The sequence below is a fragment of the Macrosteles quadrilineatus genome, unplaced genomic scaffold (genome assembly GCF_028750875.1).
Source record: "Macrosteles quadrilineatus isolate MER2022 unplaced genomic scaffold, UCM_ALF_1.0 Scaffold_2__2_contigs__length_208266976, whole genome shotgun sequence".
In the NCBI taxonomy this organism is placed as follows: domain Eukaryota; kingdom Metazoa; phylum Arthropoda; class Insecta; order Hemiptera; family Cicadellidae; genus Macrosteles; species Macrosteles quadrilineatus.
Window position 1 is genome coordinate 98,158,849 of NW_026542595.1, and position 144,179 is coordinate 98,303,027.

At 35.4% G+C, this 144,179-nt stretch overlaps 8 protein-coding genes across 9 annotated transcripts; 4 read left to right on the forward strand and 4 right to left on the reverse strand.

The window, feature by feature from the left end:
- Positions 1-10,408: 10,408 nt before the first annotated feature.
- LOC128987257 (uncharacterized) lies at positions 10,409-14,729 on the forward strand. Its single transcript, XM_054408013.1, has 5 exons — positions 10,409-10,742; positions 11,133-11,240; positions 11,667-12,095; positions 12,332-13,654; positions 13,950-14,729. The coding sequence occupies exons 1-5, from the start codon at positions 10,560-10,562 to the stop codon at positions 14,409-14,411; spliced, it is 2,505 nt and encodes an 834-aa protein (XP_054263988.1). The 5' UTR covers positions 10,409-10,559; the 3' UTR covers positions 14,412-14,729.
- A 664-nt stretch (positions 14,730-15,393) lies between these two features.
- Positions 15,394-17,912, forward strand: LOC128984660 (piggyBac transposable element-derived protein 3-like). The gene is made up of 3 exons (XM_054403994.1): positions 15,394-15,511; positions 15,882-16,147; positions 16,479-17,912. The coding sequence occupies exons 1-3, from the start codon at positions 15,394-15,396 to the stop codon at positions 17,910-17,912; spliced, it is 1,818 nt and encodes a 605-aa protein (XP_054259969.1).
- A 9,338-nt stretch (positions 17,913-27,250) lies between these two features.
- On the reverse strand, positions 27,251-48,515 carry LOC128986663 (mucin-2-like). Of its 2 annotated transcripts, XM_054407142.1 has the most exons (7): positions 48,415-48,515; positions 46,019-46,116; positions 44,565-44,668; positions 43,082-43,223; positions 33,088-33,186; positions 32,462-32,560; positions 27,251-31,257 (listed from the first exon to the last, which is right to left on the reverse strand). In XM_054407142.1, the coding sequence occupies exons 1-7, from the start codon at positions 48,437-48,439 to the stop codon at positions 27,760-27,762; spliced, it is 4,065 nt and encodes a 1,354-aa protein (XP_054263117.1). In that variant the 5' UTR covers positions 48,440-48,515; the 3' UTR covers positions 27,251-27,759. The 2 variants fall into 2 exon arrangements, with proteins under 2 accessions (XP_054263117.1, XP_054263118.1); XM_054407143.1 differs by lacking the exon at positions 32,462-32,560.
- A 3,904-nt stretch (positions 48,516-52,419) lies between these two features.
- Positions 52,420-58,103, reverse strand: LOC128987915 (balbiani ring protein 3-like). Its single transcript, XM_054409007.1, has 3 exons — positions 57,546-58,103; positions 56,204-56,385; positions 52,420-52,838 (listed from the first exon to the last, which is right to left on the reverse strand). The coding sequence occupies exons 1-3, from the start codon at positions 57,654-57,656 to the stop codon at positions 52,739-52,741; spliced, it is 393 nt and encodes a 130-aa protein (XP_054264982.1). The 5' UTR covers positions 57,657-58,103; the 3' UTR covers positions 52,420-52,738.
- LOC128984662 (uncharacterized) lies at positions 57,916-62,379 on the forward strand. Its single transcript, XM_054403997.1, has 4 exons — positions 57,916-58,053; positions 60,240-60,287; positions 61,820-62,004; positions 62,311-62,379. The coding sequence occupies exons 1-4, from the start codon at positions 57,924-57,926 to the stop codon at positions 62,377-62,379; spliced, it is 432 nt and encodes a 143-aa protein (XP_054259972.1). The 5' UTR covers positions 57,916-57,923.
- On the reverse strand, positions 62,212-85,013 carry LOC128987914 (vascular endothelial growth factor A-like). The gene is made up of 7 exons (XM_054409005.1): positions 84,871-85,013; positions 71,134-71,275; positions 68,496-68,543; positions 67,244-67,428; positions 66,722-66,829; positions 66,023-66,204; positions 62,212-62,653 (listed from the first exon to the last, which is right to left on the reverse strand). Exons 1-7 carry the CDS (start codon positions 84,967-84,969, stop codon positions 62,554-62,556), a joined length of 864 nt encoding a protein of 287 aa, XP_054264980.1. The 5' UTR covers positions 84,970-85,013; the 3' UTR covers positions 62,212-62,553.
- Positions 85,014-95,463: 10,450 nt separating this feature from the next.
- On the forward strand, positions 95,464-125,189 carry LOC128984663 (balbiani ring protein 3-like). The gene is made up of 4 exons (XM_054403998.1): positions 95,464-95,592; positions 121,568-121,660; positions 122,639-122,808; positions 124,885-125,189. Exons 1-4 carry the CDS (start codon positions 95,464-95,466, stop codon positions 124,904-124,906), a joined length of 414 nt encoding a protein of 137 aa, XP_054259973.1. The 3' UTR covers positions 124,907-125,189.
- Positions 125,190-128,664: 3,475 nt separating this feature from the next.
- LOC128986732 (uncharacterized) lies at positions 128,665-133,900 on the reverse strand. The gene is made up of 2 exons (XM_054407237.1): positions 133,497-133,900; positions 128,665-129,771 (listed from the first exon to the last, which is right to left on the reverse strand). Exons 1-2 carry the CDS (start codon positions 133,548-133,550, stop codon positions 129,178-129,180), a joined length of 648 nt encoding a protein of 215 aa, XP_054263212.1. The 5' UTR covers positions 133,551-133,900; the 3' UTR covers positions 128,665-129,177.
- Between the last annotated feature and the right edge of the window lie 10,279 nt (positions 133,901-144,179).

A 144,179-nucleotide genomic window follows, 5' to 3' on the forward strand; every position in this document is an offset into this window, starting at 1 on the left:
GACACCTGGAAAAAAGAGAAATAAACAGAAAACCGTCACTGCCATAGATGGTTTCCAACAGGATGCTATTCGCCGTCATGTATACGATTTAGGAGAAAAGAGCATCCTACAATAAAAAAACTCTTGATTTCATTAAGGGACACAAATTTATTTAGAGGGAGCAGTTTTTCTCTCAAGAGTGTTTTAGTTACTTTAGGGTTTGAGTATAAAAAGTTGAATCGGAGGAGAATTTTATTGGAACAAAATGATATTGTTGCTTGGTGTTGCCGATTGCTGCGGGAGGTAAAAGATTTGAATTTTGATAAGACAGTGTGGTTAGACGAAACTTGGGTGAATACCGGCCACACCCTCGCTCGAGGATGGACTGATGAGACAACGTACGTACGTTAGCAGCTCCTATTGGTAAAGGTAGTAGGTTGATTTTGCTGCTCGCTGGAACATCTGAAGGGTTTGTTCCTAATGGTTGTTTATTATTTTCTTCAAAGAAAACCACCTACTACCACGAAGAAATGAACCATGACACTTTTTTTAAATGGTTCACAGAATCACTTCTGCCTAACCTTTCAACCCCATCGGTTATAGTTATGGACAATGCCCCATACCATTCCAAGATTTTGGATAAGGCTCCAACACAAGCCAACAAAAAAAAACAGAAATTCAGGTATGGCTCAGTGAGCACAACGTACAGTTTGAGGAACATTTAAGAAAAGCAGAATTATTAGAACTATGTGATAGGTATAAACCAACGACCCCGAAGTATTTGAAAGATAAGATGGCCAAGGCCTAAGGACACAAGATCGTTAGGCTCCCACCTTACCATTGTCATTTCAATGCAATTGAAATGGTTTGGGCGCAAGTCAAGGGACACGTTGCTCGAAACAATAAAGCATTTTTAACCTAACTGAAGTTAAAAGATTAACTGAAGAAGGCATTGCACAAGTGACAAGCTTAGAATGGACGAATATCGTAAAACATACAAGAGAAATCATTTTAGAAGCGTGGGCACAAGAGGTAGATTTTACTGACTTTTATGGCGGATGGGAATTTGCCTTCTTTAAATGATTTATTTATAAGATAAATCGGAGGAGAGATGAGTTCTTGAGAGCAGTGCTTTATCATCTTAGAGGAAAACTCATCTATTCCACTTGATGTTTTGGCTTTTAGGGAGTTTATTATCGTTTTAACTTCTTTATGGGATGTTGAAGTTAGGGTAAGGTGTATTGGGCAGACTGGTTCCTCTCCATTCAGCACTGTTTCAGGTTCTATAACGATTGCTCTGTTTTGGTCAAGGGTATTTTCTGCTATATTTGAGAAGAATGTGTTGAAGTGTTCGGCCATTTATTTTGTGTCGTTTGTGAGTTTGCCATTTATTTCTAATTCTGTAAGGGTTTTCTCTTCACATTTTCCTTTCCTTTCCTTGTTTATAACTTGCCATAGTGCTTTTGGTTTGTTGTCAGCTTGTTCTATGAAGCTAGCTATGTATAATCCAGTGCTGTTTGAAGAATATTATGAAATTTGTTGTAGGAGGTTTCAAGATTGGGTGAAGAGTAAACATGTTCCCAGTTTTGTAGATGGAGGTGAGCCTTCAGATTGTTTAGGTTTGTGTTGTTTAGGCTTCTTTTCATTACAAATCTTTGGGAAGTGTCTTCTTGGTGTGTTTTCAGCAGGCACAGCTGCGCAGTGTGGTCAGATAGACCGGTATGCACAACTTGTCCAGTAATATACGCATATGGTATGTTTGAGCATATACAGTCTATTGAAGTGGCTGTGTCATGGGTTATTCTGGTGGCCTCTAGAGGAAATCTCCAGATGTTTTGTGTGGTTAACTCTTCTTCCAGCATGGTGTTTTTGGAATCTTGGGTGAGCCTGTCGATATTTATGTCACCAATGGGTATGAGGTTTTTCTTGTGTACTTCTTGTAGTTCTAGCGTGTCTGATAGGAGGTCAAGGGCAATTCTTGCATTTTCGATTGGTGGTCTATAGATTCCCAGAATGTAGATATCCTTTTTCTTTGTTGTCTGCATGCGAATCATTGCTGCTTTGAAAATTAACTCCTGGCATGTGTTTGATATGTTAATAGCTGATACTGTATCAGCAAGGGATTCCTTGGAATATATTGCAACACCTCCAAGTTTATGTTCTTCTCTACTAAAGTGGGTAATTAAAGAGTAGCCGGGAATTTTTGTAGCTTCTAGTTCTGATTTTTTCAGTCCGTGTTCAGTCAAGACTAGAATGCTTGGTTTTGTGTCATTGAGAATATGGTGTAGTCTGTTCGTCTTTGTAGCAAGTCCTCTAATATTTTGGTGCATTATTGCTATACAAGAATTATTTGGAGATTTGCAGATTTTTCTTTTGCTTTTCTCAGGCTGTTTGTTTCTAAAAAAGGGGTTATAGTATGGGACACTGTAGAGTGATTGGATTGTTGACTTGAATTGGGTTCTTGCAGCTGCTCATGTTTCTGTTCTCCTTGAGAAGAGAGGCAGTCCATCTCGGTCATGTTTAGTCGCTTGGTGTGTGACAGAATATTCTTTTTATATAGGTCATATTTTTCCAAAAGAAGTCTTCAATGGTCTCTCCCGGCTTAAGAAGCTTGGCGGTGATCGGGGGTTTCCCTGTGTTCTTTGGTTTAGTTGATTTGTTTGGGGGAGATATAGTGCCCTTGAAAGTAGAGCAAACTCCTTTTGGGACTTTGACAGTCTTGGGGTTTTTTTAATATTTTGATTTTGTGTTTGTTGTGGTTGACTTTGGTGTTCTGGTGCTTCTTTCCTCAACTTGCTTTTTGCTATTTGCAAGGAAACACTGAAATGGGTTTTCTTAGTAGTTGCCAATTTGTTTTTATTATATGAAACTCGTCTTGGTGTGTTAATTGGCTTGCAAGGAGTCTCCTTTTTCTCAGTTATTAGGTGCTGGGAATCTTCTACTGTTATTTTATCTTCTAATTTCTTCATTTTTGACTCCATATTATTCTGTTTTTCTTTTAGGGCCTTTAGTTCAAGTAGAATTAGTGTTTCTGTGTTTGATGCTTCTGGCTTTTTGTTGTCTGAAACTGTGGTTTTGTTTGTGAGGTCCTTCGCCTCTGTAGTGGTTGTCTGTGTGCTTGTCTCTTTGAATGATTTTGTAGATTCTTCTCCGGTGTTTATTCTGTTGCATGTATTTTTTGCCTAAGGCATTTAATTTCATTCTCCATGCCCTTTATTTTTGTGTTGAAGCCATATAAAGTTTCTTCCCTGGCTTTGTCATAATCTTCAAATGTTTTTTGTGAGAGTGTTTCTTAGGCTTACTTCCTTTTCCAATTGGTGTTCTAGTTCAGTTATTGTTTCGATTAGGTTGTTGTTTCTAATTAGAATAGTATTTTTCTCATCTTCTAGTTGTTCAATTTGAGCGTGGTAGTTCATGATGTCGATGGTTTGTATGTTTGTTAGTTTCTGGGCCAGACTCGAGTTTTGTTGAGTCAGGTTGAGTACTTCTTCTCTTAGTTTGCTATTTTGTGCTAGAAGTGCGTTTCCAACTTCTGCTGCAAGTGTCAGGGAAGTTTCTAAATCGGGATCTTCTAAGTTTTCTAGTTCTAGATTTTGTTTTCTACCTCGACCATTTTGTTACCCTGACTTTCAGAGGATATTTGATTTGGGGGTGTGGGAGTTTGGTCTTCTTTTAGTTGTAACGCTGGCTTTCCAGAGGTGAGGGAAAGTTCACTACAATTGTTACACCTCCATAGGAAAATGTCTTCTTTAGAAAGGTTTTTTAATTGTTTTTCTGTGACATTGACACACCCACCATGAAACCAGGAGTTGCAGGGACCAGTACATTTTATACTGGAGTATTTTACACCGATGTTGCATTCACCACAGGGATATTTTGAAACTTTTGTTTTGTTCTTCGACATAGTTCAGGTGTAAAATTGTATCAGTTTTGAAAAGTTTGGCTGGTTCTTTGTGTCAGGGGTCTTGAAGTTCAGGTTAAAAATTATATCAGTTTTGAAAAGTTTGGCTGGTTCTTTATATCAGGGGTCTTGAAGTTCAGGTTAAAAATTGTATCAGTTTTGAAAAGTTTGGCTGGTTCTTTATGTCAGGAATCTTGAGGTTCAGGTTAAAAATTGTATCAGTTTTTAAAAGTTTGGCTGGTTCTTTATGTCAGGAATCTTGAGGTTTAGGTTTAAAATTGTATCAGTTTTGAAAAGTTTGGCTGGTTCATTATGTCAGGGATCCTGAGGTTCAGGTTAAAAATTATATCAGTTTTGAAAAGTTTGGCTGGTTCTTTATGTCAGGAAGCTTGAGGTTCAGGTTAAGAATTGTATCAGTTTTGAAACGTTTGGCTGGTTCTTTATGTCAGAGGTCTTGAAGTTCAGGTTAAAAATTGTATCAGTTTTGAAAAGTTTGGCTGGTTCTTTATGTCAGGAATCTTGAGGTTCAGGTTAAAAATTGTATCAGTTTTTAAAAGTTTGGCTGGTTCTTTATGTCATGAATCTTGAGGTTCAGGTTTAAAATTGTATCAGTTTTGAAAAGTTTGGCTGGTTCATTATGTCAGGGATCTTGAGGTTCAGGTTAAAAATTATATCAGTTTTGAAAAGTTTGGCTGGTTCTTTATGTCAGGAATCTTGAGGTTCAGGTTAAAAATTATGTCAGTTTTGAAAAGTTTGGCTGGTTCTTTATGTCAGGATTAGAACTATTTAAATAAATAAATGTATTTCTGTTGTCAAAAATTTGTGTAGAGTAATGAAGAATACAGTGTTGCACTGTATTACTGGTTGGTAGTAGGTTGTAGACACTGAAAGATCTCCTTTGTAAATTCCATTAGTCGTGTGTCGGATTCAATTGAGTGGTCCAGCACACACTGAAGCTGTTTTCCAAGAGTTATATTATGCTCCTTTAGCTTTCTGTTTTTTTCTTCCAGCTCTGATAATAATGATGGTGTTAATTCTTGTGAATCAATGGATAAAATGGAAGAATAGTCTGGTGGAATAGGTCAGTTCAGAGGAGACAGATTGTCTGGCTGAGGTTTAGATGACTGTAAGGAACAATTTTGACTTGGTATTTGGACAGGAGACTCCTGAATTGAGGCTTTAGGAGATAATAATGACCTCATAGTGACCAGGTGAGGGCCAGAATGCTTGTTATTGGTCACAGTAATAAAGGATTTATTTGCGTCAGTTTTTATCGTAGCATTACAATTTCTTCCCAGACATCTCCATGTAATTTCGCCACTCTTAGCCACATAATTTTGTCTGAATTTGTGATTATTGTGAATAATATTGGGTTTACCACTCTTTGTTTGTTCTATTTGAAAATCCATTAGTGCTTTAAGAAACAAACAAACTGACTAGTGAGTCTTCTATTAGAAGAAAAAAGAAAATACAAATATGAAATGCTAAGAAAAATTAAATAAAACAAGTGACACCTGGTCAATAGAAAGATTGTAAACAAGCTGATAACAGTAGTTGGCAGATTGCATGGATAGCTACTATGACTCAAGTGAGCCTGGTTATCTTGGGTGCAAGGGTCAGGACTCATTATCGCTGGACCGGCTGTCTGTGTTCTGAGAAATAATCTTGCAATTCCAGGAAAAAGTTTTGTTAAATCTTTAATTTACTCTTTAAATATTTTAAAATGTTAACATCTACTCACATACTTTTATATCAAACAATTAACTTAACACTTTGGTATAAAACTCATTTCAAACAAAACTATAAAAACCACTTTTTAATGGAAAAAGTTGAAGAGCACACTTGCACCTGTTCAATCACTCAGGGGTCTTCCCCCACTCCCCATAGGGTATGTAAATAAGCAATAAACCTTTTTCAGCTATGTAGCAGTATATTGAAAATATGTTTAGCAGTCAGTACGTGGAACCAGTTTGGGGCTAAGAAGAAAGGACAAGCTCCGATTCAGAGAAAAGATTATATATCATTCTTTTTTTTCAGTTACTAGTATTTAGTTCTATGTTTTAATTGTGTTAAATGATAATGGTGAGAAATTATAAGAAGAAAGGTGATAGTAAGCAAAACAAATATACAAATAAGGCATTACAATCAGATATAAAAAGAGGACTTTCAGTTAGAGGTGCATAAAAAAATGATGGAGTGCCATTTTCAACACTTTTACATGCTTTACAACGAAGCTCAGATAAAATTACAAGTGCAGTTAAAAGAAAATTTGAAGAATCTTTCCATAAAGACTTAGAAGCACCAACACTAAGTAGGCTAATACAGAAAATATACAAAGTGAGTATGACATACTAATTAGCAAAATAAAAGAAAAATTCAAATTTTCTCGCAAAGATTGTAAAATCAAGATAATTAATTAGTCTCTTGCCAAGATCATGGTCAAAGCAAAAAATTATTAAGGGATTTGGTGCATCTGAATACATGGTAAAGTTAACTAGACAGCTAACTAAGGATCAAGGTATTTTACCGCATCTATAAAAATAAGGCGGCAACAAAATAAGCAAAGTTGTTAAAATTGCGTAGGAGAATATTACAAGGACGATAAAAATAGTTTCTTATGTCCTGTTAAAAAAGAGTACCCTATGTTTTAACTTTAATTGCCAAATTAGGATTCATAAGCACAACAGGTTGCAATTAGGTGGATTTTGAAGAGATGCCATCAACCTCAGCGAATGAAGATGACTTTGTTGTTGTTACAGTTACAAGGCGGTTGTAACTGAATTTGTGATTATTGTGAATAATATTGGGTTTACGACTCATTGTTTGTTCTATTTGAAAATCTATTGGTGCTTTAAGAAACAAACAAACTGACTAGTGAGTGACAAGAAAGAGTGCCAGAAACAGTTCGTAGGAAAAGCCACAGCGATGACATAATCTACGCAGTGGCGTCTGCCGCTGTGCCTCTTGGAATGTAGTAGCAGACCACAGCTGTGAGAAGCTTTGCTTACAATCATGTATTGTGTGTTTATATTGTGTTGCTTGTTGTTGTTACAACTAATTCGGTTATTGCTGTTGTATCGGAAATTTCCACCTTGTATATCTCGACCTCTACCTAAACAAGGAGAGCCAGGATATGACCCTTGCGGAAGATTTCAACCCATTATAGATCGTGCTAAAGATTGTTAAAGTTTTATTAATACCCAAGCAAAGCATTATTGGTTGATGAATCTCTTGTTGGGACAAAAAACGAGTCGCCTTGACTCAGTAAATGTCTGCAAAGAAACATTATAAATGCGGTATTAAACTCTGGGTTTTCTGTGACTCTGTGACACGATATTGCGTACAGTTTTATTGTTATAAAGGGGCTCAACGATCCGATGACAATGAAAGAATTGTGGAGACTGGGTTGGCCAGCTCAGTTATGATGAAACTGTTAGAAATGGCAGGATTTCTAAACAAAGCCCATCACATATTCCTTGACTTTATTTTACCTCCATTGCTGTAGCTAAAACATTATACAGCAATAAAACCTTCCTCACTGGTACTCTGAGAGTAGGCAGAAGAGGAATATCAAAACAACTGCTGGGTAAATATAAAGTTGGCCAGAAGAGTTATGCGAGAAAGGGACCGATTCTTATGATGGCTTTCTGAGAGAAGCCCACAAATACCTCTCAATTTATTATTATATCATCTGACTGTGTAGCTAAGCCAGTTACTTATTCCATTCGAAGATCTGGTCAAGAATTGCTAAGGAAAAACAAAATACAATTTCAGTATAATAAAGGAATGGGGAGGATACATTCAACCGATCAGATGTTGTACGTTTATCTTGACAAAAGAAGAACGATGAAACACGCAAAAAATGTATTAAATGTAATTGGCAGAATGGTTCTGAAGTCATACATCTATATCTATAAAATCCAATGTAAGTTTGTTTGTATGTTTGTCCTTCATGGACTCCAAAACCACTCGACAGATTGTAATGAAGATTTCAGGCATTATTAAGGCATTATTATTCAAGGATGGTTTGTGTGAAGTTTGGTGCAGATCCGTCAAAAGGGCTCCGCCCCAGTGGCTCTGGAGTTTCCCATGTTAACCTTATGAGTACTCATATTTAAATGGAATTAAAGAATCTTAACAGCTGGTTCAACTAAACTATCTGATTCTGTGATGTTCAATAACATTAAAAAGTTAATAGGTTTACCAACAGGGTGCAGCACTATATTTTTTTAAGTTATGAGAATAGCTAATTTGCAACCAAAATGTGAGTGAGCGTAGCGAACGAACTTCAACCTGGAGACGAGTTAGCGTAGCGAACGAGCTAACCTGAAGGCAAGTGAGCGCAGCGAACGAGCCTCGACCTAAAGATGAGTGAGCGTAGCGAACGAACTTCAACCAGGACGTGATTGAGCCATGCGAACGAGCTCATCTTGAAAATGAACGAGCATGTGACATAAAACCACAATAGGACAGGACGACGTCTGTCGGGCCAGCTAGTTCTCTATAAATTAAATACACCAGGAAAAAAGCTGAAAAGGGCTGACTTTATGAGGGAAATAATTGAGGATTTATCAAAAGAATAGTTGGCTACAAAAAGTGGCAGTAGACAAAACTACAGGGAGAGATGTTGGCAGAATATATAATTAGCAAATTGAAAGAGTTGGGGCTGTCCATTGCTGACTGCAGGGGTCAAGATTATGACAATGGGACCAACATGAGAGGAGAAAAAAGTGGCGTACAGCTAAGACATTTACAGTTAAACCCTCTGGCATTCTTTTTTCCTTGTAGATGCCACAGCTTAAAACTCATTTTAGGAGACGCTGCTTCTGTTGAAGCACAAATATTTGTTGGTATTTTGCAAAGACTGTATACAATATTTTCTTGCTCTAGTAAAAGATGGAGCATTTTGAAATCTCATGTGACCATATCACTTAAACCACTTTCAGAGACTAGAGGGGAATGTAGAAGTGAATCTGTGAAAAATCAGTAATGTTTGTGATACACTTTCGACCCTACGTGAACAAAGCACAGATTTTGGTTTGACAAGTGAGTGCCAGTCATTGGAAAACGAAATTTCATCCTACGATTTTGTCGTATGTCCTGTAATATGGTACGAAATTCTTGTAAAAGTCCATACTATGAGTAAAGTTTGGCAGACATAAAGTCAAGAAAAACGATACGAACTTCAGAAAAAACTGAGGCTTCATCAGCTTCAGGAAAACCATAAAGGCGTCACCAGCTTCAGGAAAACCGTAAAGGCGTCACAACCGGGGTGCGTGGAGGAGGGGGAATAGTTCTCCACTAGTTTTCCACAAGTTGCTTGCCCAAATCGTGTAGAAACTAGTCTTCCCCTTTTTGTTGTAAACTTTCTTTGATCTTTACCGCCTCTCCGCGGTAAACCAAAATTTTGTAGAAAACTTGTCTCTCCACTAATGGACGACAGAAAAAGTCGCTGCATTTTGTAGAAAAAGCAACAAGTTTCCACAACTAGTGGAAAACTTAGAGGAAGACTTTGGTGTAAACACAGCTTTAGAAACCTGGGAAGACATGAAGACTGTTTTCCCTGCAACATATCGCCTGGCAAGGAAATATCTAAGACAAATGAGCCACATGCGTGCCTTCTGAGCGCTTATTTTCCAAGGCTGAAGCAACAGTTTCTCAAAAAAGGACCAGACTCTCCCCTAAATACTTAAAACATTTTTTTTTATTTTGTCTAGCTTGTCTGATGATGTAAGGTTTGAGTTGTTGGGATTGTTTCAGTTTTTTTCCGAAGCAATCTCGACACCTAGAAGCATCGGTCCACAATGATCCATCCAATAAGGTACAGTTCCGCAGCCATCATGCATTATCAGTTTAAAATATTGATTGTTTAACCTCCTGAGTCCTGTAATTTTTATTTCATTTTAACACTAAATACCTAATGTCCTTATATAAGACATAATATCATTACTTGCCTAAGAACTGAATTATTTTAGAATATTTAATGCGCAGTTGCCGAACGTACTTATATAATGCCACAGTTTTTAAAAATCAGCCAAGGGAAATTTTACTTTCTGGACCACTCGCTTTTGGCAACACTGGCTCTGCCCTCCTAAGCCAAATGACAGTAACTGACAAAAAATCGGATTTTGAGGTTATGATTGATTTTAATGTTTTAGACCACGAGGAATCCAAAAATCTAAGCCAGAAAACCGTATCTCTTATAGTTTTCGAGATACAGAGGTCTTATTTCACAGTAACTACAGCATATACTATGCTTTTCTATGCCAAAAAACAGTATCTGCAGGTTCTAAGCCAGAAAACAGTAACTACATTGTAGATACGGTTTTTTAGCTTAGAAAACTGTACTTACTGTTTTTTTGCTTAGAAATCTGTAATATAACAAACAGTAAATTCAAGTATAACAATACAGTATATTTTATACAGCTTAAAAAATACCTCTTTGTAAACCATCCTGCGCAAAGTTGTGTTACTCTGTGCAGGAAGTTTTTCATAAATTAAAAGACTTTGCAAACAGCTGGTTTTGTATTTACACATTTACACTGATGTTGTGTTTGGTTTGGTTTAGTAAATTCTGTTCAAACAACATTTTAGAAGTTAGTGAAGTTAATTTTAAAGCCTTTCTAAGTAATATTATGTAAACGTGAACCTGTTTAGTAGTTTTTTAGGCCTTATTAAAATGCCTTTTACATGTGAAGTATGCAAACAAACCTTTTCTCGTTGTGCTTACATAAACCATTGTGCTCAAAGCAATTGTAGGCCTAAATCCAACCCCAAAATAGGTCTAAGTCATAATGAAAAATTAGTTTCAATAAAGATTCAGCAACGTACGCCTACGTCAGAGCCTGCACCATGCAATAAGGTAAGACATTTAAAAATAATAAGGTTCAAAGTAGAAGCTGTTTTTATGACTCTTGTGCAAACTTTGGAATTCGTCTCTGACATCGATTGGTTTAGATTAGTTTATTTTGATATCAATTGAATAATCGAATAGGTAAGGTTAGGCTATGTTTGGTTAGGTTATTGATATATTGAATTTAAAATTACGATATATTTTGGCGGAGATGAATAGGCCTACCAAAATTTCCCCGACTCTAGTAACGAAATCTTGTAAATAGACCTAGGCCTACTTTATATGGGATGTTTTAGCAATTTGTTATTAGGAACCTTATTTTAGCTATCAAGAGTTGCTCAGCGAGAATTATTTTAAATATGCCCTAATCTGTGATTACATATTCAAATATTGTTCCAGGATGATTTGCCTAAACATCTTGAAAATGGTCTAAGTCATGATGAAAAATTAGTTTCAAGAAATATTCAGCAACTTACGCCTACGTCAGAGCCTTCACCAAGTAATAAGGTAAGACCTTAAAAATATTAATAAATGCTCAAAGTAGAATGCCTACTATATTGATTTTAAAATTGCGATATATTTCAGTGACACGAATATGCATACCAAAATTTCGCCGACTCTAGTAATGAAAACTTGTAACTAGGCCTAGGCCTACTTATATGAAATGAAATGAAATGAAAAATGTGTTTATTAAAGAGGCAAAGTTAGGACTTCAAAGTCCTCTCTGCCTCTTAACCTCTTAACTAATAACTTATTAACTTATATGGGATGGATGTTACAGTACTTTGTTTTCTTTCCAGAAGAATGAATAAGTATTTTTTTGTTTTTATGCCAATTTGTTTAAGAACCTTATTTTAGCTATCAAGAACTGCTCAGTGAGAATTATTTTAAATATACCCTAGTCTATGATTACATATTGAAATATTGTTACAGGATGATTCACCTACACATCTTGAAAATGGCGCCCTGTTTATGGTTGTTAGTTTGGACAAGAAGACTAGTAGTAGTAGTTCAACAGAGGTTACTGAGAAAACCCAAGATGATTCTAACACAAGTTTAAGTAATATCTTTTTGGAAGATGGAGCAAACCAAAGTAACGGTTGTGAGATTGAATCAATATTACAAGATAATATCAGTGATATAGAAGAAAACATTTTGAATATGATAAGTGGCACCCTGGATCCACAAATTCTAGATGGAGTAATGGAACTAGAACATGAACAACTGAATGAAAATGTTGGAAATGAAGAAATTCTTGGTGGAGTTGGGTTATTAATTCAACAAGAAAATAGTGAAAACAATCCAATCGTGTTTACTGAAAATAATGAGGAAATTCAGATTGAAGAAAATATAGAGAATGAGGTAAGGTAAAGTGGGTCAGGCCTACTCACTAAAACGTAATGTAAAAAACGCTTAATAAATAAAAAGTAGGTACTGCATCTGTTTATACTTAGCCTACTAGGATTTTATAAGTTAACTTATAGCCAATTATTTTTTATGAATATTCGCTTAAATTTAATCTGTGGTATGAAAACTACATGTACAATTTACAATTTCACAATTACTAGGCCTATTTTAACAGTCAACTTTTTTTACAGGGCTTTCAAATCAATCAAGCAGAACCACCTAAAGGTTTTACTAAAAAAGGAAACCCTAGAAAGCGAGCAGCACCAAGAAAAAAGGAAGAAATAAAATCAAAGCGACAAAGAAACAAAGAGAAACACAATATACAACCTCCCTGCAGCGATAATTGTAAGAGAAAATGCATTCAAAAGGTGTCAGAAGAAAGAAGGTGTGAAATACATGAACACTTTTGGTCAATGGAAGATAACGAGAGAAAAGTTTTTATTTTAGGTCATGTGGAGAAAAAAAAAGTCGTTAGAAACACAAAAGATGAAGATAATTCACGAAGAGGGAAAACTTTCTTTTACCATCTTACCAATTCTGAAGGAGAAAGAAAAAATGTGTGCAAGACTTTCTTCCTAACCACTCTCGGCTACAAAAAAAAGAATGACATGTTTGTGTTTAATGTATTGAATAGATCAATTAGTGGTGTTTCCCCTAACTGTGACAAGCGAGGCAGACATACCCCTCACAATTTCATCGATAAAACTATAATCAAAGATCACATTTTAAAGTACAACCCATGCATTTCTCACTATAGGAGAGAGCATGCGCCAAATAGAAAATATTTGCCAGCAGAATTGTCAATTACTGAAATGCACAATGCATTTTTAGAAGAACATGAAGGAATTGTTTGTTCCTATGATTTATACAGATCAGTTTTATTGGAAATGAATGTTTCATTTTCGAAACTAGGACATGAAGAATGCGAGAAATGCACAAGTTATAAGCTTCACAATCCACAGCACGTACAAGAAAATGATGAGTCGTGTTTGGAGTGCACAGAATGGCTGGCTCACAAAAAAAAGTATACAGAAGCTCGTATGTCTTACGGTGAATATATTGATGAAAACCGATTGAATGAATATAGTAATGACGGAATTGTGGTTTGTTCCATGGATCTTCAAAAAGTGTTGATGTTACCCCACATGGAACAGTTCAAGCAAGCTGTATTCACTAAAAGAATAGTTTTATTTAATGAGTCATTTGTACCTATTGGCAAAAAACCAAAAATTGAGCCCATGGCTTGCTTATGGCATGAAGCTATATCAGGCCGGAAAAAGGAAGATATAACAAGTGCTTTGCATGCGTTTCTTTTTCATTATAGGGATGCCAAAGAAATCCATCTATGGATGGATAATTGTGCAAGTCAAAATAAGAACTGGTCTTTGTTCTCCTACATGGTTGGCTTGATAAATTGCTCAGAAATTGCAAGTAACAAAATTGTCTTCAACTATTTGGAACCTGGACACACTTTTATGTCCGCTGACCAGTTTCACCATCAGGTTAACCAACAGGTAGGTCTTAATTTGTTTTCACTAATCATAAGCCAACCTATGCTTATCCTAACCATCACAAACTTAGCCTAACCAATATCCTAAGCTGTCAATTAAAATCAAACTAAAATTGAAATAGCATTGCACTTTTTGAAAAAGCATTGCACTTTTTTTTAGCATTGAAAAAGACTACTTTTTTTAATTAAAAAATATCATGTACAAAATAATAGGGTAGTTAGTAGTAACTTGTCCTAGTTATTTTCAGAGAATTCAAATGCAGCAGTAGCAGAATAGTAATTTTGGTGTTTGCTTTCAGATCAAAACAAAAGGCAAAGTCTATGATTTTGATGATTTTCAAGACGCTGTGATGAAAAGCAATTCTGGCAAAGTAATTGTGAAAAGTCTTCAACATACTGATTTCTTCAATTCTTTTGATTACTCTTCTACGTATAAAATTACAAACAAGATTCCGCGGCCATACCTCAGCGAGATGGTCCAAGTAATTTTTCAAAGAGGCTCTTTTGACATCCAGTACAAGACCTCATTTATCAGTGAACAAATTGAAAGTATTTCAATTTTGAAAGCAGGTTACCTAAAAAAAAAACAGGTTCCCATGCCTACCCGAAGATCAAACCCAAGAGGGATAAATCAAGCTAAAAAAGCTGACATCATCCAAAAGCTACTGCCTTTGATGCCTGAAAACAGGCGCTCATTTTGGTTGGACCTACCTGCGAGTAGTGACGTGCCAGATTTGGTAACTGACCAAGAAGTTGAGTAAAGTGTTAAGAGTAAAATGATGTTCTAGAGGAACTATAGATGATCAGTGTATTTTTATAATGAACAAGAGTTTAAACAATAAGAAACTAGGTCCATTAAAGATTTTATAACTTTTACGTTTTACTTAAGTATTAAATAGAAAAAATGTTGGCCTAGACAAGAGTATTATGTTGTAACCAAACATGAAAGTTAGTTAAAGAACTTTTACGTTTTACTTAAGTTGTTGGCTTAGAGTATTTTATAACTTAACTAAACATTAAAGTATAAAGTGGCTTAAAGAAATGCCTTTCTGCTTACATTTTTCTAAATGTAAATCTTGTAGCAATAAATTAATTTTAAAAAGTAAAATGTTTAATTTTTTTAAACATCCCCAAATTTTGATCCTAGCAAGTGGAAGTGACATTATATTAATCAAAAATATAAATTAATTATTCAAAAGACCAAATTACCCCAAAAGGAAATAATTTTATTTTCTTAGTTTACTTTTGTCTTTTGATTAAATTATTAACATTTCAAAAATAACCCTCATGTGTAAATAATAACAAAATATATACATTTTAAACATAGTAAAATATATGTCCAAGGTAGTTACTGTTTTTTGCCTTCTGATCAATGACTGAAACATAGTCTTACAAGAAGCAAAAAAACAGTATGTGTAGTTACTGTTTTTTGCCTTCTGATCAATGACTGAAACATAGTCTTACAAGAAGCAAAAAAACAGTATGTGTAGTTACTGTTTTTTGGCTTAGTATTTACTAACACAAATTACAGTAAGTGCAGGTATTTAAATAAAGGAATCATTTTATCGGTTTGAAAACTTGATTTTTGAATTCTAGAGAAAAAATTACATCATATTAAAAAAAAGAATCATAAAAAAATCTCTATATAGTGCCCGGCAACGTCCAAAACAGAAAACCTTAAATATCTCAAAACAACCTAAACTGTAGTTACTGTTTTTTGGCTTAGGAGGGCAGGGCTATAGTATGATTTTTGCTGTTGATGTAGTTTCACCAATTGCCACCAGAGCTCTCTGCTCTCTTTGTCTGAGTGAAAACAAGATGGCGAGTAGAAGGACTCATGAAGACCTAAGATTTAATTGCCGTAAGTACTTATTTAATTTATACCAATGTTGATTTGAGTGTTATAATCATGAAGTGTAATGGTTTGACTGACTATTTATTAAATAATTTTCTATCCAGATGCATTATTTAAGTTATTATTCGTTCTTAAATGTACATGTCCTTTTAGAAGGACATCAGGTCTTTATCACAAACATCCCATTTTTTGGTCTGGTTTATAAAAGGACATTCGGGCCCTACATCCTATAGTCTTATTTTTAAATGGGATTTTAAAAGGACGTTGGTTTTGTACATAGGTCAAGTGTTGTTTTAGTAATGTTATTTATTTTATCTACAAAAGCCTTGGTTTCCACTTTTGCTGTAAGCACTAAACAATTGTGTTTGTATTACAGTGAATGACGAGGAAGTAGATCAAGCCCTCAATGAGTTGGTTGGAGATTTGGATCTAGATCAGTCAGATTTTGAAGATATAGGAGATGACGAGCCAGATATGATGCCACATCCAAGAGGGCCACGAAACATGGGTCTAAGTCTAGAAGAGTTATTAGGAGACTGTGATGATGATACGGATGAAGATCCGGATTATAATCCAGATTTAGAAGATATCCCTAGTTCAGATTCCGAATGTGCGGATGAATCAGCTAAACCCAAGCGAAAGGTAAGAATTTAAACTATAGTAATTTTGTGCATCAACCAACCCAAAGTAAATATATTTTTTTAAGAGAATTCTCCTGAAAATGGCAAAAATGCGTTTTAAAGTTTATATTTTCTACTACTTTAGTAGTACCTTCAAGGCCAAAATGTAAGTATACCTTCAGGGAAAGCGCTCAGAGGGCAGTCATTAACTATGTGGTAAAATTAACAACTTTTTGTTTCTTGTGATGAGTAACTAGTTAAATTTAAACATGAAAACTTTCGTGAAAACTCGAAACCTTTTTTCAGAATAATACATTTAATATATCAATCCTAAAATAATTCTTTTTTTACAGCGGGATACAAAAAATTATGGACAAAATGCTAGTGGCAAAAAAAAGAAGAAAACTGCTACTGTGAAGCTGGCTGATCCTGGACCAAAGTGGACTGCTAAATCATTTAAACCTGAAGAAATCAAATTGATGGAGCCAAGATACAAGAAAGAAGAATGTGATGACTCGTGGGACGATGATACATTTGTTTATCAGTACTTTGATGATGAACTCTTGGATTTGATGGTTTTAAAGACAAATCAAACTTCAATTCACATAACAGGTAAAAGCTTAAAATTGACGTTACAGGAGCTTAAAATCTGGATTGGCATGAACTGTGTGATGTCAGCCCTAAACTTTCCGCAGATTAGAATGTACTGGGAAAAACGATTCAGGATCCCTTGTTTAGCCAGTGCAATGACCCGTGATAGATTCTATGCGATTCGTACATCACTGAAGGTTGTTTTTGACAATGATTTCTCAGATGAAGAGAAAAAAACTAACCGTCTTTGGAAAGTAAGGCCAGTACTAGATAGAGTTCTCCAAGGCTGTATGAATCAACCACGGCAAAAAGAGTTGTGCGTTGATGAAATGATGGTGCCATTTCAAGGTACGTGTGCACTGAAACAGTACGTCCCCAATAAGCCAAACCCAGTTGGACTTAAAGTGTTTGTTTTGGCAAACCCAAATGGGGTGATCTGCGATTTTAAAATTTATCAAGGAAAAAATACTTTTCCTGAAGAAACAAGCCAAGGATTTTCTCTTGGGGAAGCAGCAGTGATGTATTTATCTCGCTCATTAGTTCCTGGCCATACTTTGTATTTTGATCGCTACTTCACTACTACAAAGTTAGCAGATGCATTGCTTGACCAAGGTATTCGATGTTCTGGTACCATAATGAAAAATAGAGTACCAAAAAATACAGATTTGGTCCCAGATAAGGAATTTAAGAAAAGTGAAAGGGGTTCCAGTCAAGTGTCTGTACGGGAAGATGGTAAAATGGCAGTCACTAAGTGGCTGGATAACAAGCCAGTATCTATGCTGTCAACCAGTGAAAGCAAAGAACCACAACATCAGGTAAAAAGGTGGAACAAAAAGGAAAAGAAATATATCACTGTTAGTCAACCGGCAGTGATAAATTCCTATAACAAGAATATGGGGGGAGTTGACCTGGCGGACAGAATCATGTCGTACTGCCCTAACCGCTCCAAAACTAAAAAGTGGACTATAAGGTGCATAATGCACTTTTTTGACCTTGCAATGTCTAATGCATGGCTGCAGATGAGAGAGTTCAAGAGAAGTCAAAATGTCCGCCCAAAAGACATCCCCCAATTCAGAGCTTTTAAACTGGCATTTGGTGTACGCCCGAACAAAACCTTCAGGATGATAACGAAAGTTGTGGATCTGAACTTGAAGAATGTGACGCTGTCCATGATGTCGGGGATGGAAGAAAGGTAGCAACACCTTCCATCGAAGTACGAACAAGAGGCGCCATCCACCTCCCACAAGTAACAACTGGAGTGCAAAAAAGATGTCGCAGAAAGAACTGTGGAAAGAAAACATCAGTGTTCTGTATTAAGTGTAATGTTTACCTTTGTCTAATGGGAAACCGAAACTGTTTCTCATCCTTCCACTCAAAGTAGATTCAGTCAAGTTTCGTACGAAATACGGGTCAGCCAGTTTAAAGTTTTATACTACATAAGGCCTATATTTTATTCATATATTATTCTATTTATCTTTTATTATTTCTTATAGTTTACTCCTTTTAGATTGAAACAGTTTATTACTTCAATAGGCCATTTGGTAAAATCGTTTTATCATACTGACTAAACTTTGTGAGTTTTTGTAGCCTATAATTAAAATGTATTATTAAATACTATTTAGATTTTTTTTCCTACCTAATAGCACCTACAAAACAGTTTTCTGTGGTAAAGTTTCTTTATTGTATTTCAGGGCCTTAAGTGGATAGAAACCGTATGTCCTTCTATAAGGACATTAAAAAACCATAGAAACCTAGTGATAATATTTTTTTAATGATTTTTCCACTTAATTATGCTTTAAAGTAAGCAAGGTTACACAGTCAAATCTGAACCAGTAGCAAAAAAAAATCTCAGGATTCTACAGGGGGTACGTTAAAGGTGCTTATAGAAGGACATTAGGCAGTCACCTACAAAACACATTACAATTCACAGGGCTATATCAAGTAAGTAATTGTGTCATTGTATAAGGCGGTTGGGTCCCAGGAGGTTATGTTAGGTTAGTAATCAATATTTTGAACTGTTAATATTCCGTATAAGGATATCTGCAGAACTGTGAGATTTGAATTTGAGATTTGGGGCCTCCTCCACCCGCACGACCGGTTTTCTCCTACTAGGTCTCGTTCTCTCGCTCGCACTTGCACACAGTCCCAGACTCGGCTCTTGTTGTCATTGTCAGTCCAGTCTGGCGACTGCATTTGCCTGCGTAGGAGTTAAAATGGACGATAGTGGTTTGATACTTTTTCTTGACTTGTTTTGATTTGAAAGTAGTGTTATGACTATTTACAACGATGGAGCATTGGCTGAAACCTGGGTCTGTTAAGAGGAAACCGGAATCCACTGACGAAGGTGAGCTTAGTCGTCCTTCTACTAGCAATGACGTTAAAGTGCCTCGAGTATCGTCAAATGTTAAGAAAGGGAAAAAATATATCAAAAATATTGTCCTGAATACCTCCAATACGGATTTAAGTTTATAGGTACCGATGATGAACCTACACCCCAATGCGTAATTCGTTTTGAAACCCTGGCTAATGAAAGTATGAAGCCGTCAAAACTTTAAAGGCACATTTCAACAAAACATCTGGAATGCTTGAATAAGCGTTTGATATTTTTTCAAATGTAACAAAAAAGAACTGTTTTCAACTCGGTTGAATATGGAGAATGTGTTATCGGGGAAAGGCAATAAACAAATTATCACGACCTCATACCAGTTGTCTTTGCTAATAGCAAAAAATGGTGCATTGCACACATCAGGTGAGAATCTTATTTTGCCTGAGACAAAAATAATTTTGTCACTTCGGTTTGACGAAAAAGCAGGTCAACAGATAAGTCAAATATATCTGTCCAACACTAGAGTGAAACGTAGAATCGACGAAATGTCTGGTAATGTAAAGGAGAGTTTGATATCAGCATTGAAAGAAAATTACCGTTATTCCTTACAATTGGATGAAAGTACAGATATTGCTGATTTGTAAGGTTTACTTCAATGGTTCATTTGAAGAAGAAATGTTGTTTTGCCAGTATCGAATGGATACTTTTCTTCCGATACTGAGCCGGTATCGATACTTTTTTTCAATACAGTATCGATACCAAATATCGGAAAGACAGTGGTATCGCAACATCCCTACTTGTGACAGACTTCAATGATATTCGATCATGCATACTCAAATCCTTTCTCCACAACACAGATGACAACATTCGTTTCAGCATTGAGACTGATGCCTCAGATGTAGCCATTGTAGCGACTCTCACACAGAACAAACAACCGGTTGCTTTTTTCTCTAGGTCCCCAACAAAAGGTGAACGTCAACCCCCTCAACATATAATTGAAACCCCCCCAATCAAACCAGTTCTTGAACCACCGTCTTTCATCGTGGTAAAAATTTGAAATCTTTCACAGTTACTAGGCTTTGTTTTAAAACCAACGAATAATTTAGAAAAAAGTATACAATTTACAATCCCCCCCCCCCACTCTAATTTGTCTGTATCAAAACCACATTAGTTGTACTGCAAAACCACATTTGGATATTTCCAACAATCCCCCAACCACCCTAGGGGGCCTGAGGCCTGAGGGCGGAGACCCCAGCGAGCCAATGGCGAGTATTTCATATTACCATTTGCCATTCCTTGCAAGGATTTGTCTTCCAAGACTGTTATTGTAGCTATGAGTAACATACGGTATTCTCTATTTTTGGATATCCTGATTTCATCCATTCTGATAGAGGTACATCATTCGTATCTAGAGAACTAGAAGAATATTTGCACTCCAAAGGGATAGCCAAGAGTCAAACTACTCCTTATAATCCTTATGGAATCGGACAAGTGGAAAGTTACAACGGTACATTTTGGAAGACGGTAACTCTTGCTCAAAAGATGTACCAATAACTGATTGGGAAAAGATTCTCCCAGAAGCATTTACAATCAATTAGGTCGTTGCTGTGTACAGCAACTAATACAACTCCTCACGAGAGAATATTTTAGCACGAGGAAAATCTTAACTGGAGTAGGCTAGCCCTTCCTTCATGGTTAAGTGGACCAAGAAAAGTATTTCTGCGTAATTTTGTACGAGAAAGCAAATATGACCCTCTAGTACAGGAAGTGGATCTGCTAGAAGCTAATCCCTACAACGCACTAGTTCGACTGCCAAATGCGGAGACCACAGTTAATTTACGGCATCTCGCACCTGCTCCAGTGAGCCAGAATCATGTTATCAACAAGAAGATGCAATCTCAAAGGATGATATTGAGCGTGTAAGCAGTCAGCCGCAATCCTCTCAAGAAGTTAAACTTAAAGAAAAGTTAAGTAAGATGATAGCCTAGCCTATGATATGATTTCTTATTTAAAGCGAGTAGGCCTAGGTCAAATCATGAGACTAAGTTAATAGGTAACTTACAATGATGGGTTTTGTTTTAGTGGGCAATAGGCCTACCGCTACTGTAAGTTAACTTTGTCTATTGTTTGTAATTATGATGTAGCCTAGTCGTATAAAGGCTAGGCCTAAGATTTGCAATGAAATATTACAGATATTGGCTACTAGGCCTACAATAATGATACTAAAATGGGAATAAGTTAATGGCACTTAAGTTATAAAAAATTTAGAGAAAAAAGTCCTGGGCCTACAATCCTAGGTAGCCTAATTGTTATAGACTAGCCCGAGCCTAGGCCCATGTTTTGACAGTTGTATAAAATTGGTAACCAAAATAGACTTGACTTGAGCTTTCAGATTATTTATCAACCAACCTTAATTATTAATGCCTAAATAGAAACAAGTCGGATCGGTGAGTCTTCCCCATTGAGTAAGGCCTAACACATATTATCTTCTAACCTGTTAAGTTAAATGGACAATCAATTATAGAGAGAAATACACAGTAACACAGTGATTAGTGATTGGGATCCCACGTGCACAAGGCCCTATGGAGATTTATTTTATTTAGTGGTAGCTTAGTAGAAAATTAAAACAAGAACAAAATTATTAACATAACAAACAACTGAAAAAAATTGTGTGAGTGTATAGTTGAGTGTGTGTGACATGGTGACGACGACGACATGGCAAGAAGGCAAGAAGACAATTCACGTTCACGGAAAAAAGGAAAGGAAGGACAAGGACGACAAGAGAAGACAAACCTTCTTCTTCTTCTTTCATTCTTGTTTGGGGTTTTCAGCACAAGAGACTTGCCTATAGTTGTCATGTAGCCTAATGAACAGATTTGATTGTACAGTACTAATTTCCCTAGTAATTCTTTTATTATTTTTTTATTACATACTTAATGTTAATTACTGTTTGCATTGGATAATAAAGCATTAGGATTGTTAGAGTTTTTTTTGTAAATCGATGATTGTAAATTTACTACGAAAATTCAAATTTTGGAAACTAGGCCTACCACGAATATTAAAGCAGAAACGGTATGTATCATTAACAGAAATATGATCAGTGAAGTAAATAACACCCCACCATAACAACCGCAGTGCGGGGTGGGGCCACGGCCACCTTTAAATAACTCCAGGGGCCCATTTCATAATAAAGTACAAACTAATATTATTAGTAAATCAGCTGATCGCCCAATGCAAATCTAATGGAAATTACAAGTTACAAGTTGTAACTTGTAGTTTATTATGAAATGGGTCCCAGGCCGCGGCCTGGCAGAATTGGCAGAATTTAGTAACAAGACGTGTCATAAGATAACATGTCAGACAGGTGATATCAGCTCAGTAATTCGCACTTTATTGATTTCAATTTCAATTTATGGACATAAATTTATTAAAATTTTGAAAATAGAACATACAGAATTGAAAACTAAAAACAATATGGATTAAAAACCTATATCTGTACATTTTAAGTGGAATCAATATTGCCATAGTCCAGTAACCAATCTATCGTAAATACACAAATACCATTAGCTGCTTCCAAAAAAACAGCTGTTACAACACCACTTGCGACGTTGCCACTTCGAAAGCCGCGGAGTTAAAGGCGGCCATGGGTGGGGCACAACCACCTAACTCCAGGCCGCGGCCTGGTAGAATTGGCTACGTCACAAGTAGTGTTTATCGCCAAACTTCCCAGAAGATAATATGGAAGAGAGGTGACACCAGCCCATTAATTCTCGTCTTATTAATTCAAATTTAAATTGATGAACCTAAGGTCGCCGCAAAGGTGGGTCACAACCCCACCTTTATTTACATCAGAAAAAAGATTTTTCATCCAAGATGGCGGCCGGAAATAACCACCTTGTCAAATTAAGTACAGTACTTACTACCCAACAATGTTTGGAAGTGGTACCGGTAGTGGGATTGATGTTTGAAAAAATGTTGAAAAAAGTTGTGGAGTGGGGGACAATTAAAACTCACTTTGTAATACATTTACAACTAGTGTACATGTTGTTCAAAATCGAGCAGTTGCAATGAATCAAAGTAGTTATTTAACTCTTTCCGGACGGGTGACGAATATATCTACCTAAGTCTTTGGCGATAAAGGATAGGTGGCGGATATATCCGCTTATGGTTTTTGATGTTCCGGACGGGAAGCGGGATATATCCGCCTACTATTCAGACAGACTGGCAGGTGCTTGAGCAGTAACCAGATGTTTCGCGGTACCAAGGCGTCACTTTCCTGCTCTCTCCATGGCTGCGCTCTCTCCCGCACTCCCCCATCTCACCAGCGCCTACCCCTCTCCCACGTCACCCCCTCTCCCACGCACTACCCACCACCCACCTCTCCTACGCTCCCCCCTCGACGTTTCGTGCTCAACACTACGTTGTCTTTATTTATTGTTTACATATTGTTCTTTATTTATTGCCTAACGTTGTCATGTTTATATCTTCAAAGACGGGTTGCGGATATATCCGCTGCTTTTTTACTCATCCGCAGACGGGTAGCGGATATATCCGCATAGTTAAAAACAAGTAAAAAATTATTTTGACAGTATGAAGTGTTCCATTGTGTGTATTTCATGTGTACTTGCCAAACAAAACACAAATAAGAGAAATTTATTTTTTCCCCCGTTCTATGTCACGATTTCGCCCGTCCGGGAAGGGTAAAAAAAAATTACTTATTTAAAAACGAATCAAAGTCATAATTTCCTGTGACTTTAAAAGACTCAACTCATAGATTACGTACATAACAGTTATAATCAATATAATCAACATTTCTTGTAAATACGGTATTTGATCATTTTTCAAAAGCTGATCTGGGTTTTAGTGTATTCTACAAATGTTTCCTACTTATAGCCACATTAGGTTGTCCATGTTGATCTTTGTCAATGATAATGTAGTCTACATTAGCACTACCCATTGTCGCCAGTTTACGTTTACTAAATATCAGTCATTTTTTTATAGCGATAACATTTTGTTTACATAACTTAAGAACTGCTTGATTTTCTGCATAACCTCTCTGTCACAATTTTATTTGCTTCAATTGGCATTAATTTGGCTGGTTACAGTTATAACGTAAAGTTATATTTATCTGAAAAAATCCTGAATTTGAAGGCCTAATGTTGTTCAGATGGTTTCCCTTAAATGTGAATAATGCAAATCCTTCAATGAAAGTTTTATTAAGGTTTCTTGGATGTAGTCATATTATTGTATTGATATTATCTTAATTTTTTCTACTTGGTGGCGTTCTAATACTTTCCTGTGTTGCTATTGATAACAAATTGGTTCTTTTAATGATTGCTCAAGAAATACAGTACTATGTCAATTCATTTTTCTTATTTGCTAAACCTTTTTAGATTGTCCAGGCTTTCTTGATTTTTTACATTATAATATGTACGAATGTAAAATAAAATAGAAAACATGTAATTTAATCAAAATCAGTAAATGTACCCGCGTTTTGTTGAATTGAAATAGTTATTTGTGTAACTAGTGGTGAAAGTGGCACTTTGCTGCACACGAGAGCAATGTTTACGCACGAGCCGCAGGCGAGTGTGGAATGATCTCGAGTGCAGCAAAGGCCTTTTTCACTCGTGTTACACATTATATTTTTCCTACAGTCACTATAAAGCATATAAATAATTAGTCTTTCAAACACTATGCAACACGTTTTTAGGTTCAGCTGGCAACACAAATGGTGCCCTAGAGAAAGTAGTACCCGCGGTCCATATCACTCCGCTATTTTTCCTCGGCAAGAAATGTGCTCCGCGTTTTGAGAATATAGTTCCGTATGTTTTTGTAATTTGAAGTGGTTTCCGTGCCTAAAAAAATGCTTAAAAGGTATTTTCTTGTTTATTAAGATCGTAGGAAGGTTTTAAAAACGTTTAAAAGAAAAGTCCAGAAAGTTCAGAAATACCGAAACTATAAACACGAAATGACAGGTTAAATCGTAGTTATAATAGTCAATCAACTGCTCATAGTATAATTATCTTTAAGTGTTGCCAACCTATTTCCAAGCGTACACGGATTACGTGCATAATGGAACCACGATGTTTTGTGTTGTTTTGTTGGAATCCTGATGTGCGGCAAAGTATAAACCGTACGGCAAAGTATAAACCGTACGGCAAAGTATAAACCGTACGGCAAAGTATAAACCGTACGGCAAAGTATAAATATGCAGCAATTAGCAGCTTTCTGTACTATAAACAGTACAAGGAAGCCAACTTTGTCGGGTGACTGTAGGAAAAATAAATAACAGCAATTAAATTATACAGCTGATCAAAATGTAAACAATTATGTTCTTCATAAGGATAACATGGGATCTTTAAAAGCCGCTGGGGCAGAGACCAAGGTTTCTTTTTCAAAAATGTAAGGCCAGTTTGCAAATCTACGCGACCCGCTCTTTCCAATGAGACGGTCAAAACTTGTAAGCCAAAGTTTCATTTGGCCGTTTGCCCTTCAATGAAATCAGACTGTTGTTCTATGGCTCGTTCCTGCCTTTCTTGTCAGAAGTCAAAGATAAGTCGTCCCAATTCAACCCAAGTTGATACGTTTGATCTTGTAACACATCCATATTGATATAGTTGGCCCATTACAGTACCTGTTTTGGAAGTTAACAGGGATTGTTTGACTTGTGTTGACAGATTTTTACGTTGGCCGTTGGCCTGAAGCAGTTCCACTTGTGAACATAGAATCTGAAACTACCTCACACATTGTTCACAAACTGGATTTCAAGGTTTTGACACCACTGTGAATAACCATATGGATCAATGTAAACAATTTGAATAGTCTCTTTTTCAGCAAAGTAAACAAAGTTAACCGGATCAACCTGTCTGCGAAAAACTGGCCTATCATCCTGCTGCCAATGGACTCGAGGTATTGCCAGTGATTCTGATGGGGATCAGAGCTGTGTATGGCGTGAAGATATGCAAGCTTCCTCTGCAGAACTTGGGTACCAAAACAGAAAACACATACTTCTGACAGTAATATCAAACTGCAATATTCCTGTAGTGTGTGGTACAGGGTCAACCTCTACGACTTCCTGGAGAATTTACGACACAAAGCCATGATGATTATCAACTGGATCCACCAAACTTCGTGAAGAGCCTACGTTTTCACTTAAACAACCTGCGTCCAATCAGTAGAACTAGGCATGGTGGCACCTTACTACTTGCTCAGATGTCTTTGTGCTGACTGACATCCCCAATTAAGGGAGCTCTCCAACCTCTATATACTCTCGTCCTTACCTCATTATCACCAGAACTACCAAGACTGCCAAGATTGCTGTGGGTAGCAATATCACAGTTGCAATGGATCGACTCAAACCGGCATACTTTTTTACTGAGTACAAGAACAATGGATGTGCATAAAATATGACAGGAAGTTATGATCAATGAGTCATGGATGATCCTAAAGATCTCAACCAACCATCCATGACTAGTTTCAAGTCCATTAAATTGATTGAGCGATTCAAACAAAATCTGAATGACATGTACGCTTTCCCGTTTGATTTCAAGTATCATGACTTTCTTAAGTTAAATCATTAGCAGCTAGGGGGTACTGTGGCGAGTGCAGCAAAAAGACTGTTTAAAACCAGCTGGACAATGGTTTGTTATGAATGACACTTATACCTTTAAGATTTTATTCTGATTCCTAGCAGATGTTCCCCTGAGAAGGTAGTAATAAAATCACTAAACAATAAACTAAAATTATTTTGATGTCCAGGGACTTTGTTCCAAGTTTTGTAGCTCTATATCTATATTATTTTTTAAAATATTTAGCTGCCTCCGGAATTTTTAAAGTGTTATGGTTGAAAAATGTCAATTTTAAGATTTTGTAACTCTGTAACGGTTTACTCTATCAAAAGTATGAAGGAAGCCATTCTTGTTTAGAATTTTTTGTAGATTATTTTTGTATATAGGACACCGTTTTTTATTGTTTTTTTTTTTTTAATATAAATAGACATACGTTAGAATCACATTGTACATGACTATGTTTTGACTCAAACATAGTCAATGTACAATGTGATTCTAACTTATGTTTATTTTTATGAAAAAAATAATAAACAAATGTAACCCATAAAGATTAGGTAAATAAAATAAATAATGGTATGTAAAAAAAATACATTTCTACAAAATTAAAAATACTTTAATTTATCCAAAATATAAAAGCAGAGTTATTTACAATTAACAGCAATTAAATATTAAGTAAATATAAAATAAACTTAATTCACTAATTGAATTAATTGTAGATTGAGTGAGGTATTTTCTTTGGGATATTAAAGACATTTTGAATTAGTGAGATCCTTTATGAAATGCACACTACATTAGAAAAGAAAGCATTTCAAATAGGCTGAGTGTCATGACACTAATAAGCAAAATTCCGATTTGCATTTCTGTTACCAAGACTAGACTTATAATTTCGTTTACATTTATATTTTAAGTATTAATACTAGAAAATCACATAGAATTCACATAGAACCTGAACTAATATATGTTTCTCAGAGAGAGCAATGAGACTATATGTTTTTGTTAAACAAAATATTTGTGTTTCGCATAAAGTTTTTTTCTTCAGATTGGGTCTAAAAATGTGGCCAACAACCAAATTTTGCATACAGACATTGTAGAAATTGTTCACGCCTTCGGTGGTTACCATCTGAATAATTTAGAATATAATTTTTAAAATTATGTAATTGGTGGTAATAATTTAATAAAACAATATAAAATAGAAAACACTGAAACACACGTTAAGGCCCCAACAATAACTATTTCTTTTACAGCATATCTCTCCCAAAAATTTGTTTTTGATGATGTCGTAGGAGAAGCACTTGTCGATTCCACCGAACTTAAAGTTGTTGCAGTCACAGATGTCTCCAGGCTTGTTGTAGGTAATATTCTGGTAATTATAGTAGAATCTGTTGTAGAAACAGGCATGTTTGAAGTAGTCGTTCCCCTTGTAACAGTTGGTACGGTTGTATTTGAAGTTGTGCCTGTCGTAATTGTTAGTGATGAGTCTGTTACTGATGTTGTTGAAGATGTGGTTGTACTGACATCAGGACTTGAGCTAAAATTATCAGTGGAGATTGTTTCAGATGTGGATGAAATGTCTGTAGTTATAGGTGTTACAGAAGATGTCAATGTTGAGGAATCAGTACTTGAGCTAAAGACATCAGTGGAAATTGTTTCAGATGTGGATGACATATCTGTAGTTATAGGTGTTACAGAAGATGTCAATGTTGAGAAATCAGTACTTGAGCTAAAGACATCAGTGGAAATTGTTTCAGATGTGGATGTCATATCTGTAGTTATAGGTGTTACAGAGGATGACAATGTTGAGATATCAGGACTTGAAGTAAAGACATCAGTTGAAATTGTTTCAGATGTGGACGACATATCTGTAGTTGTAGGCGTTACAGAAGATGACAATGTTGAGACATCAGGACTTGAAGTAAAGACATCAGTTGAAATTGTTTCAGATGTAGATGACATAGGTGTTCCAGAAGATGTTATTGTCGAGATATCAGGATGTCTAGATGTTGCGGTGGTTGGTAGCGTTATGGATGTTGTGGCAGTTGGTTTGGTGGTAGATATTGTGGTGGTTGTTAGAGTTGTAGATGATGAGGTAATTGGTTCAGCTGTAGATGTTGAGGTGATTGGTATTGTTGTGGATTTTGTGGTAGTTGGGGAAGCTGTAGATGATGAGGTAGTTGGTATAGCTGTAGATGTTATTGTAGTTGGTGTAGCTGTAGATGTAGATGTTGTGGTAATTGGTTCAGTTGTATATGTTGTAGTAATTGGTTCAGCTGTTGATGTTGATGTGGTTGGTGTAGCTGTAGATGTTGTGGTAGTTAGAGTAGCTGTAGATGTTGTGGTAGTTGGTGTAGCTGTTGATGTTGTGGTAGTTGGTGTAGCTGTAGATGTTGTGATAGTCGGTGTAGCTGTAGAAGTTATGGTTATTGGTTCAGCTGTAGATGTTGTAGTTATTGGTTCAGCTGTAGATGTTGATGTGGTTGGTGTAGCTGTAGATGTTGTGGTAGTTAGAGTAGCTGTAGATGTTGTAGTAGTTGGTGTAGCTGTTGATGTTGTGGTAGTTGGTGTAGCTGTAGACGTTGTGATAGTCGGTGTAGCTGTAGACGTTATGGTTATTGGTTCAGCTGTAGATGTTGTAGTTATTGGTTCAGCTGTAGATGTTGATGTGGTTGGTGTAGCTGTAGATGTTGTGGTAGTTGGTGTAGCTGTAGATGCTGTGGTAGTTGGTGTAGCTGTAGATGTAGATGTTGTGGTGATTGGTTCAGCTGTAGATGTTGAGGTGGTTGGTGTAGCTGTAGGTTTTGTGGTAGTTGGCGTGGCTGTAGATGATGTGGTAATTGGTTCAGCTGTAGATGATGTGGTAATTGGTTCAGCTGTAGATGTTATGGTACTTGTTTCAGGTGTAGATGTTGTGGTAGTTGGCATAGCTGTAGATGTTGTGGTAGTTGGTGTAGCTGTAGCTGTAGATGTAGATGTTGTGGTAATTGGTTCAGCTGTAGATGTTGAGGTGGTTGGTGTAGCTGTAGTAGTTGTGGTAGTTGATGTAGCTGTAGATGTTGTGGTAGTTGGTGTAGCTGTAGATGTAGATGTTGTGGTGATTGGTTCAGCTGTAGATGTTGAGGTGGTTGGTGTAGCTGTAGGTTTTGTGGTAGTTGGCGTGGCTGTAGATGATGTGGTAATTGGTTCAGCTGTAGATGATGTGGTAATTGGTTCAGCTGTAGATGTTATGGTACTTGTTTCAGGTGTAGATGTTGAGGTAGTTGATGTAGCTGTAGATGTTGTGGTAGTTGTTTCAGCTGTAGATGTTGATGTGGTTGTTGTAACTGTAGTTGTTGTGGTAGTTGGTGTAGCTGTAGATGTTGTGATAGTTGGTGTAGCTGTAGATGTTGTGGTAGTTGGTGTAGCTGTAGATGATGAGGTAGTTGGTGTAGCTGTCGACGTTATGGTAATTGGTTCCGCTGTAGATGTTGTAGTTATTGGTTCAGATGTAGATGTTGATGTGGTTTGTGTAGCTGTAGATGTAGTGGAAGTTGGCATAGCTGTAGATGTTGTGGTAGTTGGTGTAGCTGTAGATGTAGATGTTGTGGTAATTGGTTCAGATGTAGATGTTGATGTGGTTGGTGTAGCTGTAGATGTTGTGGTAGTTGGCATAGCTGTAGATGGTGTGGTAGTTGGTGTAGCTGTAGATGTAGATGTTGTGGTAATTGGTTCAGCTGTAGATGTAAAGGTGGTTGGTATAGCTGTAGATGTTGAGGTAGTTGGTATAGCTGTAGATGTTGTGGTAGTTGGTGTAGCTGTAGATGTAGATGTTGTAATTATTGGTTCAGATGTAGATGTTGATGTGGTTGGTGTAGCTGTAGATGCTGTGGTAGTTGGCATAGCTGTAGATGTTGTGGTAGTTGGCATAGATGTAGATGGTGTGGTAGTTGGTAGTCTGGTTGATGTTGTGGTGGTTTTTTCAGTGGTAGATGTTGTTGTTGATGTGGTTGGTGTAGCTGTAGATGCTGTGGTAGTTGGCATAGCTGTAGATGTTGTGGTAGTTGGCATAGCTGTAGATGGTGTGGTAGTTGGTGTAGCTGTAGATGTAGATGTTGTTGTTGATGTGGTTGGTGTAGCTGTAGATGCTGTGGTAGTTGGCATAGCTGTAGATGTTGTGGTAGTTGGCATAGCTGTAGATGTTGTGGTAGTTGGTGTAGCTGTAGCTGTAGATGTTGTGGTAATTGGTTCAGCTGTAGATGTTAAGATAGTTGGTATAGCTGTAGATGTTGAGGTAGTTGGTATAGCTGTAGATGTTGTGGTAGTTGGTGTAGCTGTAGATGTAGATGTAGATGTTGTGGTAATTGGTTCAGCTGTAGATGTTAAGATGGTTGTTGTAGCTGTAGATGCTGTGGTAGTTGGCATAGCTGTAGATGTTGTGGTAGTTGGTGTAGCTGTAGATGTTGTGGTAGTTGGTTCAGGTGTAGATGTTGTGGTAGTTGGTAGTCTGGTTGATGTTGTGGTGGTTTTTTCAGTGGTAGATGTTGTTGTTGATGATGATGGATTGACTATCCAATTATAGTTTGTTGATATGTTGGTAAAGAGTCCAATATCTGGTACACCTGGTATGATTCCTTTGAGCACTCCATTGCACACAAGAGGACTCCCTCTGTCATCCTGCATCATAATGAAAACTATATATTTAATATTTTTTAGATATTTTTATGGCTTGGTTGTTTTTAGGTAATACTTTGCATGTGAAAGGACTATAAAACAAAAATTTACAATTAATTCTTAACCACTTTGAGTAATTGGTGGACAGCTTGGGCGAATGTTGACAAGAAAGATTGATTCTACCCATGGCCAAGATTGGGTCATGAGATCTTATGGTTGTGTTGTGGGGTTTTGAGGTTTTTAAATGTTTTTTTTTTTTAGTTAAATACCCCTGCAGCAAACCTGCCAACTAGTCAAACTTCCATTTGTCTGAATTGATTTTCAATTTAATCTATTTAAATAACATTAGGTTTAACGAGTACCTAGGTTTGCTGTACAAGGAAACTGTTAAAGTGGGGTTTTTGATAAAATATAAATAGCTTACCTAGTATACAATAATAAATTTGCGGTGTTAGATTAAAATATAACCATAAACAAGCAAATTACAACATTTTACAATATTCTCCATAAGAGTAACATGGGAATTTTAAATTAACAATTTTTAGAATTTTAAAATTAAATAAATACATTTTTAAAATTTTCCGTTACTTATAACTGTACAAAAACCGTTTGATATACTATTTGTTATTCTAGCCTTTTAAAAAGGTCTAGAGAGAAATTGGAAAATTTTGTGTTTTGAGGGTCAATAATGAGAGAAACAATTTTTTACCCTCGTAAAACCTCGTTCCAATGGTCCGATCATGCTGGTTCGCGAACTCATTCAAGTTTATCCTGCCTTACACCGTCAACAAAATTAGACAAAAATTACTCAAGTTATCATATATACACATGAAAATTTGAACGAATGGTGTTTTTGGCCTCTGGGGACATCAAAAAGGAAAGAGTAAATCGGTACCGACAATTTTTATAGCTCTATTTTTAAGACTTAACCCCCCCCCCCACTTCCGAAACTACCTAACGCTTTTTTTAGCTTCTACAACTCGAAAACGGATCTAGCAAAGATTTGCAAGAATATCCATGGTCAGGAATAAAACTTTCTAAAAAACGCTTCTAGGCATTTCAAGACAATCACGCCCCTTCACCCCGCCTAACATTTAGGGGGCCTGGGCGGTCTTATACAGGGTGATTGATATAAGTGTGCCCGCTGTTTTATTCAAAAACTATAAGAGATATCAAAATAAGCTAAATGGTGATGAAATTAACCTACCACATCAGACACATCTCCTGCACAGAAAATTTGGTCGGTATCGGTTTGACAATGCGAGTTCACAGACACTTGGCTGTATAGTAACTCTGACACCGTATCCTAAAAAAAAAATCATAATGGTTATAATTGAAGCACATTTTTGTTAGGTACATATCCTCAGTTTTGTTTAATTAATTGCATACATTCAGGACATGGGCCTACACAGAGGGGGCTAGGGGAGGCCATCAACCTCCCTAAGAAAAAACTTGATACAAAAAATAAAACAAGCTCGGTACGGTTTTGATATGGACCTAAATTTGTGAGAAATAATTGTGTGTAGTTTATGTGTGACATTGACAATGTAACTAGACATTTAATTTCTATTTCAGACTGCAGCAACAGTATGTGTGATTTATTCAAAAAAAATTTTTTCATATGTCTTTCGACAAAGTCCACCCAAACTCAATCAAATCAATAATCATGAACATTGGGTGTTGCTAGCCTAGTAGTTAGCCTCTCGGTCTCAAAATTTAGTTCAAGTTTTTTTTTATGATACCAACTCTTCTATACCTCATTGAAAATTTCTTCAGATATAACCAATGGTTAAAAAACAACACAAATAAGTATTGATTGAGAGAAATACTTACGTTTATAGACCAGCTGCTTATGTAACAGTTTTCGTAAGAGGTAGATTGCGTGAGATCAACAGCTGACAAATTTTTAGAGATTTTGAAGTCCCTTTCTGTCTACAACAAAAATATATAGCTATATTACGTAGTTATTTTAAATTAATAAAAACGTCATTATTTCTCACTTATTATTACATAGTTCTCACATTATTAACGCCACTTTTGTCTCGGCGCATCCTTGTATAGAGGAGGCTACGCTACAGTATACTAACAAACAAAGAAAAAATGTACAGTTGATAAACATATTAGAGTTCTTTGGACGATTTGAAAGTAGTTTTATCTTAGTTAAAGCCTTGGTTTTAGTTTTAGATAGTACTATTCATGTACAGTAATTTACACATGTGAATTATAACAATAATTATCTACTTAGAGAACTATGACTATCCAAACCTTTTGACAGGCCAAAAATATGACAGAAGGTCAAAGTTAGCATGGAGTTCATAAAGGAACAATAATTTGTTTTGAGTTTTTGTTTACATTTTTGTCTGCAATTTACTTAACCATCAGCTGTTAGAATAAAGTTTACTAAGGTTGGGCTCCCCATACATGGGCAAACATGTTCGCGAGCATTTTCGTGATGGTGTTGGAGGTGAACATGCTCGCTCGTGTGTGGGGTCTGCAAGCCTTCATACCGGCGAGCATACTGGGCTCGGCGCTCGGCTGGTCGGGCTGTCACAGCACGAGAGAAGTGAGTACTGTGTGGCGGCAAGCAAGCTCGCCAGCATGCTCGACCGTCTGTTGGAAACGCCGAGCATGTTCGCGAGCGTGTCCGCCAACAGGCTCTCAAACATGCTCTCCCGTGTGTGGGGGGCGTTTTATAACGAACCATATAAAAATCATAGTTGTGTGTCAGTGAATTTAACCTAATTTGTTGTGGCATTTTAGTAATATCAACTTCTAATATGTGGGCCAATATTTTAATTCGGGACAATTTAAGTCCCTGTGATTTTACAAGATTATTAACATATTTAAAGCTGCAACCATGTTAAAATATTAAAGTATACAACTTTGGACATAAGTTCAGGCATTGAATGAATTTTTTAGAAAAGTCGTTCATAATAAAAAAAATGTTAACTATGTTAAAATGTAACGGCGGTCCCGTGTCCCCCATGGTACCTTCGGATGTTTGAAGGTACGATTTTTGTAGTTACCGTTGTTTAAAGTAACGGTTATAGGGCACAACATTCTTAATAAATAGTCTAAAACGACCACCCGAGGTGCATTTTATGAACTGGTTTCGCATTTGGGTGTTAGATATTTTTTTAGGCTGTCCCCAGGTTTATGGTAACGGCGGTCCCCGACGAAATTAGTTCACGTCACTGCCACCAGAGTAGGAATAGCGCTTCTGTTAGTGGTGGAACGTGAACCTGAGCAGTCGACCTCTTGACTTTTGGCAGGTAAATATTTTTAAATACTATGATTTCTTTGTATTATTAAAAACACTCATAAAAAATGCTTGCGTATGTTTTTATTATGTAACTTCTGTCCCGTTAGTTAATTGGAATCCTGCTAATACAAGACAATTTGGACTATTTCGTTGTATTAAGCAGCTAGACCGAATACTAGGGTTCCAATATGGCTGTCTTGAGTAAAGCTGTTATTTTGTAAAAATTCATAATTTAATGTTTTGTAACGGCGGTCCCTGTAACGGCGGTCCTTGAATATCGGAAAATATATTTTATTAGGGACCGCCGTTACTTGGACCGGCGTTACGTCTTTTAGATGTTGTGAATTAAGTTTTAATCTTCTTTTTTGTGAAATATTTGTAGTCTAGCTACATATTTTTTTTTTTTTATAGGCAATATCCAGGGTCGAAAATTACATATTAAATCCAAAATTATGGGTTTTTAAAAACAAAAGACATTATAAAAAAATAGTAATTTGCGTCATTTTCAGGGGCTTTTTTAACATTATTAACGTTTAAGAAATCACATATTCAGCAGGAATTTTGGATTGGACTGTACACTACCCGCACCATCTTTCATGTCAGCTGTCCAGCCGTCTCGAGTCTTGGTTGAATGTGACTCATGTCTCGACGTTCCTCCCTCCCTCCCTCTCCCTCACTCTATCTCTCTCTTTGTTTTGATGTTTTGAGGTCATTTAAGTCGTTTTGACACTGGCGATATCAGTGTCAAATAATTTACCGGTACTGATTTATTAGTTTATCTTTTAGTTTTACGTTTTATTTGTCAAATTTGGAGTCAATACTGTTTTTTTATAATTCTGGAAACAAATGTTCTTGCTTTATTTTTGATTAAATACTATCTAACTAACATTGGTTTGTGTTATGTGTTTAATTGTTTAAAATAAACATACGGTACTTTATGTAAACTTTTATTTTTTATAAACACCTCCTTAAATAGTAATTGAGGTATTGGTACTCCAAAAATAAAAATTAAATATCAAGTGGTACGCGCAGACAAAAAGACTGAGAACCCCTGATTTAGAGTTTGCTATTCAAATAGCGTGTTCATGTAATCATAGCAGATATTTACAACAATATTTTCTACTTTCAGATCATGGCAGGCAAACGACGAACTAAAAAAATGTCAATCGAAGAAAAACGAATGTATGAGAGGGAGAAAAAAAGAAAACAGAGAGCGAGAATGACAGACGTACAAAAAGAACTGAAAAAAGAATATGACCGCAAGTATAAAAAGAAGAAAAAAGAAGAGAATACGTGGAAAACCGTCGAGACCATGAGTGATCGGGAACTTAGGAAAGTAAGAAAACAAACTAGGATTAGGGTGCAACGTTTCAGGAAGCGGAAGGCTGAACGAGAAAATTTTTTAAAGGAACTACTTGTCAATTCACCTCCTGAGAGTCCACAGAGTCTTCCGCCTGATCGTGTTGTCCTAACTAAAAAAAATAGTGGTAGGAAGAAAAAAAATTTGAATAGATCTAAAGTGTACAGAGCACTAAAAAGGATGGAACTTGCTTTGAAAATTGAAAAAACAAAATCCCAGAATTATAAAAAGCAAGCCCAACGATTTCAGCTCAAAACAGGTAGTTGTGGATCTCCATCTCCCAACACAAAAGTGAAAAAACTAGCTGGAGGAAAAAATGTACCTACTCCTGTGAAAAGGAGACTGGTATTTGCTGAATCGGTGCTTGCAAACTTAGAAAAGAAGATTTCGGATAGCAACTTAGATACAAAGAAAAAAGACGAATTATCAAATCTTGTATCTTCGCCGTATCTTAAAAAATATAGAATGATCAACCAAGCCAAAAATTTTGTGTCGTATAAAGTATACAGGAAGGCTCTGATGGGACAAAACACCAAGCGAGGAAGGAAAAATCATCCCCACTCACACCTAGTAAAACAATTTCTTGAAGAAGATATCAACAGCAAAATGTGTCCTGGTAAAAGAGACACACGGACGAAGAAAAAAACCAAGATTCAGAAGAGGATCCTTCTGGATACAATGAAAAACCTACACGGACGTTTCACAAAAACATATCCAGGGATTAAACTGTCATATTCAATGTTTTGCAAGCTAAAGCCTTTTTATATTGTAGCACCAAAGATGGCGGACCGGGAAACATGCGCTTGCATCCATCACACAAACTTTCAGTTTGTCGTTGATAAGCTATACCAGATAAACGTTTTAGACTTAAACTCAATTAGAAAAGTCATGGAAGAATCATGCTGTGATGTAGAAAAAAAATCCTGCATGTATAGGAAGTGCCCTAGTTGCGTTTCGAAAATGAAATTTCGCCTACCAGAAGAAGATTCAAAGATAACCTACAAAAAATGGATCCAAAAAAAAAAGAAACAAGGACAATCAAAGGAAAAGAAAAAATAATAAGGATTATGGAGAAAAAAACTGTGGAGTGCACTATAAAGGAGCTTGTGGTAGTATTCATCGAGAGTTTGAGCTTCATGGGACCTCACATCTTCCAAATTCATTACCATTACAAATCAATGAAACACTTGAAGGAAAACCTTACTCCCAATGAAATCATGATCCACATGGATTTTTCCGAAAATTATGTGATAAAACACGCAGAAGAGATACAAGCAATGCACTTTGGAGCCTCAAAGAGGCAACTATCTATTCATACTGTAGTTGTCTACAGACATTCCCAGAAGTCCCAATGGTGAAGATGGGGTTAAAACAAAAAGTCACCAATCATTCGCAACTGTGTCATCAAATCTCGACCATAACGCTTATGCGGTCTGGGCTCACCTTGAGCCTATTGTGAGTTGTCTTAAAACAAAATATCCAAATGTTGATACTGTCCATTTCAGATCAGACGGGCCATCGTCACAATATAAAAACAAGAACAACATTTATCTTTTAATGAAGAAGCTGCCTGATATTTGGCCTGGCATTACGTCGTGGACTTGGAATTTCTCTGTTTCAGGGCATGGCAAAGGTGCCATGGATGGCATCGGAGGTACTCTTAAACGTACAGCTGATGGTGTAGTTCTTAGAGGCAATGACATCATAGATACATCTGACTTCATCGAAATGGCAAAACTAAACTGTAAATCAATCGAGCTGTTTGAGGTACAAAGCCACAAAGTTGTCGAGTGGCAAGGATTGTTAGCTGGGGCAAAACCTCATGTAATTCCAGGAATCAAAAAGGTACACCAGATCACTTGGACCAGTACAAAGCCCTACGAAATACAACTTCGGGAACTGCCATGCACCTCTTGCATGTTTGAACGGTGTAACAATACTTGCATATCTGGACAAACCACCATTGAACTCGAGAAAAAGAAGACACCAGAGTCTAACCAAAGCAATGATATCCCCGAATTCCTAGAGATGGGATCCTACGTCGCTGTTATCTATGACTTTAATTGGTATCCAGGTAAGGTATTAATTTTTTATCTGTAAGAAATATGTATTTGCCATTGCGTATTTTATTTAAATCGTACCTGTAAAAGGTACCCTACTCAATCACTTTTTTCTTATATTAGTGACACTTAAATGCCTAACTCTTTTTTTGAATGTATTGAAAATGCTTGTTTACAGGACAAATCGTAAGAATTGAAAATGACAACGTGCATCATGTTTTAACAGATTTAAAATCAGTTAATATTTTTTGTTGCCTGTTATTAATCATATGAATGTCAATGCTTCCCTCAACAAAATTATGATAAATCTGCTTGTTTACAGGAAAAATTGTTAAAATTGAAAATGATGACGTGACTATTTCTTTCATGACTTAGAATGGAATCAACTACCAGTGGCCAGCAAAACCGGATATCCAAACAATCACACGCAATTCAATCTTATGCTTGATGAACGGGGGACCCAGAAAAGTATCATCACGGAACTACGTGTTCGACAATACTGAATACATTGACGAGTTGTGCGAGAATGAGTTGAAGCAGTAACTGTAAAAAACATTTTTTCAGCCTTCGTTTTTGAAAAAGAGTGAATTTATTTTAGTTCAAATTAAGTACCTGGGGACCGAGCCTTGCTCGGGGAAAATCATTAGTTCACTCTGAAAGCAGTCTTAGTATTGGAGATACATAAATCCATTCCCAAACTCCACACGGTTCGCCTTTACTATGTCCTACACCATTTCCTACGTCATGGACCTGTTTCCCTGCATTCCCATAGCACTTTAGGATTGTAGATACCTTAATCTAATCGTTATTAACAGATCCCACACTCCGGACAGCTCACCTTGACTACTTCCTTCACCACTTCCAACGTAGTGGACCAGTTTCCTCCCTTCCCATAGCATTTCAGAATTGCAGACACCTTAATCTAATCGTCATAAACAGTTCCCACGCTCCATACTACTTGCATTTACTACTTCCTTCACCACTTCCTCCGTCGCAAACCTGTTTCCCTACCTTCCCATTACATTTAAAGATTGGATATACCTTAATCTAATCGTCATAAACAGTTCCCACGCTCCATACTACTTGCATTTACTACTTCCTTCACCACTTCCTCCGTCGCAAACCTGTTTCCCTACCTTCCCATTACATTTAAAGATTGGATATACCTTAATCTAATCGTCATAAACAGTTCCCACACTCCGGACAGCTCGCCTTGACTACTTCCTTCACCACTTCCTACGTCACGGACCTGTTTCCCTCCCTTCCCATAGCATTTTAGGATTGCCCATACCCTTATCTAATCGTCATAAACAGTTCCCACACTCCGGACAGCTCGCTTTGACTACTTCCTTCACCACTTTCTTACGTCGTGGACCTGTTTTCCTCCCTTCCCATAGCATTTAAGGATTGCAAATACCTTAATCTAATCATCATAAACAGTTCCCACGCTCCAGACAGCTCGCCTTAACTACTTCCTTCACCACTTCCTACGTCACGGACCTGTTTCCCTCCCTTCCCATAGCATTTTAGGATTGCCCATACCCTTATCTAATCGTCATAAACAGTTCCCACACTCCGGACAGCTCGCCTTGACTACTTCCTTCACCACTTCCTACGTCACGGACCTGTTTCCCTCCCTTCCCATAGCATTTTAGGATTGCCCATACCCTTATCTAATCGTCATAAACAGTTCCCACACTCCGGACAGCTCGCTTTGACTACTTCCTTCACCACTTTCTTACGTCGCGGACCTGTTTTCCTCCCTTCCCATAGCATTTAAGGATTGCAAATACCTTAATCTAATCATCATAAACAGTTCCCACGCTCCAGACAGCTCGCCTTAACTACTTCCTTCACCACTTCCTACGTCACGGACCTGTTTCCCTCCCTTCCCATAGCATTTTAGGATTGCCCATACCCTTATCTAATCGTCATAAACAGTTCCCACACTCCGGACAGCTCGCCTTGACTACTTCCTTCACCACTTCCTACGTCACGGACCTGTTTCCCTCCCTTCCCATAGCATTTTAGGATTGCCCATAGCCTTATCTAATCGTCATAAACAGTTCCCACACTCCGTACAGCTCGCTTTGACTACTTCCTTTACCACTTTCTTACGTCGTGGACCTGTTTTCCTCCCTTCCCATAGCATTTAAGGATTGCAATAACCTTAATCTAATTATCATAAACAGTTCTCACGCTCCAGACAGCTCGCCTTAACTACTTCCTTCACCACTTCCTACGTCACGGACCTGTTTCCCTCCCTTCCCATAGCATTTTAGGATTGCCCATACCCTTATCTAATCGTCATAAACAGTTCCCACACTCCGGACAGCTCGCCTTGACTACTACCTTCACCACTTCCTACGTCACGGACCTGTTTCCCTCCCTTCCCATAGCATTTTAGGATTGCCCATACCCTTATCTAATCGTCATAAACAGTTCCCACACTCCGGACAGCTCGCTTTGACTACTTCCTTCACCACTTTCTTACGTCGCGGACCTGTTTTCCTTCCTTCCCATAGCATTTTAGTATTGCAGATACCTTAATCTAATCAACATAAACAGTTAGCACACTCCGGACAGCTCGCCTTGACTACTTCCTTCACCACTTCCTACGTCGCGGACCTGTTTCCCTCCCTTCCCATAGCATTTTAGGATTGCAGATACCCTAATCTTATCGTCATAAACAGTCCCCACACTCCGGACTACTTGCCTTTACTACTTCCTTCATCACTTCCTACGTCACGGACCTGTTTCCCTCCATTCCGATATTATTTTATGATTGCCTTTACTACTTCCTTCACCACTTCCTACGACGCGGACCTGTTTCCTTCCCTTCCCATAGCATTTTAAGATTGCAGATACCTTAATCTATTCGTCATAAACAGATTCCAGACTTCGCACTGCTACCCTTGACTACAATGTATCGAGTAATCTTCAGTATAATCTTTGCTAAATATTACAAATGATGTTTTTCCTTTTGTACTGTATTTGTAGTTTGCTAGTATACTGTGGGTAGTTGGCTTATTATGAACACATGCTACAACTTTAAGTCTTTTGTTTACTTTTTCCTTGTTATTTAATTCAGCCAACATGGTTACCTAGCAACCCATAAGACTAATGTTAAAAAATGTGATTTTCAGTTTCATTTTTCTACGTAATTAGATTTTTGTTGGCAGTTCTAACTGCAGTAAACTCGTTTTTAGGCCAGAAATAAACTATTTACAACATTTGAAGAAAATCGTCGGAGCCGTTTTCGAGATCTTGTTTGCAAGCAAGCAAGCAAGCATACATACATACATACAAGCAAACATTGCTCGTATTAGAGTATAGGATAACAGAACATTGTTTTTATTTTATCCTACAATCGCAGTTACTTTAATAGTTTTTCAATATAACTGCGTCACTTATTTTTTATTCATAATGTTGTCAGCCAATATTTGTCTATTGTTTCTTCATTCGTTTGTCGTTTTTACTATACAGATATATTCTATTTTTATGTACGACTATTAAAAGTTAAATTTATTAATATAGTTCACTTGAAACATTTTTATATTGTTGAATAAAAGTCTGAAAAAGTAACTTTGAGACTGATGAAATAAGACTATAGAAGGTTTTTTAAGTACAAATTAAATAGTTGATGATGACTCGACTTATTTAATACTATCTTGTTAACAGTAACTTGTTTAAATGACTTATGATCTGCCTATTATAATTTGTAAGTGCAATTACTAAAATTGTTTTTTGAAAGTAGTTGTATTTATTTTCAAACCTCAAAACACTCTGTTCTCATAAGAAAGGTTAATTAACTTTGTTGATTTTCTCTGCATTTGTATTAGTGATTATTTTATGATGATAAAATGCATTGACAGTATATATAAAGGTAACACCATAGCCTAAAAGGAACAAATATAGGTTTAAATAAGTTTTTATCTTTATTTTAATGACGATTTCATGGTCTTGAGTCTTGATGTAACGTCGGTCCCCGCATGCGTAACATCGGTCCCATAGTTTTGTAACGGTGTGTCCCCTAGTCAAAATCAAAAATTTTTTCCCGCCAAAAAAAGGGGTCTACAGCGTGGACACATATTGTATCTTGATTTGACATGTCAGTAGAATGTATTAAAAAAAAAAAAATTTCACTATTTTTTTTTGGGAAGATATTTGAAGTCAATTTGTCCCGAATTAAAATATTGACCCATGTATCAGTGTTGAAGAAAGTAGAATTAAACTTAGTTTTTATTGCATTTTAATTTGTAAGAACTTAGTTCTGTTAATATTTTTGTAGTTGTTTAACCCGTTTCATAGTATGGACACTGAGGTTTTAAATGGTAATGATGAGTTTGTTCCACACTTTAACGTTTTAGAGCTACAAAAAGAGCCCGTTTCTCCCGAATGTCAGCCAATCCCGGAATCTCAACAAAATACATCAAGGCGTAAACGGCATAGCAGGTGCACAGACAAACAAAGGAAAAAGCAGGCGAAAAATGCAAGCAAAAAGTATGAAGAAACTCATCCTGAAAGACATTCGCCAAGGATTCGATGAATGGTGAAAAATCTATCAGCAATAACATATGATCGAAAATAGACAATGAAGGAGATAGCTGGGTGGCGATACCATGACGTTGAGATGTACAAGGCCTTAAAATGGAAAGAAGAAACACACTGGGTATGTGCTGCAATGGTGGTAATGTGCAGCTTATACCTTTGCAGTACCTACCTGAACCTTTATGCAGTCTGGTCATGGGCAACCACCCTGAGCATATACACTTTATGGACCGGCTGAGACATTATAATAGCTGCTTTAAAATAACACCAACATCGTTTGGGGCAGCTCAGGTTGTAGCTGAATTGTTGACTAACAGTTTTTGGCACAAATACTAATTTTAAATTTCAACCAATTTGAAAGTTAAACTTTCAAATTGGTTGAAATTTAAAATTAATGTTAGTTACACTAAGGAATTAATATTAATTCCTTAGTGAAGCACGGGTATTCCGCTAGTATATCTATAGTTTTAAACCGTCTGTTTATTTTGTGATTTAATGTTGAATGAGCGTTAGTCTAAACTGTAATTGGAAACTCTTGGTAATTCATAGTAAATTTCTATCAACTCCACATCTTATTTCAAAGCTACGTGTCACCTGCAGTATGATGAGGTCATGGTAGTAAGTAGTACTGTTGTAATCAGGATGTTCTTGCGATGAAGTGAAGTTGTAGAAGTCAGCAGTATCTAAATCTGCTGTGCCTGCCATCAGGATGAGGTCTGATAAAGAGTAGGAGTTCCTAAAATAAGGTAAATAACAACTTATTCATCATTGTTTCTTTTTAAGAAAATTAATTATACTACTTTATTATTATTACAGGATCTCTTGGCTTGATCTCTTGTGTGAGTTAAACGTTGTAAGGGAACCTGTGTAGGTCTTTAACAAAACTCTTTGTACTGTGCTCCGAGCTATAACTGCTTACTACGCCGACGAATCAATGTTCTTGCGTTGTCCTCTACACTATCATGTACAGCCTCAATATTTTCAAGGGAGCGACCTGCCCGACTGCACACTGGTCTTTTAATGTCCAAAACTGAGCCAATTTCTTTGAACTTAGAAATCAATCTTCGGACAGATGACTCATTTGGTGCATTGTCCTGGCCGAAAATAGCGCGCAGCTTCCGCACCGTTTCAGAGAAACATTTTCCGTACTTGTAGTGCACTTTAACTATGACCACGCGTTGATCCGTCGTGTAGCGATTCATGGCTACAAATGGGACCTAATACTGTAACATCGCTGATAATTTGGGAATTCCTATTGAAATACAGATAAGCATAAAACGCTCCTGAAATCCGGCGTTCTTACTGGGACACCCTTTATATGTAATGTTCCCTAGTCTTTAGTCATCTATCTTTAGCCAAACCAAAATTATCCTATCCTACTAATCCTACTAATATTATAATTGTGAAAGTATGGATGTTTGTGTATAACCTTTGAGTATTAATAGAAAACTTCAGTATCCAAAAGTCAATGGTATAACTCTAAGTTCTATCACGTGAAAGCTACAGGACCGATTAAGCTGACATTTTGCAGAGATGTACTTGATAAACTTGAGAAACACATAGGCATATTAAAGTTGTGAAAATCCTATAGGGCTATGCCCAACGGGAGTTCAAAGTTTTGATGTTATTCTTATGAGTATTCATATTTAAAAGGAATTAAATAATTTTGCCAGTTGCCAACAGGTTGCAGCACCATTATTTTTTTCCATTTATGACAAGAGCTAATTTAAACTAAGCAGCAACAAAGAAGCTGTGATACACAATGAGAACTGACAGATTAGAATTGTTTTCAGTTATGTTTTTGTTTTTAATTTAATAAATAATTTGTGATACTGCGCGAATGTTTGATTATTTACTTTTTTCTTTTGTTTAGGTGCAGTGGTAGAAAATTATGGCTATAGCAGATACGTTATACTTTAGCATACCGTAAATTTAAAGAACAAAATTTTCTCAAGCCCTGTCCTCCCCCATTGCAAACGCAGATTACGAGTATAGCATTTCATACTTAAATACGCTAACCGCGAATGAAGCTAGGGTACTCTGCTAGTGTTATTATAAAATTATATAAAATACTTACGCAGATGAGATACAGCTGGCTGTAGTAAGAACCTGATGATTATTAATAATCACTGCATTACAGACTGGTATTTGTCCAATATCGGCATTATAAAATATGAAGCCCTGTAAACAATAATAAACAATATATATAACAAACTGTCAGATGAATTAATCCCACAGTTGCACGGTATAATATCAGTTTAATAAGTCACACTATAATATAAGTTTTGTTTTATATTATAGAATCTATTTCACTATACAAAAACTTGTTATGGTTTTAGCGAATTTCCCATATCTACATATCTATATAAGCTAGCTATTAACGTAGGTCTCATAGTAAGACCTGGGCCAGGGACAAATTTACTTTTTAATTTTGATGTCTCCAGAGGCCAAAAACACGATTCGTTCAAATTCATATATGTATATTATATATGTCTGTTAGTGAGACAACTCAAGCAAAAATTTAGATCAAGCACACTCATTAACTAATTTAGATTAAATTTGTTACCTACGTTTATTCATACAAGTTCGCTAATCAGCATGATTAGACTACGAGATTGGGGGTTTATGGGGGGTTTCATGGGATGAAAATTTTGACAAAAACAATACTTTCTCATTATACTATGTATAGGGGGAGATGTGGCGTATTTGGCCCACATTTGGTGATTTGGTCATATGATTTAAGATCATAAACCGAACCGTTCATGTTGGAAACGACAACTAGACACACATTATTTCCGAAGAGGAGACAATTTACCACAATTCGCAGGCCCAAAGAGCCATCAGCTTTGATGAGTGTATGAATAATTAAAGTAATTAATTACTAGAAAGTCCTGTCTAAGGAACTTGTCGGCCTTAGTCAGTAACAAGACTACAAGATCACGCCACTAATCCCACACTCATCTTCATCCATACTTGGCTTAAAATACCTACCTTCGTATGGTTGCGATTTCAATTGAAAGTATAAAAGTAAAGTAAAGTATTTTTACTTTTGTTACCTACTATAACATATTTTAACATCGTAGGTACATATCTCTTATTTTAGTTCAAGAACTTAAACAAAAACTCTCTAAAAAAATATCAACATGAAGCAGATCAAAACATTAAGATTTTCTAATACTTTAATACTTTAATAATACTTTTCATTGAAATGGCGATTATACAATGTAGGTATTTTAAGCCAAGTATGAAAGGAGATGAGTGTAGGATGAGTGGTGGAATCTTGTAGTCTTGTTAGTGACTAAGGCCAACATATTCCTTAGAAACAGCTGTTAATTAATAGCCCATACAGCTAATGGCAATAGGATGAGAAATCTTGCACTGATCGATATAGTCAAATATATTTCCCATTAATATTTCCAATACCTCTAGAACTAATTCGTGATAAAATAGCCTATGGTTGTGTTTAACATCATTTGGTAATTACTGATAAGATAGAAGTAACTGTATCAACATTGAGGTATTAACTGGTACCTGATATGGGAACTGGGAGGAGTTGGTTGTAACTGTCCCATTTGATAACGCATTAGCGCAATGATGGCGCTTCAATGGCACAGTGATAAGAGCAATAACTGAAACATTTGGAAAAAAAACAAAGTTACATAGAGTAATCAAACGTTTAAGTTATGGTCAGATATTTTGACAACCAACTTTTCTAGTGGCTCTAAATAAAGTGTAAGAGCCAAATGTGCAAAATGGGCCAGTGTACTCTTACTCAAAATTATTTAAATATTTTCTTCGTAAAATATATTCAGGGCATTTCAAAATAAAAGGGAAGAATGAATATATGTTTATTATTTGAAACCTTTCAATTACTCATGATTTATATAGTATTTGATATAGACAAGAATTAAGTTTAATTTTCATACTAAATAACTACCAATTATTATTCTCTATAACTTCCTCTGAACCGAGAAGCGTGGGACAGTCAGTCGGGTTAGAAGATCAGGAAGAGTGTGAGATCACAGTCCAATATCTCGACCCTCCCTGCAGTTGTCTTCAGGGTATAGATGTCTTTTTAAATCGTATTATTTTGAATCAAAATTTGTCAATTAATAAATTAAGTATTACTGTAATATCTTGACTCTGCCCTCCTTCATTAAAGTTTCCTCTTTTACCCGTGGTCATCACAATATTTACAAATTTAATAATGGCATCAATCAATAAACTGTGAACTGAACTCCCCATGGATAATTTTGGCATCCAAAAAATGAACCAAAACAAAACCAACTATTTTGTTTGTAAATTTGGTTTTTGACATCCTAAATAATAAGTTCTATAGACACAAAAATTTTAATTGCTGAACACTATATAATTCAATTTTCTAATCAGGGCTCAATTAAAAGTATTTATAGCTTGTTTGTGAATTTCTATTACAATACTTTTCTTTTTAAATTAGGCCTACCTTTGTTGTTGTAACCTTTAGTTCTTGAGTAGGTAAATAAGAAGGGTGACACAAAAATACCTACTTAAGGAACAGGTTAATCAAATACAATTCAAGTCTTGAAAATGTGAAGTAAAATAATTTGTTCACCACACTATGATGTTTTTAGCTGTTTTACATACTGGTGGCTGAAAGTTACGTTTTGCTGGCCATGCCAGTGTCATCGTTATTTGGGGACCGAGCGGGTTTTTACATCCCTTGGGCCGCAAAACCAGCTGTTCGCTTACTTACCTTAAACATTAATGCATAAATACTCAATCAGTATCCACAGCATTGCAATAGACTTGTTATATTGTCATCGCTGCTAGCAACTATTTATTATTATTTTTGCTGATTCCTCAAGTTGTGTTTTTACATAACCTTAAAAGTGTTGACTGTTAGTGTGCGGCATTATTGTGGTGAAAAGTGGTAATAGGGTATAGTGTGGTGAAAAATAGCGTTCGTACAACGGACCAAAATGGTTTTGCAACTCTTGACCGTTTTAAATTCTCAACTTTGTCTCGAACTTAAAAACTGTCTTGAGCCAGCAAAACCTCATTTTCGGCCCTAGGTACGAAATATACTATTTCGTTTCCATTGTGTGTTTTAAGCATCTGTCACACAGGGCTTGTTTCAGCAGCTAGTTCTGGCTGCAAGATCCAGCAGCTCTAGTTCCTGGTTCTACAGCGTGCTAGAAGCGTCAGACGAAGCTGGGAAACTAGCGCTACAAAGTCTGGTGTTGTGATTGGCACTGTGACTTTGAGTATTAATAAAACAAAAATAATATCGTCTGTTGGCAATAAACGTGATGTTTTATCTATGATCAGCCACAGTGAGCTTAAGTCTTAGTTATAGCTCAGTGATCTATAGCTTATAGGTTAGCTATAGATCACCTTAGCTTATAGGTGAGATGTAGCAATCGTTACAGCAATAAGATTTTGACAATAGATTAAAATAAATATTCAAAACATGAAGTTTAAAATTTGTTCTTGAATTTACATTATTAAATTAATTTAAATTTATTCTTATTTGGAGAACTAGCTCGATACTGTTGGCTCCAGTCGGACGGAGCTGGAATGGCACTAGAGACCACAGCTGGGCGGTCACGTGACCTGCAAGTGACACTTCAAGCGCTTGGAATATAACTGTTTAAACCCTCCAGCGGCTAGGTACCTGCTCATGCGAGTGTTTCTAGCCACTGGAGGATCACATGATGCTGGTCTTCTGCTGCTAGTTACTAGCGGTGAAAAAACAAGCTCCGTGTGACCGGCGCTTAACACATGGTAAGAAAGAACAGTTTATTTCCTCATGGAAACGGTAAACCCCTGAATGCCTCCTATGTCCCTACGATACGTTTTGTAAAAACAAATTTTACCTTAAAATAGTTACACCTTCAACGTTGTAAGTTTGATACTACAATAATCTAACTGTTAACAGTTTTACTTACCACTGAGGAGATGTAACATAAGCATGGCAGTGATTTGTCAAGAATTCCCTCTACAAACCGTCCTCTTCATACTGACAATGGAGATTAAAGGTATCAGCCCGCACAGATAACGGAACTTATCTCATCTGGATGTGAATCGACTTGCAACTTGTTTATGATAGGGTTACAAGTGTAACTAATCTTTCACACCTGACTCAACTTTATTGCAACATTTTATTTTGGTGCTATAAAATATTCTATCCAGAAACATTACTGTAAGTCATTTTGTTGAGAATGAAAAAAAAAACTTGAAGGGGCAATAAATAGGGGGAATTAAAGGAAGGGGGGAAGATAAATAGTTATACATTTTATTGACACAATACTAAAAAAAAATCGAGGATTGGACGTAAATTGTTTGCAGTTGAAAAAGATAAATTACACATAGATGGTTTGTTTTCCTAAAATGTTCAATTCCTATGGGGCAACTGATATGACTTGTAGTCATGCGACTGTAGCCGTGCGATCAGAGCCGTATAGCCTGAGACAATCGTCTTAATTCCTATGCTGCGGCTGCAACTAGTGCAGTTGCGCTCTGACATGGAATAAGCACAGTTGGCAGCGTATATATTCAGGAAGAAGAGGAGGAAGAAGAAATATTAATGTGTATAGTGAAAAACATTGAACAACATAATACGTTGTTCATGGTATGGCAAAAAGAGGGGTTTTAGAATATTCTCCAGAGACATCTTCTTCAAGTATCGGGGATGCTTGGGGTTGAAATCGGGTGGGTGGTGACAAACCAATTCAATAAACTTAACTTTATAAACTCCGTATGTATTATTATAAATTTGTTACAGTCGCACGATTGCAGCAACTAGACGTCTCACGGAGTAGTCGAGCCGCATCGACTCTAGCCGCCCGGCTATATTTGCTCCAGTCACGCGGCTATGGACGCTCAATAGGAATGGGTTGCATTTACTTTGCATATAAGCAATCACTTTTTATAGCCGCGCGGTTATAGGAATTGTACCACAAGGCAAATCAATCGTGATATGAGGAAATATGTTGTTTTTTCTGGTGTAAATTTAGATTTATTTATGACGTACTTGGGAGCAACACACCAATAGTGTAGTATCAAATCCGTTAGGGTGTTATTTTATTATTTTTTTTACTAAGAAGGCATAAAATTATGTGAGTTCATCCATATGCTCATCCTTGACAGAACAAAATAACATTGCAACTTTTTAGAACATACATTTTGTGATCAGCATGATTTAGATTTTGAGATTACTTTAGTCAGGCAATGATTTTCCTACTTTCTGATTTCCTAAATTGTATGATCCTATTGCTGGTGTTCTAGGGTTCAAATAAAAATAACGCAAAATTGTAAATACTTGAGCTTTTAACCGTTGGCAACAATAAATTGGTTTTTTTTCTATTATTATTTTTGTTTTCAATTAAATTTAATTTGAGTAACATTAAGTTGACATGAATTATCCTGTAATTGCCTTCCTTCATTCAGTTTATCTGATTTAATCAGTTGTTTACTGTATGTTATACGATATGACCTCAAAAACTTAAACCCACCTTAATAACAATTATCACGATCCTTCAAATGTACCTCCAAAATTGTTTTTTTTTAGAGAACAAACAAAACACGAGAGATTAAACCATCGATATAATCTGTTAAGCTCACTAGAAACAGTTTCCTCCATCATCTAATTCCAACTCTTATTTTGTAATAAGTCTCAAGTGGTGGAGATTAAATCATTCAAAATGTCTTCCTCAAGGGAATTCCTTTTAACTTTTATCATAATCTAAAGTTTTTGAAATACCCATTCATAAGAATACTGAGCACATAGAATTTATAGTAGTATAAAAGTACACACCCTTCTGTTCACATGAGAATGTTGCACTGTTAACCACTACCAACTCTTTGAGTGGCTCGTAGCTCAGTGTAGATTTCCAACAGTATCATACCTACCCAATCTTAAGTTTCACAAGGCGTACAACACCTAATAATGTAAAGCTCACACTCCACAATCGTCACACATTTATCTGTCCCATGTGTTATATCAATTGAAAGTGTTTGCCAAGTTATGTTACAATTTAATTCCCTGACTTCCATTGCGCTGGCAGATAGCATACCTTATCCAGTAGTGGATAGTAGACCTTATCCAGATGCATCTTACTCTGCAATTTTTCTACGCCTTTTTCACCTAACCTTGCTGAATCAAAAATCAGGTTTGCTTCTCTGTAGTGTGGAAATATTTCGATAACACTAAAATGATGCATGCTGTGAAATTGTCTGATTACAGATTTTCTGTCCAACCCACTTTCACATAGACTATTATAGAAACTCCTTATTCGCTAAGCATTGAGTTTATAGGCCCACTTTGCTTGAGACTTCACTAATTCTACTTCTGCACTTGATGCTTTGGTCACCAATCAATAGTGATGAAACCCAAGCATAAACTGTTGCTGAATACTTTACAATTTGAAGTCTTTACAAGCCTAAATCAAAGCTGGATTCAGCCTCTGCAGTAAAGTCTCCAGGTCAGCGACGTTAATATGGGCTTAGTAATAATGCTTTCTAAGACAAGAAGTGTTTTCAATGATTTCATCTTAAATTTTGAGGAAAGCTCCAATTTCTGCTATGCTGCTAGTGTCACAACCCACTTTTTATTCATCTCCAGCTGACTTTTTATGCGGTACCATTGCCTATTGGAAAGGCGGTACCTACTACCAGCCAGGATAATATTTTCTTCAATTTAATTCAATTCAGTTCACTAAGTCTACTAAATTAGTTTTAGAGGTTTATCCATCAGCTTCTTCCCACTTAAAATCTGAATATTGTCTCTTGACAAAAATAATCTGCCACTGGGTAGTGTCCAATCCATCTGGGTATAGTGTCATTGACGCAATGAATGCACCTACAGTAGACTCCCTTTTATCCGGAAACCTTTTAACCGGACATCATCGGACTATCATCGGTTAATCCGGACTACACTCGACGGAAATGACATCTCTTTAACCGGACAATTTTTATCAGTACATTAGTTTAACCGGACTAGATCGACAGGAAGTAGGCAGTACTGAAACAACTGTTCTTGTGGAAAAGATTTGAGACCAGTGATCACATGTCTAAATACAATGCTCTTCTAAATTTAAGTCGAATATCACCGTAAACGGTCCGTTTTAACGAGTTTTTGGGGACGTCGGCTTAACCGGAAAAACAGTTATTCGGACTGGCCTTGGTCCCGAGGAGTCCGGATAAGAGGGAGTCTACTGTACAAACAAAATTTCCTTCTCTTTCTTCCATTTTATTGTCTCTTTCCCTTTTTAGTTTTACGTTTATTCTTTCAACTTCAGTAACCACACCCCTATCCAGTGGTTTTGCCACTTGGATGTAAAGGTGTATAATGCTTTTTTGTTAAGTTTGATTAAAAACTATAACTACTGTATATAATAAATATTGGTGGTAATTTCTTTTACTACAATTTTAGGGGTAGTTAAATTTTTTTTATTCTCTGTTACCAGTGCTTTTTATAGTTCTTTTCACTGCATATTTCTCTTTCTATTGCCTTGGTATAAACAAATGGTGTAGTCAAAAGACAATTTATGTCAGTCAATTACAAATACGATCACTAGAATCAATTACAAATACGATCACTAGAAGTTGTTTTAAATACATTTATTTTTGGTAATCAAAACAGTTTAGACATAAACTGCCGCCGGTTGCTTCGTAAAAACTAGTCATGCGTGTTGTTTTATTGATGTTTCGATGTTTGTAAATATGTGTGAACTATTTCAGAAGAAGGGACAATTACCTTGTAAAGCCTGATTATGGCTCCATTGTGAGCTAAAATTAGTTGCCACAGCAACTAATTCAATTACGAACAATACAGGCATTTTAATCCACTTATCTCTTATGTCGTCTTGGTAATCCAGAGGCTCGATATTGAAAAACTAAAATAAGAACAATCAGTATTATTGAAGAACAAAAAAAAACAGGACAGTACAGTATTGTTAACGTTTAATAAATTTATTTGTTCATAGATACACAACAATTCACTTACAAACAAAATTTCACTGATTACAGGACGGAACAACTCATTGGCCAACAAACTCATGTTCATTTTATGAAAACATAAATGAACAGAAAAATTAAGATAAGTAAATACACCTTCCAGACGCAACGTCATTGGCCAAAAATGTATAATCTTAACTAGGTCTATAAACAACTATAACTAAATAAATACAATATATACATGGAAAGCTCAAATGATGTAGATGTTTTGGTATAAAATGACTGATGATTTTCGTTATCAGGTAGAGTTTACTTTCATCCAAAGAAAGAGTAGTTAGGTTGCCATCTTCGACGGGTAGGAGGCTGTGTAATTTTTGAGTTGTTGGTGGAGACTTCGGTTGGAAGGGGCTCACAACTGCAAGAAAAACATTTTTGTTACAATATGCGTTTTCCAGAACATAACATTTACAACATTTAGCTTTGATATTTTAAGTAGCCTTGACGCTTTGAAATGCATTATTAAGTGCTATCTGCTTACGTAGATCTTATGGTGCTAATATTATTCTTACTTCTTTCAAACTTATTTATCAGCAGCTCCCTGTTATAAACTTATAATTTATATGATGGTTATTATTATTTATTCCAGTTTCTGTAGCGCAAAAATTGACCAGAGGTGCCAATCTGGCAGTAAAAATCATCGGCTTTGGCAGTTAGTTGTCTTGCAACAACCATACGAGACGTACCATGCAAGATGAGTTTTGTCACTCAAAATTTCAATTTTTAGCAGCAATAGTATGTTGTTCGTCGCCACAGAGGGCTTAACTGGAAACGAAAATGGTGGGTTCTTCCAATTATTATGAGTCGTCCATGTGAAGGAAATTTGTTTTGTTACCGAAAACTCAAGGATTATCCGGATAAATTCCTTGATTATTACCGTATGTCCATAGCATCTTTTGATTTACTGTTGTCAAACATTAGAAACAATTTACAAAAGACAGATACTCAGTTACGTGATTGTGTTGGTGCAGAAGAAAAACTAGCAGTAACCTTGTGGTAGGTTTTTAATTATAAAAACAATGAAGCGTGGCTGCTGCGCGACTGACGTGAACAACAGCCGAGTGTGGCAGGGTTGCCGGCGACAATTCCCACCAAAGAAATACCCAGTGCCAGTCCCACTGTGTACTGGCGAGATTTATTGACTCGAGTTGTGTCTGTTGTAAAGTTTTTAACGAGTCTCGGTCTTCTTTTTAGAGGCGTTAATCAAAGACTTGGTTCTACATCAAACAGACTTTTTCCAGAATATCTTGAGATGATAAGTGAATTCGATCAATTTCATGGTCAACTATAGCAAAATATGGTAATAAAGGCAAAGGTACCTTCCATCCGACATTTGCAGTGAATTTATTGAGATTATGAGTAAAGAAGTACCGAGGGAAATCTTAGATGAAATCAAACTAGCTCGTTTTTCTCTCTAGACTCATTTCCAGATGTGTCACACACACCGCATACCGACTAATGCTAGCTTTTGCCAAGGAACGTCTGATACAACTCTTACCCAGAGTATGACACAAATCCTCTGAAGTTTAGAGGAAGCTACACTAAATTTACTAGAGAAACGTATGTTGAATGTTATCGTGGGAAAAGCTACGATATTGCGTCCAACGTGTCGAGTATGTCTCAGGTCTCGAGGCGAAGATTAAAAGTAAAAATTATCTTGCTATTTATTTACCATGTGCAGCTCACTCACTCAACCTAGCTGGGTGTTTTGTTGCTGAGAAGGCATGTCCAGAAGCAACCATATTTTTCCCCTTACCACCAGGACTGTATGGTTTTTCTCAACATCCACCCACAGATGGAACGTTTTAAAAAATCACGCTGAAAAGAGTAATGAAGGAAAATAAAAAACAGATCAGAGAAAGCGTTTGACTAAACGATTGAGTGACACAAGATGGTCTGCCAGAGCAGACACACTTCAAGCTCTGATCATAAGTCAGCATGTATTGAAAGACGCTCTTGAACAGTATGCAGACAATACTAAGACACCAGCGACAAGAGTCTCAAACGCCGGGTATTTGAAAATTCTTGGTAATTACCAAACCACGATACTAACTGTCATCTGGGATGAGCTTCTTGAAAGAGTGGACAAGACAAGCAAGACTCTTCAAAATCAAGACCTGGTGCTACAAAGGAACTTGAAACACTATCTTCGTTTTTTATGAAAAAAGAGACTCGTTTGATAACTACGAGTCAAGAGCATTAAGACTTGCTGGCAAAAAAGAACCTGTATGTGGCAAGTAGAGGATAGGAAAATTATTTTTTTCCTGATGAAAGCCCAGATACTAGAATGGAAAAAATGTCTCCTAGAGCGAGATTCCGTACTGAAGTATTTGTTGCAATAATTGACAACCTAGTACAGCTAGACAAAAGAAGAGAGGACTGTAAAGATCTTGACTCAAGATTCAAGATATTCCAGGATTTGCAAATCAAAAATTCCCAAGAGGTGGCTTGTGAGGTTAAACTATTAGGCGAGAAATACCAGAAAGTTATTGATGGACAAGACTTTTTGCAGAAATGCAACCATTTCAAACAGTACATGATTTTGGACAACATAACAAAAGTCAAAGAAATGTATACCTATATAAAATCAAACCAATTAGAGAGCACTTTCTTCAATTTCCAAGTGCCAGGATATATTTAACCTTACCTGTTAAAAACTGCTCAGTAGAACAAAGCTTTTCAGCATTGAAAGAGTAAAAGCAGAAATAAGATTGTCAATGCTTGATGAAAAGCGTAGTGGTTTATTGTTGTTAAGCACGACCTACTTTATTGTTGTTATTGTTTATTGTTGTTGTACATTACTTTAAAACCAGATTACAAAAACATTATTGACAACTTTGCAACACGAAAAACCAGAAAAATTCCTATAGTATGAGTTTCTAGTCTAGTGGAAAAAAAATGTCTAGCAAACCAAAAATAAACCAACAAATAAGAGATTGGACAAATCGTGTAAATACTGCAAATAATTTAAATTACAAGAAGGGAGGGTGGGCATGGTCCTTGAGGTACGTGCTCTGCATTTTCCCGACAGATAGAGACCAGCTAGGTACCCCACGGCTATCAGTTGCCAGTACAAGACACGTGGGGTCTAAAGGTATAATGGAAAGGCTCTGAAAGAAACTAAGGATAAAATTGATAATAAAATAAAATGTATACAAAGATGAAGGATAAAAATTGAGTACCGTATGAGAGTTAAGGGACAATTCCCTTCCGAACCAAAACTGGCATTTTAGATCAATGCTATGCCAAGTTACTCAAGCGATGAAAACATCTTTCCTTAAGTGTACAATGAATTCAGGCCGTGATTACTGCGTTAGGTGTTTTCTCACATTTTCCTGCATTAAACCGTTGCCGCCAACACGCATGTCGCCTGCTTAGGACAAGCTTATATCTCACCATGTATTTGTGATACTCGTTGTGTTTGGCTCATCGGTCGTGCGTAAGTGTGTGTGGCTTGCATTTCAATGGTAAATACTTAAATAAGGGGGTGTGTGGTATGGTAGGGGGGTGGGGAGGCCTTCGTGATGGTGGTCCTGCAAACTACCTTTACGAACGCCTCCCAGCTGTTGGAAGGGGCGCTATTATTAGTTGTGCCGAGGGTGCTGACATTATCATGCACAGGCCTAGTCTGCCCATGGCCGAAAGTCAAGACTGAGCCACTAACTCACCAATTGTAATTGTTATACATTTTAAATGAACTCGTTAATTAAAATATAAACTTACCTGCAACTCGAGGGGTCGTAATATGTTCCAGACGAACACTCAACCACACTGAGGCACTCACAGGAGCAACTATCCGGATTCCAGTGTTTCTTGGGGTCATCGTTGCATTTTGCTTCAGCATCTTTGTTGGTACAAAAGCAGCGACATTCACTTTTACGATACTCCTGAAGTTCATTGCAATCCTGAGAAAATTCAAAATTACTAGAACAAGGACATAAAGTTTTATCAGCCTAATTGTGATGGACATACTTAATAGCATCTATGTTTATATTTATAATTTAAAAAAATGAAATACACAGGAAGGGAGGAGGATTAACAAAGCTTGTGGATTCAAATTGGCAGTACAGATTATATTACACAACCTAAAGTGATGTTGATAGGGAATAGCAATAAATGAAAAAAAAAATGCATACAACAATTCATTGTCAACAGGTCTTAACTCCCCTTGAGGGTTAATGGGGACACAAATGGCCATATTTTTACCAAAATATGAATAAACAATGAGTGTGGAATGAATGAGTAGTTTTCTGTAGATTACTGCCAATAACCGTTGGCTGCGGAGGAGATATGTACAGGAAGAAATACACGGAAGAAGAGAAGAAATACATAGAAAAATGTTAAAGTACAGTAATTATAAAACTTTCGACAACTTTATCATTAGGATGGAACGTCTAGTAGTTTTAACAATGAAAGGTAAAACTAATAAAAGTAAACAGGCACTAATCAACATTGTGCTCGACTCGGTGCAGGAGGGACGGGATCAATTCCCAGCACATCCACAAAACTTTATTATTAAGTTGACATCTTGTAAAATACCGCTGGCGTAGGAAAATAGCTACTTCCCTATAGGGATTTTCGCTAAAAGGACATTGTGAAACCTAGGAAGGCATTGTTGAGATAGCACTCAGAAAAACATCGTGCCGCATATTAATATATGGTATTCTTGGAAAGGGCAGAGTGGGAACGCAATACCCAAATACAACAAATGTACAAATACACCTTGTACAAAACCATCCAATAGTGTTACGTTATGTTTACTTCGGCGGTTAACTTTTATATATTTTTACCTAAAAATAACTTTACTAGGACCGAGCCTTCAGTGCCTTCTTTCAATGGGGGTGTATTCGATACTTCCCCAAACAACTAGCCTGTACCTTCATCACAGGAGAATAAGGGCATGTATTTTCTAAATCCAGTGCTGAAGAGGAGATGGGGTCTACAAGAACCTTGAGTTCCAAGCAGGAATAAGAAAGTTAAACCTTACCATTGTTAAATGTACAATATCTTAGATTTTAAATAATTGTCATAATACTGAAGTATTAACGTGATAGACAATACCAACCTTCTCCTTGACTATACAGTCACACTTGCACTTTGTGTGCTTCTCTTTGGATTTGGCAAATTTATTTATTTTATACTTGGCTATTAATATTTGACTAGAAACACACTTCATTGCCCTCCCTGTACCAGCAAACCTAGGTCCTTGTTAAACCTATTGTTATTGAAATAAATTTAATTTAAAAATCCAATCAGGCAAATGGATATTTGCTTAGTAAGCAGGTTTGCGGCGGCAGAAGTATTTTTTAGATACCATTCTTAGAGTACAGTCTCCAGCAGTGCCCAATGTTGCTGCAGAAAACGGCATTTTTACAGTTGAACTAAACACAATTGATAAAACCAAAGCTACACATATTAAACTTTGTTGCAGATCCCCTTGGAGATGGCTATTCGAATGAACACAATCACAGACGAGAAACAACTTTTCAGAGAATTCATCAAACCAGATGTGGAAAAGCCGGTTATAAAAGTTGCTAAATTCCCTTTAAGTTTTGGATTTGGACCTGACTCAGGTAAGCGACTAGCTAAATTTCCACTTTAACTGTATCCGTACCACTCACTCGTTGTTAAATCAATTAAATTGGTTTTAACAGCTGATAAGTCGATGTTCAAAGTATTACAAATTTACTTCTTTTCTCTCAATTCTTGAACTTCATTGGTCCTAACTTGTTCTGTAAAGTAACAAAACAATAACTGTAAAGTAAGTAAACAATACTGCAAAGTGAATATTTTAATTCTAAGAACTGAATTAAAAAGGCTAGTTTAAAAACCAGTCGTAGATAGGGGCATAAAATGTATTTCTACTTTCAATGGGTAATATCTACAGTTGTTGGAAAAATAATTTAACTAACAGTGCTTGCTAATATCTGTTATTCAACTTCTTGACGTAGAATTGAAACGTGAGTAAGTAGGGCTTAGTACAATCTTAATGTTTTTCTCCATAACATTAGTTTTACACTCAAGATAATGTCGGTGCCAATATGTCAAGTGTTTGCGTAAGAAGTGTGACTCACAGCTTTTAGTCATTGTGTTGACATTTTAATCATAAATCAAATCTCGAGCAAGCTCATAATTTTAGAAGTGTAGAACTATCTGACTATTCTGGTAGTTATAATATTCTAGATTGTCCACTGAATCATGTCTTTTTATAGATATTTGAGATAAAATATTGCGTTTGGACTAATAAACATGTTTATAAGTTATCTATATAAATAAAATTAGAGTTTTGTCTGTTCATTGCTCAAAGTTATATATTTTTTGTTATTTTACGTTTTTTAGTCAATGGTTTTATACAAAGAAGAAAAAAGGCTTATCTTAATCTCCTTCTGTCTGTCACGGCCCGGAAGACATTTTACTCGATCTTCTGAAAAAACGAGAGCATCGATCGGGATTTAAGTTTTTACCAGTATTGAAAACATTTTTGACAATGTCTTTAGCTTTGAAAACTAAATTAACTGTTTTTTACAGAATGATCGGTAAAAAACCCAGTATTGTGCTATTTTGGACACATTTCTTCTAAATTTTACTACCACACAACAATAGATAACGTGAATTATCATGACATATCAATCAGCTGTTCTCAAATATTCTCTATGATGTCACTGAATTGTTTACGTTCTAATATTAAGTAAATATTGATTGATGGTCTCCATGGTAACAAAATAACGAACCCACAAAGTTTAAATGTAAACAAGCAGAACTGTCAAATTAATTTTGACAACACAGCTGAATTCCACACAGCTGATTCAAACATAACTGCATGACTATTACAACAGAATTAGTCAGAAATAGTATATCTATCATAAACATAAATAAATGGTGTCACTCGCCTGAATGTAAACATTATTTAACATGACTTATATGGAACTGTCAAACCATATGTTAATGTTATTAGTATAGGATTCCGTTCAGTTCCATAATTTTGTTTATGTTTATGATCTACACCGAGTGTTATGAGAATTATCTTCCAGATATATTTTTTGTGGTAACAGTAATAAAACTAAAATATTGTTAGGTTACTATTGTGATGGCTTTTTGTTTACATGACAAACTACTCACTATGTTGTTTGGTTATACCTTAAAATCTATCATTGATTTTTGATACTGTGACAAGCAGAAGTGTAAATTTTGGATTTAAATTATATACAGCCTCCTATTGTTATATCTTAAGTCTTTTATGATCGGTGTGCTTTAGTGTTGGAAGTAAATGTATTCTTATTTTTAATAAACTTGATCATTGCATATTGTTTTATACATTGCAGTTCATTTATATTTATTAATATAGTGTAAAATACACTATTTAAATAATCTATTTCAAACAAGTATGATCATATCATAATCTTGGTAAAGTGAATTGTTACAAAGTTACTAAATGTTAAAAGTGGAAGCTTGTTTTCAGTTAGATGCAAAGCAAGACCTGGCAAAGATGTTATCCCTTCAAGGCCTCATCACTTACAGTGGCCACTAAAATCACAATTTGCTTTACAGAAAAAAAACACCATTCTGTACACACAAAAAATATTGTTTATTGTAATAATTAAGTATTTTCCAAAAAAATATTTTTAAAAACATAGAAAATTTTCATTTTTGACCTTTTGTCATATCTTTAACTGTATACTTTAGCAATTTTATAAAAAATACCATATGCAAAAAATGGAAAAAAATATGTTAATTTTTGAAAGTATATTGTCTTATACAGTTTCAGATGGTGTTCCAAAGCCGCCAGAGGAAGAGCCTGTTGAACGAAGTAAGTATTCACTATATCATATAACTTTGTCATACTTTCGATAGAAGGACACATGTTACATCACAGAAAATGCTTTTTAATTGATTTCAGACTATTATTTATAATTTGCGGAAAGTAAATAAAAGAAACGTCTTATAACACTTAAAACATATATTTACGCTTATACACTGTTACTCACAAGACGGTAAATATACAAAAAAGATGGTAAGGTGTGATCCGGTGATCGATTTCGATTGGACACTCCAATCATCATCAGACCCAATAGGCGAATGACATAATGTACACAATGTAAATTCGCCTATTGGGTCTGATGATGATTGGAGTATCCAATCTAAATCGATCACCACTTACCATCTCTTTTGTACATTTACAGTCTTGTGAGTAACAGTATAAGCGTAGATATATGTTTTTTAAGTGTTATAAGACGTTTCTTTTATTTACTTTCCGTAAATTTAATAACACGTACAATGCTGATCAAGAAGTTATTTATAATTTGGTGCGTACACTTGACTAAATTTTTTATAATTTTCACAACATTTTATTCTATGTCTTTCTATTGGTTAATTGTAGAATATGTTTGAGTGATGAACCCTTAGAAACTAGTGTTGTTGATATGTTGTTGCTCTACGGCAGTGCTGGATTTAGGGTACTTGCGGCCCTAGGCCAAATTACTTCAGCGGCCCCTCAACCCTCCCTGTGGTGGAAATTCCTTGTGATCGTGGAAGTAATCGTGAATATCTCCTATGCATCAAGGGGATATCATCATCGACACCTGTAATCGTGGACATCTCTCCTAAAACAAGTCAAAACCATCATAAGTATCCGTGACCACGGCAAAATCATGAACATCCCCCGCGGGCTGCAACAAAGGGACATCATCCTCGACACTTGCGACCGCAGTGACATAGTGAACATCTCCCATGAGCTCTCTTACGGTGTTTTTCTGCCCTTCATATCCATATATAGATATATATGGACATATATAGATGTATATTCATTTGAGATGGAGACTCAATCTATGTGTGTATTTTAACCCAAATATGAGTGAAGGATCAGTGTAGAATGGAGTGGGATGCCTTGTTACGCTTTGTTACTGACTGAGACCAGCTGTTTCATCAGTCAGGACCATTTTTGTAATGCCCAATGATCAAGGACACCTGGGTCCAGTTTCGAACCATCAAAACACTACACTCTATTCTCAGAATCGAACCGGCAACCTTCATTAAGGATCATCTTCAGCTTAACTCTTTAAGTTTTGTCCCAGAGAACTGGATGTGTCAATCGATTTAGTGGTAAAATCTTGTTGAACAAAGATCAAAAGGATTTTAAACAACATAAAAGAGCAGATATACATAAAAATAACAACATAGGTCAAATAGAAGTTGAGATTGAAGCAATGTTAACATGTAAAGTAGTGCCAAAACTGGCACTTGATTCGGTCAACAAATATCAAAGTTTCAGTATGTGTCCATCTGGTTTCTTAAATTGTGGGAGTGGTTGTATAGTGGTTGTAATAAAAGTGTCTGTTATAGAAGCTGTAGTCAAGCCCAAGCCAGCCCAGTGCATACCTGAGCTAAAGACAATCAGTCTGAGAGAGACAGAGGACCCGTGGATCTACTACTGGCCTGAGTGTACCAGACTAGAGCAATGTGGGGGATGTTGTATACATAAACAGCTTAGCTGCCAACCCATAGAGACTGAAACTGTCAACTTTCAGGTAGGCCTTGGTCACATTCCTTACTGTACCTACTATTTATTTGTTATGTTTAAAATGCTTGTGAACTGATGTTCTTTCCTTTTCTTTTGATCACTAGCTGAGTCTGTAACTTTCCAAAACTATCCACAACTTTCTCTTGTCCAAAATTATCACCTACTTACCTATCTACTATTAAAATAGTACTACTATTAAATAATAATAATTAAATTAAGTAATAATACTACTATTAAAAGTTAACGTTTAATAAATTTATTTGTTCATAGATACACAACAATTCACTTACAAACAAAATTTCACTGATTACAGGACGGAACAATTCATTGGCCAACAAACTCTTGTTCATTTTATGAAAACATAAACGAACAGAAAAATTAAGATAAGTAAATACACCTTCCAGACGCAACGGCACTGTCCAAAAATGTATAATCTTAACTAGGTCTATAAACAACTATAACTAAATAAATACAATATATACATGGAAAGCTCGAATGATGTAGATGTTTTGGTATAAAATGACTGATGATTTTCGTTATCAGGTAGAGTTTACTTTCATCCAAAGAAAGAGTAGTTAGGTTGCCATCTTCGACGGGTAGGAGGCTGTGTAATTTCTGAGTTGTTGGTGGAGACTTCGGTTGGAAGGGGCTCACAACTGCAAGAAAAAAATTTTTATTACAACATGCGTTTTCCAGAACATAACATTTACAACATTTAGCTTTGATATTTCAAGTAGCCTTGACGCTTTGAAATGCATTATTAAGTGCTATCTGCTTACGTAGAACTTATGGTGCTAATATTATTCGTACTTGTTTCAAACTTATTCATCATTACCGCCCTGTTATAAACTTATGGTTATTATTATTTATGCCAGTTTCTGTAGCGCAAAAATTGACCAGAGGTGCCACTCTGGCAGTAAAAATCATCGGCTTTGGCAGTTAGTTGTCTTGCAACAACCATACGAGACGCACTATGCAAGATGAGTTTTGTCACTCAAAATTCAATTTTTAGCAGCAATAGTATGTTTTTTGTCGAAGCAGAGGGCTAAACTGGAAAAGAAAATGGTGGGTTCTTCCAATTATTATGAGTCGTCCTTGTGAAGGAAATTTGTTTGTTACACCGAAGACTCAAGGATTATCCGGATAAATTCTTTGATTATTACCGTATGTCCATAGCATCTTTTGATTTACTGTTTTCAAACATTAGAAACAATTTACAAAAGACAGATACTCAGTTATGTGATTGTGTTGGTGCAGAAGAAAAACTAGCAGTAACATTGAGGTAAGTTTTTAATTATAAAAACAATGAAGCGTGGCTGCTGCGTGACTGACGTGAACAACAGCCGAGTGTGGCAGGGTTGCCGGCGACAATTCCCGCCAAAGAAATAGGCCCAGTCCCCCTGTGTACTGGCGAGATTTATTGACTCGAGTTGTGTCTGTTGTAAAGTTTTTAACGAGTCTCGGTCTTCTTTTTAGAGGCGATAATCAAAGACTTGGTTCTACATCAAACAGACTTTTTCCAGAATATCTTGAGATGATAAGTGAATTCGATCAATTTCATGGTCAACTATAGCAAAATATGGTAATAAAGGCAAAGGTACCTTCCATCCGACATTTGCAGTGAATTTATTGAGATTATGAGTAAAGAAGTACCGAGGGAAATCTTAGAAAAAATCAAACTAGCTCGTTTTTCTCTCTAGACTCCATACCAGATGTGTCACACACACTGCATACCGACTAATGCTAGCTTTTGCCAAAGAACGTCTGATACAACTCTCACCCAGAGTATGACACAAATCCTCTGAAGTTTAGAGGAAGCTACACTAAATATACTAGAGAAACTTGAGTTGAATGTTGTCGTGGGAAAAGCTACGATAATGCGTCCAATGTGTCGAGCATATACTCAGGTCTCGAGGCGAAGATTAAAAGTAAAAACTATCTTGCTGTTTATTTACCATGTGCAGCTCACTCACTCAACCTAGCTGGGTGTTTTGTTGCTGAGAAGGCATGTCCAGAAGCAACCATATTTTCCCCTTTCCACCAGGACTGTATGGTTTTTCTCGACATCCACCCATAGATGGAACGTTTTAAAAAATCACGCTGAAAAGAGTAATGAAGGAAAATAAAAAACAGATCAGAGAAAGCGTTTGACTAAACGATTGAGTGACACAAGATGGTCTGCCAGAGCAGACACACTTCAAGCTCTGATCATAAGTCAGCATGTATTGAAAGACGCTCTTGAACAGTATGCAGACAATACTAAGACACCAGCGACAAGAGTCTCAAACGCCGGGTATTTGAAAATTCTTGGTAATTACCTAACCACGATACTAACTGTCATCTGGGATGAGATACTTGAAAGGGTGAACAAGACAAGCAAGACTCTTCAAAATCAAGACCTAGACCTGGTGCTACAAAGGAACTTGAAACACTATCTTCGTTTTTGTAAGAAAAAAGAGACTCGTTTGATGACTACGAGTCAAGAGCATTAAGACTTGCAGGCAAAGAAGAACCTGTATATGGCAAGTAGAGGATAAGAAAATTATTTTTTTCCTGATGAAAGCCCAGATACTAGAATGGAAAAAATGTCTCCTAGAGCGAGATTCTGTACTGAAGTATTTGTTGCGATAATTGACAACCTAGTACAGCTAGAAAAAAGAAGAGAGGGCTGTAAAAATCTTGACTCAAGATTCAAGATATTCCAGGATTTGCAAATCAAAAATTCCCAAGAGGTGGCTTGTGAGGCTAAACTATTAGGCGAGAAATACCAGAAAGTTATTGACGGACAAGACTTTTCGCAGAAATGCAACCATTTCAAACAGTTCATGATTTTGGACAACATAACAAAAGTCAAAGAAATGTATACCTATATAAAATCAAACCAATTAGAGAGCACTTTCTTCAATTTCAAAGTGCCAGGATATATTTAACCTTACCTGTTAAAAACTGCTCAGTAGAACAAAGCTTTTCAGCATTGAAAGAGTAAAAGCAGAAATAAGATTGTCAATGCTTGATGAAAAGCGTAGTGGTTTATTGTTGTTAAGCACGACCTACTTTATTGTTGTTATTGTTTATTGTTGTTGTATATTACTTTAAAACCAGATTACAAAAACATTATTGACAACTTTGCAACACGAAAAACCAGAAAAATTCCTATAGTATGAGTTTCTAGTCTAGTGGAAAAAAAATGTCTAACAAACCAAAAATAAACCAACGAATAAGAGATTGGACAAATCGTGTAAATACTGCAAATAATTTAAATTACAAGAAGGGAGGGTGGGTATGGTCCTTGAGGTACGTGCTCTGCATTTTCCCGACAGATAGAGACCAGCTAGGTACACCACTCGGCTATCAGTTGCCAGTACAAGACACGTGGGGCGTGGGGTCTAAAGTTATAATGGAAAGGCTCTCAAAGAAACTAAGGATAAAATTGATGATAAAATAAAATGTGTACAAATGTGAAAAAAAATTTAGTATGAGAGTTAAGGGAAAATTTCCTTCTGAACCAAAACTGGCATTTTAGATCAATGCTATGCAAGTTACATCAGCGATGAAGACATCTTTCCTTAAGTGCAAAAATGAATTCAGCGCGCGACTACCGCGTCAGGTGTTCGCTCACATTTTCCTGCATTAAACCTTTGCCACCATCACGCATGTCACCCGCTTAGGACAAGCTTATATCTCACCATGTATTTGTGATACTCGTTCTGTTTGCCTCATCGGTCGCGCGTATGTGTGCGTGGCTTGCATTTCAATAGTAACCCAGCAAGGACGAGGCCTTAAATAAGGGGCTATGCGGTAGGGAAGGGGGTGTGGAGGAATTCGTAATGGTGGTCCTGCAAACTACCTTTACAAACAATATTCCAGCTGTTGGAAGGGGAGCTACTATTAGTTGTGCCGAGGGCGCTGACAGGGTCGTGAACAGGCCAAGTCTGCCCATGGCCCAAAGTAAAGACTGAGCCACTGACTCACCAATTGTAATTGTTAAATTTTAAATGAACTCGTTAATTAAAATATAAATTTACCTGCAACTCGATGGGTCGTAATATGTTCCAGACGAACACTCAACCACACTGAGGCACTCACAGGAGCAACTATCCGGATTCCAGTGTTTCTTGGGGTCATCGTTGCATTTTGCTTCAGCATCTTTGTTGGTACAAAAACAGCGACATTCACTTTTACGATACTCCTGACGTTCATTGCAATCCTGAGAAAATTCAAAATTACTAGAACATTACTAGAAATTACTAGAATCATAAGGTTTTATCAGCCTAATTGTGATGGACACTTAATAGCATCTATGTTTATATTTATAATTTAAAAAATGAAATACACAGGAAGGGAGGATATTGCTATAGCAATAAATGATAAAAAAAATAAAACAATTCATTGTCAACAGGTCTTAACTCCCCTCGAGGGTTAATGGGGACACAAATTGCTATATTTTTACCAAAATATGAATAAACAATGAGTGTGGAATGAATGAGTTGTTTTCTGTAGATTACTGCCTCTAACAGTTGGCTGCAGAGGAGATATGTACAGGAAGAAGGACGTGGAAGAAGATGATTCTAAATCCGGTCCTGAAGAGGAAACGGAATCTACAAGAACCTTCAGTGCCAAGCAGGAATAAGAAAGTCAATCCTTACCATTGTTAAATGTACAATACCTTAGATTTTAGATAATCGTCATAATACCGAGGTATTAACGTGATAGACAATACCAACCTTCTCCTTGACTATACAGTCACACTTGCACTTTGTGTGCTTCTCTCTGCTGATTATCTCTTTTCCTTTGTAGATCATTTGGTTTCCAGCATATTCCAGGACAGTCACCTGTAACAATCACATCAAGTCAGGTTATGAAACAAGATCACTTCCCGATGGGTTTAGGTTACATGTACAGCAATACTAAAATATTTTACCAACAAGTCAAAGAGATTGAGCCTGAGATTCATGACAAAACATCTCTTCCGCTATTTTCCTTGATGACCCTTTCATTTCTAAAAGAATCAGATTGGGATGAATATGGATTGATCGTAGTAACAGTATTTTTTGCCACTATGCCAATTCGTATTCAGATAGTAAGTAGGTGATAATTTTTGACAAGAGAAAAGGTGTGGGATATTTTTGGAAAGTTACAGACTCGGCAAGTAATCAAAAGAAAAGTAAAAAAACATCAGTTCACAAGCATTTTCAACATAAAAAAATAGATAGTAGGTACCGTTAAGGAATGTGACCAAGGCCTACCTGAAAGTTGACAGTTTCAGTCTCTATGGGTTGGCAGCTAAGCTGCTTGTGTATACAACAACCACCACATTGCTCTAGTCTGGTACACTCAGGCCAGTAGTAGATCCATGGGTCCTCTGTCTCTCTCAGACTGATTGTCTTTAGCTCAGGTATACACTGGGCTGGCTTGGGCTTGACTACAGCTTCTATAACAGACACTTTTATTACAACCACTATACAACCACTCCCACAATTTAAGAAACCAGATGGACACATACTGAAACTTTGATATTTGTTGACCGAATCAAGTGCCAGTTTTGGCACTACTTTACATGTTAACATTGCTTCAATCTCAACTTCTATTTGACCGATGTTGTTATTTTTATGTATATCTGCTCTTTTTATGTTGTTTAAAATCCTTTTGAACTTTGTTCAACAAGATTTTACCACTAAATTGATCGACACATCCAGTTCTCTGGGACAAAACTTAAAGAGTTAAGCTGAAGATGATCCTTAATGAAGGTTGCCGGTTCGATTCTGAGAAAAGTGTGTAATGTTTTGATGGTTCGAAACTGGACCCAGGTGTCCTTGATCATTGGGCATTAAAAAATGGTCCTGACTGATGAAACAGCTGGTCTCAGTCAGTAACAAAGCTTCAGAAGGCATCACACTCTATTCTAGACTGATCCTTCTTCACTCATATTTGTGTTAAAATACACACATAGATTGAGTCTCCATCTCAAATGAATATGAATATGAAGGGCAGAAAAACACTGTAAGAGAGCTCACAGGAGATGTTCATGAATTCATTGCGGTTGCGGGTGACGGTGATGTTGTCCTCTAGGTCATAGCTCATGGGATATGATCACGATTTCCCGCAGTCGCAAGTGTTGAGGATGATATCCCTTTGTTGCGGCCCGTGGGGGAGGTTCATGATTATGCCGTGGTCACAGATACCTATGATGACTTTTGACTTGGTTTAGGAGGGATGTACACTAGCCTCTAAGGGTTCATCACTTATATTCTACAACTAACCAATAGAAAAACATAGAATAAAATCTTGTGAAAATGAAAAAAAAAATTCTATCAAGTGTACGCACCAAATTATCAATAATAGTTTGATTAAACTTTTATAGACCTTCTAAAAACAATTTAAAAATAGCTTATTCCCAATATGGGATATTCGCTAAAAGCAATTTCTGTGAATTAACATGTGGCCTTCTAACGAAAGTATGACAAAGTAGTTTAAATGATATAGTGATATAATACTTACTTCGTTCAACAGGCTCTTCCTCCGACGGCTTTGGAACACCATCTGAAACTGTAAGATACACCGTACTTAAAAAAATTTGCATATTTTTTGTTCATTTTTAATTTTTTTAATATGGTATTCTTTATAACATTGCTAAAGTAAACAGTTAAAGATATTTTACAAAAGATCAAAAGTGCAAAAATATTTGTTTAGAAAATACTTATTTATTACTATAAAAAATATTTTGTGTGTGTACAGAATGGTGTTTTTTTCCTGTAAAGCAAATTGTGATTTTAGTGGCCACTGTAAGTGATAAAGCCTTGAAGGGATAACATCTTTGCCAGGTCTTGCTTTGCATCTAACTGAAAACAAGCATCCACTTTTAACATTTAGTAACTTTGTAACAATTCACTTTACCAAGATTATAATAGGATCATACTTGTTTGAAATATATTATTTGTGTAAATAGCGTATTTTACGCTATAATAATAAATATAAATGGACCGCAATGTATAAAACAATATAGGTACCATGCATGATCAAGTTTACATTTAAATAAGAATACATTTATTTCCAACACAAAAGTATACATGAGACACAGATCAAAAAAGACTTAAGATATAACAATAGGATACAAAATTTATACTTCTGCTTGTCACAGTATCAAAAATCAATGATAGATTTTAAGGTACAGTATAACCAAACAACATAGTGAGTAGTTTGTCCTGTAAACAAAAGCCATCGCAATAGTCCCAAAAATAACAATATTTTTATTTTATTACTGTTTCCACAATAGTATATTACGTTACTAGTCCTGAAAATAAGTGTTTACCGGACGAGTGTGGTCGTTCCCGTGCGAGACGAAGTCGAGTACGGGATGACCATACGAGTCCGGTACACACATTTTGGACGAGTTTCGTACGATAGTTTACTCCATACTAATAAATCTGTAAAAATCCTTATATATTTCCACCAAACTAAAGGACTACAAATCACTAGTCATAACCTCTAAGAGAGGTTATGTTTTTGTTTATAACCATTCATTGCCACCTAAATACAGTATAATCAGCTGATTGGTGTCCGGTAAAACTCATTACAGTACAGTAGTACGCAATGAAACCCCATTTGAATAAGCTGGCGGCAAACAGCTGTTTTCTGGACTAAATCCTTCCGTGGGAAGTTTGTCAAAATAATGTAGTGTGGCGTAAAAAATATATCTGGATAAGATAATTCCCATAAAACTCGGTGTAGATCATAAACATAAACAAATAACGGAACTGAATGAATCCTATACTAATAACACTAACATATGGTTTGACAGTTCCATATAAGTCATGATAATGTTTACATTCGGGCGAGTGACATCATTTATTTATGTTTATGATCTGTATATTATTTCTGACTAATTATGTTGTAATAGTCATGCAGTTATGTTTGAATCAGCTGTGTGGAATTCAGCTGCGTTGTCAAAATTCATTTGACAGTTCTGCTTGTTTACATTTAAACTGTGTGGGTTTGTTATTCTGTTACCATGGAGACCATGAATCAATATTTACTTAATATTAGAAAGTAAACAGTTCAGTTACAGTTATCAAAGAGAATATTTGAGAACAGCTGATTGATATGTCATGATAAATCACATGATTTATTGTGTGGTGGTAAAATTTAGAAGAAATGTGACCAAAATAGCACAATACTGGGTTTTTGAACGATCATTCTTTAAAAAAAGTTAATTTACTTTTCAATAGCTAAAGACATTGTCAAAAATGTTTTCAATCCCGATAGTTTTTTATGGAGAAGGCCGAGTAAAAGGTCTTCTGGGCCGTGACAGACAGGCAGAGATTGAGATAAGACTTTTCTTCTTTGTATAAAACCAATGACTAAAAAACGTAAAAATAATGAAACAAAATACATAATTCTGAACAATGTGCAGACAAAACTCTAATTTTATTTATATAGATAACTTATAAACATGTTTAATAGTCCAAACGCAATATTTTATCTCAAATATCTATAAAAAGACATGATTCAGTGGACAATCTAGAATATTATAACTACCAGAATAGTCAGATAGTTCTACAATTGTAAAATTATGAGCTTGCTCGAGATTTTATTTATGATTAAAATGTCAACACAATGACTAAAAGTGAAGTGAAGTGTGAGTCACACTTCTTACGCAAACACTTGACATATTGGCACCGACATTATCTTGAGTGTAAAACTAATGTTATGGAGAAAAACATTAAGATTGTACTAAGCCCTACTTACTCACGTTTCAATTCTACGTCAAGAAGTTGAATAACAGATATTAGCAAGCACTGTTAGTTAAATTATTTTCCAACAACTATAGATATTACCCATTGAAAGTAGAAATGCATTTTAGGCCCCTATCTACGACTGGTTTTTAAACAAACCTATTCAATTAAGTTCTTAGAATTAAAAATATTCACTTTGGAGTATTGTTTACTTACTTTACAGTTATTGTTTTGTTACTTTACAAAACAAGTTAGGACCAATGAAGTTCAAGAATTGAGAGAAAAGAAGTAAAATTGTAATACTTAGAACGTCAACTTATCAGCTGTTAAAACCAATTTAATTGATTTAACAACGAGTGAGTGGTTCGAATACAGTTAAAGTGGAAATTTAGCTAGTCGCTTACCTGAGTCAGGTCCAAATCCAAAACTTAAAGGGAATTTAGCAACTTTTATAACCGGCTTTTCCACATCTGGTTTGATGAATTCTCTGAAAAGTTGTTTCTCGTCTGTGATTGTGTTCATTCGAATAGCCATCTCCAAGGGGATCTGCAACAAAGTTTAATATGTAGCTTTGGTTTTATCAATTGTGTTTAGTTCAACTGTAAAAATGCCGTTCTCTGCAGCAACATTGGGCACTGCTGGAGACTGTACTCTAAGAATCTACAGCAAGAGTTCTGCAGCACGTCTGCAAAAAGCTTAAATAAGTTCCTTTCATAAAAAAAATTGATTTGGCTTTGAATTAATTAATCATGGGATCTAAAAAATACTCCTGCAGCCGGAAAACTGCATACTAAGCAAATATCCATTTGCCTGATTGGATTTTTAAATTAAATTTATTTCAATAACAATAGGTTTAACAAGGACCTAGGTTTGCTGCTACAGGGAGGGCAATGAAGTGTGTTTTTAGTCAAATATTAATAGCCAAGTATAAAATCAATAAATTTGCCAAATCTGATCAAAAAAACTATTAACCAGCAAACTACAACAATTTACTTATTCTCCATGAGAATAACAGGGGAATTTAAAATTTACAATTTTTTGGAATTTTCTCTACAACTAATAACCGTAAAAAACACTTCAATATACTAAATTATTTGTTTTAAGCTCTTTAAAATGGTTTAAAGAGAAATTGGAAAAAATTATGTTTTGAGGGCCAAAAATAAGAAAACCCGATTTTTACTCCATAAAACCCTGTTCCCAAGGTTCGATCAACTGGTTCGCAACTATCCTGCCCTACATCTTTAATTTCCTCAAAATCGGACAAAAATAACTCAAGTTATCGTGTTCACGGACAAACATATATATATATATATATACGTGCCACCTGTGGGAATAACTACTTCCCTATAGGGAAATTCGCTAAAAGGTCACCAGTTGGTTAGACAGTGACGAGACCAGAGCTTGGATTGTTCAAAAACTTTCAAAACTTATAACGCTAAAAAGTGCCATTGACATAGATACCGTAAACACATAAAAACACAATAAAGCAAAGGTAGACTGAACAAACAATAAATCCAATAAAAAATATGATTATGTAAAATAATATTTTTATCAATTAATTTTAAAAAAATCCATTGCAGGACTATAAAAATAAATAAATAAATAAAATAAAAATGCCTTTTATTAGCAAAGCTCATCAGTAAAAACTGTTTTACAGGATGACTCTTATTGATTAACTAATCCTAACTTAAAACTAATGACAAAACAAAATACTAGTCAACCTTCTATTTACAAGATTTTGGCTATTTACAACTATACATTTTCTTCAGCCTGGATCTAAAAGCTCTAGGTTGTATTGAAAAGAGATTAAATACACCTGAGTTACAAAACATACATAACACAAACAGTCCTCAATTGTATGAATGTAATTTACAAAACCAGTTTGGACGCAATCCAAGGAGAAATCATTGAAGGCCTGCTTAAGATTCAGACCAGGAGTGGAAGTGAGGACAAAACTATCAGTCATACCACTCTCACCTCACGTAAAGTCAAAGAAAATCTACATTGTGATGTTAAAAAACCAAAGGATGAGTACATAACACCTTCCTCAAAACCTCTAAACTCGGGGAGCGAGATGGTCTAGTAGTTAGAGCGTGGGACTTCGGTTCATGAGGTCTCTTCCTGGTTTCTTCTAACATTTTTTAGGTTAAGGCCTACCTAATGTATATATAAGCTGATCAGCTGTTGGGCCGTTGTTTCATTGTTAGGTTGAAGTGGAGGAGATGAAATTGTTTCCCCTCAAATCAGATAAACTTAATCGATCAATAGTCAAAGGTTCAATACAGTACCAGCCTTTGGAAGTCAAGGCGGCTAATTCACAAAAAAAACCTTATATTAATGTATTATGTTCTTTAACCATGCAGTTCAAGTTTACAACTGAAACGTCTGAAGACAGGATATAATGAGGATAGGAGAGTTGACCTTGGTATGACATTGAACAGGCAAAGAGTCAGCCAGTGATATTGTATTTGTATAGTTAGGAGTCGTCTGAAAGAAATGAATCATCAGTTTGAACAACAATGCCTCTTAAACAAAAAGCCTAATTTCTTTGTCTCTACACACACCACTTTGAAGTATACTAAATCTCATTCTCTGTTAAATTCGTAGATAAATATTATCCCGATTTTTGATTAGGCTATAATTTGAATTAAAAAAAAACTTAGTTCAATTTGAACGACAGAGATGAGAGAGTGCTGCTTTATCAACTCTTGTTTTGTTACATTCCAATTTCCAACTGCTTAATAATTTTAAATTGAAAATGTACTTAAATAGATCTTTCAATTATGTTTACATTGATTTAAAACTAGCTATAGGCCTAGTTAGTCTATACAAATTTGTATTTTGTATTGTCAACGATACAAAATACTCCCTTAGTAGATTTCTCATCCAATTTGAACGACAGAGATGAGAGAGTGCTGCTTTATCAACTCTTGTTTTGTTACATTCCAATTTCCAACTGCTTAATAATTTTAAATTGAAAATGTACTTAAATAGATCTTTCAATTATGTTTACATTGATTTAAAACTAGCTATAGGCCTAGTTAGTCTATACAAATTTGTATTTTGTATTGTCAACGATACAAAATACTCCCTTAGTAGATTTCTCATCCTTATGGAATAGCTGAAGACAGTTTTATTGTTAACTCTGCACGGTGCACTGTAGAGGTCGTAATTGTTTACAATTTGTTTCTTGTTATTTCAGTAATTTAAAACCTCATAAAACGATGTAATCATAAACAATAGCTCGTCCCCTAGTTATATAACCAAACAGTAAATAAAAAATACCCCTAAAATAATACAAACACAATTTCGTCGACACTAGCGATCAGTGACACCGGACATGAACTAGACACGAAAAACGGAGCGTAAAAATTTCCAATGGTAACGGGATAAGAAGTCTACTTGTGTTGGTTAAAGTCTATGGTATTATTATAATCAACAAACATTCTTAGTAAAATTTCTCTCAAATAGCAAATAGTTATTCAAAATGTGTGTTTCTTAAAGTTCTCGATATTTTGCACAGAAAATATAACTGTCAACAACCAACAGAATTTGCGTCTAATTCACTTACAGTGCAGTATATCGTCTTCACCAGCTGTGCTACTGTGATATCAGTCTAGCATCCAGATATTAGCTATTATATTATAAAATTATAAATTTCGACTTCCATTTTTATGTATTACAAGGGAGTATGTTTTATCTATGGTATTACGACGGGGGCGCGAGCTCAAGTTGCGCATCTTAATTGGGCTCAAATCTTATTTCCGAAGCAAAACAAAATCCGCAATAGGCCTACCCTTTGTATTTCAAATATTTAAGTGGTTTACTGCTGGTTTACTACTATTCATTAGATGAACGAAACTACTAATTTACAATAAATAAAGTTTGTTGATTTAAGACCAACTACTTAAGAAAATGATACTACTCGATAAGAAGATGAATTAACAAGGAGACCCATTAAGATGCCTAGGTGATGAAATAAATACATAGGGCGACACAAATATCTCACCTACAACAACTTGGCCAACAACAACAAACAACAAAGGTAAATATAATGTTATAAAGTAACAATGTTATCGTTAGTCTAACGACATCCGACTAAACATTTCGTCTGGCGACTTACTGTTAATTACTGTACTTTCATCGCAATGTTGAGAGACTCTCGAGACATTACATAATGAACCATCCTTCCTCAAACCAAATTCTGCCAACAGTATACTGATTTCCCCGAAATAATGCTAAAAATATCCGATTTCCCCAAAATATCTAAAATACCCGTATCGGGTGCTTGCATCGCTATAGTCATTTTTAACGTATTCTTTAATAATAAAACATAAAATAAAAAGAGTTTGCTTTTCTCATAACAGAGCAAATTTGGACGTATGAAAATCAAGGAAATTCAATTTACATAAACTTATTTAGTATGCTACTAGAGTTGAGCCCATGCTGGGTAGGCCCAAGGTTAGTAGAGAGACGGAAGACTACAAGATCGCGCCACTTATCCTACACTCATCCTTCACTCATATTTGGGTTAAAATACGCACATAGTAGCGTCCCCATCTTAAATAATTGATAATTGGTAGACCTAAACCGCGAACGGATATTAGAACAGAAACGGCGTGATAATCGATGGTGATAATAAGCTCAAGCAAATGACGTCACTAGCCCGACTCTACGAACAGCCTTAACGGCTGGTTTGGACGTTTTTGACCGTTTCATGTAATAATAATACAAACATGTTTACTTCCTGACCAGTAACGTCATTTGTTTGTGTTTATGATCCATATCATGGTGGAAGGAAAAAACATAGGTGTGCTATTCCCGTCATATGCTGACGTCACCCAGATTGCAAACAATATTTAGAAAAAAATATAAAAATAATAACAATCAAATCAAAACCAATATATATTGTATATGGCGATACAATCAGCTGATTTTTTGTTTGCAATCTGGGTGACGTCAGCATATGACGGGTAGCACACTTATGTTTTTTCCTTCCTCCATGGATCCATATTGTTTCTATTCTAATATCCGTGGTTAAAACCTTGTTTAATTCAGAACAGGTGTTGTTATGCTAAGAGTTTGCATTTTTCAAGAGCGTCGGCCATAAATATCTTTTTTACACAGCCTGATATAAGTTATATGAAAAATCAACTATTTGTTTAGCCTTAATATAAAACTGAATATATCCCGGAAATTGAGTAAAATACCCACATTTGGCAACACTGCTAACACCACCAACATAAGTGACGCGCGACTTTTCTTTACATTTGTTTTACAAGAGATAATACAGATTTACGACTTGATAACAATGATTTACGACGTAACAGTAGCCTACTGTTCTACTTCCATTGCCAACCAACCCGCTTGTAAATCTTCCTGGTTGTGTTAATAAAAGTCAATGATTACACTTACGACATAACCACTAGCGCACTAGCCAGCATATTACTTTCTTAACTGCTTTTAATACCTTGCAAAAATCCTATGCCAAACTATTAGTGTAGGTAAAGTCATGTTCAACCTTTAAATATTCCATGGTTAAACATTTTATACTTTTTTATTTGAAAATTAACGAAAAAAGGGTCGTGCCAAAGACTTTACTTGATCATCTTAGCTAGAACACGGTTGAAAATCAAAATAGGACACCAGGATTCAATCCAGAAAAGAGATACATCCTTTCAAAATTGGATAAATATTACAAGAAAGATATAACTTCAGCAAAGTAGCCTAATTAATAGTCCAATGTAGTATTTAGTAAACTATTAAAACATAATACAATCTCAAACCATCATAAATACTATACGCTACATATTTTGCTGAGAGACTTTAAAATGCTTATCAGTTTGGCTCTCCTAGAAAAATAGTACGTTAACAAGCCTGCAATGGAAAATGCAAACGGGTTATTAAACTCACTCGTTACAATCAAGACCCATGTGATTTGAGGGTCTTCTTTAGTAGAATAGAACACAGAAGAAGAGTCCTATTGTAGTTGAGGCTTTGAGAGCTTTAACTAAGCTTTCCTGTAGACTTTTGCGCATCTATAACTCTATACAATACACAGTGTAAGATATGCACCTAGTTTTACATATATGTTGTACGCTATAAAAAGTATCTTGACAGTAGCAAATAATTTCTAGTCACACTTAATCGTAATTTCATTCATTGACGTAAACAAATTCTCAGTAAATTAAAAAATATAGTATGCTTCCACGCTCAAAGTAGACCTCTTAATCTGGTCTTTGGGAGATGACCACATTGTTTGAGCTGTCAAAAATACTGGCCTACGTTTCGGATGCGTTGTAGCAATATCGTTGCCAGAAATGCTGACGATGATATATCAATATTGTAAAATGTAAAATCTGACTAAGTTTGAGAGTATCCAAATCCAATAGACAATGATTTGAGCACTAACTTCGCAGTTTAAAAGAACAAATAACAAATAGTAGAACAACAATTATACAACTAACAAATAATTGAATAGTTTCATGTAAATTATTGCAGAAGTGAATAAAAAAATGTTTAGTAAATATATGATTAAGACGCCGTAGTAACCCTTGGTCTCTGATTATTATTCTAAAACGGTCACTATATATCACTTTATCAGCATTTTACAGTCACTCATGTGTCACCAGAGTGATAAGTGAAATTAAGTAAAGTAAACATTATAAGAATGTCGACTCGGGCACGAATACCGGATAAGACCGATGATTCATCGATGGAATGTAAGCTCAGCACAGGTATGTGGCAACGGACGCGGCGCCTCCTAAGATGGCGTCAAGTCTGTAATCCACACTTGAGAATGGTAATTTTAATAAGTTGAATGTTTTAGAATTATGCGGAAAAATAAATATCGGAAAGTTTTACAGAAATGTTTCGCTTTGAAAGTAGGGGATTCCAGAATCTTTAGAGAGTAGAGCCAGTTTACAGGATTTATTTGAGAAGGGATGAAACAAACACGAAAGCTATTTTGTGTCTTCTGTGATGTCAGAAACACGTATGTTAATTCTTTAATGACTTAATTTTTTTGTCCAGGAACGCTAGGCACGTTGTTTTTCACATTACTTCAGGCTAGACTAGGGCCGGGTTGCTTCATTATTACTTACATAGATAAAATTAATTATGGATTTGGCAGGATCTAACCACTAGACCAGCTCGCTCCACAGGGACTCTAAGTTTACATTATTTATCAGATTAAAGTGGACATTTTCCATCAAGATAAGTGAAAAACAAAGTTTTCACATCATTCCGGCACCCAATCAGACCTATTACTCAGATGAGAAGTTATCATCGTTGTAAAAACTTAGCTTTTACAGTACTGATCGTGATGAAAATTGTCCATAATAATCTGTTCTGTTTACCGGCGGGAACATTATCTTCTTGACCAACAACGTAACCTCATAGAACTTCGTATGTTAAGACTGCAATACTGATATCACAATGGCACTGGAGGTGCAGACGATAAGCTGTACATGAATCAGAGCAGACGCAGATACTGGCAGGAATATCTTCTTTGCCAACACCGTGACCTCATAGAATCTCGTATGTTAATGCTGCAATTCTGATATCACAATGGCACTGGAGGTACAGACGATTAGCTGTACATGAATCAGAGCAGACGCAGATACCGGCGGGAATATCTTCTTGGCCAACACCGTGACCTCATAGAATCTCGTATGTTAATGCTGCAATACTGATATCACAATGGCACTGGAGGTGTAGACGATTAGCTGTACATGAATCAGAGCAGACGCAGATACCGGCGGGAATATCTTCTTTGCCAACAACGTGACCTCATAGAAACTTGTACAATACTGATATCACAATGGCACTGGAGGTGTAGACGATTAGCTGTACATGAATCAGAGCAGACGCAGATACCGGCAAGAATATCTTCTTTGCCAACAACGTGACCTCATAGAAACTTGTACAATACTGATATCACAATGGCACTGGAGGTGTAGACGATTAGCTGTACATGAATCAGAGCAGACGCCAGTCTTTGAGTAACAGTCTCGATTCTTGAGTGTGCCTTATTTGCACCGAGATACCCGATAGTAAGTGGCTAAAAGCTGTTTATGTACCTATAGATCCAAATCACATTACCAACATTTTTAAAATTAAAACTCAAATAGTTGATTTTTTCAACTGAAACATAAGGATGGCGATTAGGTATGGGTGAATGACTTGTGTGATTTTGTTGTACTCGTACTAATCCCAACCCATCTGTTTCTTTCGCTAGAACGACTTTGTCAAAGGCTATTAACGATCAAGGGCAACTGGGTCCACTTTCGTGCTATAAACAAGCTCATGAATTTGATTCATGTTATAACTGACAACCTTCTTGTGGTTCGTTAGTCTATGCTTCTGTCTAATAAGTAGGTGGGTATCTTCTAGCACCCATTCAGCGCTACTCAGCTACCAACATAAAAACGTCGAATGCACAAATAAACAGTACAGTCCTAACTGCATTAGCCCAAGCTGAATTACAACACATAAAAAGCTACCTTAAGGTTTATTCGGATTAAAAGTGAATTTTTTGTGAAAATGTTGGTGATTCGACGAAGTACAGTGCCTTTTCTTACACTAGTTACAATCTTTAATACTCTACATCAAATACGAAGTCCACATTTATCAAAATATGTATCATCAGGACAGTACGTAGATACAGATAGTCATGGATGATAACTTCCTAAAATGGATAAATATAAACATATTACAGTATTGTACAATTGTACAAGTTTGGGGTTTATTTTCAATTCAGATTCGTAATACAAATTCTCTTCCACGAAAGAGCAGAGATTTTCTTTTTGATAATTTGAGCTTAAATTACAGGAGGAACGCACGAAATGAATTTAACTTGCACCTGTTCGAAGAATTGGCAAAATTTATAGGTTAGAATATCATAGCGGTTAGTTATAATGACAATGACCTTAATTTACGGAAGTAGACAATCCACTGCCACCTCGATATAACAGACGGTCATTCAAGGTCGTTAGGTGTAGAAGGCATTGACAGCAACACTGACGTCAACAATATTATCTTAACGAGCCTGTCTTATCCTAAACTAATGCATTTCGTCAACAATAGCATTACAATGTCTATGTAATGGGATCTATGTATTGATGTTTACTATTTATTTTTAGCCATTTACCGCTTGAAAGCCATTACAAACAAATCGATTCTTTGTAACCTTTCACGTGTCCTTTGATATTATTACCAAAGTTGATATGGGAACAGTGTAAAGTTTACTAATAAGTGCGAGATATGGTGTTACACAAGTGCATTATAACGTAACCCGGTATATTCATGAAAACAAGCTTAAAATTTAAAAATCTCAATGAGATGTCTTACTTTCGCCAATATCTTCAGTGCAGGAATACAAGATCTGCACCATATTTAACTCACATATGCTTTGTTATTAGCTATACATGAATCAGAGCAGACGCAGATACCGGCGGGAATATTTTCTTTGCCAATAACGTGACCTCATAGAAACTTGTACAATACTGATATCACAATGGCACTGGAGGTGTAGACGATTAGCTGTACATGAATCAGAGCAGACGTCAGTCTTTGAGTAACAGTCTCGATTCTTGAGTGTGCCTTATTTGCACCGAGATACCCGATAGTAACTTCAGCAAAGTAGCCTAATTAATAGTCCAATGTAGTATTTAGTAAATTATTAAAACATTATACAATCTCACACTATCATAAATACTACGCTACACATTTTGCTGAGGGACTTTAGAATGCTTATTGGCTTATATATTTGAGGTCTGTAAAACATCGTTTCATTTCTTATAACACTTTAAAAGCACAAACTATTGACAGTTTCAAGTTATGATTACGGTTGAATAATAGTATTTAATGCAGGCTAACTTGTAAACTTTTACAAACTAAATAAAGGTATATTTCCAAACTACTGCGTATCTTCTGGAACTGTTATCTTCTGGAACTGTTATCTTCTGAAACTGTTATCTTCTGGAGAAAGTTAAACGCACTATTCGAAATTCAGTCGAAAACAAGCAATACCGAAAATAAACGGATATCCAAACAAGTTGTGGATTTTATACTTATATGATGAACAGACCTGCAATACCCAATGCCAATGGTATAACCAACCGGATACTTATTTTCTCTATACCTGAGTCACAGTGTTTTCTCAGAACATGTGGAAGTACTGTCTACATTTAGCCTTCCCAGCACATAAAACCGGTTACTTCTGTACCATATTAAACTCACTCCCTGTAGATTTCATTCTTATGAGTAGACTAAAGGAAGTTTCGTCCAGTTAAGTGAGTGAATGTTTGTTAACTATATTTTTCTTGTTATTTATTCAATTTAAAAACTAGTTTTCGACAAAAACGACGATCATATATATTATGCTTGTCAACACTACCAGACCGACAAACTACTACACGGGCAAACTACTACACACCGATAAACTACTAAACAGACCAACTACACCGATAAACTACTAGACCGACTGTTATAAAATTGTCATCGATGTAAAGCCCCAAGGTTGTACAACAATTCAATGACAATTTACATACAAATAGATTCTTATGCATTATTATGTGTATGCACAGATGTAAATACTTCGAAACGTCGATGCAAGTCGATTTCAAATAAGTATAAGCGTATCTTTTCAAATTAAATCATTAAGTTACATAATTTCTTAGCACTCTTCAGCACTACTTACGCTGTACCAGGTAGCCCAGGAAATTTATATACCTTACCTGAATTTTTAAAAAGATTGTTTTTTTTTTAAATAAGCAGTAAAATTAGTTTTTTGTTCTAAAATTAATTATGGATGCGTAATTTTATGCGGCAGTTTGAGATCTACATTATAGATTTTTGTCTTACGCGTCCTCCGTTGGGAATCACGGATATATCAGCTACTTTAGATGGTAAAGTGTATTTTCTATGTTCACAAAATATAGACTCTAATTGGTAAAGTGTATTTTCTTTTCTCCCAAAATATAGACTCTTAAAAAAAGACACTATAACAATGGCTAAAATACAGCTAAGCCATACGTGGCATCAAAACCTCACATTTGGATCTCACAAGTATATTTTTGTACAATAATTTCCTGTTTTCGTTCACCTAATCGCTGCAGTTAAGAACATGTGCTGAGGATTTCCCCGTGTCTGTTAAAGGGGAAATTTAATCCGGCCATCAAATGCTGCTTGGTCTAGGATTTCAAATACTTTTAATGATTCTTCATTTAAAACCTCTTTAAAAATACAGCATTTTAAATTTCCACTTGACAGTGATTTACTTTAATTTGAACATAATAAAAAAAATTTTTAAGCATAAGCATCCTGGTTCAGTATACTAGAGATTCGTACACCGTTTATAGTTGTATTGTTAAACTATAATGCGATGTCGATCAAATTATGGGTTCGATGTTCTTGCGATTTTATCATAAGAGATACAAATTACAGACGTAATACGAAATTATATAAACATTTCAATCATTGCTAACATATAAACCTTGAGTCTACAAAACAAAGACAGAACACATATATGAGATATCATACGGACGGGGATTTCAAGTGAATGTATCAGAGTAAGTCTCAGAATAAATATATCAGAGTAAGTTTCAGGCCGAACGAATAGTTTGTCCGATTTAAGTTTTTCCTGTTCTTCTGTTTTACCAAACCGAATTATATAAACATTTCAATCATTGCTAACATATAAACCTTGAGTCTACAAAACAAAGACAGAACACATATATGAGATATCATACGGACGGGGATTTCAAGTGAATGTATCAGAGTAAGTCTCAGAATAAATATATCAGAGTAAGTTTCAGGCCGAACGAATAGTTTGTCCGATTTAAGTTTTTAATGTTCTTCTTTTTTACCAAACCGAAACATTTTTCCATACGCTAGTAGGGAAACTAAAATGTGACAAATTCGAAAAACAGCTGTGGGATGTAGCAGGCACCTGGGCCAGGAGACATTGAATTATCGATTTCCTCAAGAATTATTTGAGATGGGGACGCCACCTAGGTGCGTATTTAAACTCACATATGAGTGAAATTTGAATGAATGGTGAGAGATGATCTGTGTAGCTTTGTTACTGACTAAGATCAGCTGTTTCATTTGTCAGGATTTACAGCCCATTCATGAGGAACAGCTGTGTTCGGTTTCGAGCCATCAAAAAGCTATTGACTTTTCTCAGGATCGAACCGGCGACCTTTTGATTGTTGGCGAGCACTTTAACCACTCAGCTACAGAGCCAACCATTCATATTACATCGTACAATACAGCCTATATGACCAGATCATACAGGATATCCACAAGATCGAAGGAAAAGAGAGACGAAAAGTAAATGTATTCAGAGACCAAATCAAAGAAAACCAACACGATTGTTCTACAGCTCCGGAAGGAAGTTATCCCAGCGTACGTGAACCACAATCTAAGAAGACACGCTCTCCTTGACGTACTCGGATATTTGAGTAGCCTATCGCCTTTCACTGATTCAGAAGTCGAAGTATCAACACCGTTTAAACAACGTATTTAAATTGTTTTGGTTATCTGTTACGTATTGATCATTATAGTATCGAGAGTTCTAGTGTTCTAATTATTTAATTCCAGAAGATATAAGGGTTTTGATTGTATTGTGGTTACGATTCAATGTCAAAAGATTGATTAATTTTTTGCGTTATTTGTGTACATTTTTTTATTAATTATCAAATAATCATAAAACTATAGATTTTGAGTCTTGGCAAATTATTTTGTTTACAAGACTAACCGTGAATATCTGTCGAATTTTACTAATCAATTTCAAAACTGAATACGGATTTTAAATTGTGAAATTAGAATGACAAGTATAGGTACTGGAACCACTTCCAACTTTATAATAATGCACAATTTCTTCACAAGTTTTGCTTTTGAACTAAAATATGTTATCTAGGTTACGTACCTTATACAGTCAAACAGTTCTGAATCCAGTCACTAAAGGACGATGCGCATTTCAGAGCTTTAAAGCCCTATCTTCAGGTCCATGGATACTTATTAATTCATCTTGCAGATTCGTCAATTTTTTTTAAACATTAAAAACTCAATTTGTGAGAAATATGCAATTTGTGAGTCAGGATCTATAGCCGGCCGGCACATGTACCTGTATAAATGTTGAATTATGTGCTAGTGTTATGTGTTCTTAGTGTTTAAAAAAATTTTGACAAATCTGCAAGATGAATTAATGAGTATCCACGGACCTGACGATAGGGCTTTAAAGCTCTGAAATGCGCATCGTCCTTTAGTGACTGGATTCAGAACTGTTTGACTGTATAAGGTACGTAACCTAGATAATACTTTGAATAACAGTTCAGGAGGCAAAATAATGAATAAAATATGTTATTGTTACTTGAATGTTAGAGATTAATACAGCCTTCGTTTGCATTAACACAATAGTTATTTGTGTAGCTAGTGCGCAAACTTGCACTCTTTGCGCTCGCGTTACACATTTTTGTTCCCATAGTTACTATAAAGCATATGAATAACTAGTCTTACAAACACTATAAGCAACACGTTTTAGCTTAGTTTAAAACCAAGCGTTGAATGAAAAATAATACTCAAAGTCTGTGATTCAGCCTGTGAAACGCTGCAACAGCTGATCGTAGTCGTAGTATCGTGTTGCCAGCTTATTTTGGAGCGTACGTCTTATAAAAGGGCACTGTTTTTGGTCGTTTGATTGGAATACTGGAGCGCACTCGCAAACGGCAAAGTAAAGTGAATGCAGCAAAGTAAAATGAGTGCGGAAAAGTAATTAAATTCAGCAATTAGCTACTTTGCGTGCTACAATCAGTGCAAGTAAGCCAGCTTTGTCAGGTAACTGTACGAAAATAGTTTTCTTTTATTAAGATTTGTCATCATCATTACTTCGATGCGGCGGCGCACTCGTAAGCGGAATAAGGATATAAGGTGAGTGTGGAATTAAGTAAGATAAATATCTGTGTAGTATTATTTAGATTGTTTTCCTACACTCTAGACATTTCTATTAAACTTTACGAAGGTCTGTTTCTGTAGCCAGGACCTATTACCCCAACGGAATTGTACAGGAATAATGTCTAAATATTTTTAGATCGAACTGAACGTAAAACTACGTACTAAATTATGTAGTTGCTTACCTTGTCCCCGCAACTTTGACACGATTCATCACTTGACACAAAATCATGTTGACACAGGATAAAAACAATCACACACAAGTGAGATAATACTGGCGACATTGTGATGGTGTGTGCACCTTCGCGATTGTGGCAACACTGACTCACTCCAGCCCCAGCTGACTGTAGAGTATTGTTGTGTTGTGGTGGTGGTAATGACTGTACAGACCAGGTGGGAAGGGGAAGTCATATACACCTACTACTACTAGTATAACACCAACACCGGCAACAACTCAGTCAGCAGCGCAGATAAACCTATCACATTATAAATTAAACAAATAATAAACGAAGTCAGCAATCTGACACATTTGTCTCATTAGTTTGACAACAATTTTGTATCATGGGGAGGTGGGGGTAACTGATAAAAATCACAAAAGCTGCAATAACTTTTGAACGGTAGTTTTACAGCAATGAGGTTGTAAAGTTTTGTTTAGAGTTAAAAGACTAGACCGCTGGAGAGCGGTCTAGTGGTAGAGCGCGAGGCTTTGGTTCCCGGGCTCCGGGTTCAAATCCCGCTAATCACCAATGGATTTTATCTATGTGATAATGCCACAACCCTCTAGAACTGGCGTGGTAGAATGTAAAGGATGGACTGGAACAAATACTATAAGGTTTATTTTAACCATAAACGTAAAAATCTAAATTTAAAAAAATTAAAAACCTCCAGGAGATACACTAGATTAGTGCCAACATACCAAATTCAATCAAAATTGGACAACAGGTGTGATTTGTAGCTCTGGAAAAATCCACACACACAGACACCTAACAGATTGGGTTCAGGGAGACCCAAAACGTATATTTTCACCCAAAACTCAATCTCGGAAACTTTGATGAAAAAAGCTTTCTCCATACAGGGAGGGAAAGTAAAAAGCTATCACTGCGCCTATCCTAAATCCCTAGTAGGCCTAAGATTGGTTTAACTTGAAGCAGTTCAGGTACATGGTGGACTATTCATGACAATAGACTTCTTTGTTTTAAATGTGATAATACTGTTAAATCTTGAGGTTAAAAAAAAAACAAATCGTCTTAATCATGGATTAGACAACAGTTTTTACCATTGACTACAGTACGATGGACAATTTAAGAACTTATACGAAAGAAACATAAACCATCACTAATATCCCAATAGTTTATCCTTATCACAGTCACAAAAACTGCTTTATTCTTTTCATCCAATTATTGACAGAACCAATTTGACATCAAGTTGCAATAGTTTAATATTAGCTCGATTGGTTAGTTATGGCAACCACTTTAGATTTGGAGACACTTATTTACTAAACAATTTTTCATTAGTTAATTTTTGAATCAGGAATTATGTTTTTATTTCAATGTAAAAGTCCTTAAACTATTACCCTTTTTAACCGCATGGTTTTTGTTTTTAAATGGTTGTCTGATCCATGAATATGTCATTTTTTAAATTATGATTTAACCTCAAAAGTTTACATGTTTGATCACATAAACAACCTACAAACAAAGATGCAGATAATCGTCAAAATCCAACTGTTAGAAAGTTAGAACATACACAGGAGTATTAGAACATAAACGGTATGGATCATAAATATAAATAAATTACGTAACTGGACCGAATGCCTATACTGTACTATAGTTCGGCCGCTTAGAAAGCGACCTCCTCTAGCATTGGTTTAGCATTAGCGTGCAGGTCGTTTTCTAAGCGGCCGAACTATAATTCCATTTAAACACTATAACCTGAGCCGTGAATCGGTATATTTTATTTCAATTGTAAAAACAATATAAAGAAAAGTTTTTTACAATTTGGCTTTTATTATTTAAGTTCCTGTGAAAATTCAATTTATTATGACAACAGTTGTCAAAATTATGTAAACTAAAAGAAAGAGTGCACACAAATTGTAAAATCTACCCTTAAATAAGAGTGAAACATTGAATTGATGCCAGTGCACTCAAACGGCACCAACACTAAACACTTCTCAACAATGACTTGCTCTATTTTGCCCTATATCGAGTAATCTTCAGTGTAATCTTTGCTCAATAGTAACAACAGATTTCTATCACTTTTTACTGTATTTTATTATTTGCTAGTATACTATGGATGGCTTGTTATATACACATGTTACAAGTCTTTTGAATGATCTTTACTTGCTATTTTTTTCAACCAACATAGTTACTTGACAACCCAAGGTCAATGTTAAATTTATAAATTTTCAAATGAGTTTCGTATCGAAATACGAATTTTCCTGAGGTAGTGGGTGTCGTCAATCACGTTTGGAAGGCTTTGAACGATATGGCTATTAAACGCTAAGACCCTTACATCCAAAATTTTGTCATAATCCTTCCACTGGATTATTTGGATTTATATTACAGACAGACAGACAAACAGTCTTTGCTCGTATTAGAGTATAGGATAAAATCATATTTACTAATTTGTTACTAATTACCTTCTAATTAATACCTCTAATTTGTGGCCAGTAACATAATTTGTTAATGTTTATGATCCATACCGTTTCTGTTCTAATATTTGTGCTTGGTTGTGTCATACTACCTTTCTGTCGAGCGAATTAACCAGCTATGGTCTGCGTTAAGAATAGTTCATTGTAAAATTAAAATGTAAGATACAGGTATGTTAGAGACCTATTGAATGTCTCCAAGAATAATTGCGTTACGTATACAGGGTGTTTTTTTAAAAACTTGCATCTTTATTTATGTAAAAACCGCAATAGATAGAAAGATGCAGTTTGCGGGAATCATCTATTGACGTAGGAAGACCAATTGTTTTGAATTCAACGTTACATTCACATTCCCCCCCTTTCCCCCCCTGCCACCAACTTATTTTTTTTAAATAGCAAGGTACCCCTTGTGACATATCAAATAAAAGAGCATAAAAAAAGAAAATGTTTGATGAAGAAAAATTGAAAATCGGTTCATAAATTTGTGAGATATTCCCCCCCTCACCCCCCCGGAACTTAATTTTTTTTAATAGCAAAGTACCCCTTGTGACATATCAAATGAAAGAGCATGAAAAAAGAAAATTTTTGGTGAAAAAAAATTTAAAATCGGCTCATGAATTTGTGAGATAATCACCCCCCTTTTCCCCTACCCATAACTTGTTTTTTAATAGCAAGGTACCCGCCCTTGTGACATATCAAATGAAAAATAAATTTCGCCAAATTTTTTCTTTTTTCATGCTCTTTCATTTGATATGTCACAAGGGGTACTTTGCTATTAAAAAAAAATTAAGTTCCGGGGGGGGGTGAGGGGGGAAATATCTCACAAATTTATGAACCGATTTTCAATTTTTTTTCATCAAAAATTTTCTTTTTTCATGCTCTTTTATTTGATATGTCACAAGGGGTACCTTGCTATTTAAAAAAATTAAGTTGGGGGCAGGGGGGGAAAGGGGGGGAATGTGAATGTAACGTTGAATTCAAAACAATTGGTCCCCCTACGTCAATAGATGATTCCCGCAAACTGCATATTTCTATCTATTGCGGTTTTTACATAAATAAAGATGCAAGTTTTTAAAAAAACACCCTGTATAGAGTTCATTGTAAACTAGGGAAGAACTATCGGGATTATCTTATAAAACATTATGATTAATTATTATACAATAGATGCCTATAGAACTGTTATAATTTGCTATAATAAACCCAAGTGATCCCGAGTGACCAATATGGTCACGAATGATATCAAATTGAAGTATAAACCCAGGAAGCTGTGAAAATAATACTCGGCGAAGGGTGCCCCCGAGTTGAGTGAAAAAATTATAACTATTGGAATTCAAAGAGTTTTAGTTTGTCAACCATTCAGTTACACATGTAAAATGTGTTAATATAAATAATAGACGATTTTGGAGTTGTTATTACTAACAGGTTGAAATTCCAAACGAATTTCAGTTGTTAAAGGCTGTAATAATAATGCTGCGTAAACTTATCTTTAAAGGTTTATGGTCACATTTAACAATTATTTTAAAAACCAACGAGTGAGCCCAGTATATAACTTTTAGGTTTAATGCTTTACCAGTGGCCGAGAAGAGATAAAAAGAAATCGAAAATCTTCAAAACCTCTTTTATGAGGTCGTAATAATAAAACTATACAGTTTTTTTTATTTTTTCTAAGATTAGAAAAACCCTATTATTTATTTCCATTTAAATAAATACCCACGGATTATACAGGGGTCCCCAAAAACATCAAAACAATATTCTCCTTCCGAATCTTATCTCAGCTTATCCAGTTAAGGTTACTGAGCTGTAATGCCGTGTTAAAAGATTTCAAAGCAATTTTTATTTTGAATCGTTCCTATATCTGTGATGGACTGCTAGGCTATAGATTAGTTTCTTGTTATGGTGTTTTGTAATTGTTGTTATTACTACCTGCACCAAAAGCACCAATACTACACCAAAGGTAGTATCTCTGATTGGTGATTAACTTATCTATGAGTAACTTATGTATTGTCAAGCCTTGCTTTATTTACAAACTTTGTTCACTATGTCTATAGAACCTGACATTTGTATTTAACCAAGCAATCGGCGAAACACTTTGATAGTATATCTGCCAAGTGAATCGTCGTGTTTCCTTCTTTATTGCGTGTGTTGTCTTAGTCATGACTGTGTCTACTTGGACGATTGTCGATGTAAAGTTAGGAGATGGTCAGTGTCAATGTTAGCCTGTGCACAGTTTTTATATTTCTCAACTTGGCCATCGTATCAGTTAACAATGGAGCAAGCCAAAGAAGATACCCTAAGGTATATATCAATTGAAATAGTTAATGTTTATGTAAGTATGTTTTCACCACACTATGATGTTTTTAGCTGTTATACATACGTTAATTGGTGGCTGAAAGTTACGTTTTGCTGGACATACCAGCTGTCATCGTTATTTGGGGACCGAGCAGGTTTTTACATCCCTAATCAAGCAAAATCAGCTGCCTGCTTACTTTCTTAAAACATAAATGCATATTCAATACACAATCAGTATCCATAACATTGCATTAGAATAGTTTTGTCACCGCTGCCTAGCAACTATTTATTATTATTTTTGCTGATTCCACAAATTATTTCTTTACATAACCTTAAAGTTGTTTTGATTATCAGTGTGCATTATTATTGTGTATTCACTCGATATACACCTCGACTTCGTATCGAACTTAAAAACTATATCGAGCCGGCAAAACCTCATTTTCGGCCCTAGGTACGAAATATACTATTTCAACACCAGCAGCTAGACGAAATGCTGTATTGCATATCACGAATACTTCGTCATTTCACCCGGACACTGATTTAAAGCGAGTAGGCATCTCAAAACGTTGGTAGCAGCAATGCTCATTATGTTAACTCTCATGTTTTTTTTTATCTACAGTAGCCTACTTCTTATCTATCTGGGTACGTTTTAGAGTGCTGTTATCGACTTAAAGTTTATATAATTTTAGGGTAAAATTAAACTGTGCAATTTCGATCTTGTTGCCTAGCAACTAAGTTTTCATAATCCCTTGGTCAGAAGAATTAGATCTATTTAGACTTTCTAGTACATCTACAAACTTTCAGGCTTATTGATTTGATGAACACTATAGCTAACAAACAGTGATCTTCCGGCACAATAGATTAAGCAAACAAATCAGCTATTACATGGTTTCTTCGAATGAACGAGTACGCGAACTAGCATGATCGGACTATGGAAAGGGGGTTTAAAGGGTAACAATTTGTTTTCCCAAAACATAACATTTTGAAATTTATTCTAAACCATTTTGTAAAGCTTAAAACACATTTAATTTACCATAGTGAAGCGTTGTATACAATAGCTACAGAGAAAATTCCAAACACTGTAAATTATAAATGCCCATGCTCTTCTTATGGAGCATAAATAAACTATTGTAGTTTGCTTGTTAAAGGACGAAGTACCGGGGGACCGAGCCATGGTTCGGTATAATTTATTTCGATGGTAAAAGCAGTATAAAGGAAACTCGCGTTTTATTTACAACTTTGGATTTAATTATTTTTATTTAGGTTTCAGTGGAATATCAATTTATTATGATGGAAATGTTAACTTGGCAATCCATAACTTATTAATTCAATTTACAGTCGATTAAAATAGCTATTTACATTACAAGTGTAGTAAGAGCGTTTTTACATCACGCAGGTGAATGTTGTGCAACGAGCGGAAGCGAGTTGCATAATTTACCTAAGTGATGTAAACACGCTCTTGCGTAACGTGTAACGTACAAGATTTTACCTGACCCGACAATATTCAGGAGGTTACGAGCAATATGCTTCATTATCAATTTCACTCATCTTCTAACAGTACCGGTAACGTTCATTTACAAACAAAAGCTAGGTTAGGAAAATTCTTCAAAGCATAACAATAAAATCCAAACACACAGCTGATTTCTAGCGTTGAACGTCGTTGGCTCCATAGAGGTATATTTTTTAAGTTATCCACTCAATGTTATTTAAATGGGTTTCATTACATCACCGAGTGAGTTTTTTTCAACTTTACATCACTCGAGAAGTAAGGAAGTTGTATACATCACGCTTGGGATAGGGAAGTTTAACATGGCGGGTTAGGTAAACACCTTATAATACCTATAATTGCATGAACATTGTTGGGTCAGTTTGTTTAAATTAATGCAACTGATTAAAACTTTTTTTTTTACATTATAATTTACATACTGTAAAATAAATACTAGCTGTTGTACCCGTGCTTCGCAACGGAAAGGACACTGAAGCGAAAAATTTGATATTGAATTCTGATGTATGAAATAGTTACACATTCCTCTTTGTTTTCTGAAACATAACTCAATTGAAACTATTAGTTTAAAAAAGTATCTTTCTTTAAGGCCAGGCTAACTTATAAGGCTAGAGTAGGATACCCCCAGATCGGGCCCAAAACCACCCCTAGAGTGGTAGTTTAATCCTCTGGGGTAGTGAATACATATATGTTGAATGTTAGGGGTTGTTAGGGATAGTTTTGGGGTATTTTTAATTGATAGGGGTAGTTTTATGGGAGTTATCAGTTGATCATGTGACCTTTTTATATGTAGGTATTTTTATTAAACTATTTTGGTGGATAAAAAGTGTGTGCTTTGACTGAGGCTGGAACCCCGCTCTCCTAGATGTTGTTCCAATGCCCTATCTATAGGGCTATGATGTCAGTTATAGGTATGGTGTTTATAGTGGTAAATAACAACTTTGATTTCTTAATTATATATATAGGGTGTGTAAAAAAAAACATATTTTAATTTTATTTTTTACATATCTATATGCTTTAGTCTATAACAATTGTGAAACAAATGATAATTCATGTATCCAATGTTAAAAACAGCTGAAAGAAGGTTTAAGCGGAACTTTACCGTTGAGTATAAAAAATGGCCTTTGTAAAGGCCACCAAATGTTGGATGTTAAATTTATATTTTATATATGTTATGTATTTTTGGGATGATGGGTGGTTTGAATTTATGTTTTTTTCTAGTGGTTGGTTGTGTATGAAGATGTGTATGAATCAGAGGTTCACGGGTTCGATCCTTAGCAATCATCAAATGCTTTATTTCTGGTCAGGGTGATATGTTGATTTTTGTTATAGTGTTGTATCATAGTGGGAGTAGTGTGAGTCCTTTTTTTGATTTTAGAGGTTTGTGGGTTTGATCCTTATCAATCACCAAATGTTTTATTTTTGGTTGGGGTGTTTTTGGTATGGTGTTGTATTGTAGTGGGAGTAGTATGGGTCTTTGATTCTAGAGGTTCATGGGTTTGATCCTTATCAATCACCAACTGCTTCTCTTCTGGTCAGGGTGATATTTTGAGTGTTAGTATTGAAGTAGTAGTAGTAAACTTGTTTAGAATGTGAACCTATGATCCCGGAGGTTTGAGGGTTTGATCTTTATCAATAACTAAATGTTTTATTTCTGGTTGGGGTGATGAATTGATTCTTGGTATGGTGTTGTATTGTAGTGGGAGTTGTGTGAGTCCTTGATCTCAGAGGTTTGTAGGTTAGAATCCTACCAGTTATCAATTGTCTTATTTCTGGTTATGGTATTAACTTGTGTTTTAGTATGGTATTAAGAGTTTATGTGTGAGACATCATTCTCTGAGGTTGTGGGTCCGATCTTTACCAGACAACGATTGTTTTATTTTTGGTTGGGGTGTTTTTGGTATGGTATTGTATTGTAGTGGGAGTAGTGTGAGTTCCTTATCTTAGAGGTTTGTGGGTTTGATCCGAGCTAATCACTAAACGTTTTATTTCTGGTCAGGGTGATATTTTGAGTGTTAGTATAGTGTTGTATTGTAGTGGAAGTAGTGTGAGTCCTTGATCTCAGAGGTTTGTGGGTTTGATCCTAACCAGCTACTGTTTGTATCATATCTGATTGGGGTGATTTTTAATGTTGTATTGTAGTTAATTGTTTGTGTATGCTCTCAGAGGTTGTGGGTTTGATTTTTATCATTCAGTGATTGTCTCATTGCTGGTTACTGTAGGGTTTATCGTGGTATAGGGAGTTAACTGTTTGAGTGTGAGATTCTGAGGTTATGGGTTTAATCCTTACCAAACACTGATTATTTTGTTTCTGGTCACTATGATTTTGTATGGTGTTGTATTCTAGTTAACTGTTTGTGTATGAGTCTAGGGTTGAGGGTTTGAATCTTATCAGCGAGAGTAACATTTTTTATGGCTGTGTTATATGTTCCTGTCAAATTAATCAGCTATGACTTTTATTGTAAATATTGTATCTGTAACATAACCTTACTTGTATATATATGCTGTGTGTTTTTCTGCCAATGGTTTATGTTAATATATTAACCTTATTTGTGTATGTAGGAGCTGTCATCTGTTTTACCGCCAACTGTATTGCTAAATGATATAACCTCACTTTATATACTGTGTATGTTGTCTACTTTCCCGCCAACTGTTACAGCCATTCAACCTAACCTCACCTTCTTGCTAAGATTGTAATGCATACATAAAATAACCTCACTCTCTACCGAAAAAAGTCTATTGATTCATATTTGTGACACTGGAGCGCTAGTGTTGATGAAATCTGCTTTGAGCTATTTCTATTGATGTATTGAATAACAAAGCATCTACAGAACATCTGATAAAGCTTGTTCTATAGTAATGAATGCATATACTGGCTTACCTGTATCTCTGTAACTATTAATTTGACATGGGGGATTCACTACAACAGATTGTACTAATATATTGAAATTTGAGCACTGTACTTTTTACTATTGTTTGCACTGTATTTTAATATATCTTATTAATACATCAACACTTTTGTAGGGTTGTACTACAAGTATATCTGATATGTGTGAACTATGAGTGATGTCATCTTTCTGATATAACAACTGTTGACAGCTATTTGTTCATGTAAACATATTTATGTACTACCTCAACTCAGAGGCTGTGGGTTTGAATCCTACTAGTCACTGATCTGGTAGGGTAAATATTTTGATTTTTAGTATTGTATCCTGTTTGTGTATGATCTTTGGACCTTAACTGCAACCTAATGTATGTAGACCAAAACAAGACTTTTTTGGAGTTAACTTAGTGTCAATGAATTTTTATTTAGTGCTTATTTTTATTGAGGTGTTGAATAACAAGAAACAAATTGGGTAATTTCATCAAGTTTATAGTAATGAATGTAATTGATTTTAATGACTTTTCTGTATCTCTGATACTTGAAACTGGTACAGTATTACACTTGTACTACATTGTATTATACCTGTATTGCATGGTATTACACTTGTACTGCACTGTATTACACTTAATATTTGTACTGTTCTAATATACAATCACTTGTATAGAGTTGCATATCTGATAGCAATGACTGATATGTGTTGATCTTATCACCACTGATTGTGGTTTCTGGTGTAACTTTTGTTGACAACTACTTTTTCTGGATCAACAAATACATTTATGTACTACCGCAACTGTTTACTGTATATCTTGTTGTATTCTACATTAAAACCTGTTATAAGCATTGTGTTCTTTAGTTAGGCCTAACCATATTATATTAAGGGTTTTGTTAAATGTTTAAATTTACCGTTTATGTCTTTGTTTATGTTGTAACTGTAAACATATCTTTGTTGTCTGTGTATTGAGTATGACTATATTTTTTTATACTTGTTTTATCTTAACTGAGGAGAGTTTGGAATATATGTTGACTTAACCTAATGTAATGCTAATAGCTCCTAATACAGCCTCTATTGTATCCTTTTTTCATACTGATGTTAAATTTGTATTATCTCAAGCTACTATTCTACATTTCTGTATGGTGCTAATGACTATTACAATGTAATACTGTTGATACAATCTACTGTTCTGATGTGTTGCAATGTTGACATCTATGTTTGTTATGACTGCTATAGTCAAGAGTATAGATGAGAATCACGGTTGTTTTATTTTATAGTAAAAAATATACACCTATCAGTGATTTTGTATTTTAGAGCAATGAAAACTAATAACTTTACTGACAACATAGAAAACCTATATAAAGAATAGAGGAGAAAAATTAAAACAAAGATGGGTAGTATATGTATTTAAATATACTTTACCTAGAGGAGGAGGAGGAGTGGAATAAAAAAGAGGATGAGGTAAATGAAGAAGAGGAGGAGTAGAAGGAAGAGGGATGAGGAGGAGAAAAAGAGGAAAAGGAGGAAGAGAAGGAGGAAAAGGAGAAGAGGAGGAAAAGGAGGAAGAGAAGGAGGAGAAGGATGTCTAATTCAAGTAAAACATTTGTGGTTTTTTATTCTTTAGAGGTCTACACTATCTAGACATACAATTAAACTGTAGCTGCAATCCTTTTCAATTGTATAATCTCTAAAGAGCTTAGGTGACCCAAGTTTCCACACCACGGTAAGCCTTTAGGCTAGGCCGTATGGGTCTTGGCGCGTTTTTGATTTAAGTGAGTTTCCCCTGGAGGCCTATTCTCACTATTATGGTAGTAGTTATTCCATAACAGATTGACTACTACTATTCATATTTTTATGTTAACCTGCTTATCTTTAAAATGATATTTATTAGGTGTTCTGTTTTATTTTAGTATATTTCATTCTTGTTGTGTTTATTTTAAAATTTATGAAGTTTATTATATGGTGCATTGTTTATTTTAGTTTATGATTTACTAGGAATGAAGGAATATTGTTATCAGATCAAGGTCCTGAAGGAAAGGGGTTAAGGTTGGTGACATGGAGGGTAACACAACATGGTTTTATGGTTTTTTAGGCCAACCCCCAGTCTTTTAATTGACTGCCTGATGGCAAACATACTCATGGAGGGTAACACAACATGGTTTTATGGTTTTTTAGGCCAACCTCCAGTATGTTGAGCATACATATACACACATTCACACAGGTACAAGGAGTATTACAGGTCCTTTGAGATCTAAACACCTCAATGTACACACACATTCACACAAGTACAAGGAGTAGCACAGGTTCTTTCCAATCTGAATGCCTCAATGCACACACACATACACACAGGGGGAATGGGAATGGACCCATAATCTGTTTATGTATTATTATATATTTTATTATCCCAATTTACTTTACTTTGGTATATATTTTAACATTTTAATTGGTAGCTATTGTCTGTAGAAAAAGTTAGAGGAGTGTTTTATCTTTATAGAAGGATTATACTAATTTTTAGGTTAAATGCATTAGGGTTTTATGTATCAATGATACCTGCTTGGTATGGAAACAGTTGTCACTTCAATTTTTAATATACCTGTCATTGATTCTATTTTAGCAAATATACTGTCAAAGTAATTAGAGAATGATGCTGATGTAAGTGTAGCGATAGGAATAAATGGTATATTACCTGATGTGTCTTCATATGTTAATAACACTCCAATAGAACATGATGGGGGTGTGTCTTCTGTAATTATTTCTATAATATAGTCTGAAAAAGCCCTTGGCCATTCCAACACATCTATTGAATCAGTGAGAAAAAACTGAAACTCTGAAGTTTTAATATTAAACCTTTTATTTTCAACTATGTCTTTTTTAGACAGAAATCTGAGAAATACAGCCATTACAAGTGAGGAGATCACCAGTGATATGTCTGTTCTTGTTGACTGTTATGGTTAAAGTGATTAAAAACATACTATGACACCCATCTATATAAGGGTTAATGCTTCTGTCTTTTGTATCCATAAGGTAGAGTGTCATGCTCTCCTTCGTATTTTCTCTTTGGACCAGTTACCTTAAACTGTTTAACCTCCTCTGTTGTTATAATATCTCTATATTTTGTTCGTCTAATTCTGTGCTCATTAATTTCAATGATTTTAGAAGATTCACTTTAAACCATTTCTTTTAGTTTCTCAAAATTCAAAATTTTTGATGTTTTAATATTGAGAGTAAGCCCCTTGATTTTACAAACCGGGATCAATTTCTGTTGATTGGTTGACCAGATAAGGTATGCGTAAGTTTTAGGCCCCCCAGAGACAAATTCAGTGATATAAGAGCCGGGTCCATAATCTGTCAATTCATCAGTCATTTCACCAAGGTAATCTCCTGTAGATACTCTGTACAACCCTTTGCGGTAGTAATATATAATACTATCTGTATCCCAATATAGTACTTGATCTCCTAAGGCATCAAGGTGTTCATACAACTTTAGTCTAGCGTGAGCAGTAGTGAAGGCTGCCATAACTACATTTACAGTTCTTAAAGACTCACTAGCCTCTTCAATATTTTGCCAATTTACTAGCACAACATCTTGGTTAATAGCCTGAAAGTATTTTAACTTGCCCTCAGGATTGGTTAACAGCTGAAAGAACTCTTTGGAATCTCGGATGATTGATGTTTTCATCATATTCTCCCTTTGCCCAAATTTACCCCAGAAACTGTTAAGCATCAGTTTTGCTACTGATCTTAAGCCCCCATTTTTAACAATATGCTCCTTTGTCATTTCTATACCTTCACGCTCAAGAAATTTTACAATGTACTGTTTCTTATCCTCCTCTGTTTTACACCACCCGGGGTATCCAGATGCCTCTTGTTTTAGTTTTAGTTAGCCACATATGAGAAAGGAGGGCTATTCACTGAGTTTATTAATAAATTTCTAAAACTAAAACAAGAGGCATCTAGATACCCTGGGTGGTGTAAAACAGAGGAGGATAAGAAACAGTACATTGTAAAATTTCTTGAGCGTGAAGGTATAGAAATGACAAAGGAGCATATTGTTAAAAATGGGGGCTTAAGATCAGTAGCAAAACTGATGCTTAACAGTTTCTGGGGTAAATTTGGACAAAGGGAGAATATGATGAAAACATCAATCATCCGAGATTCTAAAGAGTTCTTTCAGCTGTTAACCAATCCTGAGGGCAAGTTAAAATACTTTCAGGGTATTAACCAAGATGTTGTGCTAGTAAATTGGCAAAATATTGAAGAGGCTAGTGAGTCTTTAAGAACTGTAAATGTAGTTATGGCAGCCTTCACTACTGCTCACGCTAGACTAAAGTTGTATGAACACCTTGATGCCTTAGGAGATCAAGTACTATATTGGGATACAGATAGTATTATATATTACTACCGCAAAGGGTTGTACAGAGTATCTACAGGAGATTACCTTGGTGAAATGACTGATGAATTGACAGATTATGGACCCGGCTCTTATATCACTGAATTTGTCTCTGGGGGGCCTAAAACTTACGCATACCTTATCTGGTCAACCAATCAACAGAAATTGATCCCGGTTTATAAAATCAAGGGGCTTACTCTCAATATTAAAACATCAAAAATTTTGAATTTTGAGAAACTAAAAGAAATGGTTTAAAGTGAATCTTCTAAAATCATTGAAATTAATGAGCACAGAATTAGACGAACAAAATATAGAGATATTATAACAACAGAGGAGGTTAAACAGTTTAAGGTAACTGGTCCTAAGAGAAAATACGAAGGAGAGCATGACACTCTACCTTATGGATACAAAAGACAGAAGCATTAACCCTTATATAGATGGGTGTCATAGTATGTTTTTAATCACTTTAACCATAACAGTCAACAAGAACAGACATATCACTGGTGATCTCCTCACTTGTAATGGCTGTATTTCTCAGATTTCTGTCTAAAAAAGACATAGTTGAAAATAAAAGGTTTAATATTAAAACTTCAGAGTTTCAGTTTTTTCTCACTGATTCAATAGATGTGTTGGAATGGCCAAGGGCTTTTTCAGACTATATTATAGAAATAATTACAGAAGACACACCCCCATCATGTTCTATTGGAGTGTTATTAACATATGAAGACACATCAGGTAATATACCATTTATTCCTATCGCTACACTTACATCAGCATCATTCTCTAATTACTTTGACAGTATATTTGCTAAAATAGAATCAATGACAGGTATATTAAAAATTGAAGTGACAACTGTTTCCATACCAAGCAGGTATCATTGATACATAAAACCCTAATGCATTTAACCTAAAAATTAGTATAATCCTTCTATAAAGATAAAACACTCCTCTAACTTTTTCTACAGACAATAGCTACCAATTAAAATGTTAAAATATATACCAAAGTAAAGTAAATTGGGATAATAAAATATATAATAATACATAAACAGATTATGGGTCCATTCCCATTCCCCCTGTGTGTATGTGTGTGTGCATTGAGGCATTCAGATTGGAAAGAACCTGTGCTACTCCTTGTACTTGTGTGAATGTGTGTGTACATTGAGGTGTTTAGATCTCAAAGGACCTGTAATACTCCTTGTACCTGTGTGAATGTGTGTATATGTATGCTCAACATACTGGAGGTTGGCCTAAAAAACCATAAAACCATGTTGTGTTACCCTCCATGAGTATGTTTGCCATCAGGCAGTCAATTAAAAGACTGGGGGTTGGCCTAAAAAACCATAAAACCATGTTGTGTTACCCTCCATGTCACCAACCTTAACCCCTTTCCTTCAGGACCTTGATCTGATAACAATATTCCTTCATTCCTAGTAAATCATAAACTAAAATAAACAATGCACCATATAATAAACTTCATAAATTTTAAAATAAACACAACAAGAATGAAATATACTAAAATAAAACAGAACACCTAATAAATATCATTTTAAAGATAAGCAGGTTAACATAAAAATATGAATAGTAGTAGTCAATCTGTTATGGAATAACTACTACCATAATAGTGAGAATAGGCCTCCAGGGGAAACTCACTTAAATCAAAAACGCGCCAAGACCCATACGGCCTAGCCTAAAGGCTTACCGTGGTGTGGAAACTTGGGTCACCTAAGCTCTTTAGAGATTATACAATTGAAAAGGATTGCAGCTACAGTTTAATTGTATGTCTAGATAGTGTAGACCTCTAAAGAATAAAAAACCACAAATGTTTTACTTGAATTAGACATCCTTCTCCTCCTTCTCTTCCTCCTTTTCCTCCTCTTCTCCTTTTCCTCCTTCTCTTCCTCCTTTTCCTCTTTTTCTCCTCCTCATCCCTCTTCCTTCTACTCCTCCTCTTCTTCATTTACCTCATCCTCTTTTTTATTCCACTCCTCCTCCTCCTCTAGGTAAAGTATATTTAAATACATATACTACCCATCTTTGTTTTAATTTTTCTCCTCTATTCTTTATATAGGTTTTCTATGTTGTCAGTAAAGTTATTAGTTTTCATTGCTCTAAAATACAAAATCACTGATAGGTGTATAATTTTTACTATAAAATAAAACAACCGTGATTCTCATCTATACTCTTGACTATAGCAGTCATAACAAACATAGATGTCAACATTGCAACACATCAGAACAGTAGATTGTATCAACAGTATTACATTGTAATAGTCATTAGCACCATACAGAAATGTAGAATAGTAGCTTGAGATAATACAAATTTAACATCAGTATGAAAAAAGGATACAATAGAGGCTGTATTAGGAGCTATTAGCATTACATTAGGTTAAGTCAACATATATTCCAAACTCTCCTCAGTTAAGATAAAACAAGTATAAAAAAATATAGTCATACTCAATACACAGACAACAAAGATATGTTTACAGTTACAACATAAACAAAGACATAAACGGTAAATTTAAACATTTAACAAAACCCTTAATATAATATGGTTAGGCCTAACTAAAGAACACAATGCTTATAACAGGTTTTAATGTAGAATACAACAAGATATACAGTAAACAGTTGCGGTAGTACATAAATGTATTTGTTGATCCAGAAAAAGTAGTTGTCAACAAAAGTTACACCAGAAACCACAATCAGTGGTGATAAGATCAACACATATCAGTCATTGCTATCAGATATGCAACTCTATACAAGTGATTGTATATTAGAACAGTACAAATATTAAGTGTAATACAGTGCAGTACAAGTGTAATACCATGCAATACAGGTATAATACAATGTAGTACAAGTGTAATACTGTACCAGTTTCAAGTATCAGAGATACAGAAAAGTCATTAAAATCAATTACATTCATTACTATAAACTTGATGAAATTACCCAATTTGTTTCTTGTTATTCAACACCTCAATAAAAATAAGCACTAAATAAAAATTCATTGACACTAAGTTAACTCCAAAAAAGTCTTGTTTTGGTCTACATACATTAGGTTGCAGTTAAGGTCCAAAGATCATACACAAACAGGATACAATACTAAAAATCAAAATATTTACCCTACCAGATCAGTGACTAGTAGGATTCAAACCCACAGCCTCTGAGTTGAGGTAGTACATAAATATGTTTACATGAACAAATAGCTGTCAACAGTTGTTATATCAGAAAGATGACATCACTCATAGTTCACACATATCAGATATACTTGTAGTACAACCCTACAAAAGTGTTGATGTATTAATAAGATATATTAAAATACAGTGCAAATAATAGTAAAAAGTACAGTGCTCAAATTTCAATATATTAGTACAATCTGTTGTAGTGAATCCCCCATGTCAAATTAATAGTTACAGAGATACAGGTAAGCCAGTATATGCATTCATTACTATAGAACAAGCTTTATCAGATGTTCTGTAGATGCTTTGTTATTCAATACATCAATAGAAATAGCTCAAAGCAGATTTCATCAACACTAGCGCTCCAGTGTCACAAATATGAATCAATAGACTTTTTTCGGTAGAGAGTGAGGTTATTTTATGTATGCATTACAATCTTAGCAAGAAGGTGAGGTTAGGTTGAATGGCTGTAACAGTTGGCGGGAAAGTAGACAACATACACAGTATATAAAGTGAGGTTATATCATTTAGCAATACAGTTGGCGGTAAAACAGATGACAGCTCCTACATACACAAATAAGGTTAATATATTAACATAAACCATTGGCAGAAAAACACACAGCATATATATACAAGTAAGGTTATGTTACAGATACAATATTTACAATAAAAGTCATAGCTGATTAATTTGACAGGAACATATAACACAGCCATAAAAAATGTTACTCTCGCTGATAAGATTCAAACCCTCAACCCTAGACTCATACACAAACAGTTAACTAGAATACAACACCATACAAAATCATAGTGACCAGAAACAAAATAATCAGTGTTTGGTAAGGATTAAACCCATAACCTCAGAATCTCACACTCAAACAGTTAACTCCCTATACCACGATAAACCCTACAGTAACCAGCAATGAGACAATCACTGAATGATAAAAATCAAACCCACAACCTCTGAGAGCATACACAAACAATTAACTACAATACAACATTAAAAATCACCCCAATCAGATATGATACAAACAGTAGCTGGTTAGGATCAAACCCACAAACCTCTGAGATCAAGGACTCACACTACTTCCACTACAATACAACACTATACTAACACTCAAAATATCACCCTGACCAGAAATAAAACGTTTAGTGATTAGCTCGGATCAAACCCACACACCTCTAAGATAAGGAACTCACACTACTCCCACTACAATACAATACCATACCAAAAACACCCCAACCAAAAATAAAACAATCGTTGTCTGGTAAAGATCGGACCCACAACCTCAGAGAATGATGTCTCACACATAAACTCTTAATACCATACTAAAACACAAGTTAATACCATAACCAGAAATAAGACAATTGATAACTGGTAGGATTCTAACCTACAAACCTCTGAGATCAAGGACTCACACAACTCCCACTACAATACAACACCATACCAAGAATCAATTCATCACCCCAACCAGAAATAAAACATTTAGTTATTGATAAAGATCAAACCCTCAAACCTCCGGGATCATAGGTTCACATTCTAAACAAGTTTACTACTACTACTTCAATACTAACACTCAAAATATCACCCTGACCAGAAGAGAAGCAGTTGGTGATTGATAAGGATCAAACCCATGAACCTCTAGAATCAAAGACCCATACTACTCCCACTACAATACAACACCATACCAAAAACACCCCAACCAAAAATAAAACATTTGGTGATTGATAAGGATCAAACCCACAAACCTCTAAAATCAAAAAAAGGACTCACACTACTCCCACTATGATACAACACTATAACAAAAATCAACATATCACCCTGACCAGAAATAAAGCATTTGATGATTGCTAAGGATCGAACCCGTGAACCTCTGATTCATACACATCTTCATACACAACCAACCACTAGAAAAAAACATAAATTCAAACCACCCATCATCCCAAAAATACATAACATATATAAAATATAAATTTAACATCCAACATTTGGTGGCCTTTACAAAGGCAATTTTTTATACTCAACGGTAAAGTTCCGCTTAAGCCTTTTTTCAGCTGTTTTTAACATTGGATACATGAATTATCATTTGTTTCACAATTTTTATAGACTAAAGCATATAGATATGTAAAAAATAAAATTAAAATATGTTTTTTTTACACACCCTATATATATAATTAAGAAATCAAAGTTGTTATTTACCACTATAAACACCATACCTATAACTGACATCATAGCCCTATAGATAGGGCATTGGAACAACATCTAGGAGAGCGGGGTTCCAGCCTCAGTCAAAGCACACACTTTTTATCCACCAAAATAGTTTAATAAAAATACCTACATATAAAAAGGTCACATGATCAACTGATAACTCCCATAAAACTACCCCTATCAATTAAAAATACCCCAAAACTATCCCTAACAACCCCTAACATTCAACATATATGTATTCACTACCCCAGAGGATTAAACTACCACTCTAGGGGTGGTTTTGGGCCCGATCTGGGGGTATCCTACTGGCTAGGAATGATATGAGGCGCCCTGATGGGAATAATGTACCCTTACGATTCAATTTTCAAATGATAAGCTTACTTAAACATTTATTTTGTTGAAAAACTTACATATAAAGTAAATAAGGAAAAATAATCGTACAACTAAAGGCACTGTGTAGTAAAGAAAAAACAGTTTATAATGATTTCATATATAATTGATATGTTTTACCGTAGCAACTGAGCTTTTTTTCAAAGTTCAATCTTTACCTGCAGATCAGTGTGTATATATCACAATATTAAGAAAAAATAAACTAATGGAAAACTGTTATTACCTTTTGTTAGAAAGCCAACCACTATTATTGTTATTCAGGCACAAATTTCATCAATTTGAGTATAAATCAACAACATAATACATAAACTGGTGTAAAATACCTGCATTTATGCGATCTTGTGTTGTAGCTGAGTTGCTACCGGTTTCAACTCACATTGGAGTCATCTTCAGGCAGTTATAAGATGTCTTCTCGCTTCATTCGAAGGTCGTCAAATGGATAATAAATAAACAAAACACAAACACGTACACGGACATAAAAAAGAACATTTAAAGTTGTAAAAATACTGAAAACGGTAGGCCTACGGTATTTCAGTATTTTTACAACTTTAAATGTTCTTTTTTATGTCCGTGTACGTGTTTGTGTTTTGTTTATTTATTATCCATTTGACGACCTTCGAATGAAGCGAGAAGACATCTTATAACTGCCTGAAGATGACTCCAATGTGAGTTGAAACCGGTAGCAACTCAGCTACAACACAAGATCGCATAAATGCAGGTATTTTACACCAGTTTATAGTATTTAAATGCGATCAGGAGGCTAAAATTCAATATAATGAACATAATACAAATTAGTATTTGTATATATGTTATATATATATATTATATATAACATATATATATATATATTATTTTAACTCGTTCCGTAGTTCAAAACGTGTATGTATTTGTATTTACATCATCGTTTAAAACATTGACTAAAGAAACATAGCTATGTTACTATTGAATTGATTTTAGAAACAAAAGCGAATTGCGTGCAGCTAAGTTTTGTGATATTCTCCATAGTCAAATGAAAGCAGGGTTGTAAAAACACAACTACTAAGGAGGTTTCTGTTAATGTACAAAAAGCAAGTGTGAAGTAGATGATAGAAGAAAATAAAAGTAGTAGCTACCTCTGGACAGAATAAAAGTAGGTATAGTTGAAATTTAGTTTGTAAATTTAATTAAAACACAAATAAGTGTAAATATACGGTATATACAGTACATACGGTATCTCTTAGTTTTTAAAACCTATTAAAATCCTGATCCAAACATTTGTTTATCAGTTCAAATTCACCTATTCAAATTCAAATTCGCCTATTGGGTCTGATGATGATTGGAGTGTCCAATCGAAATCGATCACCACTTACCAACTTTTATATGTATTTACCGTCTTGTAAGTCAACAGTAAAAGTGTAAATATATTATTGCAAGTGTTATTAGACGTATATACTTTTGTATTTTTCAGTTCAATTTCGTAAACAAAAAGCTACCATATCAAAATTATTCCAAAAATGTATACATTGTAATGTATAAAATCCTTCTGTTTCCACGAAAATAAGTATATTTTCATAAATATTTTAATCAAACTATTCTCATAATTTAGAATCTTGAGAGCAGAACCTGTACATTATAGTATTTACAGCTGACTTCAATTGATATTTTTGACTATTTACATTCTTCCAAAATGTATACATTGAAACTTTGGAAGCCCACGGGGCGTAGCCCAAGGGGAATATGATAAAAGGAATAGGCCTATATGTTAACCAGGTATATAAGCTACCTTCATACAAAATTTTATTTCAATCGGTTCAGTGGTTTTTGCGTTATAAAGTAGCAGACAGACACACAAACACACACCATCTCATTTTAGCGAATTTCCCCTATAGGGAATAAGCTATTACCGGTACAGTAGTACTCATGGTAAGACCTGGACCCGGAACCGATTTACTTTTTCGTTTTGAGGTCCCTAGTAGAGACCAAAAACATCATCCGTTCAAATAGATATAATTGATAAGTTTCACAGTAACGTAATTTATTTCAACACTAGCTGTTACCCACGGGCTTCACCCTGTTTGACTTCATAAGTAAGTTTTAAGTTTAAATAAACTAAACAGAATACAGTAATACAAACAATTAACTTACACCTGATTTTAATAACAAATTGAAAGAATAACATACAAATTAGTACAGCTGAGGCAATTTTAACATTATATGGAAAGTTCCCGTTAGAAAGGAATTATGACCTTAAAGGGCAATTTATGAAATTATGGATAGTTTTGCGCAAGGTTTCTCGTCATGACGAACATTTTAAGTATAATGTTTATGGGGGTGTGATTTGTAGTTTTCTCAAAAGTTCATTGGTAATTTGGGATTTATGTATATGGATTCTAAGACGAAACTAAATAGTTTTAATAGGTATCGTTATCCCTGGTTTCATATAGTATACACTACATTGCAGAATTGACTGGCAAATAAGTAATCTAGTGTTAATATTGCATACTAATGATAAATCACGATCAGCTGTATTGAAGTAAACAAAAATCTGCAGTAAATGGCTTCTAATACTATTCTTATGGAGAACATTTTACGTCATATCTCGTTTTCTGGTAACTTTATGGGAATTCTGCTATTTTTCCCGAGTTCCTGGGATCAAGACCTTTAGTTTAAGACCTCTCCCACTTTTCTAAGAATTAGCAGATGTCCAAAATTTTTTAGTAAAATTTTTTTCTTACAGAATTATAAGGATACTAGTGGCCTGTAGAGGCCATAGCCCCTAATTTAGACTACAATAAAACCCCATAGCCTATACAGGGTGATTTGTACTCAGTGTGACAAAATTTTTTTGATGTAAGTACAAAGTAAATGAAGTGTGATGATGCATATCAAATTTTCCTAGTCTCAAAATTAGCGTCCCAAAAATTATTTTATGTTTTTAAAAAATAACCATGTTTTTAAACTTAATACAGCGATTTCTCAATTACCTGTATATTGATTTGAGTAGATAATGTAATTTTCGCGTTCTACATTAAATTTTGAACAAGAATAATGGAAAATGACGGAAGATCAGTTGTAAAAACTCCATTGTAAATAGATTCAAAGATAAAAATTAAGATGTTTGATAAAAATTTTAAAACCAATGGTCTATTGCATTTTTCACACCCTGTATACAAGAAAGTGTCGGAATATGTTAAAAACTGTGCCATTTTATAAGCTTTCCAACCATATGCTACACTATTGAGGTTTAGATATTTTTTTGTTTGTTTTAGTGGTTTGAATACCAAAAAACAGGGAACTTTTAACTGTTTTTACTGTTCAAGCTGAAACAAAAATACAACTTTTTTATTAATACAAGCCGACTTTCTGTGTATTAAATGTTAAAGACACTATGCTTTGTAGTATTCAAACCATTAAAGCGTACATAATCAGACATAAACCTCAATAGTGTAGCATATCGTTGGAAAGCTTATAAAATGGTGCAGTTTTTAACATATTCCGACACTTTCTTGTATACAGGGTGTGAAAAATGAAATAGACCATCGTTTTTAAAAGTTTTATCAAACATCTTAATTTTTATCTTTGAATCTATTTACAATGGAGTTTTTACAACTGATCCTTTGTCATTTTCTATTATTCTTGTTCAAAATTTAATGCAGAACGCGAAAATTACATTATCTACTCAAATCAATATACAGGTAATTGAGAAATCGCTGTATTAAGTTTAAAAACATGGTTATTTTTGAAAAAACATAAAATAATTTTTTGGGGAGCTAATTTTTAGACTTGGAACTTTTGATATGCATCATCACACTTCATTTACTTTGTACTTACACCAACAAATTTTTGTCACACTGAGTACAAATCACCCTGTATAAAAATACAAATATTCGAAATATGTTTTGAAAATTATCAATTTTATGTTACTTAAAATTAACAGTGTTTCTTGTTTTATATCTTGGTTTTCCTTCCGTTGGAGTCGTATATTAGTTGCTTCTGATGTGTCAATGAAAAATACAATTGTAAAATAATTATTAAATCAATAACACAACATATTAACAAATGGAAACGTGCATACGGTTTGGCCTGAGCCCGGAGAACGACGAATCGGAGCTGAAATCATACAGCCAAACATTGCACATCTTTTCTAGTTTAAAATTGAAGATTTGTTTTGTAATCTTACGAATTCTGTTATAGTTTCCATTTTGAGAACCAAATGTAAAGGTTAAAATTATCTATATACTTATTATGAAGGCAACTCCCCATTTTGCGGTAGTAAGTCAGAAATATATCTATGAATTTGTCCCTGAATATTCAGTATAGACAGAAAGGCCCGTTTCCCGGAATCTCTTTTTGTGTAGCGGAAGCGACGCAAAAGCCATTGCACTGTTGTATTGCCTTATGTTTTTATGAAGTTCGAATCGTGTAAAAACAGTTCTTTTATAGTTGTATACCTAGTTCTTTTATAGTTCGTCATTTACTTGTGATTGTGGATGTCCATTGTGGCAACATGCGTTTAAAAATGTCCATTTGCGGCCTCCTCTGCGAAGTGAAATGCGCCACAATGCATGCAAGTGCTTTAAGAGAGATTGTGAGAAACAACACTCAACTCATTTACCAGCGTTCTTCTAAAGACAGGTTGTAAAACAGCTTCTGGATTTCATTCACAGTTAGTTCTACATGACGTTCTCGTTTGCATTTCTTAAGTCTGTTGAATTCCTGGATACTCTTCCACGTCTTGCAGGTCTTCCACTACCCTGTCTAGTTATTTCACTCATTTTAAAAACGGAAAACAAAAAAATTAAACACAATTCATTTTGAAACATTATTTACCAACATTGACTTTCGGAATAAATGTAAACATTGCAAATAAATAAGTAACAGCTGATAGAATGCAGAAGTTTATCAGTCCCCATGCATTTCTTATGGTGGATATTTTACGTTATATCTCGTTTTCTGGCAACTTTATGGGAATTCTGCTATTTTTCCCGAGTCCCTGGGGTCAAGACCTTTAATTTAAGACCCCTCCCACTTTTCTGCGACTTACCAGACGTCTAAAATTTCTGGTAAAAATTTGGTCTTACAGAATTATATATATAGACTAGCTGACCCGGCGAACTTCGTATCGCCTAAGTTATAGGTTTCCCCTAAGACAGACCGATGGAAAGAAAGTACCGTTACGTTTAATTTTCAAGATGATCTCGTTCGCATCGCTCAATCACGTCCTGGTTGAAGTTCGTTCGCTACGCTCACTCACCTTTGGGTTGGAGCTCGTTCGCTACGCTCACTCACCTTTAGGTTGGAGCTCGTTCGCTGCGCTCACTTGCCTTCAGGTTAGCTCGTTCGCTACGCTAACTCGCCTCCAGGTTGAAGTTCGTCGCTACGCTGACTCACCTTTTGGTTGCAAATTAGCTGTTGTCATAAATGTAAAAGAAATAATAGTGCTGCACCCTGTTGGTAATCCTTGTAACTTTAATGCTATTGAACATCATAGAACAGAACCAACTTGTTTAATTGAAACAGCTGTTAAGATTCATTAATTCCATTTCTCATAAGGTTAACATGGGAAACTCCAGAGCCACTGGGGCGGAGCCCTTTTAAGAATTTCGAAACGGGAAATAGTTTACGTCCGATTCGCATACCTACAGAATTTACACACCAAATTTCATAACGATCGGTGAAGTCGTTCCGGAGGAGTTTGCAGACAAACACTGTGACACGAGAATTTTATATATTAGAAGATGTATTTCACCCTTAAACAAAAGTTTGCTAACAAACTTACAAAGGGGCTCCGCCCTCATGCCCAAGGTTTAATTTATTATGCGGATCATTAAGCTTACCAGTATTTTAACTTTAAATTATAGCCTACTAATAATAAAAAATATATAAACAAATCCCCAAAAAAATGCTTTGATTTTTGTTGTTTTTTTAAGCCGTAGTATGATACTGTTGCGAAACGGCCGATGTCAGCTCAAGACCGACAAGAGAGGTGAAATTTACTTTTCAATAAAACACAATTTTTTTCTTCCCTGTAGTAGCAAACTAAAGTACTAATTACAATAAATAATAAAATTTAAATAGAAAGAAGTTTTTCTATTTTTAGGGAATATATTAGTGAAAATCCAACCAGGTGAAAGGAAATTCACTTAGTACGGTTGTTGCGTCGGGCGATCTTTGATACGTAGGACTTTTGCTGCTATAGGGACATTAATTTATATCACCTCAAAAAAATGTTTGTACCTAAGTTCTGGCTTTCAATATTTTAGTGAACAATATGAGATAAGCTATAACTTTTACAGTCACCAGAAATGGAGTCGGTTGTAACAGAAGATGAAAAACTTCAACTAAAAAAACAATCAAAATATGATATCACCATTCCACTACCAGGTAAGGTTTAAAGCTGTAAATGGTCGTCTTCTGCATGGAAAAGTTAATACATTTTTGTTGTATTCAATTTTGTACGAAGATTAAAATGTCAAATTACTTGTATTTTCTTCATGAATATAAAGATTAATGCTATCATAAACTATTCTACATCTTCAAAAAGACTGTTTTGATGATGTAGCCTATTATTACTTTCTCCCCTATGTAGAAAGTATTGATTTTGTAAAAAGTTTTTAGTTTTAGTTTAGGGTGCCTATATATGCCTATTCTTTTTAGGTCCTCGTGAACAAAAAAATGCTGAATTATTGCAACGTATGTGATTTCCCCATAAAACCCCATAAAAGAGGGAAAATATGATTTTAAAAAATATGTCTTGACTGATTTCATTAAAATTTAGTAATATGTTCATTTGAACTCAACCCACTTTGCTAAAAAAAAGTATTATTCAAGATTGTAATTTTTGGCGATTTTCCCCTTGAAATATTAAAGTTACTCCCACCACTTACACCGGGGCCCTATTTTTGAAATGGTTGACTGTTGAGTTGTGTGTTGAGACACTCTATTTCCAATAGTTTCGTATTTTTCAAACGATTGACAGTGGACTTATCCAAACAAAACTACTCACCACCTATCGAGCTGTTTGAGTGGACGGTTGACTGCACTTTCTTCTTCCTCTCTTTCGGCAACAAATTGCTCTTTTTGAGTCGACGCCATATTGTTATTGCTTTAATTTACTAATTGCGATTTAGAGGTTATGTATTTGTTGTCAATGTCTTAGCACCCAATATGCGATTGTTTTCTGTAGAATAATTGCATTTTTATTTTATTTACTGTGTCAATACTAGACTATTTATTCAAGCGTTTTATCCTTGTTGGTATGTTTGAAATAGACTAGGCATACTAATTGAACTTATTAAAAGATAATTATTGTTATTAGACCTGTGATTTAAGGTAGAGAGAAACAATATAATCATAGTTTGTTTCAATACCATTCACCTAATAAAGGGATCAAATTAATTTAAGTTACGATAAGCTTTCAGTGCAATGGCAAATAGCCATAAGCTTTAACCTAAATAAAAACACAATTAAAAATAACATGACACAAAAAGATGAAGGAAACTAAAATAAGGTGATGTGTTCTGAAATAGATACGAAGAAAGCAAATAATAATGTATTTAGGATATACATAAACCATCCTAAACTTATAATGAGCTACACCATAAAACAAACATCTATAGTAAATTTTATCGTTAATGCTTAAGTTTATATAAGGTACTTTTGCAGTCACTAAGATTAAGTAAGACATAACCTCAATCTCTCGAGAACGGAGTTGAGAGTTTACCTCAGTATCTCGAAATATGGTAGATTGAGATTAGCTGATCCAGATTTTAGAGTAAGAAGAGGTAAAATCGAAGATCGCAAGAACTCTGCATTGTGATTGGTTTAAAATGGCGTCAACTGAATTTCGTGCGGTCGTATGCCCTACATTTCCAAAACTAGTCACTCAACTAGTTATTCCTAACTCACTTCCAAACTGTTGGATTTCAAAAATACCAAATCCTGTTGTTGGTTGAGTTGAGTGTTGACGGTTGACTCAACTGTCAACCATTTCAAAAATAGGGCCCCTGATGTTGGGAAGCTAATGGGAGAAAGTATGCATCAGATTGCTGATACAATTTATTTTATATATGGTACAATCGAATAAACATAACCCAACCTAACGTAACCAAACCTAACCAACTCAACTACATTCAACTACACAATCAAATACATTATAAATGTATTTGTCGTGCATTTTCTAAACTAGACAGGAATATTTATTTTTAGCATTCAGGGGTATTCGGAAACGTCACAAGTAGGCCTATCAGGTTATGTGAATAGATTTCTATCTATAGATTTAAATAAATTCACCTTTTTCAGGGAAAGCGGCCCAAGCCCCTTTAAATTTGCACAATTAAGTGAGTATGGAACTTCAGAACTAACTATACTAAACGGTATCAGTAATATGACACATTTCTCTTATTAGCTTGTCAACAACCTTTATCATGGGTAAGCGGTGGGAGTAACTATGATTATTTATATGTTGTAGGAAAAATCACAAAAGTTGCAATTACTTTTTAATTTGTTACAGCAATGGAGGGTTGCATTGTTTTGTTAAGAATTGCAAGGGCCCTATCACATTAACTTTTATCAACTTTATTGGATGTGAAAATTAACTTTATGGGCTTTTTTATGGGACAACAACATAAGTTACAATAACTTTTGAACCGTAATTTTGATGGAAATGGGGTTTGTACCATTTTGTTCAGAATTTAAAGGAATATAACAAACTAAATTTTATCAAAATCATTCGGAATATTTTTGAAAAAATATGATATTTTAGTTATTTTATGGATTTTTATGGGAAAATCACTATTAAAAATCAAAACTTCTAGAGAAATAAAAAATAACGCTTGGAAATACTATGGATTAGTACCTACATACCAAATTTCATTAAAATCAATATACTACAATGGTATAGGGGGGGAGAAAGTAAAATTAACGTTCCTTTATGATTAATTAGTTGATACATTTTGTTTCAGCTGATTATGACGATGTTAACTATGTTACGGGTAAGATTCTTTATAATAATCACAGTACTGGTACGGTAAGTGAATTAATGTATTGTGTTCTTTTTAAACAGTATTGGTTAGTCTATGATCTAAGTCATAATGTAAACACTGTTTTTCATATTTCATTAAAAACTATTTAATTGTTTTCAATTTCAATACATGAGTTAAAAGAATGAAGTATTTTCCTTTAAGCCCCAGAGTAAAATATAATCAGCTGGAGTCAATGAGGGCACCTGACTTTACATATTTCTTACTAGCTGTAACCCGCGGGCTTTGCCCCGTTTAACTTCTTAATTTTCAAGATTATCTCGTTCGCATGGCTCAATCACGTCCTGGTTGAAGTTTGTTCGCTACGCTCACTCACCTTTGGGTTGGAGCTCGTTCGCTACGCTCACTCACCTTTAGGTTGGAGCTCGTTCGCTGCGGTCACTTGCCTTCAGGTTAGCTCGTTCGCTACGCTAACTCGCCTCCAGGTTGAAGTTCGTTCGCTACGCTCACTCACCTTTTGGTTGCAAATTAGCTGTTGTCATAAATGTAAAAGAAATAATAGTGCTGCACCCTGTTGGTAATCCTTGTAACTTTAATGCTATTGAACATCATAGAACAGAACCAACTTGTTTAATTGAAACAGCTGTTAAGATTCAATAATTCCATTTCTCATAAGGTTAACATGGGAAACTTCAGAGCCACTGGGGCGGAGCCCGAAAGGATTTTTGAAATAAGAATATGCCTATATGTTAATCGGGAATGTGAGCTATCATCATGCCAAATTTCAGCCCAATCCGACCAGTATTTTTCGCGTTCACTTGTCACAAACATACATCCATACATCCAAACTTTCTCATTTATAATATTAGTAGGATTGTTTTTGTTTTGCTTTGATAACAAATAGTTCTTATGATTTAACATTTTAACATACTGTTATTTAATAGTGTATTTCATCACTAGAGCGTTAAGTGGCTCATTTCGACCCAAGATCAAGTTTTACGATTTCAGCTTCGCTTTGATCGGAAAATGAGTGAGTGTTGCAAATCATTTTGTTTTTATTGGAATTTTTTTTTTTCAAATTCAAATATTCATTATTTTTATTTTAAGCAAACATATTGGTTCCCTGAAAATTCCTAGTAAGGATACATAGAATAATGAGTGTGGTACTTTGGTCTACACTGGTACAGGAAGTCCTGGAACCCTCTTCTCCGCCATGTTTTATGAACTTTTCAAGACACTCGTTTTGTCTACACCGGTAAAGGAAGTCTTGGGAACCCTCTCTCTGCAATGGTCATTTGATCTTTTCAAGACACTCCTTTGGTCTACACTGGTGAACTGGTACCCTCTTCTCTGCCATGTTCTTATGAACTTTTCAAGACACTCCTTTGGTCCACACTGGTGAACTGGAACCCTCTTCCGTCTTACCATGTTTCTTTGAAATTTCAAGACACTCCTTTGTTCCACACTGGTGAAGGAAGGCCAGGAACCCCTTCCCTGCAAGCAATTCTCCTCTCCTTAGGTGTATGCTGGTGAAGGTAATTCTGGAACCCTGAAATCTTACCATCTTGTTTGTGTCAGTAAATGCACTAATTTTCACCCTACTCAGGTGAACTCCTTCTACCTACCTTCTTACTTGCTACTTGGCTTTCTAGCTTAGATGAGGATGTCTGTTAAAAAAAACTTGCAATTTAAAAATAAACATTTGTTAAAATTTAATTGTTCTCTCAGCTGATTACTTATTACCAAGTAGGAGAGTAGTTGGTTCATCTCAAAGTTGTCTGACAACTGCGAGTGTTCTAGTAACTAATACAATATACTATGTTGTAGTTACTAAACAATTTAAAAGAAAAACGCCATGTGAGTGCTGTCTTCAAAACTTTTCAATCAATATGAGAAGGCCCGATGAACCGAAATCTTTATATACAATTCTTCCTGACGTGGTTACACTAGAACGATGTCTTGGCACTTGCCCTGGGTACCGTGCTCACATTTGTCAACCTACCAAGATTGCAAAACATACTATAAAGGTAAGCAGCTTGATTATACAAATAAATACACAACTCTATTAGAATGAGCCTAAAAATTGCTTAGGTACGACTATTTTAGTTAGGGTATGTGAGTGGTAATTGCACTTGCCTTAAAATCTGCTGGTTGCTGGTCCAATCCTAACTGAGGTTGATTATAGGCTCAGAAGCCACTCCACATTATTCAACTTGAAATGCTACGGTTCTCAAATTCAAATACATTGGTGGCTAATCTGTCTTTTCCGCCACAAAAATTTGGTTATATAGAGGAGACCCTTTGTACCTTGAGCCACTAATGGTATTTTTGTAATTACAGAGGGAAACATACACCCTCAACAACCCAGGATAGTTGGCAACCCTGTAAATGTACGGCTAGTTTAGCTTGGTGTAATAAAAAATTTTGCACCTAGTTATAAGATAGAGTTACATTGGATTGTTTTTATTGGTTGTTTATTTTGTTGATCACGACTTTTGAGAGAGCTAACATAACCTTAAACAAACAACTCATGTCCTTGTACCTTGAGCCAAAGATGCACATTGTACCTTTGAGCCGGCTCAAGATATACATTCAATTGTTTCTTGGGCCGGCTCATGGTACAATGTATTGTACCTTGGGCATTATGTGATAAACTTATTTTTTTCATTAAAGTATAACAGTTAGCTTAGATCTAACATATTTTTATTCTGTAGATGCCAAGAAGTAAGGAAGGTAAGGAGAGAGACAAATATTTCCTGAAAGTTTGAAAACAGCTGTCCAGTCAGTATTGAAGGATGGCTTGAGTGTAAGAACAGCAGTTAAAAATGTAAATATTTCAACAAGAGCCACTCTCAAAAGACACGGTAATGTTCACACAAAAAAGAGGTGATCAAGAATTTCAATACTAGAGCAAGTGTGCAGTGTGGTGTATTTTCAAGTATTTTCAAGTGAGGAAGAAAAAAATAAACACGAGCTAGTGCTTTCAATGAGTCGGTTGTACAGCAGTTTTTCGACATATACAGTAAAGTTCTTCAGTAAAACAAGTTTACACCAGACAAAATATATAATGCTGATGAAACTGGTAAAAGATCAGTTCTCATTCCACCTAAAATAATTTCACAGAAAGGAGTAAAACATATTAGTTGTGTCACTTCTGTTGAAAGAAGGATCAATACAACAATGATTGCTTGTGTTAACGCTCTAGGAAATTCTGAGAGTAGTAACACTTAGGCCTGGTAACAAACCAAACTCAAATTTCTTAGAAAAACAGTAACACTTCGTCCCAATCGCTTTTACATTTGATTAAATAAGCCAATGGAGTAAAATTTCGGCCCGGGGTTGAGGAACGCAGTTCAGGTACTAAGAGGCCCATGACCTATACTTTGCAACACCCTGTGGTGGAATGTCGCCCAACCATTACCCTTTCAGAATCAGTGGAATCTTACCTCTACCTCCTTTTATGTTTACGAGGGAAAACGTAGCAAATTTTATTCCTAAGAGTGGGGTTTAACTCACATCTCACCTAACCTTACCTAACACGGGCATGTCCCTTTAACCACCTAGCTTAACCTCATATGGTAATTTAGTTAAAGTTTAGTTTAAAATTATCTTCGTCGAAGCCTTGCGGAACGCAGTTTGTGATGAGTCAATTTTAGTTTTTGCGTTTTGTTAGTTTTTAAGTGTTGTTAGTTTTTTACTATCCTCCCAAATAGTTGGTGAAGACCTGTAAAATATTTTTGGGGCAAAGTGTTACTAGTGAGCAGGTAGAGAGTTGGGACCGCAGGTCACATCTGAGGATTTTGGGCTAAAATGTTACTGGGACGAAGTGTTACGAAACGAAATTCGCTGAGCCACCCTTTATTGTATTCCCAAGGGTAAACTTCAAGAGAAACATGCTACATATGGTGCTCCACCCGGAAGTGATGGAGCTGTCTAACCCTCAGGATGGTCAACCACAGAAATATTTGTACAGTTTTTAAACCATTTTATTAAGCATTGCAAGCCATCCATAAAAAACAAAGTTTTGTTATTGTTGGTTAACCAAGAGACTTACATCACAATAGATGCCATAAACAAGGCCAAAGACAATGGTGTTGTGATTCTCACTATTCCACCCCACACAAGTCATAAACTGCAGCCCCTAGTCCATTGAGTGTTTGGTTATTTAAAATCTACTACAACGAAACTAGCAAAAACTGGGTTTTGTCTCATCCTGGAGAGCCAATAAATAGTTATTTATGTAACTAGTGTGCGAAATGGCTCTTTGCTGCATATGAGAGAAATATTTACGCACAAGCTGCAGGCAAGTTTAATTAAGTTCTGATTAAATGCAGCTAAGTTAAAAAGACTACGTTGAAACAAAAGAGTGTTGAAAAAGCAATGAAGAATCTTTTTGGAAAGTCAAACAAAAATCAAATAGGTATTAAATCATAAAGGGGAAAAAATCTATCCAAAATTATAATACCCCCGCCGCAGCAAACCTGCAGACTAAGCGAATTTCAACTTGTATGATTACGTTTTTACTAAAATATTTCCATAAATAAGACATAATTCCCAATTTGAATAACATTAGATATAACGAGTGCTTAGGTTTGCTGCTACGGGGAAGGTAAAAAGTGTTTTTTGACCATACGTCAATAGTATAGGATGAAATGAATAAATTTGCAAAATTTGATCAACATATATCCATAAACAAGTAAACTTTTGTTTTTAGGGTCAAAAATGGGAAAACTCAAATTTTACCCCATAAACCCCTGTTCCCATGGTCCGATTATGCTGGATCGCGAACTCGTTCGAATAAACGTAGGTTTACACGTTTGTACCAAATTTCATCAAAATCGGAACATTTTCCCTCGAGTTATCGCGCTAACGGACACACACATATATATGAATTTGAAAGGATGGTGTTTTTGGCCTCTAGGGACCTCAAAACGAAAAATTAAATCGGTCCTGGGGCCTTACCATAAGTACTACGGTAATAGCTTACTGTTACTGTTGATACTGTTCAATGAAATGGCGACCATAGCTTATTCCCTATATGGGAAATTCGCTGAAAATAAATTTGTTGAAATATCTTATGATGAGTTAAGTCTTACCTCATTTATGTCCGATGAAAGCCTAATCGGCATAAACGTTTTAAGGGAGCAAACGGAAAAGGAAATGGCAGAAGAAAACAAACAGGAACATGTTTTTTTCTGATCTACCTCATGGACTGACAAATGGGTTCTATTTCAGTTCAAAGGGGAAAAAGTATTAAGCAGTATATTGGGAAAGTGATTTCAACAACAAATTGAGTCCCAACTGTCAAGTATTAGCAAAAAGGTTGAAGAAAACTTCAACTATTGTGTGGCCGGTCGAAGAAGATGTTCACATCCAGCAGTTGCTCAACAGGGAGAACTAAAATTTCCTATTTCAATCACAAGTCTACATGTTAGCTGAAAGGCGAATAAGCCGTAAAGACTTATACCTATTTTTTTAATTAAAATAATTTTATGAGATGGTCAGGTATTGTAGTTTGAAAGTCCTTTCCCTTATATCAACCTTTCAATTTATCAAACTGGTGAATTAAAGCTTATAAACTTATAGAAAACAAATAGTGTTTTTGGCCTCTGGAGACATCAAAATTAAAAATTAAATCGGTCCCGAGTCTTACCGTGCCACCTTTCCTAATAATAAATAATAACTACTTCCCCTATAGGTTGTAATAGCTACTTCCCTTAGGGAAATTAGATCAAATCAAATGAGTAATACTCCTACTATAAAAAAATATTCTAATACTTTCCATAAGTACATCAATCTTTATCTAGGTTCAGAATAATCCTTACAGCCTTCTTTTGAATGATCAAAACTTTGTTTAGATTTTGTTTTGACGTGCCCCCATATATTGAAATTTTGTTTAGTACAATTTGAACATGAACATGGTAGTCCCAACTTAAGAAATGCCTAAGAATTTTGCTATACCAATTTCACTAACTTTATTCTGTTCCAAGTTCCATTGTTATAGCTGTAAGGTCTTCTTTGTTCTGAACTATGGATAAATACATAAAACTAGTGGCTTGTAGGGACATAAGTCCCTGAAAAGCTCAAATGTAAAACAACATATTGCAATTCCGGTATTTAAACAAACTCAGAATAACATTATCTATGTGTCAGAATAGGCATCCCTGTGCACCATATCTTTTGTGTAAAAACCAGTTTGTTGTTCTTCTTTGTTTGCTTTTGTTGATGTCATTTTCAATAAATAATTTGAATCACTCCAGTGGTTTAACATAAAAGGCAGCAAACATATCATTGTTTGTGAATAAATACTGGTTTACTAAGGTAGCTTTGGTCTTGTGGTTAATGAGGATAAATAAAAGCTTCCCTGTTTGGAATTTTAGAAATTAATTGGAGGTTCGCCTTCAGATGAATTGAAGACGCCTGCAATTTCATCTGCAATAGGCTTATTATACCTACGACGATCTATATTTATCCTGTCTACAAACCTAAGTTCTAATTCACTGTCACCTTGTACAACCATTTCTTCCGAAGCTCTTTTGTAAACTTGTGCATATAGATTTTCTAATAGAATTTCAGCTAGTTTTGACAATATTTCAGGTTTTAAGTCACTATTTTCTCGACGCCTTTGACGAATTTCTGTTGCTGTTGATGTGTCAATAATGTACAATTGGCCATACACGGGGTCTTCATCATGTGGAGGCAGCAAATCTGATATTGAACGATAAATCTGTCCTTGAATTTTGAAACAGTATGATCCTTTTCCTGGAATATATTTCTTACTGGCTGAAAAAGAAACAAAAGCCATCGCACTGTTGTATTGTCGAATGAATTTATACAGTTGTGGGCTCTCTTCAAACAAATTTTTAAGTTCTACATTAGTTTTTGGCTGAGGAAGGTTAATAAGTCCGTTATGGCAACATGTCATAAAATGATTATTCGTTAGTTCTTCTCTAAAATGAAGAGCACTACATTGAATGCACTCTTGGTCCAGTAATCCTGCATCATGAATATTTACATTTCTCTCGTCTACCATGGGTCTCCTAAAAAGGGGTGGTAACATATCTTGATTAAGTTCGTCATTATCTACTCTTGCTCTTCTACGCACATGTCATTCCTATGAACAGTTCCCCGCCTTTGTGGTATTCCCCTGGCGTTTATATTAAAAATGAAAAGAATATACCTATATCCAGCAGCCTACATACCAAAACATCTTGAATCCCTGGTGATTTTATAAAAGTATGATCCAATATGATTACTCTACGTTGTATATTCACTGCACTAAAAAAAAATATTTACTTACGAAGGAATTCAAATACACCATTTTAGAACCAATAACATTTATAGGTTATTAACTATATTAACACAACCTTAACCTTAAAATGTGTAGAAATATAAAGAAAACAACATCATTTAAAATAAACTTGAACATATGATTTAAAAATAAAAACAAAACAGAAGTTAGATTAAATTTTGACTCTTTGATTATTTATACAGAATAATTATTCTATGTCGTTTATTCCTTTAACATGAAAATAACGTAAAAGCATGAAAAAATGAAACTTGAGTATATGATTTAAATATAAACAAAGAATGTAGACATTTTTCCGATTAATCTTCAAGATTTCAGTTTTATTATAGTATACATTTCATAGTTGACTGGCTAAAAATAAACCAAATGCGTGTATTGATTACTGGTTTCAAGATATAGCACGATCAGCTGTATTGAAGTAAACAGAAATCAGCAGTAAATGACTTCTAATGCTATTCTTATGGAGAACATTTTACGTTATATCTAATTTTGAATAAAAAAATAAGAAAAATGAATAGTTTTCCCTCAAAATTCACGTCAAGACCTTTAAAATAAGACCCCTCCCATCCTTCTACGGCCATCCAGTCACTCACAATTTCTTTACAAAAATTTGACTTAGGAATTATATATATAGATTAGTTTTAAAATAATATTCGATTGTTTTAATGAATTTAATTCACATGTTTCAGCTGATTGAATAACGTTAATACTGTAAACGTTTCAAGTTTAAATTACTTGCAGAATGATATAATAGATCGTTTTTACGAAAAACTACTGAAAAATGAGTGATTTGTATATTTCCCCATGTAGTGGGTAAAAAGAGCTCTAAAATGACACCTCGTTTATGAAAATTGGCGAAGAAATAAGGAAGTGATTGCGTACCAACAAAAAAAAAGCAATTGGACACTAAGTGTGTCAAATTATGACAGCTTGACACTTACTTGGTTTTACATTGTTGCATATAATGCAAGGTGAGTTTAGAATGGGCTGAGATAATTTTTGCTGAACCAAATACAAGGGCTGTCCAGAACAAAAGAAAAGTTTTGGAATAAAATAAAACGTTTGCGCACAAGAAGTACATGTTTTCAGTTACATTTTTCATCATTGATATGAACAATAACCTCCATACTAATATCCTAACAGGTATTGAAACGACATGGTGGCAAACTCACGACCGATTATAGGATTACAGTGCAACACTTGGAATGTAAATGTTCCTGCAAAGTGAAAAAAAGGGTATGTATGTTTATCCTGTAGAAATTTTGGGAACGTTCTGGATATAAATATAACCATATATAACGCATAAAATGTTCCGGTTTCTCCTTTCTCAACCGCAATGAATGAACCCATGGTGGAAGGAAAAAACATAGGTGTGCTATTCCCACATATTCTGAAGTCACTCGGGTTGCAAACAAAAGATCACCTGATTGTAACTGTCAAATTAGTATGTATTTGTTTTGATTTGATTGTTATTGTTTTCATAATAATAAAAACAATAACAACCAAATCAAAACAAATACATAAACTAATTTGACAGTTACATTCATGTGATCTTTTGTTTGCAATCCGAGTGACGTCAAAATATGTGGGAATAGCACACCTATGTTTTTTCCTTCCACCATGGAAAGAACCCAATACCTTTTTTTTTCCAATTGGCCAAGAGTACCACATCACATGTTTCGTCATCTTCTTGACTGCTCTCTATTGCTTTGTAGTTATGATTAAACCAAACCAGTTAACATAAATAACTACAAACAGCCTCAACAAATACGTCCCTTCTGTGTGCATTGTACTCGCCACGTCCGTATCTTGTCAGTGCCAAATCTCCACCCGACGCCCGTTTAGTGTGAATTGGGACGTTTGGTCTTGTTGTCATTGGTGTCTGATACTATTTCAGACGCCATCTAAGTTTACACTGGACATTATAGAGGTTATAGCGAGTTTATTTCCAAATCAACAATTCAGTGATTACGACACAAAGAGCTTTTTGCTTGCAGCTTATTATTCCCTTCGACTACCCAGTTCATAGGGGTAATGAAACACAATACAATCAATTAATATAATAGAACTAGGTAAAAAAAATAATTTAAACTATAACTGAATCTAACACTATTTGAAGACTAATAAGTTAGAAGCCTATAAGCAATATTTTAAGTTACATTATAATTTAGAAGTTCTTTAATATCAAGTAGGCCTAATTGGTGTTATTTTCAGGACTGTACCAAACATCAAGTATATGATGGTAATTTTTGCGAATGCTATTGCCCTAATCGTAAAAAAGATTGCTCACCAAACAAACACTGGAGTGACAAGAATTGCTCTTGTGTATGTAACCAGGACACTGCTTGCTCGACCGGCATTGAACAGGACCAAACCACATGCAAGTAAGTGTTAACATATAAAGGTTCATTATGTGCGTTGTAAGGCTTAAGAGGCTCTTTTTCTCCCACGGGCAAAAAATTATCAGCTGGAGTCAAGGAAATTCACTTTTAACATAAGAGCCTGATCTAACCATAGGTTCAAAACACCTAGAGGCCTGCACCACAAGTATTAAAAATACCCCTGCCGCAGCAAACCTGCCGAATAAGTAAATTTCCATTTGTCTAAATTGATTTTTAATTAAATCTACTGTATTTAACAAACATTAGGTTTATCGAGTACTTAGGTTTGCTGCTACAAAGAAACTAACAAAGTGTGTTTTTTTTGTAAACTAATAATAGTTTGGTATAAAAAAAATAAATTTGCCAAGTTTGATCAACATATATCCATAAACAAGCAAACTACAACATTTTACATATTCTTCATAAGAATAACATGGGAATTTTAATTTTTTTTTTCTCCGTTACTAATAACTGTACAAAAACACTAAATTATTTATTTTTTAAGGTATTTAAAAAGGTTTGGAGAGAAATTTGGAAAATTTATATTTTAAGGGTCAAAAATGAGAAAAACCAATTTTTACCCCATAAACCCCTGTTTCCATGGTCTGATTATGCTGGTTCGCAAACTCATTTAAGTTTGTCCCGCCTTACACCTTTAAACAAAATTTAATCAAAATCAGACTAAAATCACTGAAGTTCACGGTTATTTTGAAAGAATGTTTTTGACCTCTGTGGACATCAAAATGAAAAAGTAAATCGGTCCCAGGCCTAGGTCTTACTGTGCCAATAGCGACTTCTCTATAAGGAAATTCGCTAAAAATAATTACAACAATGTCCAACAGTCCTTTTTTATTATCGTAGATTACATACAAACCGGTACTTGATACATGACAATGATTGTGAATGTACATCGGACCTAGTGAATGTATGATGTGGATGTGACATGGGGAGTAGTAGATTAGCGGGTTGGCGTGCGTTTAAAAAATCTCTTATACCATACCCATAACACACATATAACAAACAATACACTCTTACATGTCACACATAACAAACAACTTTTTTTGCATTCAGGGGGAACCAAAACGGATAGATATTTCCACCCAAAACACATTTGACGAACTCAATACTTTCTTCATACACTATGTATGTATAAAGGGAGAAAGTTAAAAATTTAGACTCAGAAAAGGTTAGACAGCAAGACAACGTTGAAAGAAATAAAAGTAGAAAACACCAGCAGTATCTATATGCTACATTTAGTTACACGGGACCCGGGACACAACGAATTGCTAAAAAGATCAAGAAACATTTTGTATCAACAGCCTTCAGGACTCAGGACACCTTGAATTAAATACTGCATCTACAAATAGAAGATTGTAACAAATTCTATGCTTTGGGTATCTACAAAATAAATTGTACCTAACGATTATGATTTGACAACTTGGTTTTTAAATTGTACCAACTGTAAGCTTTATTGTCAAATGTTTCAAATCCAGGTATCTGCATGGAGAAACAACATACCGGAAAGATTAAATGTCGCACAACACTTGTTATAAAATGGCTGCTCATTAGGGAAAATGGAAGATAATTTATATATTTTAAAGAATTTTAAGACAGTAAAAATGTGAATAATGAATGGGAAGAACTATATATTTCCAAGGAAGAATGTAAAAATAGAAATAAGCTAATCAATGAACAAGTACATTTTTACTTTAGTTGTACTACTAATAAAAACTTCTTGGCCGGTACGAGGTAGCTTGTATTTCCAGTATTCTAGCTCACTTCCGGTAGCCAATATGATAAGTAGGGACACCATTGAGATTCTTGTCATTTGCCTATCGGGTCTTATGAATTGGAGTGTCCTATCCAAATTGACGACCACATACCACATTTTGTATATAAATACTGCCTTGAGAGTTAACATTATAAGTTTAAATACATGTTTCATGTGTTATTACTTTCTGTTTTTCAATACCAAATCAAAGCATGATGAAATTTATTGCTATTAACAGATCTAATTACTGTACATTTTCAAGTAGATTTGATTGCTAATACTTCTAACAATCTTATGTATTGTTTCAGATGTCCTAAACAAAAACACTGATGAAGGGTAGAAAGGAATAATTACATGGACGGATCTCTCCAAAACTCTCAATTATTTATCGGCTGAGAAAATCTTTTTAATTCTTCAGGAAATAACATTTAATATTATCTCACTACTCTTGAGAATTGTAGTTTTCTTGTAGTAGCTTATTACTGGAATTGTCACTACTTGATTATCTCAATAATCCAATTTAAAAATTCACTCTAGGCAAAATCTCGGAGAATAAAAATACATATCCATTTTGGTTGTGGATTCAATTATAAGGATGTTGGATTATGTACAAATGCAGTTAGACATTGGAGGTGTTATTTTCTTATTATGAAATATGTTGAATATTTTTTTTTGTTACAGAATTTAAATAATATTTAATTAAATATTGATACATTCTAATTGTTGTATTTTTTAATGCTATTTCTTAGTAAAATAATTTGCATACATTATCAACAATATTCCTTGATGTTTTTCCCTTGGTAACTCAGATCCTGTATATCCTAACTCCTGAGGGGGTTTCCTTATATGAGGATTGTTCAGAAAGTAAGGAACATTCAAGTCTGATGCTGCTAGGTGTGTGACAATTGCACACTTTCAATTTCATATGTGTTCACCTCGTCAGTGACTGACGAGCCATCACATTTGAAGTGTCGTTTTGCTACCCAATGTTGATGTTGCAATATACAAGATGAAAATGTGCACAGCAATTAAAAATCCCACTAGTTGTTAGGTAGCAGTCTGTAAAACAGTTTTTTGGCCAAAAACTTATTTATCCCAAAATGTGTATATGGATATATTTAAAAAATGGCCTTGCTACAGGAGAATGGATTAATTCATTAAAAATGATTTCTGGTGTTGTACCAGTCCGCAACGTACCAGGCTAACTGCGTAATGCAAGACACCATGCTGTAAGAACAATGATCACAGAAGAACTACGGAAAAAAGGCTGGCAAGTAGTAGAAGAAATACATTGCATTGAAGATGGTGGATCAAACAGAAGATTGGACATTTCAATATATGACACAAAATCTAAAAGTGGAATTATAATTGATCCAACTATAAGGTTTGAAATATCAAAAAAATCAACCGTTAGAAGTAGATGAAAAAAAGAGAAAAATGTATAGTGAATGTGAAAATTAGATTAAAAAAAATATGATATATATTCTATATCAGTAATAATGGCAAATTGATTGGTGCAAGAGGGACTATTACAATATTTTTTGTAGAATAAAAAATATATAATCTTCCATCAAAATTATAAAATGTTCATGTGGTTAACAACTTGGTCATTTAAATGTTAAAAGGATCATGTCAAATCATCCAAAATCATTTATATGGACAACATTATTAATCTATTTTACTTATTATTTAGATAATAAATTTATGTTTATTGTTAATGTGTCTAACAGGCAAAGTTTATTATAATAAACTCAGTTTTCAAAATAAATGTAGGTAAACAATACAATTAATGACAGTTTAAAAATGGCTGAACCATAATTCATGACCAAGAGAAGAGAGCACGCCTCAGCATTATCACTGATGCTATTTCTTACTTAAGTAATTAAGTAAACTTAGGTTGTTGATAAAAGACTCGTGAAAATTGTCATCTCACAATAAGAGATCCAAAGGTTTTAAGGACTTAGTTCTTTGAAATTGTAACTCAAAAGCTCGGCTACAAGAAGATTATTGCAACTAAGTTTTTGTGTGTTTCTGATAGACTACTCTAAACGGTCCTCTCAAACATTGCTCAACCTACAGAGAACAAGTTTCCTTGGATAGTCCAGACTTTGCTCCAAATTATTTTCACTAGTTTATCTAAATGAAGACATGATTACAGGGTCCATTCAATAAGTATTGTAACTGGTTCTGTAGCCTCAAAAGAGCAGTGGAGAGGGGTCTGAGGTTTGACCGGTTGGGTCCGATAGATGGGTCCTTCACCATTCAGGAGCACTTTGGTTTAGTCGCCTACGGGCATTTGTTGAGACAGGAGGTCGATATTTGCGCCGAGTATTTTTTTATTGTGTCGTTGCGCCAACATGGAGCGTACTGTCGAGCAAAGCTGTGAAATTTTGCTTTAAACTTGGAAAAATCAAGTCAGAGACCCTTGCCCTCAACTCAAACATTTTATTGTCGAGTCATACTGGAACCCAGGTAATAATGTTGTCCAGATAGTTTGGATCTTCTTGGACGCTATCCAAGATTTCATGCGAAATTTCAATCCTTGACAGTTTTTGTTCCTCGCTCAGGACTTTAGGCACCAGCTTCGCACAGACTCTTCTCATCGCCAAATTCTCTGTTACGATATTATGGATGGTTCCCACTGAGAGGTCAGTCTTCTCACTGGTGTGGGTGATGGTTAGAAGCCTGTCAGAATCCAAAACATCATTCACTTTGACCACGTGAGCCTCGGTTTGAGCGCCGTACTTGGTGTTCAGGTCTCCCGGTCTTCCTTAACATTTGGTTTCACTCAAAAACTCTTGTGCAGCTTAAAGCATCATCACCATAAGCCTGTTTAATGAGGGCAAGGGTTTTCGACACGGTTTTTCCAAGTTGAAGGCAAAACTTCACAGCGTTGCTTGACGGTACGCTACATGTTGGCATATTGACACAATAAAAAAACACTTGGCGCAAATGTTGACAAAGTGACATCTGAATGCTGAAACCTCCAGTTTCAACGAATGCCCGTAGCCGACTAAACCAAAGTCCTCCTGAATGGCTTCTGTCGAACCCAACCGGTTGGACTCCTCTCCAAATTTTTTTTTGAGGCTATAGTGAACCAGTCCCGATACTTATTGATTTGAAAGTGTAGAAGCATGATGACGAGGATCTCCAGTTGTTTGTCTCTGAGTGGCTGAAGATCGCAGATTGCGGAATTCTACAACAAATAAATTTCAAAACTTGTAAACTGATAGCGGATGATTTATAGGATTAGTTCCTCAATTTGTTTTGAGACTACTAAAAACATTTGTATTCGAGTTTTTTGCTTGTAAAACCTCTTTGTATTCAGTTTGAAAACATTCCTTACTTTCTCAATAGCTCTTAACTGAGATTCTAGGATTCTTAGGAAATCCACGCCCCAGTACATCAACATCCCTGAAACTTGTGAATCGGTTCCCTTTGTGTAATGTGATGGAAGTTAACTTCCTATGAAGGGGCTCTAGACCTGCGGCCACCACACCTTGCTACCATGTGGTCTTAGTGATGTGGAGAAACAACAGTAAATAGTAGGATGCAGTTTTGTATTGTAGCCCTGAAGATGCCACACCTGTGACGAATGTGTATTAGCGAATAAATTGGAAAATACACAAGGCAACCAACAAAAAAAAGGAAATATCATTTTAAAATTACCTTTTCATTTTACCGCAGTAGACTTCGGAAGTTTTTCTTAATAATAGGGCAACTTCTTGTGAAAACACTCGACAAACTTTCCATACTCACATGTGGCTCGTGCATAAACGTTTTCTCTCATGATGTGCAGCTAAGTGCCACTAGTTTGCACTAGTTACACAAATAACTATTAGATGATAAATAACTCTTCAGCAGCGGTTTTAAATTATACAAAATGGCCGCTAGCCTCCAAAGACTCTTAAAAAAAGGTATAGTATGAAGAAAAAATGTTGTTTGTAACATGGGCCAAAAGGTCCTAATGATGAAATGTTTTAAAATCACCATATATATGAAGCTATGCTGCTATGCTGCATTTTATACCTGATGTATATTATTATCAAGTGTAATTCTTATTCATATCTGTAAAATAAATGAAAATGTATTGATTAAACTATTTATTTTCATAAAGTAACAATAAATAACAAATCAATACCACAATGCATTACCGGTACTCAAGACTAATTAACAACATTTGTTAATTGACCACAACAACAAATGAGGTACCAAGATTATATACGGTAGTAACAATCCTTTTCTTAATACTTGTTGAAAGATAGATTAGTCTTCATTACAATTATCACAGTTGAATTACATTTTTCTAAAGGCGATTTATGAAATAAAAAACAATTGTTAAGTAATTGATCAAACTAGCAACTAAGTTAAAAAAATTAAAATACACAATACAGCTTCTCAATTAAGAAATCAAAACTCATGGAATTGTAACTTTAGATACAAACAACAAAATATTATTTTTTTCCTGAAAATTTGAAAAAATAACAAATCCTGGCTAATACACTTAGGGAAAGGAAACCCTTGTTACTGATTACTGTTGATAAGATCATGCTTGAATTTATAAAAATATCCATTTATAGAAACTTAATAAACAAAGGGGTTTAAGAAAACAGTTTTTTTCGGCAGGTGTTCTTGGCTTCGTAGATGATTAAATGTATCTGATCCGTGTATGCTAGGATGATTCTCTCCAGTTTCTCTCCCCTCCTACCAAACAAGGAATCTACGCTCTCACAATTAAATTTTCCCCGTATTTCCAAAAATTCACATTGTGCACAGTCTGTACCAGCAGGCTGTTTGGCACGAGGAGGAGCGTTTACCATCGCCTTAAGATTGGGGAAAACAGTGTTCTCTGGAGTAGACAAGCCTTTGCAGTCCCCTTGGCCACATTCTTCTGCCAAATTTTCCCTGCGTTCTGTGGAGAATGTTTTGACTCTTCTCGCTTTTCTGACATCTGTCACTTTGATCAGACGGTGTGTTACAGGTGGTATTTTGGATACACTTTCTATTACATGCTGCGTTTGAGACACATGTGATCGGAGGAAGTTGATTATAGAGCTACGACCCCGAACAAATCTTCCAAACCAATCCATGACAGCATCTTCATGGAGTTCGTGAGGGGCCCACCCCAAATAGTTGTCCATCATACTGACAAAGGTGTTTGCCATCTTGGTGCACCTTTCTTCAATTTCATTGGTCTAAAAACAGAAAAAACCTGTTAGAAACAGGGTTAAAACAGAAAAATCCTACTAAAGAAAGACCATTGGTTGGGAGAGAAGGTAGTTTAGGAGTGTCTAATGTCATTTCTCACTCTATTATTACTGTCCAAATGAAGGTGTTGTACTTTGGACCTATATGTACCTTGGACCTATACTTATTTTAGCACTATCTGTTAAGTAAAGGGAGAACTTTTACCATAAGTTAATGCTTATGCTACCAGAGGTCTATCCTTATGTTTTCAAGTTGGAATTGTATGTGTCCTGTTGACAGGAAAACTGTAACAAGTTTTTATAAGGTAAAAGTAAGTATATGCAACTTTTAATTTTCTTTTATTATGTTAGATTTAATGATTGTTTATCTCAGCTTGCAATTTGGTGCTATACACCAACAACTCAGCTACAGTTTCATATGATTCACACCATGTTAATCCTAACCTAGAATAGTCTAGAACCAAATTTATACAAAATGGCCGGGTGTTGTATCTTGAACCTAGTTCATAGGTTGTACCATGGACCAAAGTAGCCTAGAGGCTACTAAAGGCATAGCCTAGACTTTAATAATTTTGCCAAAAGGTTTATTATAGGCATTTGTAATTTAATTTGCTATAAACGAACACGACAGCCCCCAAGACAGTTCTAGACGATTACATGTATTGTATTGTAAGGGCCAGTTTTTTTATATTTTATCAAATAAAAACTAATTATTAATTTGATAACATTTAAATGTGTTTCTTCATTTATTTCCTCTACTTTAAAATCAGTGGTCCAAGGTACAACATACGTAGGTAGGTCCAAGGTACAACATAGGTATTGTACCTTGGTCCTAATGTTATAATTTTTTTATACCGTAATTGAAAATATTTTTTTTTTTTTTTTTAATAAAGGGTTAACTTAAATAGAGTATATATGCATTGTGTTAAAGAACAATGATTACTTTTCACTAACATTTATTGTGTTTCAAAGTGTTATATCAAAATAAAAAAGTAAAATAGGTCCATGGTACAACACCTTCCCCTACTTTATATACAGAGGGTCATAAAACTATTACAAAACTCAAGCACAGAGCCCACATTAATGCTGTCAACATTCACCAAGAAAGAACAGGCACAAATTGTTTGATCCTGGCCCTTTCACCAGCTAAGCCAAGTGTTAGTAAGCTTACAAGGTAATATTTAAACTAATTTAATTAAATATCACAGTGATTCAGAGGCTACGCCACCAGAATTGTATAACTTGTCAATTCAGTCATGCCATGCATTTTTGAAATAGTATTTTGCAGTGTCTTGCAGCTGGTGACATCTAAGCTGGCACTTGGCCGACCGCTACTACAGCAGACTCTCGCTCATCCGAATCGGCCTTGTCCGGACTCCCGCTAGTCTGGATCGGCAATCGTGTTTTTAGCAAATTTCCCTATAGTTTCCTATAGTATAGTAGCTATTACCGTAGGTGGCACAGTAAGATCTAGGCCCGGGACTGATTTACTTTTTCATTTTGATGTTTCCAGAGGCCAAAAACACCATTATTTCAAATTTATATATTTAGGCCTGTGAACGCAATAACTTGAGTAATTTTTGTCCGATTTTGATGAAATTTGGTTTAAACGTTTAAGGTGGGATAAACTTAAATGAGTTTGCGAACCAGCATGATCGGACCATGGGAACAGGGTTTTACGGGGAATTTTTAAGGGGAAATTTAATGGCTTTTATTATTTGTTATCCTCGAAACACAAAATTTCCCAATTTCTCTCTAGACCTCTTAAAAGAGCTTGAAAAAACAAATAATTTAGGACCGTAAGTGTCTTTGTACGGTAAAATGAGTTGTGATAAACATAGGAAGTTGAAGTTGTGACAGTTGAAGAAAAACTCTGTGCAATCAAGCGGATGCTGGTGAAACGGCAAAAAAAGTTGCCTTTGAGCTAAGAGTTGGGACGGATACCGTTTTGAACTGGAGGAAAAATCGGGAACAAATAGAAAAATGGTGCACCTCTCAAACAAATGTAAGCGCAAGTAAGGTGAGGAAAACAATGCATCCCCTACAGGTAAACATAGTGAAGTTAAAGAGGCTTTAGTTTTGTGGCACAAACACTTAAGAGGCACTAGGTTTCATTGGTTCATTGGACTTTATTTTTTACTGAATTTTTTTCAAGTGTTGAAAAATAACTAGCAGCTAACAACTTGCCAAGAAAAGCAATTCTGTTGTTAGATAATGCGTCGACGCACCCTATTGCTAATGAGTTAAAGGACGAGGACATTAAAGCTGTTTTTTTGCCGCCAAATGTCACTGCCCTTTGTCAGCCAATGGAGCAAAGGGTACTTCAGGCACAGAATTTGAAATACCGCCACCGACTTTTTTCCCATATCATATCGGCAATAGACATTGATGAAGATTACATCACTGCAATTAAGAAAATTGACATTTTGGATGTAATTAGGTGCGGCTGAAGGATTGGAAGAAATCCCGTCCATGATGATCACATGGGTAACAAATTCAAGGAAATCGACGGCGGGGAATTTAATCACGATGAGAAAAAAGTGGAAACAGAAAATGTTGACTCGCTGCTGGAGAAAATACCAGGATGCGACGAAGTGAATGAAAGTGACGTACCTTATTAGAGTGAATGAGCAATGACGACAAAGATGAATTACAGACGACGACTTTATAAGAATGGTGTCAAATTAATCTTGACGATGAATTTGAAGATCTGACGATCATATATTGTCATGAACATCTGACAAAACAACGTTTGATAGAAACGAGACCAGGGTTTAAACTGTTTCTCTAGGCCTACAAAAAAACCTGTAAGAAGTGTCAATGCATAGACAAATTACGGTAGGTACTTATTAAAGTTCTAAACCCGCTGTTCAGAATCTAAAACAATTTCAACCACACAGGCTACCACTTGATTCCCGTGCGTATATGACGGTCCCACAGCTAGTAAGTTAGCAAGGTACCAAATCTTTGCTTTATTAGGCTATATTTGGTAAAATGTCTAGTTTCTGGTGACATAAAAATTCCTGTAGGTTCCTATGGCCATCTTCTCCTGCACAAGTTAGCTTAATTTAAGTTACTGCTGGATGTAGCCTAAGTAGGGAATAAGGAATTAGTAGGAATTGGAGGGTCAGTAACTTAGCTAGCACTGACAACAGCAGGGTGGCATACACTACTGTGCATAAATGCTCCCCTAACTTACTCAATGTATAATACTAAACCCTCACAAAATAGCCGCAAACCGTAGGCCTACCTACATCCCGTTCACTCTGGACTTGCGAGCCTGACCGCGGTGTATAAAAGGACCCATTTTAGTCAATGTACTTATCTAAGATTTACTTAAGATTTCAAGTATTAGGCCTCAAGGCCTGAGAGTAAGTAGGCCTAGGAACTCATATCTTGAAACTCTACACACTTAAGTAGACTATGCCTCCAAGAACCTTTGTGTACTTTAGACTAAGGAGGATCATCGATGATAGTCGATGTTTTCAAAACAAAGATGTTTTTCTATCGATATTCGATGTTTTCTACATCGATGGTAAGTACCTAGGTTACCACAATGTTTTTGGTTCCCTTAGTGTTGGAAAATCAATGTTTTCCATTGTTTCGAAACGATGCTAACTTATTGGTACATCGATGTTTGATGTCGATAAGATCATTAGATCTACCATCGATGGTCATGATGCTAATGATGCTCATTCCTACTTTAGACCTACCTGAGAAGTTTGATTTCCGCAGATAGAAAGGGGAAGCCTATGTGTACTTGCCATGGTAAGATTCCTGTTCAGTCGTTAATTTAAAGCGACCCACAGGCTTTATTTTATATAAACACTTCAATCCTTAACGCTTAAGTGTATAACTTATTCAATGCGTTATAGGCCTAGGACACAGACAAACACTAAGTTAGCATAGGTTAATCCACCAAAAGGTAAAAACTACCGAGAATAATGCACTGAAAATAGTAAAAATGCAACGTCCTACAAGGCTATTGTTTGTATTAAGAAATACGTATAATACAAGTAAAATTATCTTCTTGTCTAATTCACTATTACTTCGAAGTGCACTAATATTTTGCCATTTTAATTAATCCGGCTACTTTTCTGTTCTGTTGTTCGTTGTTATGTTCTGTTTCCATTTTAGCTTCTGCTAGAAAAAAATTAATTGTTGTAGGCCCATTTTTTTTGTGAATCGGCTTCATCTAAATACAGGTAAGAGGTGACTGACAAGAGCCAATAAAGACTCTTTGCTCAAGACAATAGCTCAGGTTTTGTAACCAAGCAGTAAGTAAAGCTAAAGCAAGTATCATAAAAAAATCACCTTGATAAAAAACCTCATCATAAAAAAACATAAAATAAAATCTGAGAACACTAGTGCTCAACGTTACCAACATAAACCACACATAAAAATAACCTAAATTTTTAGTATTTTACCGAGGACCCCAAATGATCAATTGTGTCGGTACTTTTTTGCATTTGGTTGCTAATGTCATCTGGTGAACCTATGGGTAAACCCACAGTTCTGTACACATGAGGGCGGCAGCCACCGTGGTGGCCGCCTAGGACCGTACACATGGCAGCGGTTGGAGCCGCGGTTACGATGCAGTTGCGGTGTTAATTGACCGTCGCTCGACAGCCAGTACTGTATTTACCCAAATACCCAATATTTTTTTAACGCGTAACGCTTGACAGACAATTCTTTTCAGCAAAAAACTCAACTTACTCTTGCCACGCAATCTTATTTGTCCTAAACGTATCTTCTTTTTGTACTTCTTTAATGGCATTTCAGTGTCAACTTTTCTGGTTCCACCGCAGCACGCATGGCCATTGTGAACTTACACTACGAACACTACATCAACTCCAGCCACAGCTACACACTTCACCAACACAGAGAGCGATGTCCACAGGGCAAGCGTGCAGATGTCTGTGATCCTATATAGTAGCAACTGCAGTCAACCGCTGCGGCTACCACCTCACGTGCCGAGCTGAACGCTCTCATGCCAACTCTAGTAACTTCAACCGCGCGGGAGCCGCGGCGGTCGAAGGGAAATCTACGACCGCCGCGGTTTGTTGTGGTTGATTGGAAGTGCGGTTGAATTGAATCGGAATTGATGCGGGCCTGGCCTAATCGATATTTTCTCAATTTTGGGGATTGGCCAGATTTTGCCATTCAGGAAAAAATAATCCTGCATGTATCCATACGATTAAACAGATGTAACTTTTTTAAAGACTTGTCTGCTTTGAGAGAATTGAACAAATAGCTGTCACCATACCTTGGAGGTTTATTTACTTATTTTAGCGAATTTCCCATATAGGGAATAAGCTATTACCGTAGTACTCATAGTAAGACCTGGACCCGGGACCGATTTAATTTTTCGTTTTGAGGTCCCTAGAGTCCAAAAACACCATCCGTTCACATCCCACTAATAAATAACACAATAAATATATATTTATTTATCTCTGTGTGTGTGTGTGTGTGTGTGTGTGTCCGTTAGCGCGATAACTCGAGCAAAAATGATCCCATTTTGATGAAATTTGGTACAAACGTGTAAACCTACGTTTATTCGAACGAGTTCGCGATCCAGCATAATCGGACCATGGGAACGGGGGCTTATGGGGTATAAATGGGATTTTCCCACGGTACATATGATTCTGTTAATCTGTTTAGGCATCAATAAGTAGTTGAATTGTTGTTCTGGGAGTTGGAGAGTATACTGGTATTTGGATATACATTTTTTAATCACCATTAGAATAGTAATGCTATTTATAATTGATTCTTACAAGATTAATTAATCTTTCCCCTTAAATTCTTTAACTATTAAAAAATAGTTCAAATAAGTTACAAAATATTAATTTTTAAAAATTTGCATTATTATAATTGTTATATGTTAAGCAGGTGTTCCCCAATGTATCTAGTATCACAACTATCACATCATCTGACTACATTATTATAGATCCAATTTACTACAGATCCCAACCGTGCCGACCATTTCCCAACGTTGGGCCAACAATAACAACAATGTGTGCTACTTGGGCTGACATCCGGTATGTTAAAAGTTTACTTTTATGATATAGTCTAAACATTTTGTTTAACTGTTTGGGGAAAAAGAAATTATTTTTGCAGTGATTTTAAGACAACTTTAATATATATGCGATTTTTAGTATAGGCTACTTGAATTATTTTAAAAAGTCTTTTAGTCATGGCCCTAAAACAATGCTTTAAGGAACAAGAGATTTGCTGTCAAAATATATTTTTCAAACCTGTGGGAAATATATTTTGCCCAGCTTACCCAGCTTAGCTTGGTTGAAACAAATTACCAAAATATATTTTTAAAACCTAAACAGGCTATTTATAAAATATTTTTACAATTACAATTCTATAAATATTCTTAAAAGCTATTTTTTTAGGCAAATAAAATATTTCAAAATATCCTTTACATAAAAAACTAAATTATTTTGTCTTCATACATTAAAAATATTTTGCAAATATGTTCACCCGAAAAATAAAAAAATATTTACAAAATATATTTTTAAGACCTTTGAAATATTTTTAAAATATTATGTTAATATATTATTTTAAAAATATATTTTAAAAATAATATTAAAATATATAACATATTTTTAGGATGGATATGTATTTTTAAAATATTTATAAAATAACCTTGTGCTGTCTGGGATTTTATTGGGGACAGCTCACTTACTCTCTACCAATCATAGCGAGCCTTGTAAATAATATTGTAGGTTCGCCTGTAATACAGGCTAATATCCACTACGAGCCTATCGAAAATATAAAATAAATTAAGAGGGTTCTCATACTCTACAGATCATAGTGCCTATGAACCAATCGTATGAATTATTTTATAGTTCAGGAATCGGCTCGTAGTGTATATGAGCCAAAATACTGAATTAATATAATGTACAGAAATGGACACGTACGCACTAAGATCCTACGGGAAAATATTAGTTGGTTCACCTACACTACTACAGCCATAGATAAAACGTACTCCTCCTACAGCTCACCATGTCTACAAGTCGCGCGAATGAGTTCTTGAAACTGAAGGCACTAAGCCCGGCTTCGACTGCTGCGAGTGCCCAGAAATGTAATGAAACACCTCTTAACACAACCAGTAATGTTAGGTTAGGTTATACATTTATAACTTTAGGTGAGACAGTGGGTCATACACCGCACGTCTAGTACAACGCCTTCGACGAAGCGCTGCAAACCGTGCGCCGAGTAGACATGATGAGCTGTAGTGTAGTGAGCCGTCTACTATTTTTGCGATATTTATTATGAAATAGGCAATACAGTAGGCTCTTAGTATATGGGAGCATATTCCTACAATTTATGTACATTCAGTATTTTGGCTCGTACACACTACGAGCTGATTCCTGTATTATAAAATAATTCTTTCGCTTGGGTCATATGCACTATGATCTCTAGAGTAAGTGAACCCTCTTCATTTATTTCATATTTTAGACAGGCTCGTAGTGATACGTGTGCAAGTAAACCTTCAATATTTTTTACGAGGCTTGTATACGGTATGATCTATGATCTATGGAGTTAGTGAGCCACGTGTTTAAGATAAAGCTTTGTTACTAACTAAGATCAGATCAGCTGTTTACTTAACCAGGAAATCTTAAAAGTCCAACAATCAATTAAGGTTTTTAGCTCGTATTTTATTTTCTAAGAATGACCAGCTGTTTTTCAACCCTTAAGCTGATTTAGCGAATACCATGGTTAGCGCTGTTGTTGCAAACACCAGGAAATAACGTCTATCAGCTGATGGAAATATTCTAACTTGCTGCTAAATCTTTGGAACAGCTTCGAGATCTACAATCCACATCCTAGAGTCAAAGTCAAGTTCGCGGCTACAGTCTGACACTCTCTCCATGTTACTTTCTACTGCCCCAGTTGCCTAGTTGTAGGATGTTATTCAACATATGATTGGTTGCTGTTGCAAAGATTACGTTACAGACAGCTGACTGCTCCATGCGACTTACAGCTGGAGACATAGCTTTCCTAGCAAGTTTTCCATGGTTATCAAGAAATTAATAAAGTTATCCTTTTATTATCTTTAACTTTGGAAACAATAGATATCCCTTTTCAACTCAGGTAGTAACATGAATTTAAATTAGTTATCTTTGTTAATTGTTATTCCCAACAAATTGTTAAACTGAAGACCATTATAAGGTTAGTTGCAAACTGTTTATTACATAGACTGTTTTATTGTTGTTTACTATATTTAATTTTTAGTGTTCAACGTACTCTGCTATTCGTTTCATTTTTTGCCTCCAAAGATGTGAACGCATCTGCCTTCAGGGCTGTAGCGGGTATGACAACAGTAGACACTGTTTGCTAGATCATGAAGTGCTGCATGGTGCACACGGCTCTTGTCCTACAGGGGCCACAGTACCTCCTTTAGAGGCTCTCTTTCCGGGAGGAGATCTCTCAGAGCAGTAACCGACATGGAAGTCTCCAGCTTCACTTTCCAAGAGTGAGGCTTGAGTTTGGAAGGAGAATCTTCTCGTACTTCGGCCCAAAGATGTACTACGACCTCCCCACTGGCCTCAAAATATGCCTTGTCCTCATTTAGAGCTAATATCAAAGAATTGTTCTCCGATGGTTAGTTATTGTTATTTATATTGTCTAAGTGTTTCTGTTTTGTTATTGTTCTATTCATTTGTTTGTTAGTTAAGTTATTGTTACTTATTATACAGGGTGAGGTAGTGAAAGCACACCAATTTTCGTTCGTTGTCACACTATAAGTAAAGCAACAATGAACAGCTGTGCTTCTAACATCAATTGTATTTGTGAATTAAAAATTATTTGCCATTTTAGTAAAAATTATGCCTGAGGCTTATTATACTGAGATTTTGGTGTGGAAACCTATTTTTCCTACAGTCACCCGACAAAGTTGGCTTCCTTGTACTGTTTATAGTACAGAAAGCTGCTAATTGCTGCATATTTATACTTTGCCGTACGGTTTATACTTTGCCGTACGGTTTATACTTTGCCGCACATCAGGATTCCAACGAAACAACACAAAACAGCGTGGTTCCATTATGCACGTAATCCGTGTACGCTTGGAAATAGGTTGGCAACACTTAAAGATAATTATACTATGAGCAGCTGATTGACTATTATAACTACGATTTAACCTGTCATTTCGTGTTTATAGTTTCGGTATTTCTGAACTTTCTGGACTTTTCTTTTAAACCTTTTTAAAACCTTCCTACGATCTTAATAAACAAGAAAATACCTTTTAAGCATTTTTTTTAGGCGCGGAAACCACTTCAAATTACAAAAACATACGGAACTATATTCTCAAAACGCGGAGCACATTTCTTGCCGAGGAAAAATAGCGGAGTGATATGGACCGCGGGTACTACTTTCTCTAGGGCACCATTTGTGTTGCCAGCTGAACCTAAAAACGTGTTGCATAGTGTTTGAAAGACTAATTATTTATACTAGAGTTCGCCCAGTGGTCGAAAATTCGACCAAAAATATGAAATGTGCAAACTTTATCATGACAAATTAAAGTATGTTTTGTCAAAGATGATAATCTGACGTATTTTGGCGAAATTTTTTCAACTTAACTAAACATTTCTAAAAATGCTCAGGCTATATAAGCTGTACAATGATTTTATTGACAAACAAACCATACAAAAGTAATTAATTGACATTTTAAATAATTTTACCATTTCCTTGTAATGAACAATTTATTGATACAAATAATAATTAAATAAATCTATAATGAATACATTGTATTATTTCAATTTTTGCACTATTTAAAACCGTACAATTTCAGTGTACACTATGTTTTTTGTAAAAGTTCTGTTGTCATTCGCTAAATTGCCTTGGCCACTGTTATTGGAAATATAAAACTTCAACCCACTGAATGATTTTACCCGACTGGAGGCAACATATAGCTGTCCATGTGCAAACACAGGTTGTCTTAGTAGGGTACCAACGTTATCAAAGCGTGTATGACAGGGAATTGAGTCCTTTGAAAACTGAATGGCAACATGGTTCCTGAGTATGTAAGATTTAATCGAGGAATCAAAATACGACTACCTTTTGCTGTTCCAGATAAGACCTCGCAATCAATAGTATTTCTATGCATGACTTTGATTCTCATCCTAGTTCCATTCACTAATGATTTTGATGTATTTAAATTTCGAATTAATAGGACAATGGCATTTATTTTCAATGACAATTTATGAGGTGGTAAACCACTGACATCTAAAGAATTTAAGAATTCGATAGGATAATTATTAACGTCATTCAATTCATCACTGATAATTTTGTCATAACTAAAATACGTGTTTTGTTCACCAGGTATTCTATTAAGAATTTCATTGTTGATCATGGAGCAAGAATCATTAGTGGGAGCCAATATAACGGAGTTCAACATCCTTACTGATAAAATATCATCTGCAATGTTTCCAAAAATGTCATCAATTATTTTTGTCTCTTCGCCAACTAATTTCTTTGGAATTTCAATAATATCTTCACCAAACTGTGGATATTGAGCTGCTTCTCCGTTGCCTATTGTTTTAAGGAATTCTACGAACTCTACTTCTTCTGGCAGTGCTCGCATATTTTGGGTTAATGTCAAGTGATGGAACTCAGGAAATACATTCCAACTAATAATGCAATTTTCTATTAGTGTTGAACGTGAACCATGGGGAATAACCGGTAAAATTTGACGGAAATCACCACATAAAAGTACTGTTTTGCCTCCAAATACTTTATTTTTCTCGTCTCCATTTATACTTAGATCTCTGAGCAATCTATCGATAACTTTTAGTGCTTGGAGTGGACACATAGATATTTCATCAATAATAATTAGGGAGGCTGCATTTAAGTATCGACCATGATCACTGTTTGGGGTAACATTAGCAACTGATGTTTCTAATAGTGGTATAGGCAGTTTGAAAACATTATGCAAAGTTCTTCCTCCAATAAGTAGCGTTGAAGCAATCCCACTGAATGCAGTAACAATACAACTAAGATTTAGTGAGCGAACTCTGTGAATAATAGTGGTTTGTGTGAACGTCTTGCCACAACCTGCATGAGCAGTCAAACAAAATACATTCGAACCTGTATCATGATGCTGAACTTCACGAATAACTAAATCAACAACATTGCGCTGTTCAGCAGTTGCAGATGCGTAAAGTTCACTAAATATTAATAGTTCATCGTGTGGGTCGAACATTTCGACTGCATCATCTTCAGGCAAGTGTATTGGGACTGGCAACCCAACGGAGGCACATGACATGTTATGTGATGATAAAATTTCTTCTATTTCTAAAAGCACTCTATTAAATGACGTATCTTCATCATATTCTCTTAGAAAGTCTTCACTGAGAAAGTTTTTGAACTCATTCCATAATGCTAATGCATTTGTAGGAACATTTAGCGCACAAATGAAGCCAAAGAGTTCACGTAATTTTCGTGGCATATTGAAGTCCTTAGCTTCATTTAAACATTCTCTCCACTCATTGTCATTCGAAGCTATACCACGAGCATGACACGCTTCGACAAAGGTGTTGTATACAATTCCATTGTAAGTCCTAACGTCTTCAAATGATTTTGGCCCTTTAACATGTAACAGAAGTATTCTCAAATGGAAAAGTTCAATGGCCTTTGGAGATACTGAGTACAATCGTGATATGACTTTATTACCTCCTATAAGTCTTTTCTTCCATTTTTTCTGAGTATCAACCCAAACATAATGCACAGGAATCTCAGTGTATTTGTAATCATTAGCTGACTCATCAGTTTGATTCAATTCAAAAAAAGCTAACAATTTAGTTTGTTTGATATTCTCAACTGCTTGACGCTCATGCCCTGGTCGGAAATATACAGTTTGCTGACGTGGCAAGTGAATATCAAGTCTATAAATTACGTTGGATTGAAAATGCATGGGTATTTCAAAAATTCGCCACACAGCTTCTGTTGAACCAACATATCGTCCATTTAAAAAGTCTTTAATTTCATCAATTTGAATATTCTGAGCCGCTTCGTTTGGTACTTTCCCTAATTCAACTGTTGCACAATCATAACCTTTATACACGTACTTGTAAATGTATTTTACACTTTTAACAGTAGTGCAAACCTCAACATTTATGTGGCAATTAAATTTTGCCAATAAATATGGGTTGTATGGCACAACAAATCTGTTATCAAGCGATGATCCTCTGACTTCAGCACTATCGCCACTGTCGCGTCTCCTGTACACAGGAAACCCTTTTGAAGACTCTCGAGTCGATTCATTGAATTCCTTTGGGAAATTCTTGGAACACTTCCCATCCCTCATACAAACGGCATTTATATTTAAATGACCACACGGTCCATGCATCATATGTTTTACAACATATTCACGCAATTTTGGTTGTGTTTCGATGTTTGGAAGCTCAGCCATTACAACTTTATCGATATCAGTTGCATTGATAATTCTGTCATTTTCTTCTAGAGTGAGCAAAATATGTGCATGGGGCAAGCCCCGTTTCTGAAATTCAACAGTATAGATTAATGCTTTGACTTTGCCAAATATTTCCTTCTGTGTGATGACTGCAATTAGCTCCTTCAATTTAGCATTAAATACACGTACAACAATTTCTGGACGATAACTTGCCGATTCCGCTGTATCACCTAATATTCTTGTGATTTCCGGCCATTTCGGATTGCAAGTCATTGTGATGAATAAAGTAGGTTTGCCGTGAACTTGAACTATAGCCATCGCATCTAAATAGTTCTGGAACATATTTCTTGGGGACCCAATAAATGATGATGGCAAAATTACTCTCCGTCCTATATTCTGTGTATCATCACCACCGATGTTAGATTCCAAAAAATCTGTCACATTGTTAAACACGTCTGATCTTATAGTCTTCTGATTCTGCCTAATAAAGTGTAATCTGGTTCCTTCTACACGTACATACATATCAACAACCCATTGCAAAAATAATTTCTGTGATATGTGTAACCAACTAAAGTCATTTCGTATCGCTAGTCTATAACACGCATATTGCAGCATCGTGACCTTATTCCTGGGGGCTCTTGAAGTGGAAGCTACTACTTGGTTGTGGTGCGTCATATTGACGTGCCATCCAGAGTCTCCGTTTGGAAATAACATAGGGTATGCTAACGGATCTAATGATGCGTCTAAAACTGATACGGTGCGTATGTTACCATGTGTTTTAGAAAATGTAATAATGTTGCGATCAAAGGGTGGCTCACCATCGAGTGTACTGAAAATTACAGCTACGTCTGTTTGGACTGCATCATTGTATCGTCGAATATCTAATTCACGATTTACTTTGATCTGTAAACTAATTTCTTTACTTTCATTTCCAGGAAGGCTACAGTAGTTTTTCATTGTTTTAAATGAACGAACATAAGGGTTCACACGTTCCAATTCCAATTCAATTTCACGAATCAAGTGCCTATTGCATGAACTGTTTGACTGGTGACCAGCTCTATAATTTACCGCGGTGTCAACGTCATAAAAGTACAATTGAGCATACACAGGAGTATGGTTGTTTGAAGTCGTCATAGGTCCCGCCCTGTGGTAGAAAGTATCATGGATTTTAAAATGATATGGTCCATTCTGTGCATTATTTGCAATTTTAGCCTCAGAGCTTACCATTGCAAAAGATGAATTAAATCTTCGTATGTTTTTAAAAAAACTTACGGACCGTTCTTTTAAACCTCTGATTGCAGAAAAAAGGCCGTCAAAAAGTGTCTTGAAAAAACAATTTTGTGTCAAGGGCTGTAAAACAATTTTTCCTTTGTGGCAACATGATGTGAATGCCGCCGTATCACGTCGTGTGGCTTCAGACTGGAAGTGTTTCGCATGGCAAAATCTGCATTCTAGGTTCATAAATCCAATGTCTGAGCCACAGAACTCCCGAGGCACTTCTCTTAGGGCACATTTAAAACTGTCTGTCAAATTCGGTACATCTTGTTGATTGCCTCTCGTATTATAAAGACGGTTACGGTTCCTTCTTTCTACCCGGCCAGTTAATGTTCGCCGTAGAGGCATTTCAGAATTTGATAATTGAAAGTCACTTAAGTTTATAATTAAAAAACACAGTAAAATGATTGACATTTCCATAAACAGAAAGTAAGTATATAATAAACGATCATATCACACACAATACACAATCAGTGCAAAATCGGATTCACCACCACTGAAAACTAAATGTTTATGTTATTATTTTGATTTTATATTTTAGCTGATGATTGTTTTACAGCTGATATTATTAATGTACACACACAAACGTGGTTTGCAGTGCATTTCATACAGTACACATTTTACAGTATGCACTTGTAATATAGCTATGAATAATCGTAAGTCGAAAGCGAAAGAGCAAAACAATTATTAAAGAACATGT

Bases quoted from the DNA above. Each gene is read 5' to 3' on its own strand.
- LOC128986663 (XM_054407142.1), bottom strand. From the start codon at position 48,439: ATGCTTATGTTACATCTCCTCAGTG. The intron at 46,117-48,414 runs GTAAGTAAAACT...CAAATGTTTCAG, and splicing joins TATGTTACATCTCCTCAGTG to TTATTGCTCTTATCACTGTG. The intron at 31,258-32,461 runs GTAGGTTAATTT...ATTATGATGCAG, and splicing joins CAGGAGATGTGTCTGATGTG to GATGACAGAGGGAGTCCTCT.
- LOC128987915 (XM_054409007.1), bottom strand. From the start codon at position 57,656: ATGAAGTGTGTTTCTAGTCAAATATTAATAGCCAAGTATAAAATAAAT. The intron at 56,386-57,545 runs GTTGGTATTGTC...GAATTTTCTCAG, and splicing joins ACTGTATAGTCAAGGAGAAG to GATTGCAATGAACTTCAGGA. The intron at 52,839-56,203 runs GTAAGTTTATAT...TTTTTCTTGCAG, and splicing joins TACGACCCCTCGAGTTGCAG to TTGTGAGCCCCTTCCAACCG.
- LOC128984662 (XM_054403997.1), top strand. From the start codon at position 57,924: ATGGCTATTCGAATGAACACAATCACAGACGAGAAACAACTTTTCAGA. The intron at 58,054-60,239 runs GTAAGCGACTAG...TGTCTTATACAG, and splicing joins TGGATTTGGACCTGACTCAG to TTTCAGATGGTGTTCCAAAG. The intron at 60,288-61,819 runs GTAAGTATTCAC...TGTCTGTTATAG, and splicing joins GGAAGAGCCTGTTGAACGAA to AAGCTGTAGTCAAGCCCAAG.
- LOC128986732 (XM_054407237.1), bottom strand. From the start codon at position 133,550: ATGGCAAGTACACATAGGCTTCCCCTTTCTATCTGCGGAAATCAAACT. The intron at 129,772-133,496 runs GTAGGTCTAAAG...TTCTGTTTTTAG, and splicing joins GCGGAAATCAAACTTCTCAG to ACCAATGAAATTGAAGAAAG.
- LOC128987257 (XM_054408013.1), top strand. From the start codon at position 10,560: ATGCCTTTTACATGTGAAGTATGCAAACAAACCTTTTCTCGTTGTGCT. The intron at 10,743-11,132 runs GTAAGACATTTA...ATATTGTTCCAG, and splicing joins AGCCTGCACCATGCAATAAG to GATGATTTGCCTAAACATCT. The intron at 13,655-13,949 runs GTAGGTCTTAAT...GTTTGCTTTCAG, and splicing joins ACCATCAGGTTAACCAACAG to ATCAAAACAAAAGGCAAAGT.
- LOC128987914 (XM_054409005.1), bottom strand. From the start codon at position 84,969: ATGTCGCCAGTATTATCTCACTTGTGTGTGATTGTTTTTATCCTGTGT. The intron at 67,429-68,495 runs GTAAGTATTATA...TGTCTGTTATAG, and splicing joins GGAAGAGCCTGTTGAACGAA to AAGCTGTAGTCAAGCCCAAG. The intron at 66,205-66,721 runs GTTGGTATTGTC...GAATTTTCTCAG, and splicing joins ACTGTATAGTCAAGGAGAAG to GATTGCAATGAACGTCAGGA.
- LOC128984660 (XM_054403994.1), top strand. From the start codon at position 15,394: ATGATTTTTGCTGTTGATGTAGTTTCACCAATTGCCACCAGAGCTCTC. The intron at 15,512-15,881 runs GTAAGTACTTAT...TTTGTATTACAG, and splicing joins AGACCTAAGATTTAATTGCC to TGAATGACGAGGAAGTAGAT. The intron at 16,148-16,478 runs GTAAGAATTTAA...CTTTTTTTACAG, and splicing joins CAGCTAAACCCAAGCGAAAG to CGGGATACAAAAAATTATGG.
- LOC128984663 (XM_054403998.1), top strand. From the start codon at position 95,464: ATGAAGAAGAGGAGGAGTAGAAGGAAGAGGGATGAGGAGGAGAAAAAG. The intron at 95,593-121,567 runs GTAAAACATTTG...ATATCCTAACAG, and splicing joins GAGAAGGATGTCTAATTCAA to GTATTGAAACGACATGGTGG. The intron at 121,661-122,638 runs GTATGTATGTTT...TGTTATTTTCAG, and splicing joins CCTGCAAAGTGAAAAAAAGG to GACTGTACCAAACATCAAGT.